The following is a 130,005-nucleotide window of genomic DNA, read 5'->3' as shown; positions in this document are numbered from 1 at the left end:
CTCATAATTGAACTAGGGGCAAAATGGGAATTTATTAAAATATGTAGAAAATACAAGATGGAGAAGGAATTACAGAAAATGGAGCCCAAAAATAGATTCAGAGATATCAAATTAGGGGGGAGGCCCCTTTTTTTAAAAATACATTGAGTAAATCATGGCCATCGGATTAAAAATAGTTTTGACGCTCAGGATTGTGCCACGTCATCAGTCAACAGTACGCGGTTTGAACAGTAACACGGTTTGACCCGGCTTGAACAATAACGCGGTTTGGTTGAAAATAATCCTATGTATATGCATGTACCGTACGCGCAATTTTTGGTCCACTAACATGCTGCTACGTCACCAATCAACAGTGCATAAGAATTTTAGTCCAACAGGATCATGACACCTCATCAGTCAATGCCACGTCATCGATTCGTCAATGCAAACAGTGTCGTGAACAGTAACGTAGACATTACCGTACATGTGAACAGTGCCATTTTTCCTTTTAGGCTCCTCCTAAAGTTTTCAACCGTCCTGAGTTCAAAAGTGATGTCCGTTTTGCAGTCTGATCTCTCGTTCATTGTGAAATGACTATGATGCCCCTAAAATACATAAAATACTTAATTATAATACAACACGCATAATTAAATGACAAGAAGCTTAAATACATAAAAGTAAGGGTGTTAGTAAAACTTGAAGTATAAAATGACGATTGTCTCCTTTATAAATATACATGTTCTAACACTCAACACACCCCCCAACCAACTTATTGCTAATCCCTAGCAAATAAATCGAAAACAAAATTCAAACACAAAATATTTTTTTTTTAAACAATCTTGTTTATTCAATCAGCCTAATGATAGCAATCAAATAAAAGTATAAGCATTATCTCCAGTTTAAAGAAACATCACACCCACATCAACCACCCACATGAATCAGTCCAGTAGACTTTGTCACCGCTACTTTCAAGAATGACATGTTAAACCTCAAAATCTCACTAGAAATAGTGACACTCTCACAAAGAAATTAAACCTAATAAAAATAGTCACTCCAATGAATGGTAATTGAGAGAAAATAATAAAGAAGTAATATCACATGCTCTCACCAAGATGAAAGAAATATGCCCTCAGCTTAGAAATAATACGATCTCAAGTCAAATAAAAATGTTAGTCAACCCAATTTATTTATTTATTTGTTTATTTTTTATTTTTTATTTTTTATGCACCATTACATCTTTTTAGCCCATATAACTAGCTTCTACTTCAGACTGTAATTCCCTAAAATCAAAAAGAACTTTTATTAGGACGTAACGTAGGCTACAGACATGGCTAACAAAAGAGGGGAAATAAGGAAAACAAAGTGTATGTTTGAGAAAAATATAGAGATTTTTTTTTTGAAGTTGCAAGGTGGATTTCACCTATTATTGTTATTTTTATTTTTGAAACAACAATTTTTTTTTTGTTTGGCATAACTTCACTGAACAAAATAATTATTTACATTTTTCTCAAACATAAATAGGTGATGGAACTTGTAAGATATCGGATAATACTCCAAATCATAGTGGGCCAAGATGATAAGTTTGACAAAGAAAAAAGAATTTAAAGGCTAAAAAGGATTAACTATGGATATTTCATAAAAGGGATGGCTAGAAAGGCTCAAACGGATCAAAGATGCTCTTTCCGTCGTCCTTTAGGGCTCTAAATAATCTTCCATATCTACTAGTTAGATGGGCCTCCAAATGTAGCAACACACATTTTTTTTTCTTTTTTTTTCTTTTACAATTTTTTTTAAGGGTTAACTCAAAAGAAATCTAGAGATCGTGTATAAAATAATAAACTACTAAGCTGTATAAAGAATGGGCAAAAGGGTTACTCTCCAAGAAAAACGATAGGCTCAAAAACTCACTTGATACTTATTATGACATGTTCATTCCTTCAAACAACTCATATTTATCTCCGACATCAACATGTAGAGTAGCAAATATAGCGTAACATCACTTAGGACCAAAGATAATACAAATACTAAAATTTGAATTCATCATATCATCCAATGTTAAAACAAATTACACAAATTTTTTTTTCAAACAACATTCTACCCCCCAACCTATTCTAAACATGAAAGGAAAATATGCATGCAAAAATGTGAAAATGATGCAGAAAAACTAATTAGAAAAGTTACACTTAAAATGATAGAAAAAGAAAATGGTTTTTTTTTGTTTAATTAAAAAGATGTGTTTCTAGAGGCACTACACTCCATATTCCGCCATCTTCGACTCAAAAATTAAAAAATTGTATATTTATAAAAGAGAAATTAAAAAGAGGAAGAAAAATGAATATCAAAGCTTAATAAAGAAAAAGAAAATGTCTGATTTTTTTTTTCAAACGATGAAGATGTGTTTCTAGAGTAACTACACTCCATATTCAGTCATCTTCAACACAAAAAGTTAGCAACAATTGGTTTTTACAACAAAAAATTAGAAAAAATTTAATCAAGATTCCACAATTTTCGACTATTCCCTCCCCCCAACCAGAACGAAACATTGTCCTTAATGTTTTAAAGGAAAGAAGTAGAGTTTAGAAGACATCACCTGGGTGGTGCAACACAGAAGAAAATATTTACATCCGGAAAGTTAAATCTAATTTGTACTTCTTACTGCCGCTACTGTTATCATCATTATTTGGACGCTCTAACACAAAGGTCCAGGGGTCTAGCTTTGGTCTATAAGCTTGTAACAGATCAAATAGCTCATTAATAGAGTGAGCACAAATAAAAAGCTTTTTCGCTGTGGAATGAATGAAATAGTTTTTTATTGCATTGTTAAGAAATGCGATAAAGTCATCATAAAAGTTATTGACATTTAACAAACTGAAGGGTTTCTGGTGGATGTGCAGATGGGCCCAAGATGCTAGTGTGATAAGTGCCTCTAGAGTTGCAAGATCTAGTAGGAAAATAAAATCATCAGCATGATTAAGCATTTCAGTTATTCTTTCTTGCATACCGTAGACGACTAACTCTTCTCCAGTCGGTAAGTCAGACAAACTGCCCAAAGGTTTTAGGGCTCTTAGCATGATGCCTAACACTTGACTTCCTTTGACAAAAGCAGCTTCTGAGACCAATTTTGATAACCCTCAGTTACCTCCTCCATACACCAAGTGGAATTTTCTCTCTGCTATGCTTCGACCAAGATTTATGGCTGCCTCAACGAACTCTTTATGTTTGCCATAGTTAAATCCAGAAAGCACACAAACGTTCTTGAATTGTCTATTGTGAGTAGCTGCCATTGGGATACTTCTCAAAAACAATTTGTGAGTGCTTGACAAAGAATCATATTTAAGAATCTTGGTGATATTGGGTCACAGCTGTGTATGAGGTAGCATGTCAGTGTCAAATAACGCGTAAAGCACATAGCTCGATAGTCAAAAAGTAAACAGTAAAAAGAAAAAAATGATAAATAAAATTATTAAAGACAATAATGCAAATGATAAAACAACAGTGAAATAAAATAACAGTGAAGTAAAAGGATATTTACATATAGTTGTGACTGTGGCTCACATCTTCCTCTGGTTTTACATCCAGAAATGGCTTGAACGCCCTCTATGGGTCGAGGATAGGCTTCCCATCCAGTTTTCTTATAAACTGGCAAACAAGGTCATTTATAGTCAGATTCCCGAGACTATATCATGCATGCTCTTTCTGGAATAACGGTTATAACTGGAGAATCGCTCCTTACACATATCCACTGGGATGCGTTTCAAGAGACAAAATGATATCATCCAATGACTCCTTATTCAATCCATCCCTAATGAATTGAATCTTATCTTCCCTATTATCAGACATCATTCCTAAAGAACATGGTTTTTTATCGCAACTCATTCTGGCACACTTATGACAAGCAACAGAAATTCTTCGAGCTCGTCGTTTTCTTGTATAATTTCCTTTACCACAACCAGGCATGTATGCAATAAATTTTGGACGTAACTCACCTGCCAATCGTACTTTAGCCTCGATTAACCAACGGATGTCAGCAGGTATGCTATTCCTCATGAGCAATCGCATGCGTTCGAACCGAGCTTTATAGATTGTAAAGAGGGCATTCTGAGGAAGTGAAGGGAATCGATTGTGAAGCTTTGCTAGAATCTCGTTTCTGTCCAAACCTTCGTCTCATAATATCAGTTATTATGGGAAACTGAAGCAACCGACTTGATTGTTACAGAGTACCGTTATCCACCACTTCAACGGGGTAACAAACTAAAGCACACAAACAAAGGAAAACAAACTAAAACGCATAAAGAAAATTACAATCGTCCTCTTATTGAATTTACCTCAAGCTCCAACTGGATGTTGTACACACTTCTCTCAATGTCTCTAAGTTGGCTTTCTAAATCCTCAACAAAGGATACTAACTCTGGTGGTTGCAGAGCCCAAATACGATGTGTTTTACAAAATCAAATCTACCTTTTGAGATGAGATTTTACACGTTGAAGTGGCTTAAAAATGTTCAGGAGGAACTGTTTAGTTATGGCACTTATGATTAACAATGATAAGAGAAAACTTAATGGTTAAACAAACACACTTATGCAAAAATAATTTCAATTAGCAAAAGAATAATAAAAAGAAAGAAAGAGAAAAAAATCAAATCACCGAAAAGAAGAAAAAAAATCAATTCAAATTTGGTGGGTCACTTAAATTTATTTCGGTGTCTTCTCCATGTGGTTGGTACTCTAGATATGGCTTTAATCTTTGACCTTTAACTTTAAACGTGACACCGTTCTTTGGGTCCTTAATTTCAATTGCCCCATGTGGAAAAAAAGTATGAACAATAAATGGGCCAGACCAACGAGAGCGTAACTTACCTGGGAATAGGTGCAAGCGAGAATTGAATAAAAGCACTTTCTGACCTGGAGTGAAAGATTTTCTCATAATTTGCTTGTCGTGGAAGACGTTCATTCACTGCTTGTAAATCTTGGCATTTTCATATGCATCATTGCGAATTTCTTCAAGTTCTGCCAGTTGTAATCTTCTTTCTGAGCTAGCTTGCTGCATGTCAAAGTTGAATTTCTTGATGGCCCAATATGAACGATGCTCGAGTTCCACAGATAGGTGGCAAACTTTTCCATATACTAGCCTGTAGGGTGACATCCCAATCGGGATCTTGAAAGCCGTTCTATATGCCCATAATGCATCATCAAGTCTTAATGACCAATCTTTTCTGTCTGGCCTCACCGTCTTTTCTAATATGTGCTTTATTTCTCGATTGGAGATCTCAACTTAGCCACTGGTTTGCAGATGATATGGGGTCGCCACTTTGTGAGTGATTGAATACTTTGTCAAAAGAGTTTTGAATGCTTTGTTACAAAAGTGGGCACCAACATCACTGATTATTGCTCGACGGAATCCAAAGCATGAAACAATGTTGCTTTTCAAAAATCCTATCACCACTTTGTGATCATTGGTTCTACATGGAATTGCTTCTACCTATTTCGATACGTAGTCAACAGCAACCAATATGTATTGATTGCCAAAAGAATGTGGAAAAGGTCCCATGAAGTCGATACCCCATACATCAAAAATCTCAACCACTAAAATTGGATTTAGTGGCATCATATTCCTTCGTGTAATGCTCCCCATTCGTTGACACATATTACATGAAGAACAGAAAGTATAAGCGTCTCGAAATATAGTTGGCCAATAGAAACCACATTGTAAAACTTTAGTCGCTGTTTTCTTAGCGTTGAAATGGCATCCACAAGCTTGTTCATGGCAGAATGAAAGGATATTTTGAATTTCACTTTCTAGGACACATCGTCTAACAATTTGATCTACACAATACTTGAACAAATAAGGTTCATCTCAAAAGAAATTCTTTATTTCCGCAAAAAAATTGGTTTTGTCTTGCTTGGTTCAATATTCTGGAAGTTGACCTATAACAAGATAATTAACTATATCAGCATACCAAGGTAATACTTCCACACTCATTAATTGTTCATCTGGAAATGACTCATTCAATGTTAATGGCTCTGTAATTGTGTCAATATGAAAACGAGAGAGATGGTCTGCCACAACATTTTTTTTGCCTTTCTTATCTTTGAATTCCAAGTCAAATTCCTACAAAAGTAACACGCAACGAATTAGTCTAGCTTTTAAATCTTTCTTTGTGATATTTAAAAGTAGCATGATCTGTGAATACAATTATTTTACAACCAATGAGATAAGATCGAAATTTTTCCAATGCAAACACTACTGCTAGCATTTCTTTTTCAGTAGTTGAATAGTTCAACTGTGTATCATTCCATGTCATACTAGCATAGTAAATAACATGGGGAATTCGATCAACTCTTTGTCCTAATACTGCTCCTACTGCATAATCAGATGCATCACACATGAGCTCAAATGGTAAGCTCCAGTTTGGGGGCTGAATGATGGGTGATGATGTCAACAATTGCTTTAATTTTTTAAATGCCACAAGACATGAATTATCAAAGACAAAAGATACATCCTTAGCAAGTAGATTGCATAAGGGTCTAGAAACTTTGCTAAAATCTTTAATGAAACGTCTATAAAAACCAGCATGCCCAAGGAAAGATCATACTTCTCTAACTGTTTTGGGTGGATGAAGATTAGAAATGAGATCCACATTGGCTTTGTCAACCTCAATGCTTTTGCTTGAAATGATGTGACCGAGAACAATACCTTGTTTTACCATAAAATGACACTTCTCCCAATTTAAGACTAAGTTCTTCTCGATACATCTCTGCAGAACTAGTGCTAGATGATGTAAATATTGACCAAATTAATCACCAAAGACAGAAAAGTCATCCATAAAGACTTCAAGGAATTGTTTGACCATATCAGAAAAAATACTCAACATGCATCGTTGAAATGTAGCATGTGCATTACATAATCCAAATGGCATCCTCTTATATGCAAAAGTGCCAAAAGGGCAAGTGAAAGTAGTCTTCTCCTGATCTTTTGGTACTATGGGAATCTGATTGTATCCTGAGTAGCCATCTACAAAGCAATAAAATTCATGGCCTGCTAATCTATCAAACATTTGATCGATAAATGGTAAAGGAAAATGGTCTTTACGTGTGACAGAATTTAACTTTCTATAATCAATGCATACACGCCATCCTGTAGTCACTCTAGTGGGTATCAATTCATTATCGGCATTCGTAATTATTGTGACTCCTGACTTTTTTGGGATAACTTGCACAGGACTAACCCATGAACTATTATAAATGGGGTAAATGATACATGCATCTAATAACTTAAGGATTTCAGTTCTAACAACTTCTTTTATGTTAGGATTTAACCGACGTTGCATTTCCCTAGTAGGCTTAACATTTTCATCAAGGTGAATGTAATGCATGCAGTCTACTGGGTTTATACCTTTGATGTCTGCTATGGTCCATTCTAATGCTCATTTGTGCTCTTTTAAAACATCCAACAACTTACTTTTTTGTTCGTCATTGAGGGATGATGAAATGATTACCGGTAGAGTATTTTCTTCTCCCAAAAACGCTTATTTCAATGTGTTGGGCAATGATTTGAGCTCGAGTTTCGGCGGTGATTCTGATGATGAGATGAGTTTCTTTTCTGATAATGCTAGTTGTTCAACTCTTAACTTCCATTTATTAATATTCATGGATGATGTTGAGTCAAGTAGGGCGTTGACCTCATCGACTGATCTGTCAATATCAAAATGCAAACCAAAGTGAGTTAAACATGTTTGTAAATGATCACTAAGGTTTTAAACAAAAGTATTATCAACTAATGCTTCTATTAAATCCACATCAACAATTTCATCATCTGCATTATGAGGTTGTTTGGCAATGTTGAAGATGTTTAACTCCATAGTCATGTTGCCAAAGGACAACTGCATATTTTCGATCCTACATTGAATGTGAGCATCCGCAGTTGTCAAGAAAGGTCGGCCTAAGATAATTGGGATGTGCTTCCTTGAATCATGTATTGGTTGAGTGTCAATTACAATGAAATCAACAGGAAAATAAAACGTGTCTACCTGGATAAGCACGTCCTCCACAATACCACGAGATATTTTCGTGGACCAATCTGCAAGTTGTAACACCACTGGAGTTGGGTATAATTTTCCCAGTCCAAGTTTCACGAAAACTGAGTAAGGTTACAGATTTACATCAGCTCCTAAATCCAACAAAGCATTCTCAATTGTGTGGTTCCCTATACTACATGAGATAGTGGGGGAGCCTGGGTTTTTGCATTTTAGAGGAATTTTATGTTGGAGTATAGAACTAACGTTTTCTGTTAAAAATGCATTCTTTTGAACATGAATGTTTCTCTTTTTAGTACAAATGTCTTTAAGAAACTTGGCATAAGATGAAACTTGTTTAATAGCATCAAGCAAAGGGATGTTGACACTTACCTATTTGAAGATTTCAAAAATCTCACTTGTAGATTTTCTCTTCTTTCCTTTAGCTAACCTCTGAGGAAATTGGGCTTTCAGAACATATTCCCGTGGGTTGGTTTTTTCTTTCTCTTCCGATGGTGAGTCCTCAACATTCACAGGTACAATTTGATTTTCTTTTGTCACCGGTATTTCCACTTTGTTGTCGACTTCTTTTTCTTTTCGTAAGGTCATGACTGCTTTGACCTCTCCATGCTGTTGTGGTGAACTGGTACTTGCTTCATGCACTCTTTTATGATTAGGCACTGGTTGACTTGAAAATTTATCTTTCTCAACAGTCATTGTCAAGGTCTGAACTAAAGAAGCGAGTTGTCCCACCATTTTCTCGAGGCTTGAAACTGATTGGGCTTGTGAGTTGAAGCCTACTCTCAACTCATTTCGTAGTCCATCAATGGTGCGGTTTTGTTGCTCAATCGTGGAGTGAGTAAGATTCTTGAGATTCTGGAATGAATCCTCCCATAGTCTGGGTTGAGAGTAGTTCTGGTTCTGATTGTATGGTCTAAATGGTGACTGAGAAGCTTGAGGAATTTGAGGAATTGGTTACATTGGTGGAGCTGGAGCTGCTAGTCCATTCTATTGGAATCCTTGAGACTATGAAAATTTTGGGTGGTCTCTCCATCCAGGGTTATATGTGTTGAAGTATGGGTTGTAATTTGATGGTTTTCTCATTACACCTATGGCATTGGCTTGATCTGAGTATGAGTCATGGTCATGTGGTTCTGTTGATTTAGTAATCGATAACGATGTTATTTGTCAAGAGAGACCTTCAATTATTGCTTTGACTTCTTTAATTTCTGAACTTGACTCGCCAATGTGAACCTCATTTACTCCCTTAATTCTTCTAGTATTCCTCAGTGATCGACTCCATTGTTGGGAATTATCCGCTTGTCGTTGGAAGAATTCTCAAATCTCTGATGCACTTTTTGACATTAGCTCTCCTCCACTTGTTGCCATTAGTCATTCTTGCACATTCGGCAATAATCCCTCCAAAACGTATTGGCATTGGTGCCATTTCTCGTACCCATAATGTGGACACTTCAAGAGTAGCCCATTGAATCGCTCTCATGTTTCAAAAAACTGCTCGTCTTCTCTCTGGATAAACTCTGAGATTTCCTAGCGAATAGTATTAGTTTTATGCACTGGGAAATATTTATTCAAAACTTTTGTAACCATTTGTTCCCATGATGTGATGCTATAAGCAGGCAAATTATTTAACCATGAACGAGCTCTATCCTTTAAAGAAAATGGGAATAATCTAAGTTTAACATCATCGTCTGAAAAATTATCATATTTAAAAGTTTGACAAATAGCATGAAAATTATTCAGATGATTCTATGGGTCCTCATTTTCTAAGCCATAGAATGTTGGGAGACAATTTAGCACACTAGGTTTTAGTTCAAAACTCCTAGCAGCTACATTTGGGTATCTTATACATGATGTGCTCAAATTAGCTAAGGGACTGAAGTAGTCCTTAAATGGCCTCTCCTGTGGTGGTGCTTGTTGTTGCAAATCCATTTTACTTTTAACGTGTTTTTGTGTGCGCAGTGTTTTTTTTAATTCAAGATCTATAGGCTCAAGATTAGGTAATAGTGACCTTCGACCATGCATGCAAAGATAACAAAATAAATGGGAACAAAACAAATAAAAATAAAGAAGAATGAGAAATTACGGTACTAACCTTATCGCGTTATTACAACCTTACTATAAAAATACACAAAAAAAAATACGTGAAATAAATTAACTAAAAAAATTAGTAAGATAAACAAAAATTACAAAGAAGAAAAAAATAACTTGAAAATTAAATTACATAATTTTAAAGAAGAGAAAAAGAAAAGAAATACTAACCTCTAAATGCATATTCACTTTTTTTTTCTTTTTTATTTTTTAATACAAGAAAACAAATAAAAGAAATTATTCACAAAAATTAATTCTACGAATTAAAATAACTTATCTCCCCGGCAACGGCGCCAAAAACTTGTTGTGCAAATTTTATTGAACTCGCAAATGCACGAATCTATTGTAGAATAGATTAATAGTGACGAGTGTCGATCCCACAAGGAGGTGGATTTTAATTATATGTAGAATTAATTTTGTATGAGGGTGGTTGGATTTGTGGTGAAAGTGACTTAAATTATCCTAAAATTGGAATTGAAATGGCGAGAATAAATTGAAGAGTAAACTATTATGATGGAAGCGCTTGGGTATCTAGATCCGTATCAACATACACCATGAACTAAATATTCCTTATTAATGTCAATTAAATCATGAGAGGGGAATCCACACCTCATGAACCACGCTCTAATCAATATGGTGCTAAGGGCTTATCGCGTCAAATAATAATAACCTTGCACTAGGGAGCCGGTGAAACTAGGGCAGTATCTAGACAAGATTATTATTATTTGTCGACGAGAAGTCAAAACATCTACAAAAACTAGAGGAGAAAAGAAAATAAATTTACCAAATAAAGCCCATGACACATGTTGATACTTCACCTTCAACCCAAGCTTGAAAGAAAATTAGCTACTCATAATTGAACTAGGGGCAAAATGGGAATTTATTAAAATATATAGAAAATACAAGATGGAGAAGGAATTACAGAAAATGGAGCCCAAAAATGAATTCAGAGATATCAAATTAGGGGGGAGGCCCCCTTTTTATTGATACATTGAGTAAATCATGGCCATCGGATTAAAAACAGTTTGGACGCTCAGGATTGCGCCACGTCATCAGTCAACAGTACGCGGTTTGACCACACGGTTTGAACAGTAACACGGTTTGACCCAGCTTGAATAGTAACGCGGTTTGGTTGAAAATAATCCTGTGTATATGTATGTACCGTATGCGTAATGTTTGGTCCACTAACATACTGCCACGTCACCAATCAACAGTGCATAAGAATTTTAGTCCAACAGGATCGTGACACCTCATCAGTCAATACCACATCATCGGTCAATGCCACGTCATCAATCTGTCTATGTGAACAGTATCGTGAACAGTAACGTAGACAGTACCGTATATGTGAATAGTACCATACATGTGAACAGTACCATTTTTCTTTTAGACTCCTCCTAAGGTTTTCGACCGTCTTGAGTTCAAAAGTGATGTCTGTTTTGCCGTCTGATCTCTCGTTCATTGTGAAATGACTATGATGCTCCTAAAATACATAAAAGTAAGGGTGTTAGTAAAACTTGAAGTGTAAAATGATGATTTTCTCCTTTATAAATATACATTTTCTAACACTCAATAGCTAACTTTTACTGTACATTTTTGAATAGTTGTTGCTTCTTAAACAAGCAAATCGTCGACCCATCAGTACTACAAGTGAGTTCCGGTTGCTCATTCCTGCCTGCTGCACCAAATTCAGTCCACGATTTGTCAAGTTCGATTCTATGATTGCAAAGCAAATAAAGGAGATTACGACCAAATTTGAAGAAATTGCAACAGAGAAAGATTAACTAGATTTGAAAGAAATTTCGAGAAGGTTCTGTTGGGAAAATATGCTCTTTAAAAGCATATGTGTTTATTTAATTGTAATAAATAATTTTTCTGATTAATAAAATAAATGAGGTATTTTATTCAAATATCTTAATTGCATTAATATTTGTATTAAAGTCCATTTAATCATATTATATGTATTTATGTGATCACCATGTGGATTCACAGAAGACATAAATACAAGTTATCTTATGATTAAATAAATTTAGTTCGCAATTGATAAATAAAGTTGGGCACTTTATTTAGGTATAGACTGTAATAAATTCATTGAATGATTTGTCTTAATCATGTATGAATTTATTGATGTAGTATGACTACATTGAATAGGATCACATATGAGATTTAATTAATTTTGTAATAACTGTCAGACTTATTAAATCTCATAGGCATTGATTTTACTGTAATCTTAATCTTGAGTTAATTATGATTTCATGATTGTAATTGTTATTCCATTTGAGTTACCAATGGGCACGACACATACTTGTGGTCAAGATTACCCGGTATCTTGGTGGAAGCAATTATGAGTATTGGAGTTATGGATTAACAATATAGAATTTGTACAACACATCTCTTGATGGGTTTTCGGCACTTGATCATTGAATTCTCTGGCCAGAGTGTGTCAACATATTTAGTATGTTGAAAATGATCATTAGAGAAAACCAGTAAGGATCAAGGAAAAAGATGTTATTAAATTGATTGGACAGTTGAGATATCAATTTAATTAACGATGTGGTACAAAAGATTGTGCAGTAAAGAAATCAATGTGGCTTGGGACGAATTATTATTCGAGCATACAATTATGGAAGTCAGTTCCAATCTTTTAGTGGAGTAGATTTGGAATTAAATAATTAGGCTAGTTTAATTACAGGCCTAATTGTTATAGCCACTATTGTATGTTCCCAAATGATCCCCGGGTTAGCTCATTTAATTGACTGCACCACTACTGGACTAATAAGCAAGATAACTAGTTATTTGGGTCAAAAGCCTAAATATATCATTTAGTGGGAGGCTCCATTTAATTAGCTTATGTGTAAGGGGCCTTATGTTATTTTACATGGTGGGTCCCCTATTAAATGAAAAGTAACGTGAGTTTTATTTAAGGCATTATTTGGAGCTTAGGGTTTTCACTAAAGGGAGATATATAAGGCTTATTTTCTTAAAAGAAAAAGAGCGAAGCCACTTTATACAGATCAAAGAAAAAGATTTTTCTCTCTATTGTTGAGAGAAAAATTTTCTCGTGCTAGTTGCTTTGGTAGTGATAAAGGCGCCCACACGTCAAGTGCAGATCGAACCTGAGTCATAACCTGGAAGATCATTGGTGACAGTTCGTGATCTAACAAGCGTGGTGGTGCAGGATCGTGATCTAATAGGAGTGGTGGTGGCGGATCGTGATCTAGGAGCCTAAATCACTTCAACGGAAAAAGGCAAATCGGATTTTCAAGGTACGATTTCTAAAATACAAATTCTTATATATTATATGAGAGCGATCTTCAAAAGGTTTTATAAAAAATTTAAAAACCTAATTTTTTCCCAACAGGTTCAGGTACAGCAAAGTCCAAGAAAGGCCACTGTCAATAACCTCTTTGGTCGATGAAGACGAAGTTTACGACAAAGAAAAAGATAAGAAGATGATGGTTGGATTGTTACTGAGGGATGATTTAAGTAGTGACTGCGGATTCTCCATTATTCCTATAAAAGGAATGGGAAGTCTGAGGAAGACCACTCTTGCTCAACTTGTTTTCAATGATGTCAGAGTGGAAAAATATTTTTCTTTCAAAGCCTAGGCTTATGTTTCTGAAGATTTTAATGATGTTGAGATAACAAAAGTGATACTACAAGCAGCAGGTAGAAGTGTTGATGTCAATGATATAAACTTGCTTCAACTGCAACTGGAGAATCAATTGAAAAACAAGAAATTTTTAGTTGTTTTGGATGATATATATAGAGCGAGAATTATGATGTCTGGACAAACTTATGCAAACCATTTAAAGCTGGCTTACCAGGTAGTAAAATTATCGTTACAACTCGGAATAAAGGTGTTTCATCAATGGTGACCACTCCTAATGCAGCGTACTCATTAGGAAACTTGCTAACTGATGATTGCTTGCATATATTTGTTCAACACTCCTTGGGAAGAACATATTTTAGTGCTCATCAATACTTGAGCAAAATATGTGAGAAAATAGTGGACAGGTGCAACGATTCACCTCTAGCAGCAAAGACTCTCGGGGTTCTTTTTGTCAAAAAGAAAAAAAAATGAGCGGTGGGCATTGCTCTTCTAGATGAGTGGTGCCTCACCGCAAAGGCAAGAAAGAATAAGAAGAAAAAAAGGGCAGCACTCTTTGAATCAAAATAATAATAATAAAAACAGTAGCCATTTGATTCTGTTTGAAATAGCTCATTCGACTCATCCCATTTTCTTTTATTCCCTTTCTTTTCTTTAAAGAGAAATTGAAAGTTGAGAAATGTCAGAACTTTAAGGTCTTGTTTTAGTATTTTGAGAGATTGATGGTGCGTTTATTTCAAGGGAATGGGAATGGGGTGGAATGTGAATGGGTTGGAATGGGAATGAGAAATAGGAATGAAATTTCAATGTTTACTTGACAAAAATAAATAGGAATGAAAATGTGCTGGAATGTCAATAATGTGTTTATTTGGCAAAATAAATAGAAATTAGGAATGGAAATGAGAATCAATTTACCAAAATACCCATAGTATTAATAATTAATAAAAATAATTAATTTATTATTATTATTGTTGTTGTTGTTATTATTATTATTATTATTATTATTATTATTATTATTATTATTATTATTTTTAATTTTATTAATACTATCATTATTAACTTTTATTATTATTATTATTAATAAATTTTATTAACTTTATTATTTTAGTTATTATTAATTCTTGTTATTATTATTTTTATTAATATTATCATTATTAACATTTATTATTATTATTATTATTATTATTATCATTATTATTATTATTATTATCATTATTATTATCATTATTATTATTTTTTATTATTTTTTTTATTTTAGTTATTATTAATTACTGTTAATATTATTTTTATTAATATTATCATTATTAACTTTTATTATTATTTTTTATATATTTTATTAACTTGATTATTTTAGTTACTATTAATTATTGTTATTATTATTTTTATTAATATTATCATTATTAACATTTATTATTATTATTATATTTTATTAACTTTATTATTTTAGTTATTATTAATTACTATTAATATTATCATTATTAACATTTATTATTATTAATATTATTATTATATTTATTAACTTTATTATTTTAGTTATTATTAATTACTATTAATATTATCATTATTAACATTTATTATTATTAATATTATTATTATATTTTATTAACTTTATTATTTTAGTTATTATTAATTACTATTAATATTATTTTTATTAATATTATCATTATTAACATTTGTTATTATTATTATTATTAAATTTTATTAACTTTATTATTTTAGTTACTATTTATTATTGTTATTTTTATTTTTATTAATATTATCATTATTAATATTTATTATTATTATTATTATTATTTTAATTAATATCATTTTTATAATAATATTTATACATGTATCTAGATAATGAAAATTACATTATTATTATTATTATTATTATTATTATTAAATTTTATTAACTTTCTTATTTTAGTTATTATTAATTATTGTTATTATTATTTCTATTAATAATAATAATAACAACAATAATGATAATATTGTTAATAATGATAAATTAATTATTTTTATTCATTGTTATTTTTATCATTATTTTATTGTTAATAATGATAATATTAATAAAAATAATTAATAATAACTAAAATAATAAAGTTAATAAAATTTAATTATTATTATTATTAATGACATTTAAAATAATAAAATTAATTGTGATTTGAATGAGGGTAATTTGGAAAATATGAAAAAAGTAGAGGGATACAAAAATAAACATATATTCCACTCTCATTCCCTCATTTTCATTCCCAACCCCTCATGGGAATAAGATTCATATTCCTTATTCCCAAATTATGTGGTATCCACACATTTTATTCTCATTCCCAAATTACATTTTTTCAAGTAAACATGGGTTTCTTTCTCATTCTTTCATTCTCATTCCTTATTCCATAAAGTAAACATACCATGAGTGTATTCAAGTTCTGGGTAGTGAAACAAAATATTACAATACTTGTAGTCTTTATTTTACTAGTAAAATATTTTCTTTATGTCTTCATCCGTGGACATAAACTAAAAGCCGAGTCACGTAAATCTGGTGCCCCTGAGTGATTCTGTTGTCTTATTATTTCTCAATTTAACTTTAGTTGCGTGTCCGCTTCACCAATCAATTTTCAAACACTTTTATGAGACAAATATGACCCTAAAGATTGGGAAAATGTGCTAAATAGCAAATTATGGGATTTGGCCGAAGATAAAAGTGGTATTATGCGTGCTCTAAGGGTTAGCTATTACTATCTTCCTTTACATGTAAAATGATGTATATTGTTCGTTGCTACCCAAGGGCTATGAATTTGATAAGACGCAAATAGTTTTGCTATGGATGGTAGAAGACTTGTTACAACATAAGACTGATGAGATGGAAATGGATGAATTAGGCCGCAAGTCTTTTCATGTGCTCTATTCAAGGTCATTTTTCCAACTGTCCAAGATAAATGCGTCACGATTTATGATGCTCGACCTTACTCATGATTAGAGATGGCAAAATAGACGAACCTGGATAATCCGGACCGGGTTGAACCCGTACCGGAGTGTAAAAAAATTCATATCCGAAATGGATTTTAACAACCCGGATAGATCCGGGTCCGATTCCAGGTTTGGAGTAACCCGTATATCTGGAACCCGGACTTAGATATCTTATTTTAATATTATTTTTTAATTATATTTATTATTTAATATAAATACAAACATAACAAAAACCCTAATTTACAGACTCACATTCACACGTTGAAGCTGCCGCCTGCTGCAACCAAACAACCATACGATCCAAGCTGCTATCGTCACAAGCTTGGTTCGCCACCGTCGCAACTCATTCTCTTGGGTTCACCACCGTCGCAAGCTTGGTTCGCCACTGTTGCAACTCGTTCTCTTGGGTTCACTACCGTCGCAACTCGTTCTCTTGGGTTCACCACCGTCGCAGCCTTGCAGCTCCTCTATTCATCATCATCGGTTGTCGTTGTTTGAGTTGTGACAGCGCATCTTCACCATCGCGGATTCTAAAATGGTTTTGGAGATTGTGTTGAATCTTTTCCGCGGGCCAAATCTGTAGACATGTGATCCTCCTTTTTGGGTATTTAATCATTTTATTCTGTATAAATGATCTGCAAAACAAAGGGAACTCCCTCCAGGTGCCATAAACATTTTCTCTGGTTCCAGTGAAAAATCGCCATCTTCATATGAAGATTTTATTTTTGGAATTGTAGAAATTAATTCATTGATCCGGGTTCAAAATCCGAAATCCGGAAACCCGGATTTTTCCGGGTTGAACTCGTACCGGACCCAGAGTGAAAAAATCGGGTTTTAATTCGGGTCCGGTAGAAAGAAAATGGCGTCCGGGTCCAAAACCGGGAAGGTTAAACCCGGACTCGGACCCGGATTTTGCCATCCCTACTCATGATCTTGCCTGTTGGGCTTCTTGAAAAATATGCTCTAGCATGGAGACTACGTCGGGGTTTTTAATTAAATACCCTTTAATAGTTTCAAAATTATTGAAATACCCCCTCCCTTTTTAGTTTTCATGGATACCCTAACAAATGCGAGTAAAGTCAAAAATACCCTTAATGAATGCATCAAATTCATTCAATGAATTGTCTTCATATTCATTTCCTCATTTCTTTCACCCAACTCCATTTTTGCTGCTGATTCTTTCAAAATCTCTTAGAATCTCTCAAAATCTCTCATAACTTCTTACACAAATATAATTATGTATTCATTTCTTTAACACCCACTCTTTCTTTAAAGGTGCATTGCTTATTAAACAACCCAATAAGGTATGTTAATGTTGTTGGGTTTTAAATTTTTTAATTTTGAGAAAAATTTAGAAATTTTCCTCACATTACAATGTTTTATTTTCACCATTTTTTCTTATATGTAGAAATATATGCAATGTAGGTTGTTTAATTATTTTTTTCAGCAATATAACTTATTTATAGCGAAAATGTTTCGCGCCGTGCATTCTCTTGATACTGTGTACGTCATATAGTTAGTCATGTAGGTCGTGTAAGTAATATAGTCGTGTAAGTAATATAGTCGTGTAAGTCGTGTAGGTCATGTAAGAAATATAGTCGTGTAAGTCGTGTAAGTATTATAGTCGTGTAGGTCGTGTACTTACTTGTATATGAAATTTGATATTATTGTTTTTATTGTATCATCAGAAATGATTTTGGTACGTGTGCCTATTCTCTTTAATGGTGAATGGATTGAGCAAAATGACGAGTATAAGTTCAAAGGTTCCAAGGCTAAAGGGATAATGATACCACGATCGACAACATATGCCGAATTGGTGGAGAAGATAGCTGAAGTTATTGATATAGATACTTCGGAATTCGAAATCACAATGAAGTTCAAACTTAAGACATCTGATCCTATGCCACCAGTTACAATTCAAACCAATGATGATGTGGAATTTTTTTAGATTCCAATTTAATTTCACTTCTTTTTTTTAATAATTTTCATTGACATTTTCTGCATAGCAGCAAATATAAATTCTTAGCACAAATTAAGTCTTTAAAGAACTAAATTAATCTAATGATTAATGGAAAAATTCGTGTAATTTTAAAGTCGTAATTAAACATATTACAGCCATTTAAAAAGTTTTTTTTTTTTATCTTCAAAGTGCTTTCTTCCTCTGGCCAAGCATACAAGCATACATGAGGAATGCCTACATATAATTAATCCATGAAATCAATTAAGAAAAAAAATATCAACTATAGGAAATTAATGTAATGTTATACACATAAGAACACCATTCGCAATGATAAAATATTTCCACTCATAACTAGACATATCATGACTTAACATGGCTTATAATTGGAAATTAAGAATCTCTCTAACTAATGACATTTCACCAGGTAAATGTATATGCACCATTCCAATTTATTGTGAGCCTAATTAAACTAAATGTAATGTGTAGATTCTATTGACAAAAAATAAAATGTGGAATTTAAGGTCGTGTAAGTGTGTAATACAAGAAGATCGTGTAATTGTATAATACATGAAAGTCGTATAAACATGCAATACATGAAGGTCGTGTAAACGTGTAATACATAAAGGTCGTGTAATCGTGCAATACATGAAGATCGTGTAATCGTGCAATACATGAAGGTCGTGTAATACACAACCTTGAATCTTACATAACCTTACACGACCAAATCTTGTGTTACATAACAAAATTATAATCAGCACAATCCATTAATTTTTCACAATTTGCATGCAGCAAAACAACTAGAAATTTGTTTTCGAACATGTTATGAGAGACCCACAACTAATTAATTTATTTTTTCAATATAAAACCCTAACTTTTTGTTTTTTTCCCTTGAATATTAACAAGAAAACTAATTACATGGAATTACTTGTCTCAACTAGTTACATTCTGACAATTTTACAGTAAATGTTCAACTCTCTCCGGCGATTATGTAGTGACGAACTATGCTTCACTTTTTCAGTTGTGGCAGCTTCCCTTTCTCAGGCTTAGTTTGCTCGTGTTGAAGTTCGATTTACCATATATGGAGAATGAATGTTTGTTTCGGTAGAGGTGATGCCGGTGAGGGAATTGCAGTGTTTGTTTGTTTGAGTTTGATAATGGAGGGAATTGCAGCAGATGAGTGTTTGTTTGCTTCAGTAGAGAAGGGAGAGGAGCTGTCCGTTAAGTTGAAATGTTTTAAAATGAGGATAACTTAGTAATTTCCTATCGGTCTTTAAAGGGTATCGATGAAAATTTTGGCAAAAATAGATTTTAGGGTATTGAGATAATTTTTGAAGTATGGAGGTGTACCGGGCGCAATTGGCACGACTACGTCGGATGGAAACAATCAACGGAGATTTTACAGAAATCTTCGTCATTTATCTTATTTTAGTAGGAGATTTGACGGAATCAAAAGGTTTGAGGGCCTCCATGAAGTTGGGCATTTGCGAACTTTCTTAGCACTGCCACTGAGCACAAGAAAGGCATTGTACGTGACTAATATACCTTGTTTTTCAAGTCATACAAGGCAGCTGAGAGCCGTATCTTTGTGTGGCTATTGGATTTTTCAGCTTCCGAATAACATTGGAGAGTTGAAGCATTTACGGTATCTTGACTTTTACCACTCTGCAATTGAAGTTTTGCCTCAATCGGTCAGTTATCTTTATAATTTACGGACACTCATTGCAGAGCATTGTTATCGTCTAGAGAAGTTGTTTTCGGACATAGGGAACCTTGTCAACTTGTGGCATCTCAAAAATTCTCATTCAAATCTATTGAAGAGATGCCTTTGAGAATTGGTAAGTTGACGAGTCTCCGAACACTGACCAAATTTGCTGTGGGTAAAAGCAATTGCTCTGGGTTAAGTGAGTTGAGATCTTCGACGCTTCTTCATGAAAAACTGACTATTTTAGGCTTGGAGAACGTGAATGTTGCTGAAGATGCCAAGGAAGTTCAATTAAATGGCAAAGAGAAACTTGAAGCGCTATCGCTAAAATAGGGTAACCGTACTACTAGTAGCGATTCAAGGGAGGTAGCAGAAATCCAAACTCGTGTTCTTGAGATGCTAAAACCTCATTACGGACTGAAAGAGCTGAAAGTACAGAATTATGGTGGTACAAAATTTCCAGCTTGGTTAGGACAGTCCTCATTTGAAAATTTAGTGGTACTAAGGTTTAGAAATTGTAACCAATGTACCTCCTTGCCATCAGTTGGGCATTTGCCCTTACTCAAGAATCTTGTTATCAAAGGCATGGGCCGCATGGCCAAAGTAAAGAGTGTTGGTCTGCAGTTTTGTGGAAAGTACTGCTCTGAGTTTTTTCGATCATTAGAGAGTCTTTGTTTCAAGGATATGCAAGAATGAGAGGAATGGATTTCTCAGGCAGGTACTACTGGTGGTGACCAACAAGCTGCTAAAGGGTTTCCGTGCTTGCGGGAGCTTTCTATAATAAATTGTTCAAAACTGAAAGGTAGATTGCCCCAACATTTTTCTTCACTTGAAAGGATTGTCATTATGAGTTGTGAGCAATTGTTGGTGTCATGTACGACGCTCCCCCTACTCTGTGAACTAGAAATTGATGGATTTGGTGAGGTGGCTTGGATAAATCGTCCTGTTGAAGCAGGTATTTTTGATTCTTCAAATCCAGGGCCAGAGAAGTCAAGAACAGAAGTTCTGCCTTGGGAAATTGGTAGCCCTGACCAAGAATCACTACCAGAAGGCCTGCACAAACTTAGCCATATTACAAGGATTTCAATCGTTGGTTCCTATTTGGTTTCTTTTCCTAAAGGAGGGTTGCTCACAAATCTGATCTAGCTCAGCCTTCACGATTGCCCATGTCTAACGGCCCTGCCCAATGGCATGTGTAATCTCTCTTCCTTCAACGCTTAGAAATACGAGATTGTCCACGCATAGCATCCATTCCTGATGAAGTTGCCCCCCCCCCCCCCCCCCCCCCCAACAAAAAAAGTTAAAACACTACAGATAGAAGGCCCAAACATCTGTGAATTATTCTCTGATTTGGGGTTCCACAACCTCACCTCAGTTCGAGAACTCTTCATCGTAAGAGGATGGGAGGACGAGGAGTCCTTCCAATAGCTTCCTACTTCCCTAGTCAAACTGGATATCCAAGAATTTCCTAGACTAGAATCCCTGTCCTTTGTTCGCAACCTTACTTCATTGGAAAGACTTGAGCTCTCAAGATGTCCAATTCTAAAGTCTTTCCCAGAGAATGGCCTCCTTCCTTCTGTTGTGTATCTAAGCATCTATTTATGTCCTGACTTAGAGGAAAAGTGCAAAAAAGACGAACGAGAATATTGTCACTTGGTAGCCGACATACCTTTTGTCCAACTAAATCACAAACTCGTCTTTGATCCCCGTGAATTTTCTTGAACTATGTTTATTTTCATAACCAAGAGGTATGTCAGTATCAGAACTACACATGAATTCCTTGACATTCTTGTTAATCTTTACCTCATCTTGTCAATTTGCTCTTCTTTTTTTTGAAGTCCGAACAATTGTCTCATGTATTTTCTTTCCCCTTATGTTTGCAATTGATTGTACGCACATATCATCTTCTGGATCTTTGTGATTATAATGTCGGATCTACCTCAAATTCAGGCAGAGAGTTTGACAATTGATTGAAGAAAAATTCATCAAAAAATCGAAAGCTCTGATATTTGCTCATTGCTTATTAGGGTTGGCAATTTAAGGGCTTTGGGTCAGCTTTTTCAAGGCCATACCTAAGCCCATTAAAGTAAAAGTGAAATAATTGGATCTGGGCTGGGCTTGGGCCGGGCTTGAGCTTTTACTTTTAAAAAAAATTAATTATTATAAATTTAAAATGAGTTAATAATAATCAAGTTGTTATAATCAACAATAGATTAAAGAAAATAAATATTTTAAAATAAAGTAATAAATAAAGATAATGAAGCAAACAAAAGATTAGAGATTTAATTTTTAGTACTGGATTCTCTAATTCAAACATTCTCTTAATTAATTAATACTTAAAAGAGAGTTTAATATTATAATTTTAAGTTCTTTCATTCATTATTGATATATAAATTAGGGATTTTAGCTTTCTTTTTTTATTTTTCTATCATTTTTTAAATTTAAATTTATTATTCTAATTTATAATTTTTTTTAAAAATATAAAGGGCTTGGGCAATTGGGCTTGGCTCAGACTTTTTTTTCCTAAGCTCTTGTCTAGGCCCTCATATGGGAGGCCCGGGCTAAAAATTTAAAAAAAAAATTATAATTTTAAGTTTTTCATTCATTATTGATATATAAATTAGGGATTTAATCTTTCTTTTTTATTAATTTTTAAATTTAAATTTATTATTCTAATTTATAAAAATTTTAAAAAAATGAAGGGCTTAGACTTGGCCCGAGCTTTTTTTCCTAAGCTCTTGTCCAAGCTCTCATGTGGGAGACCCGGGCCAAAAGCCCTTGCAAAATGGGTTGGTTCGGACTTTTTTGTCATCCCAATTGCTTATGTGTGTACTCAGTTTAAGTGTGAAAGTAACTTATAATATTTCCCAACATTTGTAGTTTAAGTGAAATTAGACTTGTAATATTTCCCAACATTTGTAATCAAGTGCTCAGATAATGCTTCAGATTTAATCAATCTAAGAATAAAAAATACTAGGACTGATTAATTTGTATAATATTCATGATAATTCCCAATCTAAAATTACCAAACAAGTGTATATTACGACATCTCAATTATTATTATTTTTTAATTTTGCATGGTCATCATTGAATGAGAAAAAAATGTAGAATTTTCTCTCATAATAAATTAGTTTAGGCTCTCACAAAACTTAATTAGGGTCCACGCAGTCTAATAATTTTACGAGTCATGTATGACTCATTGACTTGCATGGAAAGATATATATTGAATAACTATTTATTAGATTAACTTGCTCATGAGAGGATCTCTTTGATGGGATTAAAAACTTGATGCAGCAGCTAAACAATTAATAATCGAACAAGTTTATCCTTCTAATTAAGAATAGAAATTAAAAAAAAAAAATCTAACAAAAAATTCGAACTTTTTCTTTTAATTTGAAGTCTTAGACTAAGACGGGGGAGAGATGTTTGTTAGTTAGAAGAAAGTTTTTACATCTTTTCTTTTTCTTTTTTCTTTAATTTTTCTGATGAATGAGGAATTGAGATCCTCTTCTTCTTCTTCTTCTTGTTTTCGCTTATAATAAAATCACTAATTCAGTTGATCAATTTAACAACGGTTGCGCGGTACACAATAATAGCACAAACGCGGTAGTTAAAGCACACGAGATTGATGTTATTAAGTAATTAATTCAGTTTCATAATACCACAAAATAGTAGCACAAACGCTCATATAAATAAGATTTGAAGTAACACAACTTAAACTTAATTTGTGACACAACATTTACCCGCCAAACCCAAATGATAACACGGCCGCCTTATTTTGAAACTTTGATCTTACATATCAAGATCGACAGAAGCTAACATATTTGTGAAGAAATGAAATTGCTGACGCCCAAGTTGCTGACGCCCAAGTTGCAAACTTTAGCTTCTCAGAGTATGCGACTGTAGTGGCCAAGACTAACACAGTGGTAGCGACAATGACAGCAACTTTCTCCAGCACTTTGGATGCAAAGGTAAGCTTGTGGACAATAAGTTTTGAAACAAGAAGGGAAAGAAAGGTGAGCGAGGTAGCAAATGAAAGCACATAGAATGAAGGAGAAAGTTCTGATTGAACTTACGCAAACAAGTTAGCAAATCGCAGCGCTGATGTAAAGCAAAATGGCATGATCACATTCTGCCATTCAAGGACTTTAGTGGCTTCGTCCATTGTGGGTTAATTAAGTGAAAATGTGTTGTTCGTTGCTGCAGTTTCCTCCTATTTCAAAAATGCTTGATGAGCATATATATATATATATATGCTGTTGTTATTTATAGACAGATCTTGTGGGGTCGGATTTTTCTAAGTTCCGAGTTTAGAAAAACTTTCGTCGCCGGTAGGTGTATATTTATATTAAATTTTAATTAACTTATTAGTTAACGTATGGAATAAGATAATGTTATGTATCAATTTTGACTATTTGGGACAAAACGTTTCAGATTCTAGTTTCACTTTGATTTCTCGAGCTGTATGTGACCCTTTAAAAGAAAAATGATGATCCGATGGACTTTGTCTAAAGGAAAGAATATTTTAAGCTCTTAACCTTTATGCTTTTGGATTCGATCACCACGTTCGAATTGATGTCGTTTGTGCCCCCGGACTTTAGTACTGCTCCTTATTAATTTACTACTTTTCAAGCATATGTATGAATATTATTATGAATAAATTTAGGCTCCGTCTAATACAATTTTTTAAATAAAGTTTATTTAAATAGAGTTTTTGTTAGTAAATCTTTTAGAAGTAGAGTTTTTACCTAAAAAATTTAGTTGTTTGATTGTTAATGGGAGTTTTTATTAAAAATTATAAAATCACTTTAATAGATAAGATTTTTAAAATTATGTTATAAAAAAATTGTTAAATAAGTAGAAGATATTTTGAATATTTTAACATTTAAAAAAAAAATTCAAACTCTATTTCAAAAAACATAAAAATTGAGTTTTTTTTAGTATAAGTAAAATAACTTATTTAAAATTTAAAAGTTTCACTAAAAAAATAACAAAATAACAACAAATTTTTTAATAAAAACTTATGAGATTAAATATTAGAGCACCCAAAACTCTACTAAGAAAAATTTTTCACTCAGAATAAGAAAAATTTGGTCCAAGTAAGCCGCGTCACTCTATATTTTCGGATTTTTTTCTCATGTCCGAAAGTAGAAAACTTTTGTGCCAGCTGTGTGTTTATGTGTCTTGTGTACTTTTTAATTTAGCATTATGTATAATAAATGGTCCAACGGATGTTGAAAATCCGAAGGACTTTTTGTTCCGTCTCCATTGAGTTAGGTAATGACTCTAAAACTTGGTTCATTGAATTCTTATTTTATTCTGTTTGTATGGCATGATAAAAAAGAGTAATAGATTATGCTCCACTAAATTTTAGAAAACTTTTTAAAAGAAAAATTATATGAAGCCGACATCTCTAAGATTTATTTAAACGGTAAGATTCCTATAACTTTAAGAATCTGCGCAAAATTATATTCCTAAACATTTTTATTTTTGATTAATTCAGATAGAGCTGAGACATTTTGTTGCATTTAATTTAGGAAAAAGGACATTCAACCCCCCAACGTTTAGGAAAAGGGATAAAAAACTCCTCAACGTTTCAAAAAGGACTTATAACCCATTTCCGTTAATAAACACAGTTTGTTTTAACAGTAAATTTATTTTTAATTTTTAATTACTATTATACCCTTATAATAAATATAAATTAATATATTGATTTGAGACATGTCACAATTAATAATTTTTTTAAAACTAAAAATTGAGATACAATTACATTTTTACCCAAATTATTTGCTATAAATTATACCATTCTAATGATCAAACCTTTCATATGTGATTATTACTAATAAAACGAAATTTGATTAAACCCTTTTTCTTTGAGGAATCAAAACCATATTATTATTGTTAGAAAGGTATAATTTATAGTAAATAATTTTGGCAAAAAAATAATTGTATCTCAATTTTAAGCTTTTAAAAAATTATTAATTGTGATATATCTCAAATTAATATATTATTTTTTTATTATAAGGGTATAATAGTAATTATAAATTAAAAATAAATTTACTGCTAAAACAAACGGTGTTTGTTAACGAAAAGAGGATTATAAGTCCTTTTTGAAATGTTAAGGGATTTTTTGTTCCTTTTCCTAAACGTTGGGGGGGGTTGAACGTCCTTTTCCCTTTAATTTATGTTGATCGGCATTTAGTAAAATGAGTTGGATCTGCTTTGAAGTTTCTCGAACATTTAGTATACTTTTAGCTCCTTTTACCGAACAATCAGTTGACCAACTAACATTCAATAAACAACCCAATAACTCCGATTAAAATCAGTATTATACAAATAAGATTTACCAGATAAAACTCAAGTGGTCAGTGTCAGATTATAATCAAACAAATTTTGTTGAAGCACTGCAAAATAATCCATTTAATGTGAAGTGTTGGTGTTTAACAATTAAATCCAACAGAATTGAATTAAGTCTTAATTATCCAAATAAAGATTTATTAATTGAATCACAGTGATTAGAAAACGAAAATAACTCTAAAATGAAGTTTTTGACACTTGTAAGACGGAATGATTAAACATTTTTCTCACGCAGTTTAATTAATTTAGTTGTGACTGCTATCTGATTACGCAAAATATTCAAAGAAATAATCAACACAGCTAGATTGCCGCTTTCCCGTACAAGCCATTACAATAAGATAATTACAATGAATTTATATCATTTTATAAAATTACGTGTTAATAATGAGTTTGAACAACTAATTTATTCAATTATTCTTATAATATTATTTTTCTTTTCTGCCTTTTAGTAATCTTTGACCATTTGAGGTTACTTTGAGATAAGTTTAATTTAACAATTTTACCCTTATAATATAAAAAGACTAAATTACTCCAAGAAATATGCATTGCTGTAGCTTATAATTTAAGCATTTAGTTTTGTGTTTTATAATATACTATGTATTAAATACACTTTAGAAATTTTCAATTCCTCACATGTTATAAATACATTTTGCTCTTAGTTGAATATTAATGATCATACTAATAAAGTAGTACTTATATATCATTTAGATACAATAAATTTTGTATAAAAAAATTATTAAAGTTAAAATAATTTTTTAGATATTTCGGTACTTTTATCTTATGAAGGTAAAATAGTCATATCAAAATTTATATTGAAACAATTTTAGTGGTTAAATATAATAAAAAATAGTTAAAAGAAAAAAGAATGAAGATGAATTTAACTGATTAATTCTTCAAACTTCTCTATTTGAAGTTTAAAAAATAATGGAAACATTGTTGTAATAATTTTCTTAAAATGGGATGGGCTAATAAAGTTATGAGTAAAATAAGCTTGTAATACTCGATGCCTCCGGATGTATAGGAAAAATGAGTAAAATTTATAATGCAGTAAAACTCCCTCTTTTGACATTGAACTGAGTTGAAACTGAACTTAAATGCGCCAATTTTCACTTTAGATTAACTTTTAAATTTTCTTAAAATTAAAAAAGATTTAATAAGTAAAACATGAAAACACACTCACTTTTATGCTCAAGTTAGAGTTCGTTTGGACCCAAAAAAAAACACTTCATGGTCAAGTTAGAGTTTATTTGGGCCAAATTTTTAAGAGAATCTTGAGATAAAAAGGAAAATTTGAGGAGTAATGGTTTTGAGCTCAAGTTGAGAATGTGCTCTTACAAATTTCTACGTGGAATTTCGAATACTCGAATTGAAGAGATATTTAAGCTAACGATGCTCCCATGGTTGCTGGAAGAGAAAACTTTTGGTGGAAGGAAAAATAAGAGGGAACAAAAAAAAGAGGATAAATGAATGCGTGAATTATAAAAAAAAAATATAATAAAAATTTATTAAAACATTTATTTTGTTTTCTATTTGAATAGGATAGTTTCAAATTTAGGTAATAATTATAAGGATATTTATGAAATTGTATTAGAAAGATAAAATTGATTATTAAAACTAAATTTTAAAAAACTTTTCTCTCGGTATTTTTCAAAACTATGACATGGGCTGATTTCATAATTTTTTTAATACAAAAATTAATTTTTAAGTTCTCAAAATTATTTTTAAGCATTCAAAAGCAATGTCCAACCCTCATTTAGTCTATTTTTTCCTTTCAATTTGTAGTATTCACATTAACTTTTTGACTATAGTGTTTCCGTTTCTTTTAAGTCTACTCATCTATGATTAAAGAGAACAGAAAAAAAGGAAAAAAATGAAAATGATAAGTAAGAACCAAGTTTCAAAGGCTTTATTTATATTTGTAAAGTATATTGGGTGCTCATAACCTCACATGTTTTAGAACCATTTTTTTTTGGCACTATGTTTTAGTACCAATTTAGTAAATCTTTTATGTTATTTTAATTTTTCAATTTTAGTTGAATTTGTCAAAATTTGCATTTTGATTAGTCTAATCTCTTGTACAATATAGATATATATAGATGTGAGTTTACATAAACTTTCAATAAAATCATTTCATAATTAATTCATAAATAATGACAGAATCACAAATTACTTATACAAATTAATACAACGTGAAAATTTTGAATAAAAAATTCAATTAATAGAAATAGATATATAAATCATGTGGCATTTATTCAATTAATGCTTCTATGCCACATATAAGTTTATAAAAAAAATTGATGGTTGTTTATACTTTATTTTAGATTTTTTTTAAAAAAAAAACCTCGTCTAAAGTACTGATTACTTAGACATTTTTGAAAAAAAAAAAGGGAAACAAACAAAAGAAAAGAAATCACTGAAGTAAAAGGTGGCCTACATGAAGAAATTGCGAGGAAAGAACAAGTGGGCCCATTTCAGTCAGCTTATCTCATTCGCTATTGTCATTCGGTATAGACTTCTAATAAGGCATTAATTTCTTCGGAGCTTCGAAGACTTTTTTGTAAACAAATATCTATTAATTTCTTCGGAGATTCGAAGACTTATATATATATATATATATACACATACACACTGAGAGTTCACAAGATAGAATAAAACCAGTTCTCTGATAGAAGAGAGAGAGGTTGGAGCTTGGAAGGAGAAAGAGAATTAATAAAGCAGGATCTGCAGCTCTTATTCAATTTTATCAGCAACCAATTACTGTCAAGTAAGCATTTTGTTTTAATTTTGTATCATTTTATCATATCTTTAATTGTTTTAAAAGAGTGAATTTGATATGGTAACTGGTATATTATTATTGAGTTATAAACACACACACTTTGTTTTGTTAATTGAAACAAAAAAGAGGAATTTGATGTGGTAACTGGTATGTTATCTGTTTGTTTTGCAGCCTGTGGATTCAAGTTTTTAACTGGTAACTGCCACTGCCCATGGAGGTGCGTTTGTCTTACTGTCTATAGACTAATTAAAAATAATAATTCTAAAAATAAAAGTAAGTAAACAGAGAACGTTTACTTAAATCTGATTTCAGCTTATATTTTATTTTCTTTTATTCCTTTATTTATTTGTTTGTTGGTGTGCAAAAATTAATAGCACTAGCATGGTGAGAAAAATTGAGAATAAAATCTAAATCAGATTTTTGCTCTGTTTTTCATTCCCTGAACAAAATATAAATTTGAATTTTGAGCAGTAGATTATAAGATTTTTGTTTACAGGCATGCAAATTTATCGTTTGGATCAGTCGTTGAATTTAGATTTTTCACAAAACTTTGCTCAGAAATCTAATAATAATTCATATATTCAGTTTCATTTAGATGGCGTCTTTGTGTACAGTTGTTTCAAAATTATCCAACTAGTTGTACGTATCTTTGACAAATCACTAATTAAAATCTCAAGTGCGGATTAATTGATGTTTTGTTTTAATCTCTGTATGATCCTGTATGCAGGGAGATCCAATTGTAGGAGGCTCATCATCATCAGCCATTAAGAAAGGAAGAAGGCCTTCAGGGGTTTGGAAGGAGATGAGAAAGTACAAAGATACAGATGGAAATGACAAGGCTGAATGCAAACATTGTAAGAAGATGTTTGACGGTTCAAGCAAGAAAGGAACAACGCATCTCAAGAATCATTTAGAGAGATGCCCAGCTAACCCTAAGAGAAAAGGACCTGGTGGACCTCATGATGGGGATGATCAAGATCAATCACTATCCGCATCAATCAAAACAAAAGAGTTAGCCAATCTTATTAAAGAGAAATCTGTCAGTGGTCTGATCAGACACTTCTCCAGTACGGAAGGAGACGGGGAATGGGATCCATGGGTGTTATACTCGAGAAAGGATGAAATACTCCAACTCTACCAAGAAGAGAAGGAAAAACTTTGCCAATTTCTTAATAACCTCTCTTGTCGTTTCACTTTACAATTTGCTTACTGCGACTCCGGTATGGGTGTGGATGAGCAATGTTTGGTTGTGGATGATTCATGTTTCTTGGTAGCATACTATATTGATGATAGTTGGGAACGGCAGAGCAAGATTATTAGTTTTTGGCCAGATCGTCCTGATGTCAAGGGTTTGATAGAAGATGTGAAACAATCATGTTTGGATTGGAAGATCGATAGGAATAAATGCTCTGTACGCCTTCCTTTTATTCCAACAGACGATGCGGAAGGTTGGTTTAGTCAACAAGGTTCTCTTCCTTTTGCCAGCTTCATATGTGATGCTGATAGTTTTATGCAATATATTGAGAATATATTGGATTCCGGAAATTACGCAAAGGATCTGATACTGTCCATACAGAGGTGTGCTCTTTATGTGTATAAGAAGTCAATATCAGATAAGCTAATTCAGTTGGATAGTGCCGTAGAAAAAGCGATTTCTATTCTTTATCATTTCCCATGCCGCCATTTATTTGGTTACCTTGAGACTGCTGTGGCCGTGAAAGAAGTATTTTCAGCGCTGGAGCAATTTGATTCTAAGTTTTGGTCAATTAATTTAACTAAACAAAAATGGGATGAGGTAACTGCCACGTTCGAGCATTTGAAATTCTTGAAGGACGTTGCCGACGGCTTCTTCTTGGGGGAGTGTGGTATTCCAATAATTGTAGATCTTCCTTACGCGCATAAGATATTAACGGATCGATGCAACCACCAAATTGAAGATTGTCTTTTTTGCGAAAAAGTGATGAAGGAAGCTATTGATCGATTTTTTAGCAAATGTTATTGGGTTAGAGTCATCGCAGTAATTCTTGACCCACGGTTTAAAATGGATGGTATGCGACTTCATTACAAAGAGTTTTATGGCAGTGATGCTGATAGATACCTTGAGAAAGTGAATAAAGATTTGAAGCACGTTTATGATGAATATGCAGCAACCGACTCCAGCAATTCAAAGTCATATGAAATGCCAGATGCCATGGGGAGGCCTTCACTACCAAAATCAGAACTTGATCTGTATATGAAAGAGCTTAAAGTACCAGCAGTCCAACAGTTTGACATACTCGCTTGGTGGCGTGGCAATGCTCCATTTTATCCAACCCTCGCAAGAATGGCTCGTGATTACTTAGCATTAGCATTAGAAGTACCTTTTGCTTATGACCCTGTCGAGGGTGTCTTGGATGCCGTGGGGCGTAATGACATAAAATCTTGTCTTCATTTTGGTGGCGAAGGTTTACGCGAGATAATATCGGCTTTGCTATGCTTAAGAGGATTTTTTAGTAGCGCTTAAAATATCTCATTGCATGTTTGCTTTTCAATTTTTTTTTTTCAATTTAACAGATTCATGTGTCCACTGGGGACTCGAGTGAAAAAAAACAGTCAGTTAATTATTCATTAAGGTCCCCGATTAACTACTCAAGCCCCCTACGTACTTACACTTCAAGTTCTGACAAAAAAAAATTTTAAGTGCAAGTTTAAAGAGTAGGCCTCCGCAAACTTAAATAGAGCCCATAAATTTTAATTTTTAAATGGTCCACAAACTTATTAATATTTGCAAACATGTGTTGAAGTATGATAAATCTTTCAAATTTATATATTTATTATTTGTTTGAAATTGTCTTCAATATTATTGTTGAATAGACACTCAATCAATGAACATGCTGTCTCCACCCCTGGTTATTGGATAAAAGTATATAGAGATTTATATTTTATCATAAATTGGGATAACAGAAAAATAAAATAAAATAGAAAGCAGATGAAAGCTAATCATCTGTGTGATGCTTAGCCAACGTACTTGCCGTATCATCTTTAGGTTTGCAGCTTGGGCGAGGCCATGAATTGCCAACAGCGCCTTTTTTGAAATTAACAAAAACAAAAACACTTTATGCTCAAGTTAGAGTCCGTTTGGGCCAAAATTTATTGGAATTTTGAGATAGGATGGGTAAACCAATAGCAAGAACACTTCATGGTCAAGTTAGAGATTGTTTGGGCCAAATTTTTAATTGAATTTTCATATAAAAAAGAAAATTTGATCAGTAATGGGCAGCTCAAACTGGGAATGTATAGTAACTATCAAATTCGGCCTAATTAATCAAAGGGTAATTTTTAAAAATCTTCCCTGAGGTTTGGGTTTGTTGCAAGTAGATGGCGAGAATCTGTTTATTTGTAAAAAAACTCCATACCGTCAGTTAATTTTAACATTGACCGTTAGTTGACTGTGCAAAGACAATATTACCCTTAACAATAGTTTGCAGACGGAAATAACTAAAAAAAAATTAAAATTGTTGGCGCGAAAAGCACAAACCCTATTTTTTAACAATTTTATCCTTGTCAATTTCAAAAATTTACAAGTTAAATTTAAAGATGATTTAAATATCAATAATTTAAAGATGATTTTTCAAGTTTTTAATTTTATCTTTTTTGTAGGAACTTTAAGAAAATATCAATAATTTAAAGAGGGTAAAATAGCCAACAAATTTAGTTTTTTTTTTTAGTTATGTCAGCCTACAAACTGTTGTTAAGGGTAATATTATCTTTGCACAGTCGACTAACGGTCAATGTTAAAATTAACTGACAGTAGGAGATTTTTTACAAATAACCAGATTCTCACCATCTACTTGCAACAAACTCAAACCTCAGGGGAGATTTTTAAAAATTACCTTTAATCAAATGGATCTTAGAAATTTGTAAGTGGAATTTCGGATTATTCGAATAGAATAGATATTTAAACCCAACGATGCTCCAATGGTTGCTGGAAGAGAAAACTTTTGGTGGAATGAAAAATTATAATAAAAACTCATTGAAACATTTATTTTGTTTTCAATTTGAATAGAATAGTTTTGAATTTAGGTAATAATTATAAGGATATTTATGAAATTATATTAGAAAGATAAAACTAATTATCAAAATCAGATTTTGAAAAACTACTCTTTCCGTGATTTTCAAAATTGTGATATTGGCTGATTTCATAATTTTTTTATACTAAAATTAACTTTTAAGTTCACAAAATTATTTTTGAGCATCCAAAAGTAATCTCAAACCATCACTTAGCCTATTTTTTTTCCTTTTAATTTGTAGTCTTCACATTAATTTTTTGACTGTAGTGTTTCAGTTTTTTTTTTTTAAAGTCTACTCATCCATGATTAAAGAGAACCAAAAAAATAAATAAATAAATAAAAAGAAAATGATAAGTATAGACCCTATGAGAGCTTCAAAGGCTCTATTTATATCTATAAAGTATACACAGTGCTCATAAAGTCATATGTTTTAGAACCAGTTTTTTTTTTTTTTGACATTATGTTGTAGTACCAATTTAGTAAGTCTTTTATGTTGTTTTAGCTTTTCTATTTTAGTTGAATTTGTTTACATTATTTGAGGAGTATTTCAATTAGTCTAATCTCTTGTACAACATGGATATATAGAGATGTGAGTCTACATAAATTTTCAATAAAATCATTTCATAGTTAATTCTTAAATAATTTCTTAAATAATGAAAGTCACAAATTATTTATACAAATTAATGTGACTTAAAAATTTTGAATATAAAATCTAATTAATAAAAATAATTATATAAATTATGTGGTATTTATTCAATTAATACTTTTATGCCACGTATAAGTTTATAAAAAAAATTGATGGGTGTTTATCCTTTATTTTAGATTAAAAAAAAACTCATCTAAAGTACTGATTACTTGGAAATATATTAAAAAAAAAGGGAAACAAAGAAAAGGAAAGTAAAAGGTGGCCTACTGAAGCAGTTGTTTCTGATTCTTTCACTCTCAAAGGAAAATGCTAAGGAGCGAGAGGGACGAGAGAAGGACGACAGAAACGGCATTCTCTCCTGCCGTTTCTCCTCTCGTTTCCTCTCACTCATTAAACATAAAAAAAATTAAAAGAAATGATCAAATGAATAAACAAATGGCGTTGGAATGTAAGCTTTCTTCTCTCTTTCACTTTTTCACTTCCCCCCACGTTTCACTTTCCTCTCTCCTTGACTTTTTTACTTTCCCCCAGGTGAAATTTTCCTCTCTCTTTCACTTTCATTTTCCTCCATTTTCGTCAGTTCTCACGCAGCTTCACTTTCAGGCTTCTTCTCACGCAGCTTCACTTTCAGGCGTCACTTTCGTCTTCCTCAGCTTTCACTTTCCTCTCTCACGCAAATCACGACCTCCCTCTCCAGCCAGCAACCGATCACGACCTCCTCCCTCTTCCCCTCTCTAGGCTCTCTCGGCAAAGATTAAATGAGCAGTGGCTTTTTTCAGCTTGTTCTTTTTGTTTTAATTTTTTGTTATGTGAAAGATCTGGCGTGGAATTTAAGTGTATTGTGAAAGTTAAGTTCTTTTTGTTTTAATTTTTTGTTATGTGAAAGATCTGGCATGGAATTTAAGTGTATTGTGGAAGTTAAGTTTGTTTGTTTTTTTGTTGCTGGATCTCGTTGTAATTTAAGCTTCTGGAATTTAAACAATGTAAATTTTGTTGCGGGTTATGTTATGAATTTTGTTTTTTTTTTTATGTTATGAATTTTGCTTCTGGAATTTAAACAATGTAAACGCCGGAATCCATGACGGAGCTTCTGGAACCTGAGGGAGAGAGAAGCTGGTGAGGGAGAGAGGAAGAGTGAGGGCTGGAGACAAAATGCTAAGATTTCCCTCTGCACATGAAGTGATAAAAGCAGTCTTTCTTTATTATTTTTTATTCATTCTTTAGCGAGAGGAACGAGAAGCGAAACGACAGGAGAGAATGCCGTTTCTCTCGTCATTCTCTCGTTCCTCTCGCTACCTAGCAGCACTCTTCTTCAAATTCAAGGCTGGGGGAGTCAAGAGCGGAAATTCTGCCCCAGGAAATTAGGATCCCTAATCAAGAATCACTACTGGATGGTCTGCACAAACTTAGCCACATTACAAGGATTTCGATGGTTAGCTCTCTTTTGGTTTATTTTGCTGAAGGAGGGTTGCCCACAAATCTGAGCGAGCTCATTCTTTTCGGTTGTCCATATCTAACGGCCCTGCCCAACGGCATGTACAATCTCTCTTCTCTTCAGCATTTAGAAATACGAGATTGTCGACGCATAGCATCCATTCCTGAGGAAGTTGATTTCCCCCCAAAAGTCAGAACACTAAAGATTGAAGGCCCAAACATCTGTAAATTATTCTTCGATTTGGGTTTCCACAACCTCACCTCAGTTAGAGAACTCTTCATCGCAGGAGGATGGGAAAACGATGTGTCATTCCAAATGCTTCCTAATTCTCTAGTCAAACTGGACATCAGAGAATTTCCTCAACTGGAATCCCTGTCCTTTGTTGGCAACCTGACTTCATTGGAAAGACTTGAGCTCCCCAGATGTCCAGTTCTAAGATCTTTACCGGAGAATGGCCTGCCTCCTTCACTTGTGTATCTACGTATCTATTTATGTCCTTATTTAGAGGAAAGGTGCAAAAAGGACAAAGGAGAATATTGGCACTTGGTAGCCGACATACCTTTTGTCAAACTAAATTTCAAACTCGTCTTTGATCCCCGTGAATTTTCTTGAACTATGTTTATTTTCATAACCACCCAGGTACTTCAATTTCAGAACTACACATGAATTCCTTTACGTTCTTGTGTAGTCAAGTGCTCTCTCTGAGATAATGCTTCAGATTTAATCAATCCAAGAATAAAAAATACTAGGATTGATTAATTTGTATAATATTCGTGATAATTCTCAATCTAAAATTACCAAATAAGTGTATATTACGACATCTCAATTTTCTTTTAAAATTTTTTTGCATGGTTATAATTGAATAAGAAAAAAACATAGAATTATCTAGCACAATTTATTGTATATTTCAAATTTTCTCTCATAATAAATTAGTTTAGGCTCTCACAAAACTTAATTAAGGTTCACACAGTGTAATAATTTTACGAGTCTTGGATGACTCACTGACTTGCATCGAAAGATATATTGAATAGCAATTTACTAGATTAACTTGCTTGTGAGTGGATCTCTTTGATTGGGTTAAAAGCTTGATGCAGCAACTAAACAATTAATAATCGAACATAGTTTATCCCTCTAATTAAGAATAAAAATAAAATAAAAATAAAATCTAACAAAAAATTGGAACTTTTTCTTTTAATTTGAAGTCTTAGACTGAGAGGGGGGAGAGATGTTTGTTAATTATAAGAAAGTTTTTACATCTTTTTTTAATTTTCTGATGAATGAGAAATTGAGATCTTTTTCTTTTTTTCACTTATAACAAACTCACTAATACAGTTGATCAATTTGACAACAGTTGCGTGGTACACAATAATAGCATAAACGCGGTAGTTAAAGCACACAAGATTGATGTTGTTAAGTAATTAATTCAGTTTCATAATACCACACAATAATAGCACAAACGCTCATATAAATAAAATTTGAAGTAACACAACTTGCACATATATAATTTTTGACACAACATTTACCCGCCAAACCCAAATGATAACATGGCCGCCTTATTTTGAAACTTTGATCTTACATATCAAGATCGACAGAAGCTAACATATTTGTTAAGAAATGAAATGACAGCGTAGCCAGCTGTTACTTTAATGAGCTCGACGATTTCTTCACTGAAATTGCTGACGCCCAAGTTGCAAACTTAAGCTCCTCAGAGTATGCGACTGTAGTAGTGGCCAAGACGAACACAGTGGCAGCAACAATAACAGCAACTTTCTCCAGCACTTTGGATGCAAAGGTAAGCTTGTTGTGGACAATAAGATTTGAAACAAAGAGGGAAAGAAAGATGAGTGATGTGGCAAATGAAAGCACATAGAATGAAGGAGAAAGTTCTGATTGAACTTGCGCAAACAATTTAGCAAATCCAAGCGCTGATGTAAAGCAAAATGCTATGATCACATGCTGCCATTCAGGGACTTTAGTGGCTTCGTCCATTGTGGGTTAATTAAGTGAAAATGTGTTGTTCGTAACTGCAGTTTCCCCCTATTTCAAAAATGCTTGATGAGCATACATATGTATATACTGTTGCTATTTATAGACAGGTCTTGTGGGGTGGGATTTTTCTAAGTTCCGAGTTTAGAAAAACTTTCGTCCCCGGTAGGTGTATATTTATATTAAATTTTAATTAACTTATTAGTTAACGTGTAGAATAAGATAATGTTATCTATCAATTTTGACTATTTGGGACAAAACGTTTCAGATTCTGGTTTCTCTTTGATTTCTCGAGATGTATGTGACCCATTAAAAGAAAAATGATGATACGATGGACTTTGTCCAAAGGAAAGAATATTTTAAGCTCTTAACCTTTATGCTTTTGGATTCGATCACCATGTTCGAATTGATGTCGTTTGTGCCCCCAGACTTAAGTACTGCTCCTTATTAATTTACTACTTTTCAAGCATATGTATGAATATTATTATGAATAAATTTAGGCTATGTCTAATACAATTTTTTAAATAAAATTTATTTAAATAAAGCTTTTGTTAGTAAATCTTTTAGAAATAGAGTTTTTACTTAAAAAAATTTAATTGTTTGATTGTTAATAATAATTTTTATTAAAAATTATAAAATCACTTTAATAGATAAGATTTTTAAAATTATGTTATAAAAAGAATAAAATAAGATTATCAAATAAGTAGAAGATATTTTGAATATTTTAATATTTAAAAAAAACTTTCAAACTTTATTTCGAAAAACATAAAAATTGATTTTTTTCTAATAGAAGTAAAATAACTTGTTTAAGATTTAAAAATTTTACTAAAAAATAACAAAATAACAACAAAATTTTTAATAAAAACTTATGAGATTAAATATGAGAGCACCCAAAACTTTTCTTGTCCGATTCAAATTCGTCTTGAACAAAAAGTTTCACTCAGAATAAGAAAAATTTGGTCCAACTAAGCGGCGTCACTCTATATTTTCGGATTTTTCTCACATGTCCGAAAGTAGAAAACTTTTGTGCCAGCTGTGTGTTTATGTGTCTTTGTGTACTTTTTAATTTAACATTATGTATAATAAATGGTCCAAGTCCAACGGATGTTGAAAATCCGCAGTACTTTTTGTTCCGTCTCCATTGAGTTTGGTAATGACTCTAAAACTTTGTCCCATTGAATTCTTATTTTATTCTGTTTATATGGCATGATAAAAAATAGTAAAATTTAATTCTTATTTTACTTAGTATAATGAGTTGGATCTGCTTTTAAGTTCGTCGAACATTTTAATACATTTAGCTCCTTTTACCAAACATTCAGTTGACCAACTAAAATTCAATAAACAACCCAATAACTCTGAATAAAATCAGTATTATACAAATAAGATTTACCAGATAAAACTCAAGTGGTCAGTGCCAGATTATAATCAAACAAATTTTGTTGAAGCACTGCAAAATAATCCATTTGATGTGAAGTATTGGTGTTTAACAACTAACTCCAACAGAATTGAATTAAGTCTTAATCATCCAACTAATGATTTATTAATTGAATCACAGTGATTAGAAAATGAAAATAACTCTAAAATGAAGTTTTTTACACTTGTAAACGTGTATAACATAACGATTAAATATTTTTCTCACAACCCTTAAATAGACCACGCAGTTTAATTAATTTAGTTGTGACTACTATCTGTTTAGGCAACATATTCAAAGAAATAATAAACACAACTAGATTGCCACTTTCCCGTACAAGCCATTACAATAAGATAATTACAATGAATTTATATCATTTTATAAAATTACGTATTAATATTAAGTTTGAACAACTAATTTATTCAATTATTCTTGTAATATATTTTTTTCTTTTCTGCATTTTAGTAATCTCTGACCATTTGAGCTTACTTTGAGATAAGTTTAATTTAACAATTTTACCCTTATAATATAAAAAGACTAAATTACTCCAAGAAATATGCATTACTGTAGCTTATAATTTAGGCATTTAGTTTTGTGTTTTATAATATACTATGTATTAAATAAACTTTAGAAATTTTCAATTCCTCACATGTTATAAATACATTGTGTTCTTAGTTGAATATTAATTATCATACTAATAAAGTAGTATTTATATATCATTTAGATACAATAAATTTTGTATAAAAAATTATTGAAGTTAAAATAATTTTTAGATATTTCGATACTTTTATCTTATGAAGGTAAAATAGTCATATCAAAATTTATATTGAAACAATTTTAGTGGCTAAATATAATAAAAAATAATTAAAAGAAAAAGAATGAAGATGAATTTAACTGATTAATTCTTCAAACTTCTCTATTTGAATTTTTAAAAATAATGCAAACTTTGTTGTAACAATTTTCTTTAAATGGGATGGGCTAATAAAGTTATGAGTAAAATAAGTTTGTAAAACTCGATGCCTCCGGATGTGAAGGAAAAATGAGTAAAATTTATAACGCAGTAAAACTCATTCTTTTGACATTGAACTGAGTTGAAATTGAACTTAAATGCGTCAATTCTCATTTTAGATTAACTTTTAAATTTTCGTAAAATTAAAAAAAGATTTAATAAGTAAAACATGAAAACCAAAGTTTGAATGTCACGTCTTAAATTAATAAATAAATTAAAAAAGAAAACATGTTGTCATCAATTGCCCACATAGCCATGTTTTAAAATAAACAACAAAAAAAACTTTATGCTCAAGTAAGAGTTCGTTTGGGCCAAAATTTAATAGAATTTTGAGTAGAATGGATAAACAACAACAAATACACTTCATGGTCATGTTATATATATATATATATATATATATATAGAGTTTGTTTGGGCTAAATTTTTAAGGTAATGTTTGGTTTGAAGAAGAGTAAGGAAATGAGAGGAGAGAAAAGTGAAAGAAATGAGAGGAGAGTATATTGAAATTCTTTTTAATGTTTGATTTGTTACAAAATTATATAAAGAAATGATATATCTTAATTTTCATTTGGACAATTTCACCCTTTAGTGTTGAACTTTCAATATTTACCATAAATATAATTCAAAAAATTAAACAATAAATTATTTAATCTACTACATAAATAATTAATTAAAAATTAGTTTAAGTAATATAATTATATTTATAATTAAACTCTATTAAAAAAATTATTAACATAATTTTATTTTAAAATTAGTTTAATTTAATTTTTCTAAATAAATTATGACATAATACAAATAATTTCTTAATTAATATATCATAATTTTTAATTTTTATTTCAACAACAACAAAAAATACAGTTGTCGCCGCCGCCATTGGAGCCGCCGCGTCTCGCCGCCATCCACCACCATACCATGTCATTTCAACTCTAGAATTATATGAAAATTATCAGAACCTGACGATCTATATATGGAAACAACTTATTTGGCCGAAATACTTGATGTTTGTCCGGATCTGATATAGTTAGAAAGTTTTCTAATTTCTTTTAATTGGATTTGAGGAAGATGAATTCATTTTTTCACTTTTATGATGGTATAATGACGTTTATCGTCGGCCGGCGACTTCAACGGTACCGGCGGTGACGGTCCACGCGCGAGTGTTGGCGGCGGAGGCGGCGGTCCGGCACTATTAAATGTGTATATCTATTTTTTTTAATTTAATGAAATAAATAAAGTGATTTTATTAAATTGTTTAAATCATTGCTTTAACTTTTATTAATATAAAATTAATTATCTATATATTAAATTGATAAAATAAAATTAAAAATAATAATTATTTGATAATATTAAATAAGTTAATAAAAGATTGAATGGGTAATTTTGGATGTTTTGACTTCCAATATGAGAGGAATTCAAATTCATCATTTTTAATATGGAATCTAAATTGCACATTATGATGTATACTAAATTATAATAGAAATTAAATTCTTATAAATTATGGTAAATCAAATAAAAGAAATAAAAAAAAATTGAATTACTTTCCTTTCTCCCTTCCTCTCCTTCCAACCAAACATTGAGATAAAAAGAAAAATTTGAGGAGTAATGGTTTTGAGCTCAAGTTGAGAATGCGCTATAACTATTAAATATGGCCTAATTAATTAAATGGATCTTCCAAATTTCTACGTGGAATTTTGGATATTCGAATGAACAGATATTTAAACTAACGATGCTCCTATGGTTGGTGGAAGGGAAAATTTTTGGTGGAACGAAAAATATGAGGGAAAAAAAGGATAAATGAATGTGTGAATTATAAAAAGAATTAAAATAAAAATTTATCGAAACATTTATTTTGTTTTCAATTTGAATAGGATAGCTTTGAATTTATGTAGTAATTGTAAGGATGTTTATGAAATTGTATTAAAAAGATAAAATTTATTACTAAAATCAAATTTTAAAAAACTTTTCTCACGGTATTTTTCAAAACTATGATAGGGGCTGATTTCATAAGTTTTTTTATACTAAAATTAACTTTTAAGTTCTTAAAATTATTTTTAAACATTCAAAAGTAACGTCAAACCATCATTTTTTACTATTAATTTGTAGTATTCACATTAACTTTTTGATTATAGTGTTTCGGTTTCTTTTAAGTCTACTCATCCATAGAGAACAAAAAGAAAAGAAAAGGAAAAAAATGAAAATGATAAGTAAGAACTCCATCGGAGCTTCGAAGGCTCTGTTTATATTTACAAAGTATATTGAGTGCTCGTTACATGCTTTAGAACTATTTTTTTTTTGTTGGCACTATGCTTTTGCACCAATTTAGTAAGTCTTTTATGTTATTTTAATTTTTCAATTTTAGTTGAATTTGTCTAAATTGTTTGAGTAGCATTTTGATTAGTCTCATCTCTTGTACAATATAGATATATAGAGATACCAGTTTACATAAACTCTCAATAGAATCATTTCATAATTAATTCTTAAATAACGACAGAATCACAAATTATTTATATAAATTAATATAATGTAAAAATTTTGAATAAAAAACTCAATTAATAGAAATAGTTATAAAAATCATGTGGTATTTTTTCAATTAATACTTCTATGCCAGCTATAAGTTCATAAAAAAATTGATGGTTGTTTATCCATTATTTTAGATTTTAAAAAAAAAACTCATCTAAAGTACTGATTACTTAGAAATATATTTAAAAAAAAAAGGGGGAAACAAACAAAAGGTAAGCAAAAGAAATCACGGGAGTAAAAGGTGGCCTACATGAGGAAATTGCGAGGAAAGAACAAGTGGCCCCATTTCAGTCATCTTATCTCATTAGCCTTTTGGACCATATTGTCAGGCAGCTTATGGCTCATTAATTTCTTCGGAGCTTCGAAGACTTTTAAATAAAGAAATCTATATATATATATATATATATATATATATATATATATCCACTTACACACTGAGAGCTCACAAGATAGAATAGAACCAGTTCTCTGATAGAAGAGGGGGAGGTACAGCCATGAATTAAAAAAACAAAAAAAAAATGTAAACCGAGGGTCCAAAATATAATTTTCTTATTTAAAAGGTTAAATTATAGTTAGGACCCTTATTTTTTGGGTAATTTTTAAAAACCTCCTCTGAGGTTTGGGCTTGTTGCAAGTAGATGGCGAGAATTTGTTTATTTGTAAAAAATCCCCTACCGTCAGTTAACTTTAACATTGACCGTTAGTTGACTGTGCAAAGATAATATTACCTTTAACAACAGTTTGTAGACGGAAATAACTAAAAAAAAAATTAAAATTGCCCAAAAAAAGCCCACCAACTTTTTTTTTTTTTTAGCGTGCCTAAAAAAGCCCACGTGCCTAGCGTGCTTTATTCAAGCCCACGTGCCTGACGTGCTTTTTTAAGCCCACCAACATAATAATAATAATAATATTCACAATCATAATCATATTAATTTTTATTAAGAGAGCAATTAACATTTTATTATTAGTTTATCACAATTTCACAACTATATATTTTATTTCACAATAATCAATCATAATTCATAACACAACAATACATAAATTTAATTAAATTTAATTCCATAGATCATAATAATAATTAATTAAAATTAAAAATACAATCCTCGAATAATCATTACAATAAGTCATAACTACGAAATATTAATATAACAAATCATAGATCACAACTTACAAGTTACAACTACAAAACACGAACTACGATCAATTGACGAATAACAAGCACGAAAAAAATATTTATTAATCACAATTAACTAAGTTATGATTTAATATTAATATGAAAAATATTTCATATGAAAAATATTTTATTATTAATTTTGTAAAAAAATTTATTTTTTATTTATAATTTATAAATTTATGATATTTATAACCTTATTTATTAAAATCATGATATTTAATTATTTACTTATTCATTTAATAAATTATAAACATAAATAAATAATTAAATAAATATCATAAATAAAATTAAATATCATAAATAACATTATTCATTTAATAAATATCATAAATAAAATTATGATATTTATAATTTTATTTATTAAAATCATGATATTTACTTATTCATTTAATAAATTATAAACATAAAAGATTAGAATATTTATTTAAACTAAGATTTAATGATTTAAATTAATTTTTAAAAGTCTATGCTAAAAAATATATTAAAACATTTAATTTCAAGATATTGTACTTTAATTTCATAACATTTTATATTTACTTTTTGTTAAAAAAATTTACTTAGATATATTTTGGCCCACGTGCTATTAATGGCTCACGGGCCGCGTGCTAGCCCACTAATGAACCGTGCTTATTACGTGCTTTTTCGCGTGCCGTGCTTTGGCCCATCTCTAATCGTGCCGTGCTTTAAGGCCCGCGTGCCTAAAATTCTAAGCCCGGCACGGCCCACGTGCGTGCCGTGCCGTGCCTCGTGCCTCACCGAAACGTGCTCGTGCCGTGCCGTGCCCGTGCCGTGCCACGTGCCGCCCGGCCCATTGGCCATCTTTACACATCTCATTTCTCTAGCTTTTTAGCACTACTCAAATGACAAAAAGTAGAAGAGATTGAAAAAAATTAAAAGATTTTAAAAAAGAACCTGAAAGACTGAAACTACTTCTGAAACAGAATATTCCATGGTGAAAAACAAATATTCCGATTTCAATCATATTTACTATAACTTCCAATAACCAAATAAAATCGAACCCCCACAATGCATGTGGGGGTGTTTCCTTCCTCAAATAAAATTGAGTGGAGGCAATCTGCTTCCTTACTCCAGTGCGAGGAGTAGACATCCCTCGAATATTTGAGAGGGTTAAAATCTGGCAGTGCTCCATTAGATTTGATGTATGTTGGTCCCATTTATAGTCTGATTTGTACATATCAGTTATATTCTCATGTAATATGAGTTGTAATCTGAACAATAGTCTCATGTAATCAAAAAAAAAAAAAACCAAACATCCCTACAGTTTTTTTCAATAGTCACGTAGATTTATATAGTTTTAAGAATGTACACAAAATTATATTCCTAAACCTTTTTTTTGGGGGTTAATTTAGATGGAGCTCAGACATTTTGGCGCATTTAATTTATAATGATCGGCATTTAGTGAAGGAAAAATGAACGAAATTTAAAACACAATAAAACCCCCTCTTTTTACAATGAACTGGGCTGAAACTGAACTTGAATGCCCGAATTCTTATTTTCTATTAATTTTTAAAATAAAAAAATTTTAATAAGTAAAACATGAAAACCCAAAATTTTAAATTTTCTCACATCTTAAATTAATAAATAGATATAAAAAAAAACGTGTTGCCGTCTGGCCACAGCCGCCATTTTTTTTTTTAATAAACAAAAACAAAAACAATTTTCGGTCAAGTTAGAGTTCGTTTGGAGTTTGGACCAAATTTTAATGGAATTTGAGATAGAATGGAATAAACAATAACAAGAATTCGTTTGGGCCAAGTTTGGTGGAATTTTGAGATAGAATTGAATAAACAATAACAAAGACACTTTATGGTCAAGTTAGCGTGTGTTTGGGCCAAATTTTTAAGAGAATCTCGAGGTAAAAAGGAAAATTTGAGGAGTAATATTTTTTACCTCAAGTGGAGAATGTGCTATAACTATTAAATTCGATCTAATCAATTCAATGGATCTTACAAATTTCTAAGGGCAATCTCGGATTAGTCGAATAGAATCGATTTTTAAACCGACGATGCTCCTATGGTTGCTGGAAGAGAAAAATTTTGATGGAACGAAAAATATGAAAAAATTATATAATTAAAATCCAATTAATAAAAATAATTATATAAATCATGTAGAGTTTATTCAGTTAATACTTTTACGCCACATATTAGTTTATAAAAAAAAAATTTGATTGTTGCTTATCCTTTATTTTAGATTAAAAAAAAAAAACTTATCTAAAGTACTGATTACTTAGAATTAAGAAAAACAAAAAAAAAACAAAAGCAAAAACAAAGAGAAGGTAAGCGGAAAAAAACAAGTGATCCCATTTTAATCAGCTTTTGTCATTAGCTTTGTGGTCCATATTGTCATTCATTATAGACTTTTAATAGTGCTCATTTACTTCTTCGGAGCTTCGAAGACTTTTATATTCGGAGATTCGAAGACTTTTATATAAATAGATTTATACATATGTATCGACATACACATTGAAAGCTCACGAGATAGAACCAGTTCCCTGATTGAAGAGATAAGAGGTTGGAACTTGGAAGGAGAACGACAACTAATAAAGCAGGATCTGCAGCTCTTATTCAATTGTATCAGCAACTAATTACTGTCAAGTAAGCATTTTGTTTTTATTTTGTTTCATTTTATCATATCTTTAATTGTTTTATTATTATTATTAGTATTAGTATTATTATTATTGAGTTATAAACACACACACTTTAATTTGTTTTGTTAATTGAAACAAAAAAGAGTGAATTTGATGTGGTAACGGGTATGTTATCTGTTTGTTTTGCAGGCTGTGAATTCAAGTTTTTAACTGGTAACACTCTACTGGCCATGGAGGTGCGTATGTCTTGCTCTATAGATTAATAAAAAAATTAATTGATTAATTATAGAAATAAAAGTAAGTAAACAGAGAATGCTTAATTAAATCTAAGAGAATGCTTACATCTTATTTTCTTTCATACCTTTATTTATTTATTTGTTTGTTGGTGTGGAAAAATTAACGGCATTAGCATGGTGAGAAAAATTGATAACGAAATCTAAATCAAATTTTTGCTCTGTTTTTCATTCCCTGAACAAATTATAAATTTGAATTTTGAGCAGTGGATTATAAGATTTTTGTTTGCGGGCGCGCGAATTTATCGTTTGGATCAGTCGTTAAATTTAGATTTTTCACAAAACTTTGCTCAGAAATCTAATAATAATTCATATATTCAATTTTATTTAGATGGCGTCTTTGCGTACAATTGATTCAAAATTATCCAATTAGTTGTATGTATCTTTGACAAATCACTAATTAAAATCTCAAGTGCAGATTAATTGATATGTTTTGTTTTACCTCTGTACGTCCGTGTATCAGATAATTAAATTGGTAAACTTAATTGATTAATTAAAGTTAATGCAATGAATCCTTATCTTATTTGAGAATTGTTAACTGTTAATGCAATGAATCCTTATCTTATTTGAGAATTGTTAACTATGTAGGGAGATCCGAATGTAGGAAGCTCATCATCATCAGCTATTAAGAAAAGGAAAAAGCCTTCACCGGTTTGGAATGAGATGATAAAGTACCCAGACGCAGATGGAAAACTGAAGGCCGAATGCAAACATTGTAAGAAGACGTTTGACGCTGACAGCAAGAAAGGAACCACACATCTCAAGAATCATTTAGATAGATGCCCTGCTAACCCTAAGAGAAAAAGTGGATCTGATGGTCGTGATGGGGATGATCAACATCAATCACTATCCCCATCAATCAAAACAAAAGAGTTAGCCAGTCTTATTAAAGAAAAATCTGTTCGTGGTGTGATCAAACACTTCTCTAGTGATCAGGAACGGATGAATTGGCCGGATTGTCCGGATTTGGATCCACGGGTGTTAAACTCGAGAAAGGATGAAATACTCCAACTCTACCAAGAAGAGAAGGAAAAACTTTGCCAATTTCTTAATAACCTCTCTTGTCGTTTCACTTTACAACTTGTTTGCCGCAACAGAGGTATGGATGATATGGATGATGGATGTCTCTTGGTAGTAAACTATATTGATGATAGTTGGGAACGGCAGAGCAAGATTATTAGTTGGGAACGGCAGAGCAAGATTATTAGTTTTTGGCACTGTCCTCGTGATCATATCAAGAATTTCACAGAAGCTGTGAAACAATCATGTATGGATTGGAAGATCGACATGAATATATGCTCTCTAGTTCTTTCTCTTGAAATTGATACAGCAGACGGTCTGTATAACGAAATTGGAAAGATGGAAAGTTGGTTTAGTCAACGACGTTCACTTCCTTTTGCCGGGTGCCTACTTAGTACGTATTATTTAAGGGATTATGTTGGTAGCGTATTGAAATCCGAAGATTACGTGGGGGATGGGATACGGTCCATAAAGGAGTGTGCTGCTTATGTGCAAAACAAGTCAACATCAGATAAACTAATTCAGTTGGACGGTGCCGTAAGATTAGCGATTTCCATGCTCGATTATGGTCCTCCTGTCTGGGGTTTCGGGTATTTTCAGTCTGCAGTGGACGTGAAAGAAGTATTTTCAGCGCTGGAGCAATTCGATTCCGAGTTTAGGTCAATTAATTTAAGTAAACAAAAATGGGATGAGGTAACTGCCACGTACGAGCATTTGAAACTCTTGGAGGATGTTAGTATCAGCATCTCGTGGGAGAGACGTGATATTCCAATAATTGTAGATCTTCCGTACGTGCATAAGATATTAAAGGATCGATGCAACCACACAATTGAAGATTGTCTTTTATGCCAAAAAGTGATGAAGGGAGCTATTGATCTATTTTTTAGCAAAAATTATTCGGTTAGAGTTATTGCAGTAATTCTTGACCCACGGCTCAAAATGGATGGTCTGCAACTTCGTTACAAAGAGATTTATGGCAGTGATGCTGATAGATACCTTGAGAAAGTGAATAAAGATTTTAGAGACGTTTATGATGCATATGCAGCAACCGCCTCCAGCAATTCAAAGTCATATGAAATGCTAGACGCCATGGGGAGGCCTTCATCACCAAAATCAGAACTTGATCTGTATATGAAAGAGCTTAAAGTACCAGCAGTCAAAAAGTTTGACAAACTAGCTTGGTGGCGTGGCAATGCTCCATTCTATCCGACCCTCGCAAGAATGGCTCGTGATTACTTAGCATTAGAAATAACTACTGCTGATGCCGCTGCCAAGCATGCCTTGTTTGCCCTGATCCATGACGTAGACTGTATTTATCAATTTCCTGGAATACCCGAGATAATAACGCCTTTGCTATTGTTAAAAGGATTTTTGAGTAGCCCTGAAAATTAGCGGTTATTTATGACTGCGTTTGCATTTGTACAACATTATTCCTATTTATATTATACATATGGTAAATGTTCTTTACATCATATAGTTTGTAAAATATCTCATTAGTACATCTTTGCTTTTCAATTTTTTTGGCTCAATTTGACAGATTTTATCCCTTATAAATATGGATAATTCAAATAAACCATATAAATAATTTTGAATTATTTAAACTATGAATGATTAACAAAAAAAAGAAGAGAAAATCATTTTAAAGACAGATACGTTTCCTATATACATGAAACTTGTAATTTAAATGGCTAACAATAAGTTGACTTTGTCTTTTCCTACCAACATTTCAGTTTCTGAAGTCATCAAATTCATCAATTATCTTCTTCTTAATAGTGTTAGTTTTGCACAACTAACATATTTAATACTTTTTTTTTGGTTAATTTTATTTATAACTAATAGAATTTAATATAATTAATAGAATTTAATCCAATTAGGAAATAGGACCGTCTTTAAGTATTCACAAACTAGTCAGTCACCTTATGTCTCATATCATTGAAAAGCTTCATTTTTTAGTATTTTCAATTTTTCATAATAATACTTGAATTAATAATTTTTTTAAATTACATACAGTTCGAAAAGTAATAATTATCCTACAATAAAGATACTTTTATATAAATTCTATATTTAATAATCTTAATATTAGAGGACTATAATTATAATATTGTCTAACCAGTTCATCAATTATTATTTTTTTAACAAATCATTAAATTCTTTATCTTTCCATTTAAAAAGAAAATTTAATTATTTAACGATGAAAAATACTTTGCGCTCTTCTATCGGTTGAATTGAATGACTTCTTCCCATTTCACCTGGGTTCCAAACGTGGCCCTGACTTGTCATTTCCTGATTATTTTATTTCATTCTTCTGCTTCTGGCGTTGGGAAATGGGAATAGCCAGTTTTGTACTAATAAACTAGTCATTTCCCCTTAGCCTATTATTATTCTAAAATACTAATAAACTAGGGTTCCAATAAAAAAAATCGCTTATTTACTAATTAATACTACGCTAAGGTTTCGAGATCAAACTATATATGAAACATGTTACCAAATCAAATTTAAGGATTGGATTGATTAAAAGTTCACGAGTTAGGATTTAGGATCATTTGTAGATTAAATTTAATTATGTAAATTTATGAACATAAATTGAGAAGACAAATTAAATTAATTTTGTAATAAATGAAGAAAATAGATTTTTAAGTCTATTTAATTGAATATTGGTATACTGGGCTAGTGGCTATTGATAACTGCAGGGGCGGATTCATATTGCGGCCTGAGGGGACTCAAGTGATGAAAAAAAATCATTTAAGTTTAGTTAAGTTTTCATTCAGGTCCCCACTAGACTGCACTCTGGCCCCCAATATATTTACACTTTCCTCACATCCAAAATTTTGAAATACAAATTTAAAGAATTGGGCTTTGCAAACTTGAATATAGCCCATAAATATTAATATTAATTTAACTGTTAATGGTCCACAAACTCAATAAAATTTGTAAAGATATATCGAAGTCTGATAAATCTTTTAAATTTATTATTGTTTAAAATTAATTTCATAGTATTATTGAATAAGCCCTAAACCAAAGAATATGCTGTCTACACACCTGCTTTATTGGAAAAATATACATAGATTTTTATATTTTATCATATCAAAAAACAATTTGGGAGAAAAAAGGAAAAGTAAATGAAAATAAATCATCTGCGTGCTGCTTAACCAATGTGCTTGTCTTATCATCTTTAGGTTTGCAGCGTGTGCGAGGACATGATTGAAGGGTGGCTATTACTATTAGGGAGATCCAAATGTAAGACATTAATTTATTTTCTAATTGAAAATTAAAAAAGAGAATCGGTTGAAGCCAGCTCAAAAACACACGAAAACATATATGTTTCCTAAATACATGAATACATGGAAACTTGTAATTTAAATGGCTAACAAAAAAGCATATCTTGTCTCTTCCCTGTGGAATATTTTAGTCACAATCATAAATTATCGATAATAATTATATTTCTAACAATCAGATTCTTCTTGATGAACTAAGAACTTTATCCGCAAAAATAAATAAATAAATAATCTACACATAAGTTGGAGAACTGACAGATTCTAATACTTTATCTTTTTTTTTTCTTAATTTTATTGATAATCAACATAATCTAATCCAACTAGAACTAATTAACATAATATTTATCATTACCTAAACTTTCGGGTCAAACAATGAAATACAAAAGCCTATCATAATTTCAAACCAATTGCACGTAGGAACGAGTGAGAATTGATTTATTTTATTAGTGTTAATGAAAAAGTGGAGAATTTTTGGGTGTGATGGAAGCATGTATTATTTATAAAATTGAGGGTGTCGACCTTGCAACAACAATCTATGTGAAGGCAGCATAACTACTAGTGATTTGTGGACTTTGTGTCGTTCCATCTTCAAAAATTGTTTATGCTTTAATCGGAAAAGTATTTTGAGCTACCTAGTTAGGCCAAACAATGAGTTGTACGTGTTAAATATTAATGTCGGTTAATTGATGCATTTAAACACATGATTTCTCTTCTTCTTTTCTTTTTTTCCCACTCTTCAGTATAAAAAACAAATCTTTAAAAAAAAAAAGTTAAAAAATAAAACTCACAACGCACAAGCACACATCTCTGATTAGCCTTGATCCGAATAAAATTCAATCTCTTAAAGATGAATTTACATAAATGGTGATCTTTTCTATACTAATTTTTTTATAATCTTCAGTCATACGTACATTTTTACATTATACGGTCAAGATTTAATTATTTATATATTCTTATCTAATAACTACCACTCATGTTAAATATTAATGTCGGTCAAGAGTTGTACGTGTTAAATATTAATGTCGCTTAATTGATGCATTTAAACACATGATTTCTCTTCTTCTTTTCCTTTTTTTTCCCACTCTTCAGTATAAAAAACACATCTTTAAAAAAAAGTTAAAAAATAAAACTCACAATGCACAAGCACACATCTCTAATTAGCCTTGACCCGAATAAAATTCAATTTTAAAGATGAATTTATATAAATATACTAATTTTTTTATAATATTCAGTCATACGTACATTTTTACATTGTACGGTCGAGATTTAATTATCTATATATTCTTATCTAATAACTACCACTCATACCTTTTAAAAATCAACAAAAAAACATTAGATGAGCATTGGTCCTTAATCAAGCTATACTTGAAAAAATACTGTAAATTTCTTTTCTTTGCCAACGTATCTCTAAAGGTGAAGTTCCATGATCAAGGGCTTTAACGCAATTTCTCCAATATTGAACTTTTAGTCCAATTTTAGGCAGATTTGGGTTTACAGTTGGCCTCATTAATCTAGTGGAGTGTAAGCTGGAGACAATTTGATTACTGAAGTCCAATGAAGCCAACTGTACTCAACTGCTTTGCTTCTGCTCTGTCCCAATTCAGGTGTTTGGTGCGAACCTCAACTAGATTTCTTCTCTGGTACTCTACTGTATTAGTGGAGGTCATGATGGATAATCATTTGAATTTTTCACATTCCAATACTGTAATCCAAAATGTTTGAAAGGATAAATGTATAATATAATGATCATATTATGGTAGGAAATTGCTCAATATAATCAAAAGATTTTTTTTAAAGGATAACTACACACTGCCCCTTGTCTTTCTCATGATTTTAAATCTATGGTGCTAATGAGAGTGAATAAAAGTTTCATTTTCAAACTTATAAATTTAAGTGTTGATGTCTTAACCGGAATTCAGTACAATAATTGTTGACCAAATATTAACATTAAATTGAACTATTTTCTTAATTCAAAATACTTAATTACACAATTCGTATTTTCTTTACCTTCCAGTTTGATTCTTATTTTATGAAAATAAGAACTTCCTCACCATTGAATCATTTGATGATCATTTTCTATTTTCCAAAATTAAAAGTTTTTAAACGTTGATGTCTTAATCGAGAATTCAATACAATAACTGTTGACTGGATGTTAACATTAAAACGAATCATTTTCTTAATGCAAAACTACTTTAATTACATAGTTCATATTTTCTTTATCATTGCTCTAAGAAAATGGGAACTTTCCCACCATTGAATCATTGATCGTCATTTTCAAGGGTTCAGCTATGTTGCAACTGTGGTATGGTATCACAATTACTTTCAGCTATTAAATTTAACTAATGTAATTATAACTGTGGATCCAACAGCTAAAAGCAATTGTGACACTATAACACAGTTATAACATAATTTTGCCACATTTTCAAGGCCGTTCGGGAGTTCACCCAAAAAAATTCCAAGAAGAAATTGACGCAACAAGATACCGACAGCACCACAATTTTATCAAACACCCGCCACGTGTCGGAACTCCACCAATCACGCGGAAGTAGCCGTTAAGAACAATCCAATGGTCGTCATCAGCCGGCCTGATCTTTTATTTTATGAAGGTAAAATAGTCATATCAAAATTAATATTGAAACAATTTTCGTGGTTAAATATAATAAAAAATAGTTGCAAAAAAAAAAAAAAGAATGAAGATGAATTTAACTAATTAATTCTTTAAACCTCTCTATTTGAATTTTTTAAAATAATGGAAATTTTGTTGTAATCATTTTGTAAAAATGGGATGGGCCAATAAAGTTATGAGTAAAATATGTTTGTAAAATTCGATACCTCCTGATGTAAAAGAAAAATTACTAAAATTTATAACGCTATAAAACCCCCTCTTTTTACAATGAGTTGAGCTGAAACTGAACTTAAATGCGCCAATTCCCACTTTAGATTAATTTTTAATTTTTTAAAATTAAAAAAGATTTAATAAGTAAAACATGAAAACCAAAGTTTGAAATTTTGTCACTTCTTAAATTAAAAATAGACTAAAAAAGAAAACATGTTGTCATCAATTGCCCACAGCGCCATTTTTTTAATTAAGCAGGAAAAAAAACACTTTATGCTCAAGTTAGAGTTCGTTCGGGCCAAAATTTAATAGAATTTTGAGATAGAATGGATAAACAACAACAAATACACTTCGTGGTCATGTTAGAGTTTATTTGGGCCAAATTTTTAAGGGAATCTTAAGATAAAAAGAAAAAGTGACCCCATTTTTAGTCAGCTTTTCACACTAGCTTTTTGAGACTCGTAATAGTGCTCGTTAATTTCTTGGGAGCTTCGAAGACTTTTATATAAAGAGAGATCCATATCTGTATCTACATACACATTGAGAGCTCACAAGATAGAGGTTGGAACTTGGAAGGAGGAAGAGAAATAATAAAGCAGGATCTGCAGCTCTCATTCAATTCTAGCAGCAACCAAGAATTTTCAAGTAAGCATTTTTGTATTAATTTTGTATCATTTTGTCATATCGTTAACTGTTTTATTATTATTATCATTATTATTGAGTTATATACCCACCGTTCTGTTTATTTAATTGAATTAAAATAGAGTGAATTTGATGTGGGAACTGGTATGTTATCTGTTTGTCTTGCAGGCTGTGAATTCAAGTTTTAAACTGGTAACTGCTGGTCTACTGGGCATGGAGGTGTGTTTGTCTCACTCTCTATAGATTAATAAGAAATTAATTAATTAATTCTCAAAATAAAAGTAAAAATTAATTAATTAATTAATTCTCAAAATAAAAGTAAAAATTAATTAATTAATTAATTCTCAAAATAAAAGTAAAAATTAATTAATTAATTAATTCTCAAAATAAAAGTAAAAATTAATTAATTAATTAATTCTCAAAATAAAAGTAAAAATTAATTAATTAATTATAGAAATAAAAGTAAGTAAACAGAGAATGCTTAATTAAATCTAATTTCAGCTTATATCTTATTTTCTTTCATACCTTTATTTATTTATTTGTTTGTTGGTGTGGAAAAATTAACGGCATTAGCATGGTGAAAAAATTGAGAATGAAATCTAAATCAATTTTTTGCTCTGTTTTTCATTCCCCAAACAAATTATAAATTTGAATTTTGAGCAGTGGATTATAAGATTTTTGTTTGCGGGCGCACGAATTTATCGTTTGGATCTGTCGTTAAATTTAGATTTTTCACAAAACTTTGCTCAGAAATCTAATAATAATTCATATATTCAATTTCATTTAGATGGCGTCTTAGCGTACAATTGATTCAAAATTATCCAATTAGTTGTATGTATCTTTGACAAATCACTTGTTATATTTTGGTTTACCTCTGTACGTCCGTGTATCCGATAATTAAATTGGTAAGCTTAATTGATTAATTAAAGTTAATGCAATGAATCCTTATCTTATTTGAGAATGGGTTTTTTATTTAAATATCCTCAATTTACCCTTAAATGCCAAATTTATACCCTATTACATACATATACCTTATGAAGATAGGAAAAGTCAAAAATAACCTTAAAAAAACTAAGAATTCACATCTCTCTTCTCCCATTGTTTCTTTTTTTTGGGCTTCTCTCACCATTCTCTATTTTTCTTATAAGTGTACTTCCTAATGATTTATGAATTTTAGTAGTACATTATTCATTTTTTGTGCTTGCACACACACACACACTATTTCAATGTAGGGATTTAAGACTACATTTAAGTTATGAGTGATTGAAGAATCAGTGCAGGAAGAAGTCGGGTACGAAGTCGGGTAAATCGAGAATTTAGTCGAGTAAGAATTAGAGATAAGTAAGTCGAGTATATGGTCGGGTAAGAAGTCGAGTAAGAATATTAAATGAGTCAAGTAAAAATATTAAATGAGTCGAGTAAGCATATTAAATAAGTCGAGTATATAGTCGGGTAAGAAGTCGAGTAAGAATATTAAATGAATCGAGTAAGCATATTAAAGAAGTCGAGTATATGGTCGAGTAAGAAGTCGAGTATATGGTCGGGTAAGAAGTCGAGTAAGAAAATTAAATGAGTTGAATAAGCATATTAAAGAAGTCGAGTATATGGTCGGGTAAGAAGTCGAGTAAGAATATTAAATGAGTCGAGTAAGAATATTAACTAAGTCGAGTATACGGTCGGGTAAGAAGTCGAGTAAGAATATTAAATGAGTCGAGTAAGCATATTAAATAAGTCGAGTATACGGTCGGGTAAGAAGTCGAGTAAGAATATTAAATGAGTCGAGTAAGCATATTAAAGAAGTCGAGTATATAGTCGGGTAAGAAGTCGAGTAAGAATATTAAATGAGTCGAGTAAGCATATTAAAGAAGTCGAGTATATGGTCGGGTAAGAAGTCGAGTAAGAATATTAACTAAGTCGAGTAAGAATATTAACTAAGTCGAGTATATGGTCGGGTAAGAAGTCGAGTAAGAATATTAAATAAGTCGAGTAAGCATATTAATTAAGTCGAATATATGGTCCGGTAAGAAGTCGAGTAAGAATATTAAATAAGTCGAGTAAAAATATTAAGTAAGTCGAGTATATGGTCGGGTAAGAGTCGAGTAAGAATATTAAATGAGTCGAGTAAGCATATTAAATAAGTCGAGTATATGGTCGGGTAAGAAGTCGAGTAAGAATATTAAATGAATCGAGTAAGCATATTAAATAAGTCGAGTATATGATCGGGTAAGAAGTCGAGTAAGCATATTAAATAAATTAAGTATATGGTCGGGTAAGAAGTCGAGTAAAAATATTAAATAAGTCGAGTAAGCATATTAACTAAGTCGAGTATATGGTCTAGTAAGAAGTCGAGTAAAAATATTAAATGAGTCGAGTAAGTATATTAAATAAGTCGAGTATTTTTATTAAGGTTATTTTTGTATTTTCCCTGATCTTTTTAAGTATATATGTGTAAAGCTAGCAATTTTAATATATGAAGGTATATTTTGGGTATTTTGAGGGAAAACAGCCATATCCCACGCAATTCGCTCTTTGAGAATTGTTAACCATGTAGGGAGATCCGAATGTAGGCCACATAGCTATTAAGAAAAGGAAAAAGGCTTCAAAGGTTTGGGATGAGATGAGAAAGCTCAACATAGATGGAAAAGTGAAGGCCGAATGCAAACATTGTAAGAAGACGTTTGACGGTTCAAGCAAGAAAGGAACCACACATCTCAAAAATCATTTACAGAGATGCCGAGATAACCCTAAGAGAAAAAGTGGATCCGATGGTTGTGATGGGGATGATCAACATCAATCACTGTCCCCATCAATCAAAACAAAAGAGTTAGCCCGTCTTATTACAGAAAAATCTGCTTTTGATCTGATCGAACACTTCGCCGGTACAGAACGAGATGCTCGTGATGAGGAATGCGAGGATTGGCCGGATTTGGATCCATGGGTGTTAAACTCGAGAAAGGATGAAATACTCCAACTCTACCAAGAAGAGAAGGAAAAACTTTGCCAATTTCTTAATAACCTCTCTTGTCGTTTCACTTTACAACTTGTTTGCCGCAACACAGGTATGGATGATATGGATGATGGAAGTTTCTTGGTATTAAGCTATATTGGTGATCGTTGGGAACGGCAGAGCAAGATTATTAGTTTTTTGCACTGTCCTTGTGAGAATTTGGCAGAAGCTGTGAAAAAATCATGTATGGATTGGAAGATCGACACGAATATATGCTATCTAGTTCTTTCTCTTCTAATTGATACAGCAGACGGTCTGGATAACGAAATTGGAAAGATGGAAAGTTTGCTTAGTCAACGATGTTCACTTCCTTTTGCCGGGTGCCTACTTCATACGCATTATTTAAGGGATTTAGGGGTGCTTTAGGGGTTAGCTATTACTGTCTTCTTTCATATGTAAAACGATGTTTTGCTTATTGTTCGTTTCTTCCGAAGGGCTACAGATTCGATGAGAGGCAAATAGTTTTACTGTGGATGGCAGAGGGCCTGTTACAACATGAAACATATGGGAAGCAAATGGAAGAATTCGGCCGCAAGTCTTTTCAAGGGCTCCATTCAAGGTCATTTTTCCAACAGTCAAAGATAGATGCGTCCCGGTTTCTGATGCACGACCTTATTCACGATCTTGCTTGTTGGGCTTCTGGAGAAATATGCTGGTGTATGGAGAGTACGTGGGATGGGAACAATGAACGGAGATTTTCTAGAAATCTTCGTCATTTATCTTATCTCACTAGCCGATTTGATGGAATCAAAAGGTTTGAGGGGCTCCACGAAGTTGAATATTTTCGAACTTTCTTAGCACTGCGACTGGGCACAAAAAAGGCATTTTCGTACCAAGACTACGGCGGCTGAGAGTCGTATCTTTGTGCGGCTATAAGATCTTTCAGCTTCCGAATGACATTGCAGAGTTGAAGCATTTACGGTATCTTGACTTTTCCCACACTGCAATTGAAGTTTTGCCTGAATCGGTCAGTACTCTTTATAATTTACACACTCATTTTAGAGTATTGTTACCGTTTAAAGAAGTTGTTTCCAGACATAGGGAACCTTGTCAACCTGCGGCATCTAAAAGATTCACATTCGAATTTATTGGAGGAGATGCCTCTGAGAATTGGTAAATTGACGAGTCTCCGAACACTGGCCAAATTTGTTGTGGGTAAAGGCAATTGCTCTGGCTTAAAAGAGTTGAGATCGTTGATGCATCTTCAAGAGAAACTGACTATTTCAGGCTTGGAGAATGTTAATGATGCTGAAGATGCCAAGGAAGCTCAATTAAATGGCAAGAAGAAACTTGAAGCGCTATCGCCGAAATGGGGTAATAGTACTACTAGTAGCGATTCATGGTAGCAGAAATCCAAACTTGTGTTTTTGAGATGTTAAAACCTCATTATGGACTGAAAGAGCTGAAAGTACGGGGTTATGGTGGTACAAAATTTCCAGCTTGGTTAGGTCAGTCCTCATTTGAAAATTTAGTGGTACTAAGGTTTAAAAATTGTAACCAATGTACCACCTTGCCATCAGTTGGTCACTTGCCCTCGCTTAAGAATCTTGTTATCAAAGGCATGGCCAAAGTAAAGAGTGTTGGTCTGGAGTTTTGTGGAAACTATTGCTCAGAGCCTTTTCCATCACTGGAGACTCTTTGTTTCGAGGATATGCAAGAATGGGAGGAGCGGATTGGGGTACTGCTGGTGGTGACCAAGAAGCTGCTAAAGGGTTTCCTTGCTTGTGAGAGCTTTCTATTGTAAGATGTCCAAAACTGAAAGGTAGATTGCCCCAGCGATTTTCTTCACTTGAAAGGATTGTCATTACGAGTTGTGAGCAATTGTTGGTGTCATATACGGCGCTCCCCCCACTCTGTGAACTAGAAATTGATGGGTTTAGTGAGGTGGCTTGGATAAGTCATCCTGTTGAAGCAGCTGTTTCTGATTCTTCAAATTCAGGGCTGGAGGAGTCGAGCGGAAATTCTGCCCCAGGAAATTAGGATCCCTAATCAAGAATCACTACTGGATGGTCTGCAAAAACTTAGCCACATTACAAGGATTTCGATGGTTGGCTCTCTTTTGGTTTATATTGCTGAAGGAGGGTTGCCCACAAATCTGAGCGAGCTCCTTTTTTCGGTTGTCCATATCTAACGGCCCTGCCCAACGGCCCTGCCCAACGGCCCTGCCCAACGGCTTGTACAATCTCTCTTCTCTTCAACGTTTAGAAATACGAGATTGTCCACACATAGCATCCATTCCTGAGGAAGTTGGTTTCCCCCCAAAGTCAGAACACTAAAGATTGAAGGCCCAAACATCTGTAAATTATTCTTCGATGTGGGTTTCCACAACCTCACCTCAGTTAGAGAACTCTTCATCGCAGAAGGATGGGAAAACGATGTGTCATTCCAAATGCTTCCTAATTCTCTAGTCAAACTGGACATCAGAGAATTTCCTCAACTGGAATCCCTGTCCTTTGTTGGCAACCTGACTTCATTGGAAAGACTTGAGCTCCCCAGATGTCCAGTTCTAAGATCTTTTCCGGAGAATGTCCTGCCTCCTTCACTTGTGTATCTAAGTATCTATTTATGTCCTTATTTAGAGGAAAGGTGCAAAAAGGACAAAGGAGAATATTGGCACTTGGTAGCCGACATACCTAAATTTCAAACTCGTCTTTGATCCCCGTGAATTTTCTTGAACTATGTTTATTTTCATAACCACACAGGTACTCCAATTTCAGAACTACACATGAATTCCTTTACGTTCTTGTTTAAATCTTTATCTACTCTTTGATTTTTTTAATGGTCCGAACAATTTTGTCATGTATTTTTTTCCCCTTTTGTTGCAGTTGATTGTACGCACATATCATCTTCTGGTTCTTTGTGATTATAATGTCGGATCAACCTCAAAATTGAGCAGAGAGTTTGACAACCGAATGAAGGAAAATGAAGACTCTGATATTTGCTTTTTGCTTACGTGTGCACTCAGTTTAAGTGTGAAATTGGACTTGTAATATTTCCCAACATTTGTTAGTCAAGTGCTCTCTCTGATATAATGCTTCAGATTTAATCAATCCAAGAATAAAAAATACTAGGATTGATTAATTTGTATAATATTCGTGATAATTCTCAATCTAAAATGACCAAATAAGTGTATATTACGACATCTCAATTTTCTTTAAAAAAGTTTTTGCATGGTTATAATTGAATATGAAAAAAACATAGAATTATCTAGCACAATTTTATTGTATATTTCAATTTTCTCTCATAATAAATTAGTTTAGGCTCTCACAAAACTTAATTAAGGTCCACGCAGTGTAATAATTTTACGAGTCTTGGATGACTCGCTGACTTGCATTGAAAGGTATATTGAATAACAATTTACTAGATTAACTTGCTCGTGAGTGGATCTCTTTGATGGGGTTAAAAGCCTGAGGCAGCAACTAATAAACAATTAATAATCGAACATAGTTTATCCTTCTAATTAAGAATAGAAATTTAAAAAAATTTGAAGTCTTAGACTGAGACGTGGGAGAAATGTTTGTTAATTATAAGAAAGTTTTTATATATTTTTTTTAATTTTCTGATGAATGAGAAATTGAGATTTTTTTCTCCTTCTTCTTCTTCTTTTCGCTTATAATAAAATCACTAATTCAGTTGATCAATTTAACAACAGTTGCGCGGTACACAATAATAGCACAAACGCGGTAGTTAAAGCACACAAGACTGATGTTATCAAGTAATTAATTCAGTTTCATAATACAACACAATAGTAGCACAAACGCTCATATAAATAAGATTTGAAGTAACACAACTTAAACTTAATTTGTGATACAACAACTATACATAACCGGAAACATTTATTCATCAAACCCAAATGATAATACGGCCGCCTTATTTTGAAAATTTGATCTTAATCGTACGTATCAAGATCGACGACAGAAGCAAACATATTTGTGAAGAAAGGAAATGATAGTAGAGCCAGCTGCTGGAACACAGAACCTTTTGATGAGCTCGACGTTTCCTTCACTGAAATTGCAGACGCCCAAGCTGCAAACTTAAGCTTTCTCAGAGTATGGGACTGTAGCGACCAAGACAAACGCAATGGCAGCAACAATGACAGCAACTTTCTCCAGCACCTTGGATGCAAAGATAAGCTTGTGGACAATAAGTTTTGAAACAAAGAGGGAAAGAAAGGTGAGTGAATGAAGGAGAAAGTTCCGATTGAACTTTAGCAAACAATTTAGCAATTCCAAGAGCTAATGTAAAGCAAAATGCCATGATCACATTCTGCCATTCAGGGACTTTAGTGGCTTCGTCCATTGTGGGTTAATTAAGTGAAAATATGTTGTTCGTTACTGCAGTTTCCTCCTATTTCAAAAATGCTTGATGAGCATATATATATATATATATATATGCTGTTGTTATTTATAGACAGATCTTGTGGGGTCGGATTTTTCTAAGTTCCGAGTTTAGAAAAACTTTCGTCCCCGGTAGATGTATATTTATTTTAAATTTTAATTAACTTATTAGTTAACGTATGGAATAAGATAATGTTATCCATCAATTTTGACTATTTGGGACAAAACGTTTCAGATTCTAGTTTCTCTTTGATTTCTCGAGATGTATGTGACCCATTAAAAGAAAAATGATGATTCGATGGATTTTGTCTAAAGGAAAGAATATTTTAAGCTCTTAACCTTTATGCTTTTGGATTCGATCACCATGTTCGAATTGACGTCGTTTGTGCCCCTGGACTTAAGTACTGCTCCTTATTAATTTACTACTTTTCAAGCATATGTATGAATATTATTATGAATAAATTTAGGCTGTCTAATAAATTTTTCAAATAAAATTTATTTAAATAATGCTTTTGTTAGTAAATCTTTTAGAAGTAGAGTTTTTACTTAAAAAATTTAGTTGTTTGATTGTTAATAGGAGTTTTTATCAAAAATTATAAAATCACTTTAATAGATACAGTTTGTAAAATTATGTTATAAAAAGAATAAAATAAAATTGTTAAATAAGTAGAAGATATTTTAAATATTTTAATATTAAAAAAAACTTTCAAACTTTATTTATTATTGGTGTTTAACAACTAAATCCAACAGAATTGAATTAAGTCTTAATCATCCAACTAATGATTTATTAACTGAATCACAGTGATTAGAAAACGAAAATAACTCTAAAATGAAGTTTTTTACACTTGTAAGCGTGTATAAAGTAACGATTAAACATTTTTCTCACAACCCTTAAATAGACCACGCGGTTTAATTAATTTAGTTGTGACTACTATTTGTTTACGCAAAATATTCAAAGAAATAATCAACACAACTAGATTGCCACTTTCCCGTACAAGCCATTACAATAAGATAATTACAATGAATTTATATCATTTTATAAAATTACGTATTAATAATAAGTTTGAACAGCTAATTTATTCAATTATTCTTATAATTTTTTTTCGGCCTTTTAGTAATATCTGGCCATTTGAGGTTACTTTGAGATAAGTTCAATTTAACAATTTTACCCTTATAATATAAAAAAGACTAAATTACTCCAAGAAATATGCATTACTGTAGCTTATAATTTAGGCATTTAGTTTTGTGTTTTAGAATATACTATGTATTAAATAAACTTTAGAAATTTTCAATTCCTCGCATGTTATAAATACATTTTGCTCATAATTGAATATTAATGATCATACTAACAAAGTAGTACTTATATATCATTTAGATACGATAAATTTTGTATAAAAAAAACTATTGAAACCAAAATAAATTTTTAGGTATTTCAGTAATTTTATCTTATAAAGATAAAATAGTCATATCAAAATTTATATTGAAAAAATTTTAGTGGTTAAATATAATAAAAAATAGTTGCAAAAAAATTGAAGATGAATTTAACTGATTTATTCTTCAAACCTCTCTTTTTGAATTTTTTAAAATAATGGAGACTTCGTTGTAACAATTTTCTAAAAACGGGATGGGCGAATAAAGTTATGGGTAAAACATGTTTGTGAAACTCAATACCTCCTGATGTAAAGGAAAAATGAGTAAAATTTATAACGCTGTAAAATCCCCTCTTTTTACAATGAGTTGAGCTGAAACTGAACTTAAATGTGCCAATTCCCACTATAGATTAATTTTAAATTTTTTTAAAATTAAAAAAGATTTAATAAGTAAAACATGAAAAACCAAAGTTCGAAATTTTGTCACGTCTTAAATTAATAAACAAATTAAAAAAAGAAAACATGTTGTCATCAATTGCCCACAGTGCCATTTTTTTAAATAAACAACAAAAAAAACTTTATGCTCAAGTAAGAGTTCGTTTGGGCCAAAATTTAATAGAATTTTGAGTAGAATGGATAAACAACAACAAATACACTTCATGGTCATGTTATATATATATATATAGAGTTTGTTTGGGCCAAATTTTTAAGGTAATGTTTGGTTTAAAGAGTAAGGAAATGAGAGGAGTGAAAAGTGGAAGAAAGGAGAGGAGAGTATATCGAAATTCTTTTTTAATGTTTGATTTGTTACAAAATTATATAAAGAAAGGAAATATCTTAATTTTTATTTGGACAATTTCACCCTTTAGTGTTGAACTTCCAATATTTACCATAAATATAATTCAAAAAATTAAACAATAAATTATTTAATCTACTACATAAATAATTAATAAAAAAAATTAGTTTAAGTAATATAATTATATTTATAATTAAACTCTATTAAAAAAATTTTATTAACATAATTTTATTTTAAAATTAGTTTAATTTAATTTTTCTAAATAAATTATGACATAATACAAATAATTTCTTAATTAATATATCATAATTTTTAATTTTTATTTGAACAACAAAAAATAGAGTTGCCGCCGCTGCCGCCATTGGAGCCGCCGTCCACCACCATACCATGTCATTTCAACTCTAGAATTATATGAAAATTATCAGAACCAGACGATCTATATATTGAAATAACTTATTTGGCCGAAATACTTGATGTTCGTCCGGATCTGAGATAGTGAGAAAGTTTTCCAATTGCTTTTAACTGGATTTGAGGAAGATGACTTCATTTTTTTCACTTTTATGATGGTATAATGACGTTGATCGTCGGCAGGCGACTTCAACGGTACGGGAGGTGACGTCCCACGCGTGAGTGTTGGCGGCGGAGGCGGCGGTCCGGCAGCGGCAATGATGGGGGTCCGGCGACTATTAAATTCGTATATCTATTTTTTTAATTTAATGAAATAAATAGAGTGATTTTATTAAATTGTTTAAATCATTGCTTTAACTTTTATTAATATAAAATTAATTATTTACAATATTAAATTGATAAAATAAAATTGTAAATAATAATTATTTGATAATATTAAACAAGTTAATAAAAGATTGAATGGGTAATTTTGGATGTTTTGATTTCCAATATGAGAGGAATTCAAATTTATCACTTTTAATATGGAATCTAAATTGCACATTATGATGTATATTAAATTTTTATAAAAATTAAATTTTTATAAATTATGGTAAATCAAATAAAGAAAATAAAAAAAAATTAAATTACTTTCCTTTCTCCATTCCTCACCTTCCAACCAAACACCGCCGAAAATCTTGAGATAAAAAGAAAAATTTGAGGAGTAATGGTTTTGAGCTCAAGTTGAGAATGTGCTATAACTAATAAATTTCTACGTGGAATTTCGAATATTCGAATGGAACAGATATTTAAACCAACGATGCTCCTATGGTTGCTGGAAGGGAAAACTTTTGGTGAAACAAAAAATACGAGGGGAAAAAAAAGGATAAATGAATGTGTGAATTATAAAAAGAATTAAAATAAAAATTTATCGAAACATTTATTTTGTTTTCAATTTGAATAGGATAGCTTTGAATTTATGTAGTAATTATAAGGATGTTTATGAAATTGTATTAAAAAGATAAAACTTATTACTAAAATCAAATTTTAAAAAACTTTTCTCACCGTATTTTTCAAAACTACGATAGGGGCTGATTTCATAAGTTTTTTTATACTAAAATTAACTTTTAAGTTCTTAAAATTATTTTTAAACATTCAAAAGTAACGTCAAACCGTCATTTTTTATTATTAATTTGTAGTATTCACATTAACTTTTTGACTATAGTGTTTCGGTTTCTTTTAAGTCTACTCATCCATAGAGAACAAAAAGAAAAGAAAAGGAAAAAAATGAAAATGATAAGTAAGAACCCCATCGGAGCTTCGAAGGCTCTGTTTATATTTAGAAAGTATATTGAGTGCTCGTGACGTTACGTGCTTTAGAACCATTTTTTTTTTCTTGGGACTGTGCTTTAGCACCAATTTAGTAAGTCTTTTATGTTATTTTAATTTTTCAATTTTAGTTGAATTTGTCTAAATTGTTTGAGTAGCATTTTGATTAGTCTCATCTCTTGTACAATATAGATACATAGAGATACCAGTTTACATAAACTCTCAATAGAATCATTTCATAATTAATTCTTAAATAATGACAGAATCACACATTATTTATATAAATTAATATAACGTAAAAATTTTGAATAAAAAATTGAATTAATAGAAATAGTTATAAAAATCATGTGGTATTTATTCAATTAATACTTCTATGCCACTATAAGTTTATAAAAAAATTGATGGTTGTTTATCCATTATTTTAGATTTAAAAAAAAACTCATCTAAAGTACGTATTACTTAGAAATATATTTCAAAAAAAAGGGGAAACAAACAAAAGGTAAGCAAAAGAAAACACGGAAGTAAAAGGTGGCCTGCATGAGGAAATTGCGAGGAAAGAACAAGTGGCCCCATTTCAGCCATCTTATCTCATTAGCCTTTTGGACCATATTGTCAGGCAGCTTATCTCATAGACTTATAATAAGGCTCATTAATTTCTTCGGAGCTTCGAAGACTTTTATATAAACAAATATGTATATATATATATATCCATTTACACACTGAGAGCTCACAAGATAGAATAGAACCAGTTCTCTGATAGAAGAGGAAGAGGTACAGCCATGAATTAAAAAAAAACAATATATGTAAACCGAGGGTCGAAAATATAATTTTCTTATTTAAAAGGTTAAATTATAGTTAGGACCCTTATCTTTTCTAGCTGTTTTTTTTTTCATCTGAGCGTCGGTCAGGGCCCGCCACATGGACCACATCTCATTTCTCTAGCTTTTTAGCACTACTCAAATGACAAAAAGTAGAAGAGATTGAAAAAAATTAAAAGATTTTAAAAAAGAACCTGAAAGACTGAAACTACTTCTGAAACAGAATATTCCGTGGTGAAAAAACAAATATTCCGATTTCAATCATATAGAGAAACAAAATAAAAATGCACCCGGTCCCTGCATCTGTTAAATGGCTCAAGATATCTTTACTATAACTTCCAGTAACCAAACATCCCTACTGTTTTTTTAAATAGTCACGTAGATTTGTATAATTTTAAGAATGTACACAAAATTATATTCCTAAACCTTTTTTTTTGGGGTTAATTTAGATGGAGCTGAGACATTTCGGCGCATTTAATTTATAATGATCGGCATTTAGTGAAGGAAAAATGAACGAAATTTAAAACACAATAAAACCCCCCTCTTTTTACAATGAACTGGGTTGACACTGAACTTGAATGCCCGAATTCTTATTTTCTATTAATTTTTAAAATAAAAAATTTTAATAAGTAAAACATGAAAACCCAAAATTTTAAATTTTCTCACATCTTAAATTAATAAATAGATATAAAAAAAAAACGTGTTGCCGTCTGGCCACAGCCGCCATTTTTTTTTTTTTAATAAACAAAAACAAAAACAAAAACAATTTTCGGTCAAGTTAGAGTTCGTTTGGAGTTTGGACCAAATTTTAATGGAATTTGAGATAGAATGGAATAAACAATAACAAGAATTCGTTTGGGCCAAGTTTGGTGGAATTTTGAGATAGAATTGAATAAACAATAACAAAGACACTTTATGGTCAAGTTAGCGTGTGTTTGGGCCAAATTTTTAAGAGAATCTCGAGGTAAAAAGGAAAATTTGAGGAGTAATATTTTTTACCTCAAGTGGAGAATGTGCTATAAGCCTATAACTATTAAATTCGGTCTAATCAATTCAGTAGATCTTACAAATTTCTAATGGATTAGTCGAATAGAATCGATTTTTAAACGGACGATGCTCCTATGGTTGCTGGAAGAGAAAAATTTTGGTGGAACGAAAAATATGAAAAAATTATATAATTAAAATCCAATTAATAAAAATAATTATATAAATCATGTAGAGTTTATTCAGTTAATACTTTTACGCCACATCTTAGTTTATAAAAAAAAAATTGATTGTTGTTTATCCTTTATTTTAGATTTAAAAAATAAACATATCTAAAGTACCGATTACTTAGAATTAAGAAAAAAAAAAACAAAACCAAAACCAAAAACAAAGAGAAGGTAAGCGAAAAAAAATTCACTAAAGTAAAAGTCAACCATGTGAGGAAATTGCGAGAAAAGAAAAAAAGTGATCCCATTTTAATCAGCTTTTGTCATTAGCTTTGTGGTCCATATTGTCATTCATTATAGACTTTTAATATTGCTCATTTACTTCTTCGGAGCTTCGAAGACTTTTATGTAAACAAATATCTATTTATTTCTTCGGAGATTCGAAGACTTATATGTGTATATATATACACATACACACTGAGAGTTCACAAGATAGAATAAAACCAGTTCTCTGATTGAAGAGATAAGAGGTTGGAACTTGGAAGGAGGACGACAACTAATAAAGCAGGATCTGCAGCTCTTATTCAATTGTATCAGCAACTAATTACTGTCAAGTAAGCATTTTGTTTTGATTTTGTTTCATTTTATCATACATTTAATTGTCTTATTATTATTATTATTATTGAGTTATAAACACACACACACTTTAATTTGTTTTGTTAATTGAAAAAAAAAAGAGTGAATTTGATGTGGTAACGGGTATGTTATCTGTTTGTTTTGCAGCCTGTGAATTCAAGCTTTTAACTGGTAACTGCTACTCTACTGGCCATGGAGGTGCGTATGTCTTGCTCTGTATAGATTAATAAAAAAATTAATTGATTAATTATAGAAATACAAGTGAGTAAACAGAGAATGCTTAATTAAATCTAATTTCAGCTTACATCTTATTTTCTTTCATACCTTTATTTATTTATTTGTTTGTTGGTGTGGAAAAATTAACGGCATTAGCATGGTGAGAAAAATTGAGAACGAAATCTAAATCAAATTTTTGCTCTGTTTTTCATTCCCTGAACAAATTATAAATTTGAATTTTGAGCAGTGGATTATAAGATTTTTGTTTGCGGGCGCGCGAATTTATCGTTTGGATCAATCGTTAAATTTAGATTTTTCACAAAACTTTGCTCAGAAATCTAATAATAATTCATATATTCAATTTTATTTAGATGGCATCTTTGCGTACAATTGATTCAAAATTATCCAATTAGTTGTATGTATCTTTGACAAATCACTAATTAAAATCTCAAGTGCAGATTAATTGATATGTTTTGTTTTACCTCTGTACGTCCGTGTATCAGATAATTAAATTGGTAAACTTAATTGATTAATTAAACTTAATGCAATGAATCCTTATCTTATTTGAGAATTGTTAACTATGTAGGGAGATCCGAATGTAGGAAGCTCATCATCATCAGCTATTAAGAAAAGGAAAAAGCCTTCACCGGTTTGGAATGAGATGATAAAGTACCCAGACGCAGATGGAAAACTGAAGGCCGAATGCAAACATTGTAAGAAGACGTTTGACGGTTCAAGCAAGAAAGGAACCACACATCTCAACAATCATTTACAGAGATGCCCTGCTAACCTTAAGAGAAAAAGTGGATCTGATGGTCGTGATAGGGATGATCAACATCAATCACTATCCCCATCAATCAAAACAAAAGAGTTAGCCAGTCTAATTAAAGAAAAATCTGTTCGCGGTCTGATCAAACACTTCTCCGGTACAGAAGGAGATGCTCGTGATGAGGAATGCGAGGATTGGCCGGATTGGCAGGATTTGGATCCATGGGTGTTAAAATCGAGGAAGGATGAAATACTCCAACTCTACCAAGAAGAGAAGGAAAAACTTTGCCAATTTCTTAATAACCTCTCTTGTCGTTTCACTTTACAACTTGTTTGCCGCTACACAGGATGTGTCTTGGAAGTAAACTATATTGATGATAGTTGGGAACGGCAGAGCAAGATTATTAGTTTTTGGCTACATCGTGATGATCTCGAGAATTTGACAGAAGCTGTGAAACAATCATGTATGGATTGGAAGATCGACACGAATATATGCTCTCTATTTCTTTCTCTTAGAATTCATACAGCAGACGGTCTGGATAACGAAATTGGAAAGATGGAAAGTTTGTTCAGTCAACGACGTTCACTTCCTTTTGCCGGGTGCCTACTTAATACGTATTATTTATGGGATTATGTTAATTCCGTATTGAAATCCGAAGATTACGTGGGGGATGGGATACGGTCCTTAAAGGAGTGTGCTGCTTATGTGCATAACCAGTCAACATCAGATAAACTAATTCAGTTGGACAGTGCCGTAAAACAAGCGATTCCCTGTCTCAAACGTGGTCCTTCTGTCTGGGGTTTTTTTTGGTATTTTCGGTATGCAGTGGACGTGAAAGAAGTATTTTCAGCGCTGGAGCAATGCGATTCCGAGTTTAGGTCAATTAATTTAAGTAAACAAAAATGGGATGAGGTAACTGCCACGTTCGAGCATTTGAAATTATTGAATGATGTTGGTGCCGACTTCTTCTTGTGGAAAGGTGAAATTCCAATAATTGTAGATCAAGATTGTTTACACTGTCCTCGTGATCATACAACTTGTTTGCCGCAACAGAGGTATGGATGATATGGATGATGGATGTCTCTTGGTAGTAAACTATATTGATGATAGTTGGGAACGGCAGAGCAAGATTATTAGTTGGGAACGGCAGAGCAAGATTATTAGTTTTTGGCACTGTCCTCGTGATCATATCAAGAATTTCACAGAAGCTGTGAAACAATCATGTATGGATTGGAAGATCGACATGAATATATGCTCTCTAGTTCTTTCTCTTGAAATTGATACAGCAGACGGTCTGTATAACGAAATTGGAAAGATGGAAAGTTGGTTTAGTCATCGACGTTCACTTCCTTTTGCCGGGTGCCTACTTAGTACGTATTATTTAAGGGATTATGTTGGTAGCGTATTGAAATCCGAAGATTACGTGGGGGATGGGATACGGTCCATAAAGGAGTGTGCTGCTTATGTGCAAAACAAGTCAACATCAGATAAACTAATTCAGTTGGACGGTGCCGTAAGATTAGCGATTTCCATGCTCGATTATGGTCCTCCTGTCTGGGGTTTCGGGTATTTTCAGTCTGCAGTGGACGTGAAAGAAGTATTTTCAGCGCTGGAGCAATTCGATTCCGAGTTTAGGTCAATTAATTTAAGTAAACAAAAATGGGATGAGGTAACTGCCACGTACGAGCATTTGAAACTCTTGGAGGATGTTAGTATCAGCATCTCGTGGGAGAGACGTGATATTCCAATAATTGTAGATCTTCCGTACGTGCATAAGATATTAAAGGATCGATGCAACCACACAATTGAAGATTGTCTTTTATGCCAAAAAGTGATGAAGGGAGCTATTGATCTATTTTTTAGCAAAAATTATTCGGTTAGAGTTATTGCAGTAATTCTTGACCCACGGCTCAAAATGGATGGTCTGCAACTTCGTTACAAAGAGATTTATGGCAGGGATGCTGATAGATACATTGAGAAAGTGAATAAAGATTTTAGAGACGTTTATGATGCATATGCAGCAACGGACTCCAGCAATTCAAAGTCATATGAAATGCTAGACGCCACTTCATCACCAAAATCAGAACTTGATCTGTATATGAAAGAGCTTAAAGTACCAGCGGTCAAAAAGTTTGACAAACTAGCTTGGTGGCGTGGCAATGCTCCATTCTATCCGACCCTCGCAAGAATGGCTCGTGATTACTTAGCATTAAAAAAACCTTTTGATGGTGCGGTTGACGAGGGTGCCTTGTTTGACCTGCTGTGGGACATGGGAGATATTACTCCTAAATTTAAATTTTGTGACTTAACCGAGATAATAACGCCTTTGCTATGCTTAAAAGGATTTTTTATTAGCGCTGAAAATTAGCGGTTATTTGTGACTGCGTTTGCATTTGTACAACATTATTCCTATTTATATTATACATACGGTAAATGTTCTCTACATCATATAGTTTGTAAAATATCTCATTAGTACATCTTTGCTTTTCAATTTTGTTGGCTCAATTTGATAGATTTTATCCATGATAAATGTGGATAATTCAAATAAACGATATAAATCATTTTGAATTATTTAAATTATGAATGATTAGCAAAAAAAAGAAAAAAAGAAAAAGAAAATCATTTTAAAGACGGATAGTTTCCTATATACATGAAACTTGTAGTTTAAATGGCTAACAATAAGTTGACTTTGTCTTCTCCCTGCGAACATTTCAGCTTCTGAAGTCATCAATTATCTTCTTCTTAATAGTGTTAGTTTTGCACAACTGACATATTTAATACTTTTTTTTGGTTAATTTTATTTATAATTAATAGGATTTAATATAATTAATAGAATTTAATCCAATTAGGAAATAGGACTGTCTTTAAGTATTCACAAACTAGTCAGCCACCTTATGTCTCGTATCATTGAAAAGCTTCATTTTTTAATATTTTCAATTTTTCATAATAATACTTGAATTAATAATTTTTTAAAATTACATACAGTTTGAAAAGTAATAATTATCCTACAATAAAGATACTTTTATATAAATTCTATATTTAATAATCTTAATATTAGAGGACTATAATTATTATATTGTCTAACCAGTTCATCAATTATTATTTTTTTAACAAATCATTAAATTCTTTATCTTTCCATTTAAAAAGAAAATTTAATTATTTAACGATGAAAAATACTTTGCGCTCTTCTCTCGGTTGAATTGAATGACTTCTTCCCATTTCACCTGGGTTCCAAACGTGGCCCTGACTTGTCATTTCCTGATTATTTTATTTCATTCTTCTGCTTCTGGCGTTGGGAAATGGGAATAGCCAGTTTTGTACTAATAAACTAGTCATTTCCCCTTAGCCTATTATTATTCTAAAACACTAATAAACTAGGATTTCAATAAAAAAAAATCGCTTATTTACTAATTAATACAATATTGATTCAACCTTACGCTAAGGTTTCGAGATCAAACTATATATGAAACATGTTACCAGAGCCTCTCCAAATTTTCAAACCAATTCCTTGTAATATATATATATATATATATATATATATATATACACACACACAAGAAAAGAAAAGACAAAGGCTGATTTTATTATAAGAGAAAGAGAATAGAAGATTCCACCCAAGCACTCTTATTACAACTCAAGACTTCGATGATCGAACGCACTATTAGGGAGTTCCTTTTATAGGCATCAAGAGAATTTCTTTTTACTATTTACATTATTACATCTTATTCCAAAGAAATCTACTTTATAATTTATCATTATTTTACATTACATTACATAGTACATCCTTATATCTAAGGAATTTACTTTACAACACAATATATGTGACATCACACACTTATCACTTATTTATTGGTAATTATTCACCATTGCTTCCGCTGGTAGGGTCCACTATGCTTCCACTCAGCTAGTGCTGCTTCCCTCAGTAGACCATGCGCGGTGTAGATGCTTTTCTTCCCATCGAACTTACCTATTAGCAAGATACCACAAAAGTTTGAATTTATTTGTAATTGAATCAATCATCAACCAAAACATAAAAACTATTAGAATATTTAAAGTTTTGAGTAAAGTAACCATTTCACCCTTAAATTTAAGGGTTTTTTTTTTTACTTTACATCATAATTAATAAAATAAAATTAAAAGAATCAAAACCCATCAAGCTTTTTGTTCAAATCCTTCATCACTGATATCCTCCATCTCAAAATTCTTCAACCATCTACTGAAGACCAGCCATTGAGGAGTCTTGTGGTGGTTGCAACTCTCGATGAGTTTGGCCGAAGCTGCAGTGGCAGTAATGGTTGTGAGACTGCTAATTAGTTTTGATTGGGATTGATGAAATCAAATTTAATGATTGGATTGATTAAAAGTTCACGAGTTAGGATTTAGGATAATTTGTAGATTAAATTTGATTATGTAAATTTATGAACATAAGTTGAGAAGACAAATTAAATTAATTTTTTAATAAATGAAGAAAATAGATTTTTAAGTCTATTTAATTGAATATTGGTATACTGGGCTAGTGGCTATTGATAATTGCAGGGGCGGATTCAAATTGCGGCCTGAGGGGACTCAAGTGATGAAAAAAAATCATTTAAGTTTAGTTAAGTTTTCATTCAGGTCCCCAATAAACTACACTCCGGCCCCCAATATATTTACACTTTCCTCACATCCGAAATTTTGAAATACAAATTTAAAGAATTGGGCTTTCCAAACTTGAATATAGCCCATAAATATTAACATTAATTTAACTTTTAATGGTCCACAAACTCAATAAAATTTGTAAAGATATATCGAAGTCTGATAAATCTTTTAAATTTATATATTTATTATTATTTAAAATTGATTTCATAGTATTATTGAATAAACCCTAAACCAAAGAATATGCTGTCTACACACCTGCTTTATTGGAAAAATATATATAGATTTTTATATTTTATCATATCAAAAAACAATTTGGGAGAAAAAAGGAGATCCAAAGCAAGGGGGCTGCTACGTTGCGTCATGGGTTTGTTACCCCAGTCTTTTGTTTTGTAGCACAGTCACCGTTGGATTTCATCTCACGGCTGCAGAAGAGACACAAAGACGTTAGGGAATAACCTGACAAAAAAGTAATGGGCTGCTAAGCTGCAGGGAATCAACTTTTTGACAAAATAACGCATGTAATGGGTTGGAAGTTATTTAACAAGTAACGCATGCAAGCAAACAGGGAACGGGTGCATGCAAGTAATGGTTGTAAACAAGTCGCTGGAAGCGTGCAAGTACGGGTTGGGGTTTGATTTGAAATTTTCGAAAATAGTGATGAAAATATTTGGAAGTGGATTTAAGTGATCAGGTAATGCATTGCGCACTTAGTGGGAAAAAAGGGAGAAATATCAATTTTAATCCCGAAACTAGCCTTGCTTGAATTTACAGTTAAGTTGCCCTATAATTCTTTTTTGTGGAAAATAGGAGCGTGAGTGAAGTAAATGAAAACCATATAAAAAAATATCTGATTACTACATCTTTGTGACTGCGTTTGCATTTGTACAACATTATTCCTATTTATATTATACATACGGTAAATGTTCTCTACATCATATAGTTGTAAAATATCTCATTACTACATCTTTGTTTTTCAATTTTTTTGGCTCAATTTGACAGATTTTATCCCTGATAAATTTGGATAATTCAAATAAACCATATAAATCATTTTGATTTATTTAAATTATGAATGACTAACCCAAAAAAAAAATCATTTTAATTTTTAAAGACGGATAGTTTCCTATATACATGAAACTTGTAATTTAAACAGCTAACAATAAGCTGATTTTGTCTTTTTCCTGCAAACCTTTAAGTTTCTGAAGTCATCAAATTCATCAGTTATCTTCTTTTTAATAGCGTTAGTTTTGCACAACTGACATATTTAATATTTTTTTTTGGTCAGTTTTATTTATAATTAATAGAATTTAATCCAATTAGGAAGTAGGAGCGTCTTTAAGTATTGATAAATTAGACAGTCACCTTATATCGTATATCATTAAAAGGCTTCATTTCTTAGTATTTCTATAATAATATTTGAATTAATAAATTTTTTTAAGTTACCTACATTTCGAAAGTAATAATTATCCGACAATAAATATATTTTTATACAAATTCTATATTTAATAATCTTAATATTAGAGAATTGTAATTGTAATATTGTCTAACCAGTTCATTAATTATTTTTTTAAACAATTTTTTTTAAAGGAAACGTGTTCGGTATAATGAAATCACATTATATTGTTATTATTGCATTATATTAAATTAACAGTTTAATATATGCGTATCTTTATGTTATTCTCTTTTAATTAATTTATTTTTGGAAGATTATTAGTTATCCATCTAAGTTTACGATATTATTAAAAATGGTATAAAAATTTAAATTTGTTTGATTTTCTTCGCTAAGTTTGCAATTTGTATCAACCGTCCATTAAAACGTTAACAAGTTAAAACATTTAACAGGATTTAAGTAAAATGACTATTGCATCCTTGAATTCAAGGGTATTTTTTACTTTGTACCATAAATAATAAAGTAGAAAATTACCATTTATCCATCTTAAACTTACCCTATTAACAAAATATCACAAAAGTTTGAATTTATTTGTAATTTGTATCAACCATCCACCAAAATGTTAATACTGTTGGAATATTTAACAAGTTTTGAGTTAAACAATAATTTCACTCTAGAATTTAAGGGTTTTTTTTTTCACTTTACATCATAAATAAAAAAATTAAATTAAAAGAATCAAAACCCCTCAAACTTTTGTTCAAATCCTTCATCACTAATATCCTCCATCACAACAACCTTCAACCATCTACTGAAGACCGGCCATTGAGGATTCTTGTGGTGGTTGTAGCTATCGATGAGTTTGGCTGAAGCTGCAGAGGCAGTGGAGGCTCTAAGACTACTAGTTAGTTTTGATTAGGTATTTATGAAATCAAATTTAATGATTGGATTGATTAAGTGTCTATGAGTTAGGATTCAAGCTAATTTGTAAATTTAGATTAAGTTTGATTATGTAAATTTGTGAAGATAAATTGAGAAGACAAATTAAATTATTTTTTTTTAATGAAGGAAGAAATTAGATTTTTAAGTTTATTTAATTGAATATTGGTAAACTGGGCCAGTGGCTATTGATTATTGGAGTGGAGGGGATGATTAATAGTGTGACTGGAGGGGAACTCAAGTGATGATAAAAAAAATCATTTAAGTTTAGTTAAGTTTTCGTCAAAGTCCCCGATAAACTCTACTCAGGAGTCAGGCCCCCTGTAGATTTTCACTTTTCTCAGATCCAAAATTTTGAAATGCAAATTTAAAGAATTGGGCTTTGCAAACTTGAATATAGCCCATAAATATTAACATTAATTTAACTTTTAAATGGCCCATGAACTCATCAATATTTGTAATGATATGTTGAAGTATGATAAATTTTTTAAATTTATTTATTTATTATTGTTTGAAATTGTTTTCTTATTATTGTTGAATAAACCCTAAACCAATGAGTATACTGTCTACACACCTGGTTTATTGGATAAAAATATTTAGATTTTTATATTTTATAATATCAAAAAAATTTGGGAGAAAAAAAAAAGAAAAAAGGAAAGGCAAATGAAAGCAAATCATCTATGTGTTGCTTAACCAATGTGCTTATCTTATCATCTTTAGGTTTGCAGCGTGTGCGAGGGCATGATTGAAGGACAGCCATCTGAGAGATCCAAACTAAGATGTTAATTTATTTTCCAATTGGAAATTAAAAGAGAGAATTGATTGAAGCCAGCTAAAAAAAAAAACACGAAGACAGATATGTTTCCTAAATATATGGAAACTTGTAATTTAAATGGCTAACAAAAAAGCATATCTTGTCTCTTCCCTGTGGATCATTTTAGTCAAATTTATCAATTGAAAATAATAATTGTGTTTCTAATAATCATATTCTTCTTGATGAACTAAGAATTTTATCCCAAAAAAAAAAACAAAATCCACACATAAGTTGGAGACCTGACAGATTCTAATACTTTATCTTTTCTTAATTTTATTGATAATCAACATAATCTAATCCAAGTAGGACTAATTAACATAATATTGATCATTACCTAAACCTTGGGTCAAACATTGAAATACAAAAACCTGTCATAATTTCAAACCAATTGCATGTAGGAAAAAGTTAGAATTGATTTATTTTACCAACGTTAATGAAAAAGTGGAGAATTTTTCTGTGATTTGTTTTTGGGTGTGATGGAAAGGATGTATTATTTATAAAATTGAGGGTGTTGACCTTGCAACAACAATGAACAATCATTGTGAAGGCAGCCTAGCCTATCTACTGGTGACTCGTGGACTTTGTATCATTCCATCCGTAATATCTATTTATACTTTAATCGGAAAAGTAATTTAGTAGCTTTATACATTCGAGCTATCTAATTAGGCTTAACAATGAGCTGTACGTGTTAAACATTAATGTAACTATGTCAATATTAAAAACACATGTTAAAGAAAAAAAAAAAAAAAAAAAAACACACACACACACACACACATATCCCTAATTAGCCTAAACCCGAATAAAATTTAATCTCTCGCAAATGAATTTAGATAAGTGCTTATTGATTTTTTTCGTACTAATTCTTTTATAATTTTGAGTCATATGTTCATTTTTACAATGTATGGTTGAGATTTAATTACATATACATTCTTATCTAATAATTACCGCTCATACCTTTTAAAAATCAGCAAAAACATTAGATGAGCATTGGTTCTTAATTCTTTATCCCTTAATAATAATTAAATTAATCAAGCTATACTTGACAAAATACTGTAAATTTCTTTTCTTTAGTAACGCATCTCTCAAAGTGAAGTCCCATAACCAAGGGCTTTAACACAATTTCTATCGTATTGAACTTTAGTCCAATTTTAGGCAGATTTGAGTTTACAGTGGCCTCATAAATCTTGTGGAGTGTAGCTGGAGGCAATTTGATTACTGAAGTCCAATGAAGCCAACTGTACTCAACTGCTTTGCTTCTGTTCTGTTCCAACTATGGTGTTTGGTGCAAACCTCAACTAGATTTCTTCTCTGGTACTCTACTGTATTAATGGAGGTCATGATGGATAATCATTTGAATTTTTCACATTCCAATATTGTAACTCAAAATGTTTGAATGGATAAATGTTTAATACAATAATTATATCATGGTAGGATAATTCCTCAATATAATCAAAACAAACGCAACAAAACATCGCATTCAATATTTACATACTTCGTATTTTCTTTATCTTCCGGTTTGATCCTTGTTTTACGAAAACAAGAACTTCCTCTCCATTGAATCATTTAATGGTCATTTTCAAGGCCGTCCAGGACTTGCCCAAAAAAAATTCCAAGGAGAAATTGACGCAACAATGTACCGACAGCACCAACATTTTATCAAACACCTGCCACCTGTCGCAACTACACCAGTCACGCGGAATTAGCCGTTAAGAACAATCCAACGGTTATCATCAGCCGGCCCAATCTTTTGGCGCGTTGGAGTCCGCAACATTACTCTTGTTTCAGATCCGTTATCAACGGCCCATTTATTTTAAATGAAAAAGAAAAAAGTTCATTAAAGTAAAGTTGTAACTTGAATAAAATTAAAAAATCAGACCAAACACACACCAAACAACAACAATAATAACAACGCGTCTTTGGAAAAAAAAATTTGATAAATTATTATTAATAACAATTATAATAATAAAAACCACTTGGGTTAAGTTAGAACCACTTACTTACAAATGTGAGAAAATGAGTTCGAGTTCCCGTAGGCGCATTACACGAGTTTAATTTAAATGTTTTTTCTTGGAGTCTCGGAACTTAAGTGAAGACATTTTTTTCTCAGGAGTCTAGTTGGGACGTCCCTCGAATATTTGAGAGAGTTAAAAAATCTTAACGGTGTCATATCAGAGTTGATGTAAATAGATCTCAATAATTTGTATGATGTAAATAGCATGAACAATAATTCTCTTTAAAAAAAATTTATAATAATAAAAGGTCCTACTAGTACTATAAAAATTTATAATAATTTCCTTCTTTACACTTTCATCTTTCATTTGCTCCCAAAGAAACTCCGTCGCTTCCTCCCCCGTTCTTGGTTCCCCTTCTTGAATCGTGCCACTCGCACCAGCGAGGACATACGGGTACCACTGATTCTTGCCATATTTCATAACGGCGGCTTTCAGCATCCCATCTTCTGTGTTCTTCCACAGTCCTCCTTCGATCATTATCCTCATCTTGCCCGCTCTGTCGTTGATGTTGTAATGCTTGCTTCAAATTGCTCTAACTGAAAAATTAAAGAAAAAGAATAGAAAAGGGTATTGTCAAAAGACTAATTTTTAATCTGATTGCTTGGACTAAAAAGCGAAGGACATCGCTTATTTAATTTATAGGGTTGTAGTAGAGAAATACTAAACCTACAAGGAAACGAAGAAATCCTAAATTAAATAAGAAAACGAAAATCGAAATCCTAATTCTAATGGGATTCTAACACAAAGTAATTAAACCTTAAATATGACAATTAAGAAAAAGCGACACATCACTTAGGGCCCGATTGAGATTGTTTTTGAGAGATTTGAAAGTGATTTTGAAAATCTAAAAGCTAATTTTAGTATTTGATAAAAAAAAAATCAAAATCACTTTTGTCAAAATCAACCCCTCTTACAGCTGATTTTGAAAAGTAGGGAATGAGTAACTTTTAAATTATGATTTTAAAATTCAGTTTTATCCTTTAATACAATTCCATAAATATTCTTAAAATTATCACCTAAATCCAAAATTATCCTTATTCAAATTGGAAACAAAATCAATGTTTTAATAAATTTTTATTATAATCCATCAACATAAATTTATTAATATCAATTTGTTAGTCGAATTATTGTTAAATTTGTTTCACTACATTATAAATTTAATTATCAATTGTTTTAAGATAAAAATAAAAAAAATATTATAAATTTTTATTTTTAGTAAAAATTATTATAATACATTATTAAAAATATTATATGTACACGTTTTTATATATATAAATAACTTTTATCCCACATTATGTACATTTTAGTCATTTATTTTCTCTCAGTGGTTTAACAGTAAAATTTACCAAACGTCAATAACTACTTTTAAAACTCACAGTATTTTTAAAAACAAAATTTACCAAACACTTAATTGATTATTTTCATAGCTGATTATTTGTAATGCACAACTAACGACAATTATTTTAAAAGTTACAGTATTCTCAAACTGACCCTTAGTATCATTTTAATATTATTAAAAACTGATATTATACTAATATTTATTACCTGTTCCGATCTTTGTCCATATAAGAATTAACAAATCTACTAATTCGGTAGTTAAAGCACGCAAGATTGATGTTGTTAAGTAATTAATTCAGTTTCATAATGCTACACAATAATAGCACAAACGCTCATACAAATGAAATTTGAGGTAACACAACTTACACTTAATTTGTGACACAACAACTATACATAACTGGAACGTTTACTCACCAAACCCAAGTGATAACACGGCCGCCTTATTTTGAAACTTTGATCTTAATCGTACGTATCAAGATCCACAGAAGCAAACAAACATAATTGTTAAGAAAGGAAACGACAGCAGATCCAGGTGTTGGAGGACACAAAACTTTTGATGAGCTCGACGATTTCTTCAATGAAATTACGGATGCTCAAGTTGCAAACTAAAGCTTCTCAGAGTATGGGATTGTAGTGGCCAAGACGAACTCAACTTTCTCCAGCACTTTGGATGCAAAGGTAAGCTTGTGGACAATAAGTTTTGAAACAAAGAGGGAAAGACAGGTGATGAGATAGCAAATGAAAGCACATAGAATGAAGGAGAAAGTTCTTAGTCAATTCCAAGCGCTGATGTAAAGCAAAATGCTAAAGCTGCCATGTTCTTAGCGACCAAGGTGTTTGGGAGAAATACGTCGACGAGACCAGGCATGGTGAGCAGATATCTGATGGCAGAGTTCTACGAACCGGTGTGTTCCGTAAAAGCCTGGTGCGCGGGGGAACAGGAGCAGAAATATCCTGCTCGTCCACGAGCACGTCATCCGCGAGGCCAACTTCCTGTAAGAGGCATAAGGCCATTCCGGCTAGAGGTCGAGAGGCGAGGAGACCCGGTTGACGGCAGTTGGCAATACACGCTCTCCAGCCCGAGAATCTAGGCACGACAGCCACGCTTTCCCCAGAACCACGGCGGAACACGCAAGATCCCACGTTTGTCCATAACGCAGCATATCGCAGCAGTCGGAGTCCCATACCGTCCCCCAAAAAGCGGAAACAAGATCTCACAGAACCACGACAGCCACGCTTTCCCCAGAACCGTGGCGTAACACGCAAGATCCCGCGTTTGCCCATAACGCAGCAGTCAGAGTCCCATACCGTCTCGAAAAAAGTGGAAAACTGGGATTCAGAGGAAGCCTATAAAAAGGTAGCCAACGAAGGTAAAGGGGTTGGTATTTTTTAGATAAAAAAAGATTTTGAAAAGGAGAGAAAACCACGAAAAAGCCATAAGATCCGTGGCAAGCGTTCCCCGAACCTTCATATCTGACTTGAGCGTCGAAGGGTTTGCGCCGGGAAAATAACCGGCGTACTCTGACTTGTCTGTGTGCGCAGGAACCTCTGGAGAAGAAACCTTACGAGGAGACCTCCTGGTCGTGATGAAGTTGATCGAGCAGAGATCCTGGTCGTAGAACGAGGAGAACCGGATTCCTGCATCAACATTTTGGCGTCGTCTGTGGGGAAGAGAGCAAAAAGCTTCTGTTGATAGCAAGAAGAGGGGTGAAGCAAGTGAAAAACAATGGAGACAGGAGGAAGTAGTGCACAAGGGGGTGGTATGAGGCTTAACGATTCCGTGACGCTGAGGGAGATAGTCAGTGAAGCACGGGAAAAAGTCATGTTCGACCGGATGGAACGGATGGAAAAGCAGATGGAGACCTTGACAACCATCCTGCATGAGCTGCGGAGCGAGCGAAGTATAACCCAAGAGGGAAGGGTGAGAGGCGGTGGAGTGGCACCAGGTCCCGATAGTGCGGGGAGAAGTCAAACCACCGGGAGATTTGGTGGTGAGAGAGGTAACGTACCTCTGCGAGGAGAATTTCATAGAGAAAGAGAGCAGTCCCCGGCAAGACAGACTGGCGACGAGGACGACGGGGTGGTGAATGCAGAGGAAACAGAGTTGAGGCAACACTTGCATGATGTAGAGCAAGAGCGGGATCAAGTCGCAGCACGTGACCCTGGTCATGCAGTGCAGCTGGAGGAGGAAGTGCGCAGACTAGCGCAGATAATTGACGACATGCAAGGGAGGAACAGAGCCCCTGGTTGGAGGATAATGCTGGACGGAGAATCACCGCTCGCAGCAGAGATCATGAGGGCAGTTATTCCGAGAGATTTCCGCCTCCCAGACCTCAGATACTCGGGAAGAACTGATCCGTTGGTGCACATAGAGCGCTTCAACGACATAACTGGGGTACAAGGATTATCTCAATCCCAAAGGTGCAGAGTGTTCCCACTATCCCTTGAGGGACGTGCACGAGAATGGTACAGGAAACTTCCTCGGGGCAGCATTAAAAACTTCGAGCAGATGTGCCAGGAATTCGCGGAGCAGTTTAGTGGGGCGATGGCGCCGGAGGATGACATGATGGAGCTGAAAAGCATGAAACAGGGGGAGCAAGAAACCCTTCGGGAATTTATCAAGAGGTTTCATCAGGCTGTCCTCGACTTGGGAGCCTTCAACCACCCTCAAGCGTTAAGGGGACTGAAAGAAGGGGTGAAGATAGGAAGGCTGTGGTACAATTTGAGAAGCCCAGCTATTCAAACGTATGCAGCCGCATACGAACAGGCTAAGAGAGACATCGAGATTGAAGAGGAGAAGGCTGCACGGATTAAGACAGACCAGTTAGAAGGGTTGGGGAGGAAAGAGAAGAAAGCATTACCGAGGAATGGGCCGATCAGGAGGAGGGACCACCAGGCCTCCGGTAGTGGAGCAGGAGGTCGGGTAGCCGCTTACCAGCCTCATCAAAGGCCACCACAGTATCAGCGCAGCAGGGCGCAACCTCCTCGTTCCCCAGCTAGGGAGCCTTGGAGAAGGCATGAGTCGGCATCTGGTGGTCTCCATCAACACCCCATGGTAGCAGAGCGAGCAGACCAGAAGTACTTCCACCGCCCCCAACTCAGAGCGGGGCAAACAGAGAAAGAGCAGTGCACCTGATCGACCAGAACCTGGACTATGGGCGGTACACTTCCTTGAAGATGTCCCTGGATGAGGTGTACGAGGCCATAAAGGATCGAGGGCTGCTGCCCTCCCTACACCGATAACAAAGCTACCCAACAGGAGGGATAGATGACGTTATTGTAAGTTCCATGGCACTCATGGCCATACCACAGCAGAGTGTAGAGATCTCAAGACCCAGGTCGAAGATTTGGTGAGAAATCGGTACCTGGACGAGTTTATGGATGGGACTTTCCCGATGGTGGCCACAACAGGTGAAGGGGAGCAGAATGGCGGAAACGTGAGACGCGAGCAGCCCGCAGTAAGGGTGATAGCTGGGGGCCCGACATTGGCCGGAGATTCCAACAGATCGAGAAAAAATTATGCTAGGTACGCCATGACCAGTAAAGAGGTACTCCTCAACACCCCAGCAGCCAAACGGGCAAGGGTCAGGCAAGTGCCAATCATGTGGACGGATGAGGATGAGGAAGGAATTCTATACCCCCACGAGGATGCTTTAGTCATCAAGGCTACTGTCGCTAGCAAGAAGTTTGACCGGATACTGATTGATACAGGGAGCTCAGTTGATGTGTTATTTAAGTCAACCCTGGAAGAGATGGGAATAGCCGACCGGAAGTTGGAATACACCAATACCTCCTTGAAGGGGTTCGGAGGAGGGAAGCTGGTCCCTCTGGGCGTGGTCGAGCTGCCTATCACAATTGGGAGCTCCCCGACAGAAAGAACAATGATACTGGACTTTGTCGTAGTGGATGAGGAAGGTCCTTACCAGATGATCCTAGGTCGGCCATTTTTAAGGATGAGCACGGCGGTGTTGTCCAACCATTATCTGGCTCTGAAGTACCGAGTGAATGGGGTAGTAGGAGTGGTACGAGGAGACCAGAGGATCGCAAGAAGCTGCTACTCCTCGGCAGCAAGGGAAGCAATGCAGATAACATCCCTCGATTCCCGAGTGGAAAACAAGAAGAGCAGACAAGAACCTGTAGAGGATCTGGAAGCAGTAAGCCTGGGACCAGAGAACCCGGGAAAGACGATCAGAATCGGGTCGAGACTTAAGGGAGAGCAAAAGCAGGAGTTGGTGAAATGCTTACAGGCTCATGCTGATGTGTTTGCTTGGACACGTGAAGACATGCCAGGGATTGACCCTGAGGTAGCATGTCATAAGCTGGCAATAAAGAAAGGTGCTCGGGCAGTAAGGCAGAAGAGGAGGTGCTTCAACTAGGAGAGGTACGAGGCTATAAATGGCGAGGTGGAGAAGCTCTTGAGAGCAGGGTTCATTCGGGAAGTCAGTTACCCTGAGTGGATATCGAATGTGGTGTTGGTAAAGAAGACAAACGGCAAGTGGAGGATGTGTGTGGATTTCACAGACCTCAATAAGGCGTGCCCAAAAGACAGCTTCCCTTTACCAAAGATCGATCAGCTAGTAGATTCAACGGCTGGACATGGTCTGCTTAGCTTCATGGACGCGTTCTCGGGATACAACCAGATCCCCATGTATGAGCAGGATGAGGAGAGCACGGCTTTCATCACTAACCAAGGTTTGTTCTGTTACAGGGTAATGCCATTCGGTCTCAAAAATGCTGGGGCCACCTATCAAAGGCTGGTGAACAAAGTCTTTAAGCCGTTGATTGGGAAAACCATGGAGGTGTACGTGGATGACATGATCACCAAGTCCAAAATCCCGGAGGAATATGTCAGACACCTCGAGGAGACATTCGAGCTTTTGAGGAAGTATAAGATGAAGCTCAACCCGGAGAAGTGTGCTTTTGGGGTCGAGTCGGGGAAATTCCTTGGATTCATGGTGAGCCATAGGGGGATTGAAGCAAATCCCGAGAAAATCCAGGCAATTGTGCAAATGACGTCTCCTCATAACCTGAAGGAGATGCAGAGCCTCACGGGGAGGTTGGCGGCGTTGAGCAGATTCATATCCAAGGCTACAGATAAGTGTCAGCCATTCTTTCAAGTGATAAGGAGGGGAAAGAAAACAGAATGGACCCCAGAATGCGAGGAAGCCTTCCGGAACTTGAAGCAATACTTGCAGCAAGCTCCGCTGCTGTCCACACCGAGGGATGAGGACAAGTTGTATCTGTATTTGGCGGTATCGGATCGGGCCGTCAGTTCTGTTCTGGTGAGAGAGGAAGAAGGAGTTCAGTATCCGATATACTACACCAGCAAGGCCCTGCTCGACGCTGAGACCAGATACCCACCGTTGGAGAAATGGGCACTTGCCCTTGTGATTGCTGCTCGGAAGTTGAGGCCATATTTTCAAGCATTCCCGGTCTCGGTAATAACAAACCAGTCATTGCGTCAAACTCTGCACAAGCCAGATGCCTCTGGTCGGCTCGTCAAGTGGGCTGTAGAGCTGAGCGAGTTCGACATAGACTATAAACCCCGCGCTGCGATAAAAGCCCAGGCAATGGCCGATTTCGTAGCTGAATTCACAGAGCCCGAAGTATGCTTAGATCAACAAGATGCAGATATAGGCAATGACGAAACTCAAGTATGGCAGATGTCTGTGGATGGGTCATCGGGGGAGCGGGGTTCAGGAGCAGGGATTGTCTTGGAAAGCCTAGAGGGGGAGGAGATCTCTTATGCTGTAAAGTTGGAATTTGCAGCCACGAATAACCAGGCAGAGTATGAAGCCTTGATAGCAGGTCTGGAATTGGCTAAGGCCGTGAAAGCAGACAGAGTTAAGATCAGAACTGATTCCCAGCTGGTTGCGAATCATGTCAGTGAAAGATTCCAACCAAGAGAGGAGAAGATGGAGCAGTACCTGAAGATAGTCAGGCAGATGATGGGGAAGTTCGAAGCAGTGGAGGTGATACAAATCCCCAGGGAGCAGAATAGTCGAGCAGACATTTTGGCTAGGATGGCAGCAGTGGCCGACCCAAAAATGCCAAAGTCGGTCCCTCTGGAGGTGAAGTCCAGCCCAAGTATCGATCAGAATTTGGGGGTATTGCGGATAGAACAAAAATGCTCGTGGAGGGACCCGATAGTTTCATACCTTAGAGACGGGGTATTACCACCAGATAAGGTGCGAGCTCGCAAGCTTAGAGCCCAGGCCTCGAGATACACGATGATTGATGGGGTACTGTATCGGCGAGGATATACACTACCGTTCCTTCGGTGTTTGGATGAGGACGACGCGGATTACGTACTGAGAGAAGTACATGAAGGAATTTGCGGAAATCATTCTGGCGGGAGGTCCCTGGCCCACAAGGTTCTAAGGCAGGGATATTTCTGGCCGACAATGCACCAGGATGCGCAAGAGAAGACCAGGAGTTGTGTAAGCTGCCAGAGTTTTGCAAATTTCTCTAACCAACCGCCAGAGAAGCTCACCTCCATGACCTCCCCCTGGCCATTTGCTCAATGGGGAATTGATCTGATCGGCCCATTGCCAAAGGCACGAGAAGCAGCAACGCATGCAATAGTTGCTATAGATTACTTCACGAAGTGGATAGAGGTAGAAGCCTTTAGCAGGATCACAGAGAAGAAAACAACAGACTTCGTGTGGAGAAACCTGGTCTGTCGATACGGGATCCCTTATGCCTTGGTAACGGATAATGGCAGGCAGTTTGATAATCACAGCTTCAGGGATTTCTGCCAGAACCTCGGGATAGAGCTGAAGTATTGCTCGCCTGCTCACCCTCAATCGAATGGACAAGTAGAAGCAGCCAACAAGACCATCAAGAGGCTTTTGAAAACCAGGCTTGGAGTAAAAAAGGGTGCGTGGGTTGACGAGCTGTCAGGTGTGCTATGGGCATACAGAACAACCCACAAAACCGCAACTGGGGAGACACCGTTCGCTTTGGTTTTCGGACATGAAGCGGTCGTGCCGGCTGAGATAGGAACGACCACACACCGGACAAATCATTTCAATGAGCAGGAGAACGACGAGCAGATATGTCTGAATCTTGATCTGCTAACGGAAAGGAGGGAGCAAGCAGCCGAGCGATCAGTCATTTACCAACAGAGGGTTGCTCGGTACTATAACCAGAAGGTGAACATACGGCAATTCAGGGTCGGAGACTGGGTATTGAGAAGAGTGAATCAGAGCACCAAAGATTCGACTCAAGGAGTGCTGGGACCGAATTGGGAAGGGCCATATAGAGTCAAGCAGATAGCGGGACCCGGAGCTTACAAGCTGGTTCGCACGGACGGTCACGAGGTGAAACGCCCATGGAACGCAGCACACCTCCGAAAATACTTCCAGTAAGACTTGTTCACATGTGAAAGCTATTTTTGCTCATGATCATTACCATTTATCTTTCACGCTTATTGTCCAAACAATTTCATGTAAGTCGAATCCTGCCATTAATGGAACGTCGAGGAATTTCTTTCGCTTGAAACCGAGAAAATTTCCTAAGGCATGCAAAGGCTCGACAAAGTCTCAAAGCCTGTCTTATGGCGAGACAGAAGCCAAGCATGCTAGGATCTGCTCGGCCACGAGAAGGCGAGCAGAATCCCAATCCTCGAAGAATCCAAGGCATGCAAAGGCTCGACAAAGTCTCAAAGCCTGTCTTATGGCGAGACAGAAGCCAAGCATGCCAGGATCTGCTCGACCACGAGAAGGCGAGCAGACTCCAAAGCATTCGAAGAAATTCCTAAGGCATGCAAAGGCTCAACAAAGTCTCAAAGCCTGTCTTATGGCGAGACAGAAGCCAAGCATGCCAGGATCTGCTCGGCCACGAGAAGGCGAGCAGAATCCCAATCCTCGAAGAATCCAAGGCATGCAAAGGCTCGACAAAGTCTCAAAGCCTGTCTTATGGCGAGACAGAAGCCAAGCATGCCAGGATCTGCTCGACCACGAGAAGGCGAGCAGACTCCAAAGCATTCGAAGAAATTCCTAAGGCATGCAAAGGCTCAACAAAGTCTCAAAGCCTGTCCTATGGCAAGACAGAAGCCAAGCATGCCAGGATCTTCTCGGCCACGAGAAGGTGAGCAGAATCCCAATCCTCGAAGAATCCAAGGCATGCAAAGGCTCGACAAAGTCTCAAAGCCTGTCTTATGGCGAGACAGAAGCCAAGCATGCCAGGATCTGCTCGACCACGAGAAGGCGAGCAGACTCCAAAGCATTAGAAGAAATTCCTAAGGCATGCAAAGGCTCAACAAAGTCTCAAAGCCTGTCCTATGGCGAGACAGAAGCCAAGCATGCCAGGATCTGCTCGGCCACGAGAAGGCGAGCAGAATCTCAATCCTCGAAGAATCCAAGGCATGCAAAGGCTCGACAAAGTCTCAAAGCCTGTCTTATGGCGAGACAGAAGCCAAGCATGCCAGGATCTGCTCGACCACGAGAAGGCGAGCAGACTCCAAAGCATTCAAAGAAATTCCTAAGGCATGCAAAGGCTCACCAAGTCTCAAAGCCTGTTTTATGGCGAGACAGAAGCCAAGCGCGCCAGGATCTGCTCGACCGCGCGAAGGCGAGCCGAATCCCAGGCATTGAAGAATCTTCAAAGGCATGTGGCAAAACCACGAGCCAAGCCGGAATCTGCTCGTCTAGACAAAGACCAGCAGATCTCAAACGAAAATTAATTTGTAATTACAACACAAGAAAGTAATCAAAAAACATTTTTTATTAATTTGTTAATAATTAACAGAGGGGATAATCTTCATAAACATTGTTCATTACAATACAAGAAATATATCAAGAAGATGGTGGATCAGTAAGCCCAGCAGCGTCGGTTGGCTGGACCTCCTCAGGTGCAGGAGGGGTATCACCAGTTGCGTCCGGGGGGGTGCTCGCCTCGCCAACATCAGCAGGGACTTCACGAGGAGGAGAGTTTTCCTCCTCAATCACGATCGGCTCTACCCCTTCGGCATCTCCCTTGGCCGCCTCCTCGTCCATATGTTGAGCAACACCAGCTGCAAGGTCATCCATCTTCAGATCAGGGTGTTGCTTCCCGAGGACGGCCATAATGCAACGATAGGAATGCCGAAGTCCCTGGTCGTACTGGTTGTCGGCCTCCCTCTCCAAGTTCTCGACCTGAGCTCGGTGGGAGTCGCGGAGAGATTCGAGCTGAGCCTCATACATAGCCTTCTGCCTCTGCAGATCCTCCTTGACCTTGGTAAGCTCCTCCTCGAGGGAAATGGCTTTTGCTTGAGCAAGGGATTCTTGCTCTACCAGCTTCAGATTCTCGAGATTCAGCTCCCCTGCTTTCTTCTCGGCAACGTCAGCTCTGGTCATCGCCGATTGAATATCCTCCTTCATCTTCCGGTCGTAGCGGCCAACCTTAGCCTTGTAATAGGTGGTCATGCAGCTCAGGTGGAAAGCGCTATGCTGCATGGCCCCCACCAGCTCACCCAAGGTGCAGCCGTCAAAGTCCTCCAGGTCCTTCTTGCTCACGAGTTTGGATAACTCATTGAGGTAGGGACCAGGTGTTCTGCTCGGCTGTCAGGTAAGCGAGATCGGGGCCCGACAGGAGGAGGAGAGGAAGCAGGATCTATGGCTGCTCCACTAGCTTCCCTGACTTTTACAGGAGCAGGAGGTAAAGTCTTCAAGGGTGGGACCTGCTGCACGATGTTGGCCCGCTTTGCAGCAAGGGCATCCTTACTCTGGTCCCTCTTCGTGGTTGGAGGTCGAGAACGTTTTCAGGTCAGAGCCCCAATCACAGCGTCCTCCATCCTATGGCCAGGAAGTATCAAGCGATACTCGAGCAAGTTGTATGTAGTTAACAGTTCTCGGCTCGAGCAGGAATTGGCTAGCACAGCCTCGACCCGTTTGAGCTGGTCAGGTTCAAGCGGGAAGTGGACACCCCAAGAACCTGCCACACAAACAAACATTTGATTAGAGACAAACCAGTAAAGCGCAAACGGCAAGGGAGACAAGACATCTGATACGAGCAGGCAACCTGGGACCACGAAACGGGGTGGGACGCGGAAGTCCTCCCCATCAACCCGTGCAACTTGACCCCAGGGACCCCCTGCGAAGAAGAACTTCCTCTTCCAATTCCCACCACCACCAGTAGGGAGATCGGTTATGGGTTTCCTGGTCTTGGTACTTGATTGGAAGTAATACCAGCCGGCATCTTTTGGGCTGCTTTTCAGCTGGTACAGGTGCATCACCTCGTCGACCGTGGGCTCGCTCTGGCAACATCTGTCCCACAGTATGAACAGACCAGAGAGCACTCTCCAACCGTTTGGGTTCAACTGACCAGGAGACAGATTCAACCCGCTAAGTATCCGGGCAAAGTAAGGTTGCAAGGGACACCTCAGCCCATACTTAAAGCTATCCAGATACAGGGTAACATATCCCCTAGGAGGCCGGCTAGGGGTATCCTTCTTGCCTGGGACCTTGAGAGGTATTTCACCAGGAATGCTGTACCTAAGACGGAGATCAGCGAGCTCATCAAACGTGGTCATGCACGTCATATAGTCGATGGCATAATCACGCAACAAGGCTCTACCCCCTACTGTACCCCGTCCTTCTGGTCGTGACGTTCCAGATGGAGACACCTCACCAGAGTCACCTTCGCCGTTCTCGCTCAAAGTATCCTCGGAGCCAGAAGAACTCTCCTCACCATTACTTCCGCTCGTAGAGGTTGTTTAGGGAGACATCCTCCTAGCACTAGTCCCGACACTAGACCTAATGGGCTCTAAGGGGACCCCGGGGTCGAAAGCAGGATCGGTGAGCAGACTAGGCAGGAAGTCCAACTCGTCGTCATCAACCTCAATGACCTTCTCTTTGCCTTTCGACATTCCCTAAGCTCTAACCCCAACACCACCAACTACTACCCAAACAGAAGAGAAGAGAAATTATCTACAACTATCCGAGACCAAGGAGATAGAAGAAATACCTGAAGTAATGGTTCAGTCGGTGAAAATCAGAGATGGAAGCCTTTTATGCCGGAACTTCTTTGCCGGAGAGACAGAGACGGAGACGGAGCGAATGATGAATATGCCGTTCGAGAGGATTTTGGTTTTCCTAATGAGGACGGACTCTTGGATTACCAGCATTTAACAGCGCCGAATCCCGAGGGTCTCATAACCGTCGGTTTGAAATTCAAATGGAGGGGGCGATTTCTGCCACGTCACCTCGTCCGCAATTAAATGCGACATGACTCTTGGCAGCCTTTTCCAATCCCACGCGAGCGAGTACTAACGAGTTTCTACTGCTGGTCCACTACATTACCCAACACCAGAAACTGGGGGACCGATGTTTGGGAGAAATACGTCGACGAGACCAGGCATGGTGAGCAGATATCTGATGGCAGAGTTCTACGAACCGGTGTGTTCCGTAAAAGCCTGGTGCGCGGGGGAACAGGAGCAGAAATATCCTGCTCGTCCACGAGCACGTCATCCGCGAGGCCAACTTCCTGTAAGAGGCATAAGGCCATTCCGGCTAGAGGTCGAGAGGCGAGGAGACCCGGTCGACGGCAGTTGGCAATACACGCTCTCCAGCCCGAGAATCTAGGCACGACAACCACGCTTTCCCCAGAACCACGGCGGAACACGCAAGATCCCACGTTTGTCCATAACGCAGCATATCGCAGCAGTCGGAGTCCCATACTGTCCCCCAAAAAGCGGAAACAAGATCTCACAGAACCACGACAGCCACGCTTTCCCCAGAACCGTGGCGTAACACGCAAGATCCCGCGTTTGCCCATAACGCAGCAGTCAGAGTCCCATACCGTCTCGAAAAAAGCGAAAAACTGGGATTCAGAGGAAGCCTATAAAAAGGTAGCCAACGAAGGTAAAGGGGTTGGTATTTTTGAGATAAAAAAATATTTTGAAAAGGAGAGAAAACCACGAAAAAGCCATAAGATCTGTGGCAAGCGTTCCCCGAACCTTCATATCTGACTTGAGCGTCGGAGGGTTTGCGCCGGGAAAATAACCGGCGTACTCTGACTTGTCTGTGTGCGCAGGAACCTCTGGAGAAGAAACCTTACGAGGAGACCTCCTGGTCGTGATGAAGTTGATCGAGCAGAGATACTGGTGGTAGAACGAGGAGAACCGGATTCCTGCATCAACACAAGGCTAAAGCTGTCATGGATGCCTACCCAAAAATGCGGGGAAAGGTGCAAGAATTCACGAGAAGCAAAGAAGTTAGAAAACAGCTCGAATGGAAGCCACCACCAATCAACTACTTTACAGTTAATGCTGATGCTGCTGTCTATAAAGATCAGTGATAGCTGCAGCCTTAGGGGCTGTCATAAGGAATTATTCAGGTCAAGTGATAGCTGCAGCAGCCAACAGCACAAAATTTCAAGGGATTATATCTATTGTAGAAGCTCGAGCTGTCAAATGGGGGATGGAGATGGCCAAAGAGGCTAGCCTCACAGATTTGATCATTGAAATAGACTGCTGTGGAGTGGCTGATCTGGTCCACAAAAAAACCAGCAATAGAACATAAATTTGGTGGACGATCTCAGAGATTCAAAAGAAGCATTCAAGAATTTCAATCCCTAGTAGTCCAATATGTACCAAGACAATGTAATGTTGTTGCTTACTCTCTTGCTAAAAGAGCGTTGAGAAGCTCAGGTTCTGTCTTATGGTTGGGTGAATTCCCAGCAAATAATTAATGCAATTATTCTTATAATATTTTTTTCTTTTTCTGCCTTAGATCTTTTAATAATCTTTTACTTTAAAGTTACTTTAACATAAATTTAATTTAACTATTTTACTTTTAAAATATAAAAAGATTAAATTACCCTAAGAAACATGTATTATTGTAACCAATAATTCAGGTATTTAGTTTTATTTTTATAATATAATATGTTTTAAATAAAATTTACATGCAAACAATCTTAATGGTCAAATATAATAAAAGAGTCCGCATATGTTACAACTGTAATATCATACCACCATTTTTGTCCTCATTGAACAAAGTCGTTGGATGCTCCCTTGTTCAATCTAACGGCTGAAATTAATTATTAGATAATTGATGCAGTGACTAGCAACCGTTGCAACCGGTTGAGTATATTAATATAATAACAATTTAGTGAGCGTGGGTTTCAGAAATTTCTTTGAACTGATTAGAGTTTCACTGATTTCAGCAGTCTTAATTGATCTCCAGACAACAATTAAGACATAAAATTACAATTAGAGGATAGCAATTTTTGTGGGAATTAAAAAATTCTGGTGATTAGAACACGAATATGACCTTTCACTTTTGGGCAATTGACGGCGAAATTATAATCGTCGCTGCAAAGTGCAATCGAAAGTTAGCAGTGCTGAAAGTTAAAAGGTATATATCAAATCAGAGTAAATTTCGGGTCGCTTTGATCTGTTCTTGTGCGGATCTAATCAACCGATGCAGTAGTTAATTCCTTATTAAAACCCATAATAATAATTATTATTATTTTAAAAGATTTTAACTTGTAATTAGCTTGGAAGAACAGTATGTTTATTTATTAGATTCAGAGGAGGTGAGATTGGAAACGATAAATGATTTTGTAATTTCACTACAGGAATGAGGAACGATAAACTCGTAAGCGGAAATCTAGTGATTTAAAAAGCTGCAATCATGCATTGGAAGCCGATGATAACATAGTTAGAACAATAGTATTTGATAGCCAGTATGATGGATTCATAAGCTATTTGTAAGTGTTTGTACTCTCTAACTAAATAATTTTGGGATATAAGCATGCAATATGAGTTGAGTGGTCATTATTCCTGTAGCATTATTTTTTCTTCACTTCATCCATGCTCTATACAATCTTTATGTGCCACTTGTTATGTTATGCATCTCTAATTACTTTTAGATGCTAGTTGATATTTGACAATTTTGCAGGTTAAGGATATTAGATGAGATGCAGAACTTGGCAGTCAGAACATGGAATTATTGTTGCTTGAATACTTTGCAGATGAGTTTATGGAACCAATATCAGTTAAATCTCTCTATGATGATAGGGACTTCAGATAGGTGGAGTTTAAGTGCAGATTTTACTCTTTAAGGCACGTTTTAAGTTTATCATATCAATTTATGTGTTGTTTAAATGGGTGAGGAACTATAGAACATGACAAATGGAGTTTGTTGTGTGAGGGATGCTTTTTCTCTTACAAGTGCTTTGTTCTTTAATATGGCACTATAAGACACTGGCAATAAAATGACTCCAGACTGACTGAGCCATTACATTTTGAATTCCAATTCTTGCATGAAATTCCTTTTTCCTTTTTTTTCTTTTTCAAATTTACTAGTGGTGCTTTCATTTGGTAAACTATTACACACACACACACAAATCAATTATATCGGCTTATTTTCCTTTTCTTTTTGATTCATGCTGCTGGTATATATATAATTTACTTATCAATTTTGGTGCAAAATTTGTTTTGCTGCATACAGATGATAAATCCAAATATATTTACATGCGTATAGGCTGGGGTTTGTTTTAAGGGCGGCATTGCTTGTCAAAAGTTCGAAGAGCTCTGTGAACTTAAGCATTCAGGGTTGAAGATGGACAAGATATATGCAGTGGAGTTAATTGGAGGAGCTACTAAAAGTGTCTATTTATATTGTTTAGATCAACTTTCATTTGGATACTGAGAGGGCACGCATTGTTATCGAACTTATCACTTACAGTTTCAACTATTTGAAGGATAGGATTCGTTCAAGTGCTTTGAACCATCAAAAGCATGTTGATGTTGCAGCACATTCTATCTATCAAGACATGGAGAAAGCGTGCTTACATGAGCTTAGGAGGTCGAGGCGAATGGGACATAGTCACCGCCAGTAGCTAACTTTGCATTTTCTGTTTGATTAAGTTCATTGTATATACATTGAAGCATGTGGCTGGATTAGGCAGTTGCAGATCATAACCTGGTGCGTCATACACATTGAAGCATATGGCTGGATTAGGTAGTTGCATATCATAATCTAGTGCGTCAAAGATAACAGCAAAGATTGAAAATTACTTCTCGTATTGAGGTCTGTGCAGAGACAAACAGATTGTTAAGCACCAACAGATTGAATTGTATAATGGATTCATGTGTTAATATGATATTCATATGTACTTCTTATATGCAGAGACAAACCATACCAATTAGCATAGTGAGAAAGCAGTGGGTTAAGAATGCGTCCAACATGATATGATTAATTACATAAATCTGATAATTACCAAAATAAAAAAGGAGAATTTCAATGAATGAGACACCACGTACACAGCTTATGGGCATGGTTCTCCTTTTCTTTTTCCAGACAAATTAATATTTTTGAATATACACATTTTTAACTAATACAAATGATTAAATTTTAACATCCTCCAAATAACCAAAAGAAATAATTATCAAACAAGTTTATTTCAAATTTACAAGACAAATCAAAATAATTATAAGCCCTGTACATAAACTTGCAGTAGCTTCTTAGGAACCATCACCAAACTTGCTATAGCTTCAAGAACTATCAGCATTGATGTACATTCTGACAGTCTTCATAAACCTATAAAGAATGCACAAACAAAATAAAAACATGTTTTAACAATTTCAACTTAATAAATACTTAACGTAATAATATAAATTCAAACTCAATAGTCTCTATAGCTGTTTCTTTCTCTGGTTCGTCATCAATAATCTTGGCATGAGAGGTACATGCAACAGCTAATAAAAAAGAAGACAAATGAAAATAAAAATCAAGCAATTATTACTTAAGTTAAAAAATGCAAATATAAAAGTCAAAATGTGAACTATATACATCCATAAAGAGCACGTATCCAACTATCACTCCACATCAAATCCTCCAACAATGAAGCTGGAGATATTAATTACAGTGTATATTTGACTCACTCAATTATAATAATGTTGATAATTCAAAACCACATCCACCAATCAATAAATAATTCATAAACTAATTTACAGCAACTAACTGATGCTCCAATGCATTAATCCACATGTAGATAAAAACAATGAATCGTAATGGATTTGGATTATGAGCTTACAGGTCGATTAGATAAAAACAGCTCCCAGCTAACCAATAGCTGTGATATCTTTGATTCAACTACGTAACTTGATTTTGCTGATGCTAACCATCAAGCCCCTGAAAAAAAAAAATCATCATTCTTGCATTCTATTAAATGAGAAATGCACAAATAAGAAGAATAAATAACTAGAAAAATACAAATACCCAGATGGTCAAACATGTCAATCAAGGGTTAAATAACAATTCAATCAATGTAGTCGGATGAACTTTATAGGTCCATACTGCTGGCGATGGGGGCAGGTCAGGGTGGGGATCAGGTTGTTTTCTTTTTCAGAGAGTAAAAACACTACTTCCCACTTTTTTCTGTTTCTTCACAAATTATAAAGAGAGAATACAGAGCATTGTATAAATAAATTTTCTAAGTTTCGCAAATTAACACTTCTAAACCGATCCTAACACAAAACACTTCAAGAAATTTATGAAACTCTAATCATGGTAAAATTGATAATTGTATAATGCATGTCAAACTAGATCAAACACGAAATCCCATAGAAAAAATGAACGAGCAAGCAAAATAGATACCTCACTGAAAAGTGGTAATTCAAGGTTAAAACAAAAATATTATGCCACTTTTTCAATTTATACTTCCATGATCAAACTAACATATTGTTTGTAGCCATAAAAAACAAGTAACACTGTAAATGAACTTGATATTTCCTCCTTTTTATATATACATACATAAAAAAAAAAAAAGGATTACTCCAGTACTCAAACCAACTTATCTTCAGCACCATTTCACCCGTCACAACCAAAGCATTTTTAACAACAAACCATTTTGTAAACCCACTACACAATGACTCACAAATCTGAAGGCTCCTTGAACAAACCAGGCAAATGGGTTTCCTCAAATTTCATTGAAATTGACAACTTCAATGATCCACAAAAAATTAAAATAAAATAAACTTTTTAATGAGACAAATCCAAAGTAAAAAAAATTCATCATGACAAAATAAAAATCACGACGACCCAAATATCTGAAATGCTTTAAGATTTAAGAAAATAATATCAAACCTTCCACGGCTGACGAATTTTTGAGAATTCCCCTCCCCCTCTCTCTTTCACAAAATTTCCCTCTATTGGTTCAAAATTGAAACCCATTATACCCAAATGACAGCGCCGGCGAAACTTGGTCTTTTGGTGTTAGACGCGACGGCCGGGATGGAGAAGCTCCGTTAGAGATTTCGAGGTGTCGATACGTACAGTCACCGTGCATTTTGAGAAAGGTAAGACAAAAACTGTGAGTTTTGCTGCCGGTGAATCTTCACCGACTTTTCTGGTATGTTTTGAGACAAACGCGGCCACCTCTTACGCGTCGGATCACTTGCTTTTAAATCTAATGGTTTCATGGGATAAGGATAAATACTGTAGTATGGTACAGTTGTAACATAGTAGAGTCCTAAAAAAGAAAGAAAAAAATGAATTTAATTAATTAATTTTTCTAATTTTTTTAATTTTTAAAAAATAATAGGAATTTTATTATAATAATTTGGGTTAATTTTGTCCTGCCCCCAACTGTTTCAACATTTATCGTCACGCACCTATATGTTTCGAAAATACTCACTCCACATCCAATTCCGTTAATTTGACCGTTATGTTTAACGGAACTATTTATAATTTAAGTAAATATCCGAAATACCCCTTATCTTGAATTAGAGAAAAATAAAATAAGATAAAATATTAATTTAATAATTAATGTTTACATTAAAAAATTTTATTTAAAGGTAATTAATAATAATTTCATCAATTAAATTATCAAATAAATTTAATTTATCATCATCAAATAATATTTAGGATATGAATTTCTAAATTTACCCTTTGACCGTTAGAATAAACGGTCAAATTAACGAAATTGGGTGTGGAGTGAATATTTTTGAAACATATGGGTGCGTGACGAAAAATGTTGAAACAGTTGGGGGCAGTACAAAATTAACCCTAATAATTTTCTAAAAATATGATCGACTTACAAAACTTGTGGTGCGGAAATATCACCGGTCACTCTTGTAATACCCTGACACCCTCCTGCTTTAAAGGAAAAATAAGAGAAATTTAAAACATAGTAAAACTGTAAAAGTTAAAACCCCGCGTTTTACATTGAGCAAAGCTGCGAAGCCGAACTCGAGTGCACGGATTCTTACTTTATATTAATTTTAAAATTTTTTTTAATTAAAAAAAGAAAGGTTTAATAAGTAAAACATGAAAATCCAAAGTCTGAAATTTTCTCACATCTTAAATTAATTTTAAAAAAAACATGTTGCCATCAATTGCCGACAGCGCCATTTTTTTCAAATAAACAAAAACAAAAGCACTTTATGATCAAGTTAGAGTTTGTTTGGGCCAAATCTTTAACAAAATTTTGAGATCAAAAGTAAAATTTAAGGAGTAATGGTTTTGAGTTCAAGGTAAGAATGTACTATAACTATTAAATTCCACCTAATTAATTAAATGGATCTTACAAATTTCTAAGTGGAATTTCGGATTATTCCAATAGAATAGATTTAAAAACCCACCATGGAATGAAAAATATGAAGAAAAAATAGGGTAAAAAATTATTGAGAGCTCATAATGTCGTATGTTTTAGTACCAAATTTTTTTTGACACTATGTTTCAGTACCAATTCAGTAAGTCTTTTATGTTATTTTAATTTTTCTATTTTAGTTGAATTTGTCTAAATTATTTGAGTAGCATTTTGATTAGTCTAATCTCTTGTACAATGTAGATATATGGAGATGTGAGTTTACATCAACTTTCAATAAAATCATTTCGTAATTAATTCTTAAATAATGACAGAGCTACAAATTATTTGTATAAATTAATATAACATAAAAATTTTGAATAAAAAATCTAATTAATAAAAATAATTATATAAATCATGTAGTATTTATTCAATTAATACTTTTATACTACATATTAGTTTATTAGAAAAATTGATATTGTTTATCCTTTATTTTATTTTTTTAAAAAAAAAACCTTATCTAAAATACTGATTACTTAGAATTAAAAAAAGAAAAAAGAAAATGTGAGGAAAAAAATCACTCAAGTAAAAAGTGGCCTACATGAGGAAAGTGCGACGAAAGAACAGGTGACCGTGACCCCATTCTTAGTCAGCTTTTCTCCTTAGCTTTTTGGACCAGATCGTCATTCATTATAGACTTTTAATAAGGCTCACTAATTTCTTCCGAGCATCGAACACTTTTATATGAACAAATATCTATTAATTTCTACTAAGTCTTTTATGTTATTTACAATTTTAGTAGAATTTGTCTAAATTATTTGAGCATTATTTCGCTCAGTCTAATCTCTTGTACGATATAGATGCGTAGAGATGTGACTTTACATAAACTTTCAATAAAATCCAGTTAGCTATTAATCATGTGTATTTATTCAATTAATACTTTTATGCCACATATTAGTTTATAAGAAAAAAATTGATGGTTGTTTATCATTTATGTTAGATTTGAAAAAAAAACTTATCTAAAGTACTGATTACTTAGAATTAAAAAAAAAAAGAAATAAAAAGGAAACTAAGAAAAGATAAGCAAAAAAAATACTAACTGAATTGAGCTGAAACTGAATTTAAATACCCGAATTCTTACTTTATATTAATTTTTAAATTAAAGAAAAGATTTAATAAGTAAAACATGAAAACCCAAAATTTGAAATTTTCTCACAACTTAAATTAAAAATAAATACAAGAAAAAAAATAGGTTGCCATTGCAAACAGAGCCTTTTTTATAAAAAAAAAAAACCGAAAACAAAAACACGTTTTGATCAAGTTGGTGTTTGTTTGGGCCAAATTTTAATGGAATTTTGTGATAGAACGGAATAAACAATAACAAAACAATTTATGGCGTTTTTAATAGAATTTTGAGATAAAATGGAAAATTTGAGGAGTAATGGTTTTGAGCTCAAGTTGAGAATGTACTACAACTATTAAATTTGGCATAATTAATTAAATGGATCTTACAAATTTCTAAGTGGAATTTTGAATTATTCGAATAGGACAGATTTTTAATCTAACGATGCTCCTACGGTTGATGGAAGAGAAAACTTTTGATGGAATGAAAAATATGAAAAAAAAATTATATAAATAAAATCTAATTAATAAAAATAATTACATAAAAAAATTACCTAAAGTACTGATTACGTTAAAAAAGGGAAACAAAGAAAAGTGAGCAAGAAAAATCACTAAAAGTCAAAGTTACTACACGAAGAAACTACAAGGAAAGAACAAGTGACCCCACGTTGCAGACTTATAATAGTGCTCATTAATTCATTCGGAACTTGGAAGACTTTTGTAAGCAGTTCTCTGATTGAAGACATAAGAGTTTGAAAATTGGAAGGAGTAAGAGCATTAAGAAAGCCAGATCTGCAACTCTTAATCAATTTTAATTGGAAAGATGGAAAGTTGATTTAGTCAACGACGTTCACTTCTTTTAGCTCCTTTTACCATAATCAACTGACCAACTTAAAATTCAATAAACAACACAATAACTCTGATTAAAGTCAGTATTGTAGAAATAAGATTTACCAAATCAAACTCAGGTGGTCAGATTATAATCAAACAAATTTTGTTAAAGCACTGCAAAATAATCCATTTAATGTGAAGTATTGGTGTTTAACAATTAAATCCAATGGAATTGAATTAAGTCTTAATCACCCAAATAATGATTTATTAATTGAAGCACAGTGAGTAGAAGACCAAAATAACACTAAAATGAAGATTTGACACTTGTAAATGTGTATGAGGTAACGGTTAAGAATTTTTCTCACAACCCTTAATTAAACCTCGCCATTAATTAATTTAGCTGTGACTATTATCTTTTTAAGCACAATATTCAAAGAAGTAATCAAGACATTTAGATTGCCACTTCCCAGTACAAATCATTAGAATAAGACAATTAACAAAAAGTTCATATTATTTTATAAAATTACAAATTAACAATAAGTGTGAACGACTAATTAATTCAATTATTCTTATAATGTTTTTTTCCCCTTTCCTGTCTCAAGTCTTTTAATAATTTTTGGTCATTTAAGATTACTTTCAAATGAGTTTAATTTAAATATTTTACCCTTATAATATGAAAGGACTAAATTACTCTAATAAATATATATTACTATAACTAATAGTTTAGGTATTTTGTTTTATATTTTATAATATAATATATTTTAAATAAAAATTTAAAAATTCTCAAATCCTCACATGTTATAAATGCATTTTTGTAGCTTAGTTGAAATTGTCTAAATTATTTTAATAGTACTTCAATTAGTGTAATCTCTTGTACAATATATAGATGTATAAAGATATGAGTTCACCTAAATTTTCAATAAAGTCATTTCATAGTTAATTCTTAAATAATGAAAGAACCACAAATTATTTGTATAAATTAATATAATATAAAAATTTTGAATAAAAATCTAATTAATAAAAATAATTATATTAATCATGCGGTAGTTATTCAATTAATACTTTTATGACACATATTAGTTAAAAAAAAATTGACGGTTGTTTACCCTTTATTTTAGATTTAAAAAAAAAACCTTATCTAAAATACTGATTACTTAGAATTTTGTAAAACAAAAGGGGGGGGGGGGGGGGGGGAAAAAAAAAGGGGGTAAGTGAAAAAAAAAACTAAATAAATAAGTAGCCGACATGAGGGAATTGCGAGGAAAGAAAAAGTGACCCCATATTTAGTCAGCTTTTCACATTAGCTTTTTGAGACTCGTAATAGTGCTCATTAATTTCTTGGGAGCTTCGAAGACTTTTATACAAAGAGAGATCCGTATCTGTATCTACATACACATTGAGAGCTCACAAGATAGAATATCAGTATCGGAAGATAGAGGTTGGAACTTGGAAGGAGGAAGATAGAATATCTGTAACCAGTTCTCTGAATGAAAAGATAGAGGTGGGAACTTGGAAGGAGGAAGAGAAATAATAAAGCAGGATCTGCAGCTCTCATTCAATTCTATCAGCAACCAAGAATTTTCAAGTAAGCATTTTGTATTAATTTTGTGTCATTTTGTCATATCGTTAATTGTTTTATCATTATTGTCATTATTACTGAGCTATATACCCACGCTTCTGTTTATTTAATTGAATTAAAAAAGAGTGAATTTGATGTGGCAACTGGGATGTTATCTGTTTGTCTTGCAGGCTGTGAATTCAAGTTTTAAACTGGTAACTGCTGGTCTACTGGCCATGGAGGTGTGTTTGTCTCACTCTCTATAGATTAATAAGAAATTAATTCTCAAAATAAAAGTAAAAATTAATTAATTAATTCTAAAAATAAAAGTAAGTAAACAGAGAATGCTTAATTAAATCTAATTTCAGCTTATATCTTATTTTCTTTCATACCTTTATTTATTTATTTGTTTGTTGGTGTGGAAAAATTAACGGCATTAGCATGGTGAGAAAAATTGAGAACGAAATCTAAATCAAATTTTTGCTCTGTTTTTCATTCCCTGAACAAATTATAAATTTGAATTTTAAGCAGTGGATTATAAGATTTTTGTTTGCGGGCGCGCGAATTTATCGTTTGGATCAGTCATTAAATTTAGAGTTTTCACAAAACTCTGCTCAGAAATCTAATAATAATTCATATATTCAGTTTCATTTAGATGGCGTCTTAGCGTACAATTGATTCAAAATTATCCAATTCGTTGTATGTATCTTTGACAAATCACAGATTAATTGATATGTTTTGTTTTACCTCTGTACGTCCGTGTATCAGATAATTAAATTGGTAAGCTTAATTGATTAATTAAAGTTAATGCAATGAATCCTTATCTTATTTGAGAATTGTTAACTATGTAGGGAGATCCGAATGTAGGAAGCTCATCACCATCAGCTATTAAGAAAAGGAAAAAGCCTTCAGCGGTTTGGGAGGAGATGATAAAGCACATAGAGGCAGATGGAAAAGTGAAGGCCGAATGCAAACATTGTAAGAAGACGTTTGACGGTTCAAGCAAGAAAGGAACCACACATCTCAAAAATCATTTACAGAGATGCCGAGCTAATAACAATAAGAGAAAAAGTGGATCTGATGGTCGTGATAGGGATGATCAACATCAATCACTGTCCGCATCAATCAAAACAAAAGAGTTAGCCAGTCTTATTAAAGAAAAATCTCTTCGTGGTCTGATCAAGCACTGGTTCGACCCAGAAGGACATACTGGTGATGAGGAATGCGAGGATTGGCCGGATTTGGATCCATGGGTGTTAAACTCGAGAAATGATGAAATACTCCAACTCTACCAAGAAGAGAAGGAAAAACTTTGCCAATTTCTTAATAACCTCTCTTGTCGTTTCACTTTACGACTTGCTTACTGCGACTCCGATTTGGATGATGGATGTCTCTTGGAAGTAAACTATATTGATGATAGTTGGGAACGGCAGAGCAAGATTATTAGTTTTTGGCAGTGTCCTCATGATCATATCAAGAATTTGACAGAAGCTGTGAAACAATCATGTATGGATTGGAAGATCGACACGAATATATGCTCTCTACTTCTTTCTCTTCCAATTGATACAACAGACGGTCTGGATAACGAAATTGGAAAGATGGAAAGTTGGTTTAGTCAACGACGTTCACTTCCTTTTGCCGGGTGCCTACTTGATACGTATTATTTATGGCAGTATGTTGATTCCGTATTGCTCTCCGAAGATTACGTGAGGGATGGGATACGGTCCTTAAAGGAGTGTGCTGCTTATGTGCATAACCAGTCAACATCAGATAAACTAATTCAGTTGGACAGTCTCGTAGAAATTAAGATTTCCATACTCAAAGATGGTCCTTCTGGTACTCGTTTCTTGGGTTTTTATTGGTATTTTGAGGCTGCAGTGGGCGTGAAAGAAGTATTTTCAGCGCTGGAGCAATTCGATTCCGAGTTTAGGTCAATTAATTTAAGTAAACAAAAATGGGATGAGGTAACTGCCACGTTCGAGCATTTGAAATTCTTGTATCGTGATATCAGCTTCTTTTGGACTAAAGGTGATATTCCAATAATTGTAGATCTCCCGTACGTGCATAAGATATTAAAGGATCGATGCAACCACACAATTGAAGATTGTCTTTTTTGCCAAAAAGTGATGAAGGAAGCTATTGATCTATTTTTTAGCAAAAATTATTCGGTTAGAGTCATTGCAGTAATTCTTGACCCACGGCTCAAAATGGATGGTGTGCGACTTCATTACAAGGAGATTTATGGCAGTGATGCTGATATATACATTGAGAAAGTGAATAAAGATTTTAGAGACGTTTATGATGCATATGCAGCAACCGACACCAGCAGTTCAAAGTCATATCGAATGCTAGACGCCACTTCATCACCAAAATCAGAACTTGATCTGTATATGAAAGAGCTTAAAGTACCAGCAGTCGAACAGTTTAACATACTAGCTTGGTGGCGTGGCAATGCTCCATTCTATCCGACCCTCGCAAGAATGGCTCGTGATTACTTAGCATTAGAAATAACTTTTGATGTTGAGGGTGCCTTGATGGACCTGCTGTGCGACTTAGAATATATTAATTATAAATTTAAATTTTGTGACTTACCCGAGATAATAACGCATTTGCTATGCTTAAAAGGAATTTTGAGTAGCGCTGAAAATTAGCGGTTATTTGTGACTGCGTTTGCATTTGTACAACATTATTCCTATTTATATTATACATACGGTAAATGTTCTCTACATCATATAGTTTGTAAAATATCTCATTACTACATCTTTGCTTTTCAATTTTGTTGGCTCAATTTGACAGATTTTATCCATGATAAATGTGGATAATTCAAATAAACGATATAAATCATTTTGAATTATTTAATTTATGAATGATTAGCAAAAAAAGAAAAAAAGAAAAAGAAAATCATTTTAAAGACGGATAGTTTCCTATATACATGAAACTTGTAGTTTAAATGGCTAACAATAAGTTGACTTTGTCTTCTCCCTGCGAACATTTCAGTTTCTGAAGTCATCAAATTCATCAATTATCTTCTTCTTAATAGTGTTAGTTTTGCACAACTGACATATTTTTTGGTTAATTTTATTTATAATTAATAGAATTTAATATAATTAATAAAATTTAATGCAGTTAGGAAATAGGACCGTCTTTAAGTATTCACAAACTAGTTAGCCACCTTACGTCTCATATCATTGAAAAGCTTCATTTTTTAGTATTTTCAATTTTTTATAATAATACTTGAGTTATTAATTTTTTTAAATTACATACAGTTCGAAAAGTAATAATTATCCTACAATAAAGATACTTTTATATAAATTCTATATTTAATAATCTTAATATTAGAGGACTATAATTATAATATTGTCTAACCAGTTCATCAATTGTTATTTTTTTAACAAATCATTAAATTCTTTATCTTTCCATTTAAAAAGAAAATTTAATTATTTAACAATGAAAAATACTTTGCGCTCTTTTCTCGGTTGAATTGAATGACTTCTTCCCATTTCACCTGGGCTCCAAACGTGGCCCTGACTTGTCATTTCCTGATGATTTTATTTCATTCTTCTGCTTCTGGCATTCGGGAATAGCTAGCTTTGTACTAATAAACTAGTCATTTCCCCTTAGCCTATTATTATTCTAAAATACTAATAAACTAGGGTTCCAATAAAAAAAATCGCTTATTTACTAATTAATACAATATTGATTCTTACTTACGCTAAGGTTTCGAGATCAAACTATATATGAAACATGTTACCAGAGCCTCTCCAAATTTTCAAACCAATTCCTTGTAATACACACACACACACACACACACAAGAAAAGAAAAGACAAAGGCTGATTTTATTATAAGAGAAAGAGAATAGAAGATTCCACCCAAGCACTCTTATTACAACTCAAGACTCCAAACTCAATGATCCAACGCACTAGTAGGGAGTCCCTTTTATAGGTATAAAATAAATCTCTTTTTACTATTTACATCATTACATCTTATTCCAAAAGAATCTACTTTATAATTCATCACTATTTTACATTACATTACATTGTATATTCTTATATCTAAGGAATTTACTTTACAGCACAATATATGTGACACCACACACTTATCACTTATTTATTGGTAATTATTCACCATTGCTTCTGCTGGTAGGGTCCACTATACTTCCACTTAGCTAATGATGCTTCCCTCAGTAGACCATGCGCGGTGTAGATGCTTTTCTTCCCGTCGAGCTTACCTATTAGCAAGATACCACAAAAGTTTGAATTTATTTGTAATTGAATCAATCATCAACCAAAACATAAAAACTATTAGAATATTTAACAAGTTTTGAGTAAAGTAACCATTTCACCCTTAAATTTAAGGGTTTTTTTTTTTTTACTTTACATCATAATTAATAAAATAAAATTAAAAGAATCAAAACCCAGCAAGCTTTTTGTTCAAATCCTTCATCACTGATATCCTCCATCTCAAAATTCTTCAACCATCTACTGAAGACCAGCCATTGAGGAGTCTTGTGGTGGTTGCAACTCTCGATGAGTTTGGCCGAAGCTGCAGTGGCAGTAATGGTTGTGAGACTGCTAATTAGTTTTGATTGGGATTGATGAAATCAAATTTAAGGATTGGATTGATTAAAAGTTCACGAGTTAGGATTTAGGATAATTTGTAGATTAAATTTGATTATGTAAATTTATGAACATAAGTTGCGAAGACAAATTAAATTAATTTTTTAATAAATGAAGAAAATAGATTTTTAAGTCTATTTAATTGAATATTGGTATACTGGGCTAGTGGCTATTGATAATTGCAGGGGCGGATTCAAATTGCGGCCTGAGGGGACTCAAGTGATGAAAAAAAATCATTTAAGTTTAGTTAAGTTTTCATTCAGGTCCCCAATAAACTACACTCCGGCCCCCAATATATTTACACTTTCCTCACATCCGAAATTTTGAAATACAAATTTAAAGAATTGGGCTTTGCAAACTTGAATATAGCCCATAAATATTAACATTAATTTAACTTTTAATGGTCCACAAACTCAATAAAATTTGTAAAGATATATCAAAGTCTGATAAATCTTTTAAATTTATATAATTATTATTGTTTAAAATTGATTTCATAGTATTATTGAATAAACCCTAAACCAAAGAATATGCTGTCTACACACCTGCTTTATTGGAAAAATATATATAGATTTTTATATGTTATCATATCAAAAAACAATTTGGGCGAAAAAAGGAAAAGCAAATGAAAACAAATCATCTGTGTGCTGCTTAACCAATGTGCTTGTCTTATCATCTTTAGGTTTGCAGCGTGTGCGAGGACATGATTGAAGGGTGGCTATTACTATTAGGGAGATCCAAATGTAAGACATTAATTTATTTTCTAATTGAAAATTAAAAAAGAGAATCGATTGAAGACAGATATGTTTCCTAAATACATGAATACATGGAAACTTGTAATTTAAATGGCTAGCAAAAAGCATATCTTGTCTCTTCCCTGTGGAATATTTTAGTCAAATTCATAAATTATCGATAATAATTATATTTCTAACAATCAAATTATTCTTGATGAACTAAGAACTTTATCCGCAAAAATAAATAAATAAATAATCTACACATAAGTTGGAGAACTGACAGATTCTAATACTTTGTCTTTTTTTTTTCTTAATTTTATTGATAATCAACATAATCTAATCCAACTAGAACTAATTAACATAATATTTATCATTACCTAAACTTTCGAGGTCAAACAATGAAATACAAAAGGCGGCTCTCATATTTCAAAGGAATTCACTGTAGGAACAATTTAGACTTGATTTTATTTAGTAATGTTAATGAAAAAGTGGAGAATTTTTGGATGATTTGTTTTTGCAAGTGATGGTAAGCATGCCTTATTTATAAGATTGAGGGTGTTGACCTTGCAACAACAATCTATGCGAAGGCAGCATAACTACTAGTGATTTGTGGACTTTGTGTCGTTACATCTTCAATAATTGTTTATGCTTTAATCACAAAAGTATTATGAGCTACCTAGTTAGGCCAAACAATGAGTTGTACGCGTTAAACGTTAATGTCGGTTAATTGATGCATTTAAACACATGATTTCTCTTCTTCTTTTCTTTTTTTCCCACTCTTCAGTATAAAAAACACATCTTTAAAAAAAAAGTTAAAAAATAAAACTCACAACGCACAAGCACACATCTCTAATTAGCCTTGACCCGAATAAAATTCAATCTCTTAAAGATGAATTTACATTTTGGTGATCTTTTCTATACTAATTTTTTTACAATCTTCAGTCATATGTATATTTTTACATTATACGGTCGAGATTTAATTATTTATATATTCTTATATAATAACTACCACTTATACCTTTTAAAAATCAGCAAAAACATTAGATGAGCATTGGTCCTTAATCAAGCTATACTTGAAAAAGAGTGATGATACAGCCACAAACTCTTGTACAAACTTATCTTATACAAACTGATGTGTCATTAATTCATTGGTTGAATGAAAATATAAAATAATAGAAATAAATCATGTGGATCAAGAGATATTTAATTCAACCAATGAATTAACGTCACATCAGTTTGTACAAAATAAGTTTGTACAAGAGTTCGTGGCTATATCATTACTCCTTGAAAAAATACTGTACATTTCTTTTCTTTGCCAACGTATCTCTAAAAGGGAAGTTCCATGATCAAGGGCTTTAACGCAATTTCTCCCATAGTCCAATTTTAGGCAGATTTGGGTTTACAGTTGGCCTCATTAATCTAGTGGAGTGTAAGCTGGAGACAATTTGATTACTGAAGTCCAATGAAACCAACTGTACTCAACTGCTTTGCTTCTGAAATGTCCCAACTCAGGTGTTTGGTGCGAACCTCAACTAGATTTCTTCTCTGGTACTCTACTGTATTAGTGGAGGTCATGATGGATAATCATTTGAATTTTTCACATTCCAATACTGTAATCCGAAATGTTTGAAAGGATAAATGTATAATATAATGATCATATTATGGTAGGAAATTGCTCAATATAATCAAAAGATTTTTTTTAAGGATAACTGCATACTGCCCCTTGTCTTTCTCATGATTTTAAATCTATGGTGCTAATGAGAGTGAATAAAAGTTTCATTTTCAAACTTATAAATTTAAGTGTTGATGTCTTAACCGGAATTCAGTACAATAATTGTTGAGCAAATATTACCATTAAATTGAATTATTTTCTTAATTCAAAATACTTAATTACACAATTCGTATTTTGATTCTTATTCTATGAAAATAAGAACTTCCTTCTCACCATTGAATCATTTGATGGTCATTTTCTATTTTCCAAATTAAAAGTTTTTAAGTGTTGATGTCTTAATCGAGAATTCAATACAATAATTGTTGACTGGATGTTAACATTAAATGGAATCATTTTCTTAATGCAAAACTACTTTAATTACATAGTTCATATTTTCTTTATCATTGCTCTAGGAAAATGAGATTTTTCCCACCATTGAATCATTGATGGTCATTTTCAAGAGTTCAGTTATGTTGCAATTGTGGTATGTTACTACAATTATTTTCAGCTATTAAATTCAACTAATGTAATTATATAACTGTGGATCCAACAGTTAAAAATAACTGTAGCATTATAACACAGTTGCAACATAATTTTGCCACATTTTCAAGGCCGTCCGGGACTTCACCAAAAAAAATTCCAAGAAGAAATTGACGCAACAAGATACCGACAGCACCACCATTTTATCAAACACCCGCCACGTGTCGGAACTCCACCAATCACGCGGAAGTAGCCGTTAAGAACAATCCAACGGTCGTCATCAGCCGGCCTGATCTTTTGGCGCGTTGCAGTCCCCAACGTCTCTCTTGTTTCAGATCCGTTATCAACGGTCCATTTATTTTAAATGAAAAAGAAGAAAAGTTCAAATAAAGTAAAGTTGTAACTTGAATAAAATTTTTTTTAAAAAAAAAAGACCAAACACGCACCAAACAACAACAATAATAACAACGCGTCTTTGAAAAAATAAATGATAACAATTATAATAATAAAAGGTCCTACTAGTAGTCTAGTACTACAACTATCGTTACAATAATCCCCAATTAAAAAAAAAAAAAGAGGTCGTCTATATACTTATTAATTGTACATCATCGAATATTTTTTTTTTTGATTCATTTTAATTTGAAATATTGATATGCCATTATGTTCATCGAGTGAGGTTATCTGTAATTCATAAAATACAAACTTATACATCATTGTAAAAAAAAAAAAAATTCAACCGTAAATTACTGTATATTATGTAGAAATCTACATACAAAGATATATTACGCAGTAATTATTTTATGAGGTAGAGATTAAAATCTATTGAGCTGATATATATAAAAAAAAAAATTGAATTTCAAATGTCACTCACGTAGGCGTAATGAAATTTAATTATTAGTTATGTTAACCCAAAAATTAAAAAAAAATGATGAAAGTCAAACTAATCACATGTTAACAATCAATACTTGTTGGTACGTATTAGCTATAGCCTAGCTTAATAATTACACACTTGCTGGATTCTTTTGCACGCATATAACTACTGACTAATACATTGATTGACAAGTACACGTGGACATACCTGAAATACCTAACCCTCTCTCTCTCTCTCCTCTTATTATAAATGTTAATTAATCAAATTAACTCACAGTCTGTAATACGCGTAAAATTGATAGACCGGGTCCCCCCACAATTGCCAGCTCTAAAAGGCAATCCACAAACGGAAACAATGATCAATCGAAGTGTTGTTCTTTTTTTTTTTTTTGAATTTTGCTGTGATTGTGATAATTTTTACAAATTACAAATCTCAAGTCCCATGAAATCTTTTTCGTAACGGTTCCATTGTCTATATTAAGCCATACGCTACACACTGTCACCCCCCCACAATTTTCTGAACCATCAATAGCGTCCTCCCCCGCAGCGCCCCTAATTTAAGCGTTCATCATATATTTTGTTCCTCAAATGCGCTCCATTTTGTTGAGAATTTTCCTTCTTTACACTTTCATCCTTCATTTGCTCCCAAAGAAGCTCCGTCGCTTCCTCCCCCGTTCCTGGTTCCCCGCCCCCGCTCTGGGCCCCAGCCTGTCGTCACAGTCCAACACGAACCCGACGCGATCGACAATGGACCAGGCAGAGCTGGACCGGGTTTTCCAAATGTTCGACCACAACGGAGACGGGCGGATATCGAAGAAGGAGCTGAACGACTCGTTGGAGAACCTGGGAATATACATTCCGGACGTGGAGCTGACCCAGATGATCGAGCGGATCGACGTCAACGGAGACGGCTGCGTCGACATCGACGAGTTCGGGGCGCTGTACAAGTCCATCATGGAAGAGAAAGACGAGGAGGAAGACATGAAGGAAGCGTTCAACGTGTTCGACCAGAACGGCGACGGGTTCATCACGTTTGACGAGTTGAAATCCGTGTTGGGGTCCCTGGGGCTCAAGCAAGGCCGGACCGTAGAGGATTGCAAGCGGATGATCATGAAGGTCGACGTGGACGGTGACGGCATGGTTGATTACAAGGAGTTCAAGCAGATGATGAAAGGCGGTGGGTTCAGTGCTTTGACTTGATTCAATTTAGAGAAAGGATTTTGTCTTTTTTTTATTCCATCATAATCAATGAAATCAATTTGTTGTTGTAAATATAAAATTTCCGAAACTTACAATCATACGATTTGGGTGACGGTGATGATGATGATGATAATGATGATTGATGATCATTCCGACGCCGTAACGCCAATGGCTTTCGCCGCATGTCAAGGGAGACGTCGTGTCGTGTCGTGTCGTGTCAGTCGGGTAATATTTACAACTATCTATTAAAATCATGTCATGTATACTACGATATACATATTTTTGAAACAAAATCATTTATAGAAGTTGAATGTATATGCGACGAAGTTTTATTAGACAAGTGGACTAGGGAGACATGCAATGCTTGGGTTGCGAACACGTGTCGGATGTCCGTGGTGATGATGATGTTGGTCTTCTGGGTAATGGCGTGCAGGGGGAAACAATTTACACTTGCAAGAAAAGCGATTTTAATTTTTATATTCTTCATTCATGTAATTTAAGAATTAAGATTATTTGGTTTTATTGTTTTTAGTATTCTTTGCTTTTGTTTTCCACATTGTCATCGTTTCTCTTTTTTTTTTCCTGAGGTTACTGGTGATGTAAATTGATATGGACTACATAAACTACGGGTTTTCATCGAGACGTCACTCTCCTTATGGAGAACGACGGCCCATGTGGCGACCTCTCGCTGGAGTTCCTTTCCCATTTGCAATGGGTAGCAGAATTTCCAAAGACAGAAAAAAAAAAAATGGCAATGTTGTGAGAATTTCGGAAGCATAATTAATAAACCCAGAACTGCAAATCAAATTGTTTACTCATATCTTTAAATACTAAGAGTTATCGGCCTAATGAATTTTTATCACATGTATCTAAACGCTACAAATTGTGGTAGTATCACTTGGATACTATTAACATGAACACACTGAATTTGATGGCATTAAATGGAACTTCAAGAAGGAGTCTACAAGCGATGCGGTTAATAAGGGAAAATGTCTTCAAACAACAAAAACCAACCTTAAGGTTGCAGGCAGTCTTATTGATCAACACCAGCAGCAACATAAATATCCAAGATTTAGGGACTTTAAGTTGACTCAAGTCTGCTAAAGATCAACGGGCAATCTCTGCTTGTATGGATCACCTTTGCTGCAGTTCGCTAACAGAATTAATTGCCTTGGTGTGTAAGAAAAACTTAAAATCAATGGATTAGAGAACCACAAACATTTCCAAAGCTTCCACAAACATTTTTGGAAATGAAATCACCTTTGCCAGTAACATGTGCTGAACTCTACTGGAGGAGAAACCCTAGAGACAACCCCAACATGCATTTTTTCAACTGTGGGGTATCTTAAGCTGCATTTGCAGTCAACTCGTCCCAATGGCTACTGATAAATTCAGCCTTACAGCACACCTGACATGGTGGTCTGATGTTCTAATTTGGTTGTCAGGAAATTAGGATTGAATAACCCATCTGCTACAAAAACTTATACTCCTACTTCCACGTTCTGAGAAACTACAACTCATCAAGTTCAATTTCTCTCAAGCTGTTAACAATGTCTTCAACTCTTATAGACATGATCTCAGCATGCTCTTCTAGATCTTTGAGAATCAACCGTAGTTGTTGTTGAATTGCTGCAGATCGCTCTCTTTCACGCTGAAGTTCATTGTAGAGATCCCGTATTTTCTTGTCCTTTTCTTCCTGCATTTTCATGAAAACAAACATTTTTAAATTCAAATGATAATAAAACTGAGTAAATAGAACTTTCATTAACAATTCCTACAATAAAGACTTTCAAGATATGCATGAATCTCTTTCTCAGCCAATTGCCATGTGGTATGTAAATTTTGTCATAAGACCTATGTTAGAAGTGCTATGTTAATGGCAGAAGCATGCATTGAAAAGGTAGAGGTACATGCTTTGTAGTAGGGATTTCTTACCACAAATTGAGTAAGCACACTTACTGTATTCAGACTGTTTAGGAATGTGGAACCCATATGACCATTAACCACTTTCCAGCCAATAAGAAAGGGTATTGCTTAAAAATCAATCAAACTTTGTATGCAATCCATATAAATCTAAAGCTAGGTCATCTCAAGATCCAAAGACAGAATGAGCTCTGTTAGCAATGGTCTAAACTTCTCCAGAGGATCTTCTAATAAGTTTATGATTAATAATGATGTTCAATTCAAATTTTGCACTCAGACACCTTAACAGTTCCATTAAATAATAAAAGTTAGCTTTAAAAAAAAAAATTAAAAAAATAAGATAGTACTAAAAGATAAGAGGTGTAACACCTAGATATTTATAAACAAACAATGCAAATTGATCCATATTACCATTTTATCAAGAAGTAACCCCAGACTTACCTCACTGAGTATATTGACAATTGGAAGCTCCCCAGGGAATTTACAATGAGTCAGCAATTTGTGGTTGTGCTCTCGGACAAATTTGGTAACAGCCCATTTACCTCCATCCCTTGCTGCCAGCCTTATCATCGCTTTGCAGCCTTCTCTGGTAACTGGTCTTGGAGGAAGAACCCTGTCTTTTCTAAGCGCATGCTTCGCAGCACGAAAACCTTCCCTAGAACAAACAAAGTCCCGGCCAATAATAGCCATATTCTTTAGTGAGTGACGGATTCGGTTTGTTCGTATGGTGAAACCTGTACGCTTGGCGTATTCGTAATAGAAATCCCTCGCATCTTCTAGTGATGGAAAAGTCATTCCCATGCATGGTTCTAAACTTTCTGAGCTGTCAGCCGTGAATCCTTCCATCGAAGGGATCACCACATTCAATTCATCATTTATAACATCGTGCGAATTGTAATTCTGCAACAGCCCATCTTCTGTGGTATCATGTTCATCAAAGCTTTCCAATGTATCGTTATCCGAACAGCCTTCACCATCTATAAATTCATGTCCAGCAGAACAGGCCATTATGATGTTCCTACAGATAGAACGACATCCAAAAATTATTGCCAGTTCCTCTAATCATTGTACATTTTGTGGTCATAGAATCTAACATTTCCATCATGCATCTGTATAAGTGCTAAATATTGATAATCCAATAATATCCAAATTTAATAAACACACACTCCCTAATTTATCCCACATTGCAGTTACATTCACACTGATGCAACAATTCCCAAACAACGACATGAAATATTTTGCAGGGTTTTGTTTTGAACATAATTCCAAAAATGCACTTGGTATTAACTTAACATCATCTTTTCATTTCCTTTACAAAATTCACAAGAAACCTAGTTCACCGATAGTGAAAAGATAAATAAATAATAAATAAATTCGACCCCCCCACCAAAAGAAATATTAAAAAAAAAAACTGAAGCAGAAGCTGAAATTAAAGATATGAAGTGAATAAAAGCAGCTGCAGCTGCAGCTTAGCTGACCTGATTTTGAGCTTCTGAAATTTGAACTGTTTTATGTTACAGTCTGGGCTCGTCACTCGTGCGTAGTGAGTACGGAGAAGGAGCTGACTGAAGGGAGATCCGTGTCAGATCACAGATCTACGAGTTGAGTTTTTGTTCTAGATCGAAGGGCTGGTATGTAGCCACGTGACCGAACAGACCAACGACCGCGATGCAGGATGACGATAATGTGGGGACGTTCAGTTTACTACTGTTCTAGCTCTCTTTGCTTTCTGGGGGACTTGAATTGGGGGTGTCTTGCGGGAACTAATAATAATAACGATAATAATATTGTTTATTTATGGTATTAATAATATTGTTTAGTATTAGTCGGTTTCACATTCTCATAAATAATTTATATTGGACTCATTTGACAACATATTAGTCACTGTCACGTCTAATAAATTGTGAATCAGATTATGTCATTAACCACAGCAGCTTCCACATTCATTGGAAGCGTTAAATATTTGAACAAAGTTGTAATTTAAAAATAACCATAGATTAAATTCAAATGCATTGGTTCAGATTAAATTAACTTTTATAGATGCCAAATGGAAGAGACAGAGACGCAACACGCATTACATTTTGAAATTTCATAATCAACCATTTCTCATCTTATAAATAAAGATTTTATCATTCATCCAAACGTTTGACAATACATATAACCATTATGGCAAGCTTGCAGAGCCACTCCTTGGTGATAGCTGCTTCCTTCTTACTTAGCTGTGAGGCCATGTTGTCTTTGGTGCTTGCATCTGGTAATTGTCGAAGGTCTTGTACTGTCTCAAGTTCCACAAGTAGAAGCTCAACAATGCAGGAAATGGATATATCCCGGTATCAATGCCCAGACGACATTGCACTTCACTGGTGAAGGAGGATCTGATCAACACATGTTACCTAATTGAAATTTCAGGATCTAAATCTAATCATAACAAGTTTTTCACAGTGATCACATGCGTCTAGCCAGAGTTTTTGAAAATTCCATACTCCTTTCGATGTTTATCTAATTGGATTGGACAATTTTTATCGAAGTCGCATTCGCTAAATCACCTTCAAAGCCAATGTTGGTAGATGAGGTTATTCAAATATATAAAGCATCTGGCATTTTATACTAAACAAAGATGATCCAAGAAAAACTCACTCTAGTCAGGGTACGAACTTTCTCGCTCTTCAGATTCCAGTTCTTGCATATTATTAGTCACTACTTGAACTTTCAAAGACATCCGCTGAGTGTGTTCCTCAATAAATTTCAAGACCATGCATAGTTGTTCTTGATAAGCTGCAGATTTCTTTTTTTCATGATGTAGCTCCGTGGATAGTTCTCGAATTTTAAGATCCTTCACATCCTGCATGCAATCGTTAAAATAGAAGCGTTATAAGAATGTTGAAGTAAGAAAATGTAAGCCCATGTCGCCTTGTTGGCTCATAGCCAAATGTGGGCATAACTCGCAAGGTTTGTTCTCAAAACATGATTACTTCCAACTATTTTTGGGGAAATGGGCGAAATCTTAGACAAAAGGCCCATAGTGAGAGAACTATTCTGGTCATCCAACCAGGTCTCTATGCATCCAAAATGGTGAGGCGGGGAATTTCTATCGATCAAAATGTATATGAAAAGTTGTACAAAGTAGAGTGTACAATCTTAAACCCCAAAGCAACCCAGCACTTGAATAAGACAAGAACATGATAATAAAGTCCCAAAAAAACAGCTTTCCGCTTGGATAATAATACATAGTTAAGAAATTTTCCAAATATTAGATTGAATGGTGAAAGAGAATAAAATAAAATAAGGATTATTCTTCAACTACCCCCCAAACTATTGTAAACCTCAACTTACCCCCATTTTTTTTAAGATAAAAAAATTTTCTGCCCCCATTTTTCCCTTATCTTTTGAACAAAAATCAGGGCAACTTGAGGTTTCCAATAGTTTGGAGTATTTTGAAGATTGTCATTTTACAAGAGAGGTGGTTAGAAATTTAACCATAAAATAAACAAAAATATGACATGTTTTAGGGTGAAACTAGGCACAGCTACTCCACCCTCCATTTCCGTAGCAAGCTCCTAGAGGTGCTTGTGCACTTGAAATTGCAATAATTGCACTTTTCAAATGTGACATTGTGATTTTCTGACCAAATACAAAAACAAAAAAGCAGCTGAAACACCACAATGATGCAAAGCGGACAACCAGAATCTCTTCTTATCAAACCTCATATATTCTACACTGATAGCAAAAGATGTTCATAGACATTGAATAACTCCAGTCACACAAATTCCTAATTGACCTTATAATACGGCTTACCCAAGTCAATCTTGTGATTCATGAAACTCTTTCCTTGTACCTCAATTCAAAACATTCACTCGCATTATCAAACATCAATTATACAGCTGTAACAGCTTTGCACCAGTTTATAGAGGTAAAAAGATGTCTATTTATTCATGTTAAACTGCTTGGTAAGTGTCGGCAAAGAGTAAAATAGGCCACAGAACTTGCATATGAAGAAACTAAACTAAACTGGCTTAAAGCAATTCAAGAAAACAATGGCTTAATTTATGGTTAATTCAAGTACTAGCTGTTCTTCGATGCCATTGCTACAGCTAATGCTGCATTTAAGTACAAGTTATTTTGGAGCAACCTGCTTGGATATAAAGTACAAAACATATAACTTGCACCCATAACTCTTAATAAAACCAACCAACCCATTACAATAATGGAAGAGGGACCCATCTATTAATGAACTTAATCTTGTCAAGAGATTTAGCGTGCTTTATTGTTCAAATTTTCTGTTCCATATTCACTTATTCCAACCATAAAACACAAACATGTCAATTTATTATTCTCAAGACTTCGATTCTAAAATAAACTCAGCTCAATGCAAATAACTTTTTTCTTCACCATTTGGGGTTTAGCTATATCAAAACTCCTGTCATAATTTACTTGCCATATCAGTGCATTTTCTTCTTGTTCCTACATGCTAGTGGAAAGTTCCTGAATCATGTTATTCCTTAGGATAATTTCTGGTTAAATCATCAAATTACGTATGCCCACCCCCTCTCCTAAATTGTGCTAAGACCAGGTTCTATACATATGACTCTTGATCACTCAATTGTGCTAATAAAAGGTTCTATACATATCACTCTTGATCACTCATGGCTCATCACTGGTATATTTTTTGGGCTCCTGCACCCAAAGTTCTGACAGCTTCTAGTCATACATGATTTTTAGTAGACACCAATCTCTCTGAAGCTGTAAACACAAAGATGGAAATGGTTTCTGTAATCAAGCTGAAAATGTATGTCCTTCAAACCTCAAATCCTAGCTAAATTAGCTAAGTAACTTTCAGGTCCTCCTCTTGCTCTTTTTGTTGCTTGCCAATAAAAGTCTCCCAAATATACATTTTAAAAAGGTTTCCATCTATGGCACTGATGCATGACGGTCATTGAATCTATAACTCAACTTTAGTTCTTTAAGTTCCATTAAACCACATGTGGTTCTTCGGTCATGTCAATTGAACAAGCATATCCTTTTTCTCATATTTCCAAATTCTAAAGAAACCATTAAGATAATAAGCACTCAAATAGCATCATGTCATAAAAACACAATCTCCTACCATACCTCAGAGAATGCAATTCTATGAGATCGTCGAGGCGGTATTTTACTTGGATTCAGCTCGTGATTGTGTTCTTTTACAAAACCATAGATAACCCACTTCCCTCCATCCTTTGCAGCTATTCTCAGCATGGCATTGCACCCCTCCCTGGTGGCAGGCCGTGGCAGGAGAACTCTGCTACCTCTATTTGTGCACTTTCCTGTACGAAATCCCTCTTTAGAGCAAACATATTCTCGACCAATTATTGAATTATCTTTTAGAGACCGACGTGTACGATTATTTCGTATCGTAAACCCCACACGCCTTCCATACATCTCGTAAAATTCCCTTGCATCCTCTGCTGAGTCAAACTCCATACCAATATATGGCTCTGTAGATTCAGAAGTTAATGGAAACATCCCATCAGATGGTTGGGTGAAATTATCACTTCCATTAAAATGATCCGATAATTCATCATCTCCTGTTTCATGACCATCAAAAGTTTCAGCTAACCATTGTCTATAATTTCTGCCCAAATCAAATTGTTCACCAGAGGTGCTTCCCATCACAACCCTATCACAACATTAAAAAATATCAAGACATAAACTTAGACATGATCACACAACAAAACTGCAGGCATACAGTAGATGACAAAAATTCAAATTTGTGATTACCCTTAAGATATAATTATTAATCATTAATCAACAATCACCATTGGCAATGTTTGTTAGATTATGTCAAATTTATGTACATGACTTTAATATGGAAGCTCTTTTAATTACTACACATAACTGGATTACCTAACGATGAAGTATCAAATTTTACAAGTTTTATTTTTCTCAGAATTCACTTAAGCGAGCTTAATTTATGAAATTCAACACCACAAACATTTCAATGAACAGAAAAAGAAAACAACCCAGAAAGCAAAATCATACAGAAAAAACAAAACAGATTAATTGAACTAAATTATATGCTCGTGCCAGAATGCACCTGAAGCTGAAATGTGCTGTCTAAAACAACAGCAGAAAAGGATAAAAATGAAAATTTAAAACCCAGAAAAACGCTGGATCTTTTTCAGATATTTGAGCAGAGCTTTACCTATTTTATTGTATGTTACTGGAATTGTTTCTGAATTCTTGTGTGTTTTCTAAACTGTTTCTGCACTTCGCATCGGGGACACAAGAGCCAAAGGCCCAGAAATGAAAGTGACGTAGCGGCGCTGTTACTGATTTGCCATAAAACCAAAAAAATAAAACAATAATAAAAAAGGCCTTTTGGATTTTTTTCGTTTAAGTCCCTGATTTGTAATGATTTATAAAATAACGTCATAATTCGTCATTTTTATCAAATTAGCCGCTCGTCGGCTAGTGGTATGGACGGTATGGTAACCTGGTTTGACTCTTTGATTTTTGACGTAGGCAAACCCAAATGCTAAAAGGAGTAATTTCATTAATTTTAGAGATCTATTTAATAAAATTGGTTAAATTTATTATTTTTGTTCTTATTTAACATGTACAAAACATAAATGATAAAATTTCAATTTTCAAGTTTTATAGTTCAAATATTTCTATACTTTAAATCTTACACTCGACGACAAACCTCACCCATTAACTGCGTGTTGTCGAATTGTGATGGTAAAAATCAATATTAAAATGGTAATTCCCATAATAAAACGTGTTTAAAACTCTTGGATTTAGATTATCAAAGAAAATAATTTCAAGGTATACGTTCAGAAAAATGGCTGAAATACTTACGAACCTGATTTTTAACTGATCTAATTTCTATTACATATCTAGTTACTGAACTTTATCAAACTTATCTTCATGTAACGTAAGATAAAATCCTGGTATCTGAATGATAAAAAAATTTAGCAGCTTTATTTTGCTGGTCCCGAGTTCGATTCCAATAATTGAAAATGAATATCTGAATGCGAAAATTTCTTTAGAAAAATAAATTTCATCGATCCACCATCATGCACTGATGTCAAGTCATTGGGAACCTTTAGAAACATGGATAAGTAACCGTCCTCAATGATCAGAATATAAGCATCAATCATTGTCCAAAATGTATTAGGATAGTAAAATCATATGATTTTAGTTAATACAGCCGTCAAATTCAATGCACAGCTAATATTTATAATCCCTCCTCAAATATAATAATAGAATGTAGATACTTTGTAAATTGTTACAGCTCAGCTAAAATTAACAAAAGGCTTTTGTCACACTACTATACACAATACTCTTCTAGAAATTGAAAATGGTTAACAATTCTAGGCATAAAATCAGTTACAGGAATGCCACAGCTTACCTAGGGTTCCTTTTGTTTTCCAGATTCGACCTTTTGGATATCCTTAACTGCCTCTTCAACTGTTTTCGACAGACACTTAGCGTGTTCCTCGATATACGACATAACTATTTGCAGCTGTTCTTGGCATGCTTCCAACTTTTGATTTGCACGATGCAACTCCATAGATAGCTCTCGAATTTTTCTATCTTTCTCGTCCTAAGACATCAAAATACAGATGATTTAGTTGTGAAGATCCAAATGTACAGAGTGTTCTAAAGTTTTTTTGGTTAGGCATTGGAATATAGATAGAAGCCAAAAATATGATAACGCTACACATCGAATCCACATGAAATGCTACTTATTCATTGATTTTGATTATTAACCTGTAATGGGCATTTCAAAATTGCAGGGTTCAGCACAAGATCTAATCATCAAACATTTGCTTTTGTCACACCAGGAGCTGCATGGTGTTAAGAAATGCATGTCCATAAATCATCCTAATCAGAAAATGCATCAGAACAAGTCTCGCATTGGAGTTAAATATCACAGAGGCTATACCATTTTCCTAACATCTACAGGGAAAGTTTCACCAAAACAACCAATTGCTTCACATAGCAGAAGCTGGCTGAAGATTCTTCAGGATTTAAAGAACTCAAAATTTAGTATACAATATGTATCAGTACAACGGTACCATACAGTAAGGCAGTCCTTGGTACAACATATGTGTAAATTTTCAATTTCAGATATTCATCTAAACTAAAAGAGCCAGCTATAATTACCCCGGTAATAAAGTAACTAATAAATGAATACTTATTTTCCCTTCACCCAAAGTCTGACAATTCAAATATGGCATGATTTTGCTAATGTTGAGAAATGTCCATTAGTACATTACCTGGTTCACTTTAAGAACAGTCTTAAAAGGCTATTCACAAGGTTAAAAAATTTCACTAGCTATCTGGGTCTGTGGCAGTTGAGGATTTTGCAAACACTGAAAAGGTATAAATATCTTACAATTTCTCTATAATTGAGAAGAAGTAACTAATTACATTTTGAAATTCACAGTCATAACCCTAAACAACTTCATATGTTGTATAAGGTTTTAATGTAGCCAGGCCTGGGACCGCATTCCACCCAGAAGGTACAGATGAGAAGCTCCCTGATTCTATTTACCCATGTGAAGATAGGACTACTTCCCATCAAGTACACTAAGCAAATTACAATTCACCCAGACCCGGTTGAGAAATTACTGAAAGTAACATTAATAACTTAGATTGCATCAATCCCCTTCAATTAAGAGAAACTCCTTCAAAGTTTACTAGATTGATTGGAAGATAAATTTTCTTTAACAGCCCAGTCAAGCTCAAGTTTTATTCTCCACCTATGGTCATAATTGATCCACTGGATCACCATCAACCTTTCAAATACTTTTAAATTAATATAACAAGTCAACATAGTCATCAAAATTGCAATTCATATGGATAAAATAAACAGCATCTAATAAAATACTCCAAGGGTAAAAAGGAAGGTCTCTTGCAGTTTCCAAAATGGAATGGTGTTCTCACATACTCTTAAGTGCTTTTGTGAACTGCCTCTAAATTGACTAAGGCTAGATGGTAGTTTTCCCTGTCTTCAAGAACAACCTATGGGTTTAAGAGACCCTCAATATATTAAAAGGAGGATCACCACTTAAAACTTTTGGAAATTTTTGGCTTTCCATTCTTTCCACATTTTTTCACAAAAGGGATGTCCTATGGCATAAAAAGTAACCATCGATCTCAATTTCTTGATGTGCAAAATTCATGAGTGTAGCAGAGAGATTGGTAGTTTAATAAAATTAACAGGTTTAATGAACATGAAGAGTACTTACTGGAGATGGCCCATCCTTTCCAGAACTTAATAGTAGGTGATTATGCTCCTTCTCAAATTTCGTCACAACCCACCTCCCTGGCTTCTCTCTCTTCACCAATATCATTGCCCTGCAACCTTCCCGTATGCTCTCTCGCTTTCGAATCTGAACCCGTCCGGACTTCCGACGGTTAGCATTAAATCCCTCTTTATTACATGCAAGATGGCGAGAGATGATCGATCCATCACGCTCTGACTTACGCGATGAAATAATTCGTGTCGAAAATCCTGCGCGTCTGGCATACTCATCATAGAATATTTTGGCAGCATCTTCCGACTCAAACACCATACCCTCATATGGTTCGCGTCTAGTGTCAATTTCACAAACATCAGATTCACCTCCTGTAGGACTTTCTGTTATCACAGTTTTCTCTTCAGCAGGCGTTTCTTCTGCAGGGGCTTCCAAATCCACTGAAAAGCAATAATATGAGCTAAAAACAACATATAACAACTTGAAAAAAAGCTTCACACCTGAAAAAAAGCTTCCAATGTCATCAAATCGCAATCCTATCCTAATAGGATCAATAATATGCCTAAGCTAAATAGCTACTGCTATCCGAATTCTCTTTGACACAGTGCCCTTGCTAGTAAATTACAGAAATTCATGAAAACTTTTTACATTGATCAAGGCATGGCCTATATGGAAGTATGAGTACTTAAAATAGTGAATTATTATCATTATTGTTCTAAGCCCTAAAAAATTGATAGCATAAAACTAAATCCCGATCCTACATAAAATAAATAAACAGATTCCGTAGATCCAAACAAAAAAAGGAACTACTAAGCTCAACTAAACAGAAAATAAACAAAAAAAAAATCATTTTTTTAAATTTTCTCTTATTTTCCCTAATCCTTCGGGGAACCAAACAGTTTGTCGATTTTTGCGACGGTAAAAATAACAAAAATATACATTCAATAATTGAAAAAAAAACAACAATTGAATAGTAAAGGGACTTACTTGTTGCTTTCTTTTACGTGAAAAGAAAAAAAAATTATTTGTGAAATTAATCTTCGTGGGTCGCCTCTGATGCTGTTACCCGTGGTGGTTAGTCGCAGGCTCGCAGCCGTTCAAGAAGAAACAAGCAACGGAAAGGAATTTTTCCAAAAAAAAAAAAAACAGCAAAAGGCTGTGATACATTAACAGATGGGTCCCACTTTTCAGCTATTGTACAAAACTTCAAGGTCGATATGAGCCGTTAGATTCCTTTGTTTTTTTTTTTTAAAAATTTGGTCATTTTATTAGTGTAAATCTATGAAAAGAATGACTAATTAAGAGTTGTACATTACGTTTAATGGTCTCTGTACATTATATAGTTTTAATTCAGAATTTTATAAAATGTGGAAATATCCAAAAAAAAATACATAAACGATACAGTTTAAGCGCTTTAAATTTTAAATTTTTAAAATTTCACGATTTTAAAATTTTACCAGATATTTTCCACACACTTTATGATCTCGGACCAAAAAATTATTTTATATATATATAAATATATTGTGGAATAATAATCATTAAGCACAAAGTAGAACAAGTTTTAAAGGTGAAGAGTATAGTATTTAGAATCCATTTTTTTTTTCAACATGTGAGATTCTTTTATGTATAAAAATACTTTTATAAATTTGAGCCGCGTTTTGTCATTTGTGGCTAAAGTTTTCTTAACCCAAATAACCCACACAATTTGAGTTGCGGATTCTTTTACCCATCGAAATAGGGCAACATATTTTACTTTTAAACATTTGAAAGAAAATTAAACTTCTATAGGACTATCTAAACAGCTTTTAAGTATAACAAACTTGAGTTCGCGGCTGTAGATACAAGAGGTGTTAATAGATAACATCAATTTATTGTTACATAATTAAATATTATACTTAAATTTTGATTTCCCAACAAAAAGAAAAATCATAAATTTCTGAAAAAGGAAAAATGCGATTAAAGAATCAGAAATGGAGATCTTCAAATAACTTCTGAACATTTCCATTTCAAATTCCCAAATATCAAGAATCAGGTCCTAAGAAATTGTAAAATGGTTAAAAGACATTTGATTCTATTGAATTGAAACAACCAAAGAATTTTTGTACAGTAGAAACCAAGTCAAAAAAGCACCATAGCCTCAACAACATCAGCAGCAAAGTTTAACTTCTAAATTAAATATCAAGATTCCTTTGAAACATTCCGTAGATCCGAGGGTAAGCCCCCATTCTTCGGCAGCAAATAAGATGGAAGAAAATAAGGGGTGATCAACGCCAATCCCAAACATAACAACACAAAGACAACAACCCACCAAGCTTTGTACGGGATGCCCAACAATAGTTCATCACAAGCTGTTAAGGACCAACAAGATTGATCAGTTACAAGTAATATGCTGCTGAAAGAATCCCATAATGAACATTACATATAGAAGAAAAGAACTCAGACAGGCGGAAATGATTGAGAAAATACAGAACCTGTACATTTCACAAATAATTAGGTAGCCACAAACTGCCTCCACTGTGGAACCTTGAAACCAATATTTTCAAGTGCAAGAGTAATGGAATTTATATGAATTGATGATCTGAAAGATTATATGAACCCAAATTACCAATATTAAAGATGAACTCTCTCTCCTCTACGTTCGGCATTGCAACAACTCCCTCAGGCTCCACAGTAACTAAAACATGCATTCCACCCTGTGCAGATCACCAAACTTGAACTCAACAAATACGAAACATTATATATAAAAGTTTAGGGATATTTTCGAACCTGATCATTAAGAACATCAAGATTCTCAGTCTTGAAAATCAACTTTTCAGTATTGAGTAACCTTCTGTTCTTGTTCAGCCCTATGTCTAAATTGCCTTTCTTCAATTGTAACGTAAAGCTAGCAGGTACCTGTAATTCACACCCCACAAAACAAAAAGGCGAGTAAATAAGCATTCAGCTAGAGAATGCTGCAACAAGCAACAACGCAAACACATAGAAAATTACATACAGAAGCTGGATATGAGATCTTCACTTCGTACCAATTGAAAGATTTCAGCCCTTGGAGCTGGTACAATCGAGAACCCATATGTAATGGTAAAGTTTCCTTCCATAGCTCCTCCCCTACCTTGAGAACCTTTCCTTCAAACCTATAAAAACAGAAAGAAAGTAATCTAATCAACCATCCAGTTAAAGCACCAGCTACTCAAGACGATGACATTCTGCAATTTTTATTTACTGAGTTACTGACATGTCTCCTTGACTCAAAGTTAGGCTGCTGCTGAAAAAAACCAGTATATACAGCAGAATCAGCAACTTTTGAGCTCGCAAATGAATCATCATAGACCAGAGGAACGCCCGTTACTCAGCCACTTCTGAATCCAATGAACAACAATAATGAACTTCAAAAACCTGATTCAATTCTCAAATGGGTAGCATGCTAATATGTCAACATTAATGAACTAGGCAACCATCTGCATCTCTCAAATTAATGAAAGAAACTTAGCTCAAATAGATATGTAAATAACAGCTAAAACTAGTTAACTTCATATAAATGAAAATCACTGGCTCTAGAAAGATGTTTTGTCACACTAATGTCTAAAACCTGAATTAAAAAATATATATATTAATCAATAATGGGAAACTGCAGATAATTAAAAACCTAAACCCTAATTACTAAAAGAGTTAACCAATTCAAGTCATTTTACAGGTTTTTAAGATAAAATTTTGATTCTTCTTGCCGCCCATTTCCAATATAGAGCCTAGGGTTTAATGGTAACCCCTGTGCATAGAATGAAATGGGAGCTTTTTTTTTTTTTCAATGAAAAAAAAATAAAAATAGCAGAAACTGCAGATGGACAACAAAGATCATGCGGTATCCAAAATAACAAGTATTTCATGACAATTCAATTTTTTTAACCAAAAAAAAAAGAAATTTTTGCTTACCTTTATTATAAATAGAGCGAGACACTGCGGATTGTGATGATTGAATTGAGAGAGGTGACTTAACTGCTAACTCGCTGTTTTCAGTACTTAAATGAGGATGATGAAGAAGGTGGTGATGTTTTTACTGTGAGGGCGCCCTCACCACGTTATCACGGACTCTCAAATATACATATATATTTTTTTAATAATAATAGCAACAATTTTACCCCATTGCCCTCCTTTGATTAAAACTGCGTCCTTTTCACATGAGTTGAAGGCCATGGCTGGAAGATGAGAGAATTCATACTTCATAATCATATCTTCTTGGGAGGTTTAGTAGTGAAAAGAATTATGGCCCCTCTAATCAATAACAAATCATGAAAGAGAAAAAGGAATTGCCCAAAACGTTAAATATTGATTTAAGAGCAAAGGGACTCTTTTAAAAATGGATATTCAAAATATTTTCGATTGAGATATACGTGTATTTAGATGGGAATATACATCATTGTTAGGGATAGTAAAAATCTCCATGGGGACGGGTACCCTCGGAGATTTTTCCTATTCAGTGAGGGTATGGGGATAATTTTATACTCAATTTTTTATTCGGGGAGGGGTCGGGAAAAATTTTTTACCTAATTTTTTATTCGGGGAGGGGACGGGGATGAGGTGGAATCCCCATCCCCTACCCATTTCCCCATTTGAATTTTTAATTTTATTTTTATTTTTAAAATTACTAATTAATAAATAAATAACAAAATTATAAATATTGTTAAAAATAATAAATATCAAAATATTTATATTATTAAATGCTAATAGGTATCCTACATTAGATCGAATTGTTAGAGATATTTTGGCAATTCCAATTACAACAGTTGCTTCTGAATTAGCTTTTACCACCGGTGGTAGAGTTGTGAACCCACACCATAACAAACTTCATCCAAGCACATTGGAGGCCTTAATGTGCTGTCAAAGTTAGTTACGAGCTTACAATAGCAGTATGAGTTTATTTTACATTGTAATTATATTATACAGTTATTAATATTTGCACTTATAAGTTACTTTACTTATATCATTTTCATTGTTTTAGGTTTGAAATCTGAGGCTATCTCTCAATTTGCCACATTTCTCGAGGAAGAACAGGACGAGCAGGACGAGCAGGACGAGTAGGACGAGCAGGACGAGCAGGAGGTAAATAGTTTTATTAAAAATATTAATTAAGTATCTACATTTATTTTATTTATTTTATTACCGATATAAAAATAATTTTTTTTCTTTTTATTGTAGGATTATGAAGATTGAGTCATTGACAAAGATAATTATTTTAATAATTTATATTTTGAATGTGACTTTGTAATGGATCAATATTAATGTAAAATATATTTTGAACTTTATTTTTATCTGAATTTTTTATTTTAATATGATTAATTTAAAATCGAAAATAAAAAAATGTATTAGACTATTAGTTATTTGGGGACCGGGGACCTTCGGGGACCCCCTGTTATTATTCGGGACGGGATGAGGATTCTCTCAAGCAATTCTGACGGGGACGGGGAGGGGACGGGGACATACGCAAAACATCGGGGATGGGTATGGGGAGATTGGTCCCCTCCCCTCCCCTCCCAATTAGGGATGGCAAAAATCCCCACGGGGACGGGTACCCTCGGGGATTTTCCCCATTCGGGGAGGGTACGGGGATAATTTTATACCCAATTTTTTATTCGAGGAGGGGACGGGGAAAATTTTTTACCCAATTTTTTATTCAGGGAGGGGACGGGGATGAGGTGGAATCCCCATCCCCTACCCATTTCCCCATTTTAATTTTTAATTTTAATTTTATTTTTAAAATTACTAATAAATAAATAACAAAATTATAAATATTGTTAAAAATAATAAATATCAAAATATTTATATTATTAAATGCTAATAGGTATCCTACATTAGCTCGAATTGCTAGAGATATTTTGGCAATTCCAATTACAACAGTTGCTTCTGAATCAGCTTTTAGCACCGGTGGTAGAGTTGTGAGCCCACACCGTAACAAACTTCATCCAAGCACATTGGAGGCCTTAATGTGCTGTCAAAGTTGGTTACGAGCTTACAATAACAGTATGAGTTTATTTTACATTGTGATTATATTATACAGTTATTAAGATTTGCACTTATAAGTTACTTTACTTATATCATTTTCATTGTTTTATAATTATTTTAATAATTTATATTTTGAATGTGACTTTGCAATGGATCAATATTAATGTAAGATATATTTTGAATTTTATTTTTATCTGAATTTTTTATTTTAATATGATTAATTTAAAATCAAAAATAAAAATAATGTATTAGACTATTAGTTATTCGTGGACCGGGGACCCTCGAGGATCCCCTGTTATTATTCGGGGAGGGGATGGGGATTCTCTCAAGTAATTCTGACGGAGACGGGGACATATGCAAAATATCGGAGATGAGTATGGGGAGATTGGTCCCCTCCCCTCCCCTCCCTATTGCCATCCCTACTCCCAATTGCCATCCCTAATCATTGTACATCATCTTGATGGACATTAGTATAATAATAACACTCTTGTTTATATCAAATTAGACGAAATTCATTAATAGAATTCTGAAAGAAATTTAGATATTTATTTCTAGAACAAGGAGAGTCTAATTATCTATTGAGATTAAATCTTAGGATAGCTGATGCTGATTAGAGGTTAGCTCCATAACATCAGGACAAGCCAGAGGGAGCACATTGGAGAATGGCCGTAGTTCCCGTGTTAATCATCATAACGCAGCTTTCATGTTTGAAGTTCCGCATATTACCCATTTGGTGTTTGATGTTCAAGTAACACGTTTTGCATTTACGTCTCAAATTACTTGATTACCGTTCTTAATTTTCATGTCTACGAATTTTTTGTCTTATACATTTATACCACTATCATGTAACATAATACTTTAAATCAAAGCAGTTTATCAAATTCCTTCCTTTCTCTGCACTCTTGAAATAAACTC

The 130,005-nt window shown here is 33.8% G+C and overlaps 9 protein-coding genes and 2 long non-coding RNA genes across 24 annotated transcripts; 5 read left to right on the top strand and 6 right to left on the bottom strand.

Annotated features, from left to right (window-relative positions):
- Positions 1-23,948: 23,948 nt before the first annotated feature.
- LOC127901360 (uncharacterized) lies at positions 23,949-24,609 on the bottom strand. Its single transcript, XR_008053526.1, has 2 exons — positions 24,394-24,609; positions 23,949-24,293 (listed from the first exon to the last, which is right to left on the bottom strand). It is a non-coding gene; the product is annotated as an uncharacterized LOC127901360 (long non-coding RNA).
- A 4,673-nt stretch (positions 24,610-29,282) lies between these two features.
- LOC127901216 (zinc finger BED domain-containing protein DAYSLEEPER-like) lies at positions 29,283-32,277 on the top strand. Its single transcript, XM_052437990.1, has 3 exons — positions 29,283-29,438; positions 29,622-29,667; positions 30,178-32,277. The coding sequence occupies exons 2-3, from the start codon at positions 29,662-29,664 to the stop codon at positions 31,951-31,953; spliced, it is 1,782 nt and encodes a 593-aa protein (XP_052293950.1). The 5' UTR covers positions 29,283-29,438; positions 29,622-29,661; the 3' UTR covers positions 31,954-32,277.
- Positions 32,278-46,144: 13,867 nt separating this feature from the next.
- Positions 46,145-105,042, top strand: LOC107176221 (zinc finger BED domain-containing protein RICESLEEPER 1-like). Of its 5 annotated transcripts, XM_052437989.1 has the most exons (4): positions 102,029-102,343; positions 102,508-102,558; positions 103,168-104,280; positions 104,366-104,463. In XM_052437989.1, the coding sequence occupies exons 2-4, from the start codon at positions 102,553-102,555 to the stop codon at positions 104,390-104,392; spliced, it is 1,146 nt and encodes a 381-aa protein (XP_052293949.1). In that variant the 5' UTR covers positions 102,029-102,343; positions 102,508-102,552; the 3' UTR covers positions 104,393-104,463. The 5 variants fall into 5 exon arrangements, with proteins under 5 accessions (XP_052293945.1, XP_052293947.1, XP_052293948.1 ...); XM_052437985.1 differs by lacking the exons at positions 102,029-102,343; positions 102,508-102,558; positions 103,168-104,280; positions 104,366-104,463 and adding exons at positions 46,145-46,292; positions 46,475-46,521; positions 47,167-49,070; XM_052437987.1 differs by lacking the exon at positions 102,029-102,343 and adding an exon at positions 46,148-46,292 and having other exon boundaries at positions 103,168-105,042.
- On the top strand, positions 54,165-71,640 carry LOC127901217 (uncharacterized). Of its 3 annotated transcripts, none has more exons than XR_008053356.1 (4): positions 54,165-54,354; positions 54,520-54,570; positions 56,903-60,060; positions 60,184-60,500. XR_008053356.1 is itself a non-coding variant. In XM_052437991.1 (3 exons), the coding sequence occupies exons 2-3, from the start codon at positions 54,565-54,567 to the stop codon at positions 70,227-70,229; spliced, it is 1,254 nt and encodes a 417-aa protein (XP_052293951.1). In that variant the 5' UTR covers positions 54,224-54,354; positions 54,520-54,564; the 3' UTR covers positions 70,230-71,640. The 3 variants fall into 3 exon arrangements, 1 of the variants encoding a protein (XP_052293951.1); XR_008053357.1 differs by having other exon boundaries at positions 54,212-54,354; positions 56,828-60,060; XM_052437991.1 differs by lacking the exons at positions 56,903-60,060; positions 60,184-60,500 and adding an exon at positions 68,982-71,640 and having other exon boundaries at positions 54,224-54,354.
- Positions 70,231-71,532, top strand: LOC127900812 (zinc finger BED domain-containing protein RICESLEEPER 3-like). Its single transcript, XM_052436053.1, has one exon. It carries the CDS (start codon positions 70,231-70,233, stop codon positions 71,530-71,532), a length of 1,302 nt encoding a protein of 433 aa, XP_052292013.1.
- On the bottom strand, positions 95,515-97,676 carry LOC127901218 (uncharacterized). The gene is made up of 3 exons (XR_008053358.1): positions 97,365-97,676; positions 96,313-96,410; positions 95,515-95,816 (listed from the first exon to the last, which is right to left on the bottom strand). It is a non-coding gene; the product is annotated as an uncharacterized LOC127901218 (long non-coding RNA).
- A 6,059-nt stretch (positions 105,043-111,101) lies between the features above and the next one.
- On the top strand, positions 111,102-112,456 carry LOC102621120 (calmodulin-like protein 3). Its single transcript, XM_006478639.3, has one exon. The coding sequence runs from the start codon at positions 111,314-111,316 to the stop codon at positions 111,923-111,925; it is 612 nt and encodes a 203-aa protein (XP_006478702.2). The 5' UTR covers positions 111,102-111,313; the 3' UTR covers positions 111,926-112,456.
- Positions 112,457-112,490: 34 nt separating this feature from the next.
- LOC102621393 (protein FAR1-RELATED SEQUENCE 5) lies at positions 112,491-115,595 on the bottom strand. 2 transcript variants are annotated; one of them, XR_003065604.2, is made up of 4 exons: positions 115,327-115,595; positions 114,290-114,866; positions 113,186-113,621; positions 112,491-113,068 (listed from the first exon to the last, which is right to left on the bottom strand). XR_003065604.2 is itself a non-coding variant. In XM_006478640.4 (3 exons), the coding sequence occupies exons 2-3, from the start codon at positions 114,854-114,856 to the stop codon at positions 113,436-113,438; spliced, it is 753 nt and encodes a 250-aa protein (XP_006478703.2). In that variant the 5' UTR covers positions 114,857-114,866; positions 115,327-115,595; the 3' UTR covers positions 112,491-113,435. The 2 variants fall into 2 exon arrangements, 1 of the variants encoding a protein (XP_006478703.2); XM_006478640.4 differs by having other exon boundaries at positions 112,491-113,621.
- A 281-nt stretch (positions 115,596-115,876) lies between these two features.
- LOC102621678 (protein FAR1-RELATED SEQUENCE 5-like) lies at positions 115,877-120,185 on the bottom strand. Of its 6 annotated transcripts, none has more exons than XM_006478643.4 (4): positions 120,030-120,185; positions 118,958-119,504; positions 116,486-116,690; positions 115,877-116,241 (listed from the first exon to the last, which is right to left on the bottom strand). In XM_006478643.4, exons 2-3 carry the CDS (start codon positions 119,495-119,497, stop codon positions 116,487-116,489), a joined length of 744 nt encoding a protein of 247 aa, XP_006478706.2. In that variant the 5' UTR covers positions 119,498-119,504; positions 120,030-120,185; the 3' UTR covers positions 115,877-116,241; position 116,486. The 6 variants fall into 6 exon arrangements, with proteins under 6 accessions (XP_006478706.2, XP_052294477.1, XP_006478708.2 ...); XM_052438517.1 differs by having other exon boundaries at positions 115,877-116,223; XM_006478645.4 differs by having other exon boundaries at positions 115,877-116,208.
- Positions 120,186-120,973: 788 nt separating this feature from the next.
- Positions 120,974-124,245, bottom strand: LOC102622967 (protein FAR1-RELATED SEQUENCE 5). The gene is made up of 3 exons (XM_006478647.4): positions 124,081-124,245; positions 123,085-123,533; positions 120,974-121,433 (listed from the first exon to the last, which is right to left on the bottom strand). Coding segments are annotated over exons 1-3 (645 nt in total). The 5' UTR covers positions 124,082-124,245; the 3' UTR covers positions 120,974-121,238.
- Positions 124,246-125,072: 827 nt separating this feature from the next.
- Positions 125,073-127,392, bottom strand: LOC102623256 (uncharacterized). Of its 2 annotated transcripts, none has more exons than XM_006478648.4 (6): positions 127,024-127,392; positions 126,329-126,452; positions 126,089-126,227; positions 125,860-125,988; positions 125,699-125,786; positions 125,073-125,441 (listed from the first exon to the last, which is right to left on the bottom strand). In XM_006478648.4, exons 2-6 carry the CDS (start codon positions 126,418-126,420, stop codon positions 125,272-125,274), a joined length of 618 nt encoding a protein of 205 aa, XP_006478711.2. In that variant the 5' UTR covers positions 126,421-126,452; positions 127,024-127,392; the 3' UTR covers positions 125,073-125,271. The 2 variants fall into 2 exon arrangements, with proteins under 2 accessions (XP_006478711.2, XP_006478712.2); XM_006478649.4 differs by having other exon boundaries at positions 126,329-126,489; positions 127,024-127,381.
- Positions 127,393-130,005: the final 2,613 nt, after the last annotated feature.

This window comes from Citrus sinensis, chromosome 3 (genome assembly GCF_022201045.2).
Source record: "Citrus sinensis cultivar Valencia sweet orange chromosome 3, DVS_A1.0, whole genome shotgun sequence".
Classification (NCBI taxonomy): domain Eukaryota; kingdom Viridiplantae; phylum Streptophyta; class Magnoliopsida; order Sapindales; family Rutaceae; genus Citrus; species Citrus sinensis.
This window is presented reverse-complemented; position numbering and strand designations above follow the sequence as displayed.

Coding starts and splice junctions, on each gene's coding strand:
- LOC102621120 (XM_006478639.3), top strand. CDS start 111,314: ATGCGCTCCATTTTGTTGAGAATTTTCCTTCTTTACACTTTCATCCTT.
- LOC102623256 (XM_006478648.4), bottom strand. CDS start 126,420: ATGATGATTCATTTGCGAGCTCAAAAGTTGCTGATTCTGCTGTATATA. Junction 126,228..126,328: donor ACTTTGAGTCAAGGAGACAT/GTCAGTAACTCA, acceptor CTGTTTTTATAG/GTTTGAAGGAAAGGTTCTCA. Junction 125,787..125,859: donor TTGATGTTCTTAATGATCAG/GTTCGAAAATAT, acceptor TGATCTGCACAG/GGTGGAATGCATGTTTTAGT.
- LOC127900812 (XM_052436053.1), top strand. CDS start 70,231: ATGGATGATGGATGTCTCTTGGTAGTAAACTATATTGATGATAGTTGG.
- LOC102622967 (XM_006478647.4), bottom strand. Junction 121,434..123,084: donor GAAAGGATGGGCCATCTCCA/GTAAGTACTCTT, acceptor TTGATGTCTTAG/GACGAGAAAGATAGAAAAAT.
- LOC102621678 (XM_006478643.4), bottom strand. CDS start 119,497: ATGGGAAGCACCTCTGGTGAACAATTTGATTTGGGCAGAAATTATAGA. Junction 116,691..118,957: donor ATAGAATTGCATTCTCTGAG/GTATGGTAGGAG, acceptor GATTGCATGCAG/GATGTGAAGGATCTTAAAAT.
- LOC102621393 (XM_006478640.4), bottom strand. CDS start 114,856: ATGGCCTGTTCTGCTGGACATGAATTTATAGATGGTGAAGGCTGTTCG. Junction 113,622..114,289: donor TTGTCAATATACTCAGTGAG/GTAAGTCTGGGG, acceptor ATGAAAATGCAG/GAAGAAAAGGACAAGAAAAT.